At 49.2% G+C, this 143,114-nt stretch overlaps 1 protein-coding gene and 2 long non-coding RNA genes across 7 annotated transcripts in view; 1 reads left to right on the forward strand and 2 right to left on the reverse strand.

Annotated features, from left to right (window-relative positions):
- The first annotated feature begins 32,697 nt into the window (after window positions 1-32,697).
- On the forward strand, window positions 32,698-104,521 carry LRRN2 (leucine rich repeat neuronal 2). 3 transcript variants are annotated; one of them, XM_055369102.2, is made up of 3 exons: window positions 32,698-33,164; window positions 53,312-53,409; window positions 98,404-104,521. In XM_055369102.2, the coding sequence occupies exon 3, from the start codon at window positions 98,630-98,632 to the stop codon at window positions 100,769-100,771; it is 2,142 nt and encodes a 713-aa protein (XP_055225077.1). In that variant the 5' UTR covers window positions 32,698-33,164; window positions 53,312-53,409; window positions 98,404-98,629; the 3' UTR covers window positions 100,772-104,521. The 3 variants fall into 3 exon arrangements, with proteins under 3 accessions (XP_055225077.1, XP_055225072.1, XP_004028278.2); XM_055369097.2 differs by lacking the exon at window positions 53,312-53,409 and adding an exon at window positions 85,365-85,467; XM_004028229.5 differs by lacking the exon at window positions 53,312-53,409.
- On the reverse strand, window positions 40,919-59,133 carry LOC109027302 (uncharacterized). 3 transcript variants are annotated; one of them, XR_010134979.1, is made up of 5 exons: window positions 58,967-59,133; window positions 56,307-56,364; window positions 55,091-56,038; window positions 54,454-54,642; window positions 40,919-40,978 (listed from the first exon to the last, which is right to left on the reverse strand). It is a non-coding gene; the product is annotated as an uncharacterized lncRNA (long non-coding RNA). The 3 variants fall into 3 exon arrangements; XR_008673741.1 differs by lacking the exon at window positions 40,919-40,978 and adding an exon at window positions 53,408-54,156; XR_002006433.3 differs by lacking the exon at window positions 40,919-40,978 and having other exon boundaries at window positions 54,291-54,642.
- A 31,640-nt stretch (window positions 104,522-136,161) lies between the features above and the next one.
- The window catches only part of LOC134759093 (uncharacterized), an 18,852-nt gene continuing 11,899 nt past the window's right edge, over window positions 136,162-143,114 (reverse strand). Inside the window, exon 3 of the long non-coding RNA XR_010134982.1 lies at window positions 136,162-139,379. This is a non-coding gene — a long non-coding RNA (uncharacterized lncRNA). The remainder of the gene's footprint in view (window positions 139,380-143,114) is intronic.

Below are 143,114 nucleotides of genomic sequence, written 5' to 3' on the forward strand. Positions count from 1 at the left end.
TCCTTTCTTTCTCTCATATCATACATACAATTCAGCAACCAATCCTGCTGGCTTGGCGGACTTCTTACTGTGTCCGGAATTGGTGGGTTTTTGGTCTCACTGACTTCAAGAATGAAGCCGTGGACCCTCGCGGTGTTACAGCTCTTAAGCTGGCGTGTCTGGAGTCTGTCCATTCTAATGTTCAGATGTGTTCGGAGTTTCTTCCTTCTGGTGGGTTCGTGGTCTCGCTGGCTCAGGAGTGAAGTTGCTGACCTTCGAGGTGAATGTTACAGCTCTTAAGGCAGCGCATCTGCAGTTGTTCGTTCCTCCCGGTGGGCTCAGTGGTCTCGCGGGGCTCAGGAGTAAAGCTGCAAACCTTTACGGTGAGTGCTACAGCTCATAAAAGCAGCATGGACCCAAAGAGTGAGCAATAGCAAGATTTATTGCAAAGAGCAAAACAACAAAGCTCCCACAGGGTGGAAAGGGATCCGACCGAGTTGCCAATACTGGCTCGGGCAGCCTGCTTTTATTCTCTTATCTGGCCCCACCCACATCCTGCTGATTGGTAGAGCCGAGTGGCCTGTTTTGACAGGGCACTGATTGGTGCGTTTACAATCCCTGAGCTAGATACAAAGGTTCTCCACGTCCCCACCAGAGCAGCTAGATACAGAGTGTCGATTGGTGCACTCACAAACCTTGAGCTAAACACAGGGTGCTGATTGGTGTATTTACAATCCCTGAGCTAGATATAAAGACTCTCCACGTCCCCACCAGACTCAGGAGCCCAGCTGGCTTCACCTAGTCGATCACGCACTGGGGCTGCAGGTGGAGCTGCCTGCCAGTATTGCGCCGTGAGCTCAGATTCCTCAGCCCTTGGGTGGTTGATGGGACTGGGCGCCCTGGAGCAGGGGGTGGTGCTCGTCGGGGAGGCTCGGGTGGCACAGGAGCCCATGGAGTGGGTGGGAGGCTCAGGCATGGCGGGCTGCAGGTCCCGAGCCCTGCCCCGTGGGAAGGCAGCTAAGGCCCAGCGAGAAATCGAGCACAGCGCCGGTGGGCCGGCACTGCTGGGGGACTCAGTACACCTTCCGCAGCCACTGGCCCGGGTGCTAAGTCCCCCATTGCCCGGGGCCAGCAGGGCTGGCTGGCTGCTCCGAGTGCGGGGGCCCACCAAGCCCACGCCCACCCGGAACTCCAGCTGGCCCGCAAGCGCCGCATGCAGCCCCGGTTCCCGCTCGCGCCTCTCCCTCCACACCTCCCTGCAAGCTGAGGGAGTGGGCTCCAGCCTTGGCCAGCCCAGAAAGGGGCTCCCACAGTGCAGCGGTGGGCCGAAGGGCTCCTCAAGTGCCGCCAAAGTGGGAGCCCAGGCAGAGGAGGTGCCGAGAGCGAGGGAGGGCTGTGAGGACTGCCAGCACGCTGTCACCTCTCATTACCACCTTCATTGCTACCACCTAGGCCCTCTGACTACTATGTTTGCAAATCTCCTGAACTTTGTTCCCTGTTTCCAGGTTTGCCCCACACAGTCTGCCAAATAGCAATTAGAATTGTCCTTATAAAATGTCAGGTCATATCACTCCTCTGTTCAAAACCCTCCAATGACCTCAGAGCAAAATCCAAGGCCCACAGATGACTCCCAAGGCCCTCATGAGCTCTGATCTCTCCTCCCACCCTACCCTGATTCACCTCACTCCAGCCATACAACTCTTGGCTGTTCCTGAACACCTGGGCAGTTTCAGCCGGGCCTGTGCTCTTGGGGTCCCTCTGTCTGGGAAGCTCTTTTCCCAGAGAGCAGGTTTGTGGCTCTTCAACACTTTCCCCATGGTCCCAGACAAGCAGGAGGACATCTGGGTTAGAAACCTTAGCTTGCCAGGTGGAGTCAGGCCTAGACCTCCAGCCTTATATTTTACTGAGATCTGCTCCAATGTCCCTTTATCAGAGAGCTCTGCCAAACTGGACCATCCCCATCACTTGGTATCTCCTTCATCCTGGTTTCTCTCTTTTTTTTTTAGATGGAGGCTCGCTCTGTCGCCCAGGCTGGAGTGCAGTGGCGCGATCTCGGCTCACTACAAGCTCCGCCTCCTGGGTTCCCACCGTTCTCCTGCCTCAGCCTCCCAAGTAGCTGGGACTACAGGTGTCTGCCACCACACCCGGCTAATTTTTTGTATTTTTAGTAGAGATGGGGTTTCACCGTGTCAGCCAGGATGGTCTCGGTCTCCTGACCTCGTGATCCGTCTGCCTCGGCCTCCCAAAGTGCTGGGATTACAGGCATGAGCCACAGCGCTCAGCCCTAATTTTTGTATTTTTAGTAGAAAAGGGGTTTCACTATGTTGGCCATGCTGGTCTTGAACTCCTGACCTCAGGTGACCCGCCCACCTTGACCTCCCAAAATGCTGGGATTACAGGCATGAGCCACCGCACCTGGTTTCTTAACATTCTTTGCCACCTCCTCTGCTATATCTATTTACTTTGTATCCACCAGATCGGAAGCTCAGGTCTAATTCCCTGTACCTAGAATATTGCCTGTAGTGTAGTAGGCACTTAAGGTTTTGTTGAGTGACAGAATGAATAAACAAACAGAAGGATTTGCTTTTCAAACCAGAGCCTCCCTGCCTCCTGCTCTGCCTGCTAAGGATCAGGAGGAGACAGCAGCTAAGGAAGGCAGTCCTGAATTTTCCCTAGGGATAGGGAGTAAGTGGGGGGATCCCTGAGAAACGCTGGAAGCACCCACTCTGCTGCCAAGGCTGCGAGGAAAACAGGCCAGAGTATCCTAACAGCCTCCACTCAGAAGGGGCCTAGAAACTTTTAACCAGACAAAGTAACAAATGCAGTTGTTTAGGGCTTGGTGGGGCTTCCCACCCCTCCCACCCCTGTCCCACACACCTAGGCCCACATTGAATGCCCTCAGCCCCTCCGGCTGCACAGGGGACTGTTTTCCCTGACTCTGCTGCTGTTCACAGAACCAACTTCCTCCCACCCCACACAGACGCTCCCTTCCCAGAGCTCATTGGGAACCTTCTGATTTGCATCTCCAAAGAAATGAAATAAATTCCACTAAATGCTGTTTGTTTTTCCTTCTGTTTGCCCTGAGGCGGGCCTGTTGTGGCTCCTGGGATCCAGAGTGGGTAATCTAGGCGATTTGTGGTTCAGGGAGCCGGGGACCTTAGAGGCCTTTACAATAAAAAGAGGGGAGACTGCAACTCCCATTTGAAAGGAGATGGGGAGAGAGGCGGAAAAAGGAAAGAGGAACTGACAACAAAACCTGCCTGACACAATTATAGCCACATTTGCATAACAGAGACCGAGAATCACTTAGAAGGAGTGGTAATTAGATTCTCTGGTGATTAGGGACACTTTCCAAACGTGGGGAGAGGAGATGGAAATCCAACCTTGAAGTGGAAAAAGAATGTACGGAATTGAGGCTCACTGTTGGGAGGTGGGAAAGAGGGCTCACAGACTGAGAGCTAATTGGCTCAAGGCCGACACCTCCTGGCAAGCCAACGTTTCCAGCTCGGATCTGCCTGTCTGGACTAGTGGGGGAAAGCACTGAAGACCCACAGATCTACGTGGGGGGCATCCAGGCTCTTTCCCAGGCCAGCTGTATGACCTTGTACACCTGTAATCTCCCTGAAGCCAGGTAACTCACATGCCAAATAGGGTTTAGAGGGCTGCTTGTTGCTTATATGAGATACTGCTGGAAGAGGGTGTGGAGGACAAGCACACGGCCAGTGGGCTCATCTGAAAGACACCTTCCCCAACTCCCTTCCCAATGGGCATCTTACAACAACTGTGTTGCTTCTGGTAGTGCTCCATAGTGCGGGGTGGACCCCCTTTATAAGGAGGTAGCCTGTGAGTTAGGAAGGCAGTAACCCCAGGGTGGGAAAGAAGCTGCCAGCCTTGTGGCTGGGGCATGTGTGAATATGGAGGCCTAGGAGTGTTAGGAAACGTGGTCTTAGATCAGCTCTTTCTCTCTCTCTCTATCTTTCTCTCCAGCCCCAGTTCTCACCTTCTCCGCTCAAGAAAGCATGACATCATAGGGGTCACCTTGAATGCAATATTCATGCATATATAAAAACCATTTGCAAATGTGGATCCCTTATTATTAGTAACAGATAATTTGTATCATACCTCCTACTGCCTGGGCTATGAGCTTCTGGATGACAGGGACAAGATTTTTTATTTTTATTATCATTTTAAATTTCTGGCACTTGGCACATAGTGGGTGATCAGGAAATGTTTAATAAATGTCCAGCCGTTTTTGACACTTCCTTTTTTCTCCAGTGTGGTGGGATTGGCCAATGGCAGGGGACTCTTTCAAATCAGACATCTTAACTTAGGTCTATATGGCCTTCATGACAGCAAAGAATTAAGGGACTTGTGGGGACTCATAATCCTCCCTACATGACTTCTGGGCAAGGTCAGGATGTTGGAACCAATGCTCTGCGTTTCCAAGAAAAGAGTGAATTGCAAGGGCTTCTTTAAAACAGAACAGATTCATGTCATCCTCACCTCTCATCTGGACTCCAACGTTAGAACCTAATTGCTGTGATTAGAGAGGAATGAGTCAACATTTATCCTTCTTTTAAAGGGGGGTGTGTGTGTGTGTGTTTCATTTAAGTTGTGGCTATGGACGTATTCTTGCAAGTCAAGTATTAGCTGAAGCTAAGAGTTTGTGTTCAGCCGGTTTCCATGGTAACCTGTTAGCTTCCATTGCCTTCCTCTCTCCCCTCCTCTGTTACGGGGATACTCCTTTCCTAAAGGCCAAGATTAGTAAAAGAGAGAAACGGACATCATCCACACCAAGCTCAACTGCTCCCAGACAGCACAGCTGAGGTGTGGCTGTAAACCCAGTGTGTCTGTCAGTGTGTGGTGGGGCTCAAGAGCTGGTGGATGACATGCTCCCTGCTCCAAGGTCGCTCCCACCCAGATTCCTGTTCAGCCCCTACCCTACCCTGATGGCCAAGGCTGGTGCTGTAGGCACAGCTGTGCCCAGGGACTTAATTATATGCTTGGGATTTTGTTCTTTCCAAGACCAGGTATTAATTTTTAAAATAGAAGGACAGCAAAGAGTTAGCAAAGAGACAGGAGAGGCGAAGAGAGGGAGAACGACAGAGACAGAGAGTCAGAAAAGGAGAACAACAACCTTTAAATTTTTTGCTGTTTTGAGCAAACAACAGTCCCCAGAGATTACAGGTAGAAGCAGAAGTCAGAAAACTAGGACTCAGGCTCAGAATAAATGTAGGCATAGCCTAAACATTTCCCAATTTGCAACTCACTCATTTGATGACACAAGGTATATAAGCCCATAAAACCACCTTTCTGTGGCAATACACATATAAAGGTCCCCACCCTTCACTCTCAATATTTCTATTACACTCAGTTACCTTCTTAGAGCAAGAGGACACATGCAAAGAATCATAGACTCAGGCTCTGTTTAACCTAGACAACTACATGCCAGATACTGCTTGAAGCCCATCACATGTATTCGTTAACTGACTTCATCCCTACAAAAACCTTTTGATGTGGGTGCTATGAAGAACCACCATTTTACAGAGATGGAAATGGAAGCACAAAGAAGTTCAGTAAATTGTTCAAAGTCACACAGCAAGCTGGTGGCAGATCCAGGATGCAAAGACTCCAGGGTTTGTGTTTGTAACCTCTACATCAATGTGGCTGAAAGAGAACTCAGCGAGCATCTCATCCAACCATCTCACTTCCTCAGAGGAACCAAAATCCCAGAGTTCGTGACTTACCCAAGGTCATACAGCTTGTGAGCAGCAGATGCCCTGGGCAAGTGCCCAGATAATTAAGCCGCAGCTGCTTCCACCCCTTCTGGAAAAAGTCAACAAGGGCAAAGTCCTTGCCTCCATCCCCATCTGCCTCCCCGTCCCCGGGGTTCACAGCCCTGGCTTCCTGCCCTTTGAGGTGCCCCTTCCCAGATGGCCCGTCAGCCTGTCTAAGTCTCACCTCCCTGGGTGAAGGGGAGGGGGCTCTGCCCAGCAGTCCTGCTAAGAGTGACAGCACCGCCCACAACCCTGTCATCTCTGCCTCGCTCGTCCCTGTCAGCCGCCTCCCAGCTCCCAGCTGTCTGTCAGCAGCTGCTCAGGGATATAAATAACCAGCCGTTGGCAGAAGCGCCCTGGCAGAGAGGGGCGGGGGCACGGAGGAGGCAGAGGGGCTGCTGACAGGCAGTGAAGAAACTCGAGGGTCCTCCTTCCGGAGCAGACGTTCCAAGCTGATCCTCAGAGGAGCACGTTGAGACCTGGAGCGGGAGAGGGAGTGAGATTTAGCAGGAAGCAGCTGAGTAGAGGGATGGAGGCCGGTGGGCCAGCCCTAGCACTGTGTCCGAGGCCTTCCACCTATCGGGTGCCACAGACTTAGGCACTGTTTAACCTAGACAGCTACATGCCAGGCACTGCTCAAATCCCATCACATGTAATCCCATCACATTAACTCATTTCATCCCTACAAAAACCCTCTGATGTGGGTGCTATGAAGAGCCATCGTTTTACAGAGATGGAAACGGAAGCACAGAGAGGTTAAGCGAATTGTCCAAGGTCACACAGCAAGCTAGTGGCAGAGCCAGGACTCCAGTCCTCCCCTCCATCCCCAGATTCTTGAGGGAGTATATGGGGGACTATCCTCCCTATAATGTTTGCGGGGTATAGGGATGATAATTCTGTAGGGAGCAGGCGATCCTGGAGAGGAGAGGGTCCCCAAGGCCTGATGTAAGCACAGAGTGGGGGTGGATAGAAGGAAAAGGAGAGTTTGGGCAGAATTGGAAGGACAAGAGAATAATTTAAAATTCAGCTAACATTTATCAAGCCTGTAGCAGATGTTGAGTGCTTCCGCACACATCACCTCATTTCATCATCTCTATAATCCCAGGGTGGGCAGTATCGCTGTTTTACAGATAAGGACGCTGAGGAGTGATAAGGAGAATCAAGAAACAGCAGCGCTGGAAGAAACTTTTGTGATCATTAGGTTCTGTCCCCACATTCTGCTGAGAAGACACAAAGAAGTTAGTGACATGGCCAAAGACACACAGCCTGCAGTGCAGGGCTGGACACGGCTCCACTGCACTCTGCAGCCACCTTGGCCTGCTCCGCCTCTTGGTGTGTGGCTGACAGCTTCTGGATTGATCCGGCCAGTCACCTTAGGAAAGTCACTGAATGCCCCGGAGTGTAGGTAAAGTTAGGAGAGGGGCTAACAGGATCTATGTTATGGCTCAGCAAAGGCTGCCCTTCTAGTAGCTCTTGGAATAGAGTGACGGATCTCACACTGTGGTTTGCATCAGTAACACCTGGAAGGCTATGAAAACGGAGCGTTGAGTCGCACCCCAGAGTTTCTGAATCAGTGGGTGTATTGTTTATCTTTTTAACTTTCTATATGTATTACGATGTGTTGATGTTTAAACATCTTTCTGGCTGGAGACAGACTGCCCCTCCCTGGGCTAGCCATATTCTTAGAGACAGTGATGGGCTCAGTGGGAGCAGGCCTTTTATATGCAAACTAACCCACCCAGAGCCAGACCTCAGTCTGGCCCTTCTACCCCGGGAAGCAATCTTCCTCTGCCCTACTCATCCCAGGGCCAGGTACCAGGCAACTGGGGACCACCCCTGTAGTTTAAAGCCTGTTGATATTATCCAAACTAGCCAGTTCTAAAATGTTCACTCCGCCCTGCTTTGCCTTTCTTGTGGAAAACCCAGTGAAGAGTAGCTCTCTCCTCACTCCTGCCCATCCTGCCTCTAGGCCACTCTGACACTTTTCCACACAAAAGTGCACAGGACAGGAGGTTGGTGCTGGAGCCTGAGAATTGGGATTTCTATTAAATAACAAGTTCCCTTGTGATGCTAATACTGCTGGTCTGGGGACCCTACTGTGAGAACTATTGGAATAGAGGAGTCAAAGGTAGCCGGGAAGGTGTAGACACATTTGCATAGGGCGCCCAGGGAGCCCCTTGAAAGGAAAAGGATCAGGATGCTGATCTCTTATTTACTCTAATTCAGCAGGTCCTGATGGACTGAGATGGTAATGACCTAAGACATCACCGGTGAGAATACACAAAAGGAGCCCCAGGGGAGAATTCATCCTGAGGGCAACTGCAGACAGGGCTAAGCAAAGTGTGGCCCGTGGACCAGCAGCATCAACATCCTGTGGGAGTTGTTAGAAATGCAGATTATTAGGCCCCATCCAAGACCTACTGAATCAGAATGTCTGAGAGTGTGGGCCCCAGATCTGTGCTTGAAGAAGCTCTCTGGGTGATTCTCACACACAGTGAAATTTAGGAAGCGCTAGTATAGCCCAGTCAGCTGCCTTCATACTGGAGCCTGCATTACCTTGATGGCAAAGTGGCCGGTTCTGGCACAGAGTGTGGCACAGAGTGTGGCTAGTGTGGCAGTGGCTAGAAACTCTCCCAGCCCCAGCTACTTAGCTGGTGACCTGTGGGGACAGTAGCAAAACAGGTGAGTAAAAGCTCATTTGCACTGTATCAGAAACCCAAGAAGTGGCATAGCCATGAGCAGGTCTGTGCAGGCGTCTGATCGGCAAAGGCATAAAGGCCGCCATGGGAAAGCCCCTCCGGATTGTGTGAGACCAATGCAGAGCCATCATTCAGGAGGCAGTGATAGAAGCAGGGACTGGGCCGGCTCTCCAGTGATCTTTTTACTGGCCCATCACACTACACAAGCCCTAGGGCTTTTCCATCCATTGTCAGGGGCAAGCGCTGGGGAGGAAGAGAGGGTACTAAGAGATACTAGACTTTCTGCTTAGTTGGAAATGTGCTTGCTTAAAGGACTGATTTAAGTATTCAAAGATCTGTGACCTTCTTTGTACCCTCAGCTGATGAAATACATCACTCCATTTATATTTCTGTAAATTTCATATTTTATTTGTGCTTCTAACAGAGAGAGTTGGTTAGTGGGACTTGCAGCGGAGAATTCTGACTCATGGTAGCCCGAAGATGAAGGCTAAGGAAGGAGGTCATTTGAAGCATATTGCATGGCCCAGGATCTTTAGTCTGCCCTGAAGGACTGTGGATTCCAAACAGCAGAAGATGGTTCCACTAAAGACTGCTTCAAGGGAGGGTCTGGGAGAGGAGTGAATGGGAAGATGCCCCTAAACACCTGGAGGTGATTCAGCCTCACCCTCCCCCAACATCTGGCACCTACCTCCCCTTCCCAAGCACCTCACACCTCTGCTGAGGCGGTTCCCTTGGTCTGGAATGCCACTCTCCACTCTGCCCAGATGACGAACACCTGTGCCTCTTTCAGGACTTGGCTTGGGATCTTTTCTCGGAAGATTTTCCAGACCTGTCCTGAGATAGTGTTTCCATTTCTCCCCATGCTCCCACTGGACCCTCTATGTATTTCCCTCATAGCACATATACCTTCTGCTCCAGGATTGCAAATTCCCCAAGGCAAAGATGGCCTTGTCTTTCTTTTTAGACTCAGTACCTGGAATGGCAAATGAGATAGATACTACCCAGGTAGAGCTTATGATCAGGTGGAATTTTTATAAAGATATCTGAATAAGGAATTAAGCCTTCAGTGAGGAGCTTTAAATGCATGCATGATATTTTACCAATTACACTACCAGGACTTTAGCACCTAATCTGCTTTAGAGTCACTCCTGCCTAGGGGAGCTCCCAATTTAATGGGGTAAACCCCATTCCCGCCCCTAGAGAGTTCCAGTCTGAGAGAGGTGACACAGCCCTTGCCCTCAGCAAATTCCCAGAGTGATGGGTAAACATGAAGTATTAGTCATGACACTGTTTCCTGCCAGGTATTAGTTTCTTTTCATGCAGTGAGAAATGTGGCCCCTGAAATTCCAAGCCTAAATTGTCCTGCAGTTCACAGGCCAGAGACAGAGCTTTTTTTTTTTTTTTTTTTTTTTTTTTTTTTTTTTTGAGATGGAGTCTTGCTCTGTCGCCCAGGCTGGAGTGCAGTGGCACAATCTCGGCTCACTGCAAGCTCCGCCTCCCGGGTTCACATCATTCTCCTGCCTCAGCCTCCCGAGTAGCTGGGACTACAGGCGCCCGCCACCACACCTGGCTAATTTTTTGTATTTTTTAGTAGAGACGGAGTTTCACCACGTTAGCCAGGATGGTCTCAATCTCCTGACCCCGTGATCCACCCGTATCGGCCTCCCAAAGTACTGGGATTACAGGCGTGAGCCACCGTGCCCGGCCAGAGAAAGAGCTTATATCCTAACATCAAATCTCAGAGAAGGCACTGTTTGGCTTTGCATGGGCCGGGTACCCATCCCTGTGAGCAGGTGGGGCTGAGTGGAAGAAAGGAGGCCAGGCTGGCTGGCCCTGCCAATCTGCACAGAATGGGTTTGCCATGGGACAGAGGTCTGGTACTGGGGAGGGGATTTGGAGGGGAGCACAGCAAGTTGTGCTTGACTGACAAAACTACTGCCCTGGGCTGCCGAGGAGGCTGGACACATAAACGCAGCGCAGAATGTAGATGGGGGCACGTACCACGGAAGCAAGCGCAGATCAATATTCCAGAGTGCACTTAAAAGCTGAGAGGAGTCCTGGTGTTTGAGGTCAGGTGGAGTTAAACAGGCAAAGCTCACAGTGCGAGATAAATCTTGACCAGGAATTGCAAGAAAGAGTGCAACAAGTTTTGGGGTAGAAGAGGCTTGCCCTTGCAGATGCCTGGGGACAAGGATGGGGTTTGCTGAAGGAATACCCTGAGGAAGAAGAGTGCAATTTCTCGGAGGATGCTGGAAACCCCAGGCCCCATCCGTCTCACACACCTAGCCCAAGGCCCTTACCCCTCTGCTCCCAGTTACAGCATAGGATGCTTGCCCACCCACAACGGTGGGGACCAGCTCTTGGGAACCTGCAGTCTTAGAAGAAAAACCCGCATAGCTTTACTCCTTCCAGAGGGAGAAACAGGGATGGCGGGGGGGGGGGGGGGGGGGGGGGGGTTAAGTCGTATGGAAATTAGCAATAGTGCAGCGGGGACAGGAAGGAATTGAGAATTGAACAGGGGAGAGGGAGAGAGAGAGACACTAGAGCCATACCACCCCGAACACACCTGACCTCCTTTGATCTGGGAAGCTAAGCAGGCCTGGGCCTGGTTAGTGCTTGAATGGGGGAGAGAGACAGAGGTTTTAGCCTGTGAAAGGAGCAGAGTATGGAATGGAGAAGAAAACAGGGGCAGCCCTCACTGTTGTCATGGCAACACAGACACATCCAACTGTGCCCATAAACTCCACTGTGTGTGAGTCTTTTCCTAAGCCAAAGCCCCAGGACAGAAAGGAACAAACAGATCCCCAGGTGGGGGGCTCACCCCCAGAGACCCTGCACCTTTCCTGGGTGGGCACTGCCAGGGGCAGGAGTAGGGGATTCCTTTCAGAGGTCGCCTCTCCCTTGGAGCAGACAGAGGAACGCTTCCCATGCCAAGTCTTTTGCTACAGAAAGGAATATAATGGTAGACACGTGGTTTGTGCATGAGGCATGGTTGGGGCCCTGGGGTCGGGGGAGAGATCTCCCATCAGGTGGGGACAGAGGGTGGCACAGGCCTGCTCACACATCCCCATGAAGCCCAGGAGCTCGCCACCAGGACCATGCCACCAGGCAAGGCACAGCCTTGCTTCCTTCTCCCCAGGTTGGGGTGCGCTGGGCTCCAGATGGATTTTAGGAAGGCAGATTCCTCAGTTAGCTGGAGGAGGAGTCTCTGCCAAGCACCCGCAAAGCTGAGCTTCCCCCATCCTCCTCTTCTTATCTCTCTCCCTTTTCATTTTCTTGCCCCCACTTCCTCTGCTTATCTTCTTTCCGCTCTCGTTTTCTTTTCTACTCGGCTCGCCTCTTTCCCCGCCCACCCTGTCCTCCTTCCTCTTCCTCTTCCCCTCTCCGCTGTCGTCTGTCTCTAGTTCCCTTGGTCTCTCTCCTCTATCCCCACCTGCCTTCTCTCTATTTAAATCGATACTGAAGCCAGAGGAGTAGGTGGAAAAATACTGCACTGGGGACAGCAGGGAGGAACGTTTTGGCGTTAGGCCTTTTCCTTCCTGCCACAGTAGAACCAGAGCAGAGATCCTGAGAGCCATTACCACTCACCCACGCACCCCCTGCACTCACAGCCAACACCCCAGCCAACACCGCCTCTGTCAGGTAGCAGGAGGCAAGAAGTCAGGGAAGGAGACAACAGTCACACCCCAGCCCCCTCTTGTGTACCCTGCAGCCAATTTTGATTCCAAACCCAAGAGGAAAGTGGAACTTTCCTAAGTTTGCTTCATCTTGGGGTGAAGTGTCATGGAAACTCTAGGTATTCTGCCATTTGTAATTTGTCCAAAGCCAAAGTTGAGTCATCACCCCCCTGCTCCACAACTGAATTGTGTACTGATCACCATGGTGGGAGGAGGGCTGGGTCCCTGCTCCTGGGGAGTCGCAGAGTGGCTGGAACACCTGCCCCAGGCCTGTGTGCTTGATGGCCCCAGAGCTGGGGCTGGGAGGACAGAGGTGGGCCTGAACATCTGGAGCTGAACAGGTTTGTTTAGAAGAATTTTCAGAACTGAAACCAAAGCTCAGAAATGAGGACAATCTTTTAACTCCCATTCTGCTAATATGGAGCTACTTCTTATGTTGTAAACCCACCCAGTGAGATGGAGCCTATTCCTAGAGGTCCATAAACACATTTCCTGAAGCTCAGGACCCTCCCTTGGGGGAGCAGTTACCCACCAAGGAGCCACTCTACTAGGCGGACAGCTATACTAGGAATAAGCTATAGCCAAAGGGAGCCCCAGGATGTCAGCCTAGTGCCCCAAAGGGAACTCTTGACCCAAGAAACTCCTTCAAATGCATGCAGATTGACATTCAGTCACCTGAATATCTCCTGGGTCCGGGTGCAGGCTGAGGGTGGTAAGGAATGGGGCTGTCGCCCCAGGAGCCTTCACTCATGCTCCAGGACCCCACACTGTAGAAAAATACGGGTCCCTGAGTGCCGTAGGCAGCAGGGGGTGGGTGGTGATCAGCCATCAATCATCCGCTGTTGGGGTTGTGTGTGTGTACTGTGCGTACGTACTTACCCTCACTGGCTTACATGTGATTGGGGGAGTCTTTGTTTATCTATGTGTGCATGTTAGTGGGTGTTTTTATCAGTGTGAAAAGGTGTAGTTATGCGTATATTTTACATATCTGTGTTTGGGGGAATCTATGTAGGTACAGATGGATCTGGACAACTCTGTGTGTGTGTGTGTGTGTCTGTGTGTGTATGTGTGTAAAATGAAACATACACACACTACACAGAGAAAAAGCACTAGAGAAGAATGGGCAGGCCAGCACAAGTGGTGACAGAAAGTACAGCCTATGTAAGGCCTTATAGAGTTCTTAGCTTCCTTCTAGTGTTTGCCATAGTCCATCTCTGCTAATCTTAATGGTTGTTATAGAATCTTAGTCACTCTAGAACACTTTGACTTTTCAGAGCTGTTTCTTATCTATTTGATCCTCATAACAATTTCACAGGGATCCCTTTCCTGACTTCCAAGATAAAAGTTCTGAACTCAGAGAGGTTAAGTGACTTGCCTAAAGTCACACAGCTCCTTAGATTGGACAAAATACTACCTAGATAGTTCCAATAGGTGAGAAATGTCATCTATATCGAAGAGAAATGGTACATTGCTTTGCAGCTCATTCATCTAATATGCAACAGGTCTAACATTGGTCTAATACAGCCTGGAACTTGACCCTCTAAGACCTCCTAAGTCTCGACTAGGGTCAGATGTGAGTGCAGCTGCCCTGCAGGATAAGGGAATAAGGAAAAAATTAAAATGCCTGGAAAAAACCAGCCCCCGCTAGACTTGTGTCCTAGCCCTCAATGTCAATTTATTTGCATGCATGCACACACACACACGGCCTGGGTGCCCTCTCCCTGTGCACTCCGGGTGTCCTCTCCCTGCCTATTGGCATCCTTGTGACCAGGCCTGCTCCCAGAGCAGAATCCCAGATCTATAAGAGGGAGCAGTTTCAGTTCCTGCTCTCCAAGCTGTCCTCATGTGGGCAGGATGCACATGCAAAATGACTTAACACCGTCAAAGAAAACACACAAACAAACGCAGAGTAATAACCCAGCTGTAGAAGCTTTATACAGCCGTGCCAGGGGGCGGACGGATGAGTGGAGAAACAGAACCGGGGGTGCTGAGTCAAAGCAGCTGTGTTCTGTGTTCAGGAACTGAACTCTAAGGGCAAGCTCTAGCTGGTACCTATTCCTCAAGGCCTCTTTCATAGTCCGGCATGGAGCACTATCGAATGGATGCCTTAGACCCCATGGGCTCTGACCCAGGGTCCGAGGCACCTGCGGGGCCTGGAGCAGAAAGGTGAAGTGACAGGAGACCAGACAGACTGTCTCTGCCAAGGGGTAGAACAAGTGCCTCCATATAGGCCTCAGGCCAGCCTCCTCCTGTGGCCACTGATGCAGTCGATGGCTGCCAGAAGATCTGGTCTGCCCTGGCAGCGCCTCAAAGCTGCACCAGGACTCCACCTCAGTTCTGCAGGGCTCCTTCTCCATTAGATTAACTGGCCTCCTGAACAAGCTGGGAGAGAAGAGGCCACGGTACACAGAGGGAAACTGAGCCCCGGGGCAGAAAGGAACTGGGCATTGGGTCACGCTGGACTCTGGAGAGCCAGACCTGCCGGCCTTCTTCTTCTGGCACTTCCTCCGCCCCACTGGCCTCATTTGAGGTCTTCTGGAAGTTGATTTAAACCAAGCTTTTACAAAAAATCTCTATCTGGTATCCCTTGGTTTACTTTCCCTAGGCTCCAGTTCCCTGCTTGTAATTTGGATCGCCCTGAAAAGATATAAACATCTCTCTGTTTGAAGAGCCTCTGAGGAGCCAACAGCGGCTCTCCGGTCCTTCTGTGATCAGAGAAAGCACTTGGGAGTGGGGAGACACGGGCCCTCCTACCCCTGCCCCTGTCTGTGTCTGAGCCTCAGGACTAAGGCCTGGAGGTGCTGGAGAGGATGAGGCCCTGATGGGTCTGAAGAGCGTGCAGGGAGCTGGAGGGCGGGGAGCACTTCTGCTCCCTGCACCATGGCTGGTGCTGCAGTTTACAGCCAGGCACCTAATTTATAAGCTGTTTTTACTGCTGTTGTCAAACAGCCACAAACCAAAGAAATAAAATAGCCAGAGGAACAATGTCTCCCCTCCACCTTGGCCCTCCCAGCCTGTCTGCTGTGTCAGGTCCTCTGTCTCCAAGGCTGGAGAGCCGAGGTCCTCTAGTGACAGATCTTCCAAAGTGATTCCCTTGGGGCCCTGAGAGGGTGGGAGACATATTTAAGGAAGCTAGTGGGGAAACCAAAGCCAACTGCATGGGACAGCCAGTTGGGAAGCTCCCAGGATCCCTCCAGAGAAAGGGGCACAGGTCCAAACCTTGCTGCCTCCTAGCCAGGCATACCTGGAAACTGCTCTTGAGCCCATGCGGCTACCTCACCAGCTTCTCCCTGGTGCCAAGGGGAGAAGGGCCAATGATGATGTGTGGCAGAAGGAAGGTAGCGATGGTCACTCTGGGGCTCTATCCCATTCAGGGGACAGCCCAGCCATCCCCCTGCTCACCCACAGCCCCCACGGTCCCCACCACACTGTCAGTACCTGATGGCCAGATCAGCACTTGATGGCATGGTGCAGTTCCCTTGTGGGGAATGGTGTATGAGTCATGTCTTCTACACCATGATACCTCAGGGCGCTTTGGTCTCCCCTTTCTCATCACTCGTGGGCCAGTCCACAGTAAGCTGGTGATCAGTAATTACACAGGGAGTGAACTGAGCGATTCTGGAAAGAAAAAGTGGGCAAGAGCATTGCCCCTGAAGAAGGTAGCAGGCAGGCATGAGGGTGCTGAGTGTGGAGTGTGAGGGAACCACCCAGGGAAGAGCTAGGAATGACCCCAGGGACTCCCGCTGACACGGCCATGGACTCTTGAGGAGAAGTTGGCCATTTCCAACAGTCACTCTTCTATATTCCACTTCCATGGTGGGCCTTGAACATAGATGTGTTTGGTCAGGTGCTGAGAGCTCCAAAAGTTCTCTGCAGCGACAAATGTCAAGCACAGCCTCCCATTAATCATGCTGGAGGAACACAGAGCAGAGTGGTGGCCTCTCCCAGGGCCTTCAGGAATGCATCATGGAGGAGGCAACACTTTGAGTAAAGTAAAGAAGACTGAGTTTCCTGGCTACAGAACAGGAGACAGCTATTTCAAATCATGAAAAGCAAGGTGGGTCATGGCCACTCAGTTGCTGAATCCTATTTGCCCACCACAGATAACCAGCTCCTGCCACAGCTCAAGGTCAAGACCACTCTCTCTCTATAGCCACCCAAACCACAAGCTCACCTAGAGCCATTCAGAAATCCCTCTCCTTAGCACTGCCAGCCTAAGCAACTCTCCTCTCTGCCTTCTTTATCCCAGACACAGATGGATGACAGAATCCCCTCTTCTTTTTCCTCTTGTCCCAGCCTGGGCATCCCTCTGCCAATGGCAACTGCACTTGGTGTCACCCATCTCCCTTCGTTACAACCCTTCATGCTTAACCAGAGAAATGGTCAAGAGTGCAGCTCACTTATCTAATATACACCAGGTCTAACATTGGTCTAATACAGCCAGGAACTTGCCTCTCTAAGACCTCCTAAGCTTGGACCAGGGTGAGATGTGAGTGCAACTGCCCTGCGGGATAAGGGAATAACTAAAAATCTAAAGTGCCTGGAAAAAACCAGTCCTTGCTAGACTTGTGTCCTACACCTCAATGTCAATTTGTTTGCATGCAATTAAGTCCCCCACCTCTCTTCTATCCATCCACCACAGCCTCTGTTAGTCAAATATCCATTCAACAACCACATATGGGTCCACTCCGTGTAAGGAGAATGATAGATGCTAGGGAAGTAACCTTGACTGATATTTAGTCTCTGCCCTTGAGGAGTTCATAGTTGAGTAGAAAATCATGACACAATGGTCAAGAGTGGTATCAAAAACCACCTATCTGAACCATCTCATTACAAGAACATTGGGAAAGATTAAATGACTTGCAACATCAGAGAACAACACTGCAGAGAAGGAGCTGGACCATTGTACTCTTCCCAGAATCATATTGTAACATGCATGGATTTGTTATCCATGCATATTGTAACATCCATGGACCTGGCCTTGACTCCTGGCACTGCCATTTTCTAGCTGTGTGACGTTTAGAATGTTACCCAACATGTCTGAGTCTTAGTTTCTTCCTATATAAAACAAGGCGAGCAATGCCTTGCTTACAGGATTAGAATAAGGATCAGGGTGGCCGGGCGTGGTGGCTCACGCCTGTAATCCCAGCACTTTGGGAGACCGAGGCGGGGGATTACCTGAGTTCAGGAGTTCAAAACCATCCTGGCCAATATGGTGAAACCCAGTCTCTACTAAAAATACAAAAATTAGCCGGGTGTGGTGGTGCATGCCTGTAGTCCCAGCTACTTGGGAGGCTGAGGTAGGAGAATTGCTTGAACCCAGAAGGCGGAGGTTGCAGTGAGCCGAGATCATGCCACTACACTCTAGCCTGGGTGACAGAGTGAAACTCCGTCTTGGAAAAAAAAAAAAGAAGAAGAAGGATCAGGGTAAGATGCTGGAAAGTGCCGCACAACATAATGAATTCAGTAGGTAGCTTACAGGAGTGGTTGTGGCAGAAGGAAGGGTAATGATAATAGCAAACACGACTGTGTGTCAGAGGCTCCACATGTACTTTCTCACATCACGCCTCTGAAGCGGGCACTTTTCATTTTTAGGACAGTTGAAGAAAATGAATCAGAGAATGCAAGGAACTTGCCTAAGGTTACCCAGCTAAGAGGTGGGGAGAGGCACCACCGTGGGTCCCACCTGCGGTCCTGTCTGTGGCTCTGCTGGCCTGCTCTGACTCTCAACCTATAAACATGTATGGAGTCCCTGAGGTTTACAAGCACTCTGGGGATATGTAGCAGAACACTGTAAAATCCTGGCCCTCAAGGTTCACAGGGAGTTGAAGTAGTCAGGGAAGGCTTCAGAGAGGAAGCAGGGACTCCACATGGGCCTTGAAGAATGTAAATATTATAGAAAAATGGGGAGATACAGATAGACATTCTCACAGATAGAAACGGCATGAGCCAAGGATCAGAGGCAGGATTAGTGCCAGTATAAAGAGGTTTGTTTTCTCTTTTTTATTGTTGTTGTTTTGTAGAAATGGAGTCTCGCTATGTTGCCCAGGCTGGTCTCAACTCCTGGCCTCAATTGATCCTCCTGCCTCAGCCTCCCAAAGTGCTGGGATTGCAGCCATGAGCAACTATGAGAGGGTTTTTTGGTTTTTGATTTTGAGACGTTTCACTCTGTTGCCCAGGCTGGAGTGCAGTGGTGTGATGTTGGCTCAATACAACCTTCGCCTCCCGGGCTCAATCGATCCTCAACCTCAGCCTCCCAAGTAGCTGGGACCACAAGTGTGCACCACCATGCCTGGCTGATTTTTGTATTTTGTGTAGAGATGGGGTTTCACCACATTGCCCGGGCTAGTCTCCACCTGCCTTAACCTCCCAAAGTGCTGGGATTACAGGTGTGAGCCACCATGCCCTGCCAGGAGAGGGGTTCTTGAGTACATTTACATATCATCTTTTCATTCACTCATTCATCTCTTTACCCATTCAACACATATCTCTTGAGCACCTACTATTTGTCAGGCATTGTTCTAAACCTTGGGAATAGATAAACAAGGATGCAGCTCTCAACTCAGTCTAGTTAGCAAAACAGTGCAATGCGAAAATGTTAGGGTAGACAATATAGGGTGGTAGGGGACCCAGAGGAAGGGCTCTTGATCTATCCCTGTGGAGTCTGGCAGGGTTTCCTAGAGGAAGTGGTGTCTAAGCTGAAACATGAGGGACACATATACGGAATGATTTCAAAACATTCATACTCCACTATCATTATGATCAGCATTGTCAAAATCACTTGCATTTATTGAGGCCTCACTAAATGCCAGGGACCAGATTAGGTACTTTATATATATTCTCTTCTAATACTCATGACAACCCTATCAGGTAGATGCATGCTATTCATTATGCCTATTTAAAGATAAAGAAATGGAAGTAAAGAGTGTTTACAAGACTTGCCCAAAGTCACATGGCCAGGAAGTGGCAGGGTCAGGGCTCAAACAAGGTCAGATGGGCCTTATCCTTTGTGTCCTTAGCCGCTTGCCAGGCTAGATGGCAGAGAGAAGCATGCTCAGGCCCATCAGGTGAGTGTGAGTGTGAGTGTGAATGTGTGTGTGTGTGTGTGTGTGTGTGTGTGTGCTGGGTGTTTAACCCATCAGGGGATGTTTCCAGTGTGCCCACAATACTCCTTAGTGTCATACCAACTGTCCACACTCTCAGCAGCTCAGCCTTCCTGCCCCTGGGCAGGGATAATCCTTCAGAGTGCTTCAAATTCAGTGCTTCAAAATGCTAGAGCATCGAAAGACAAAGCGGCTCCCAGAAGGCCAAGGACATCTTTTTCTTGAGCTTCTCCTACCCCTCAACCACTCCTGAAGAATTGGCCCATGGGAAGTACAGAGTGGGGCATGGATTCCAAGTTTTTGCCACGGAAGCTCAGGTAGAATCCCAAGTCCTGTTGTCACCAAACTCTCCCAGTTAACAAACCAGAACTATCCACTGGAAATAAACTTCTGGAACTTGTACTCCAAGACAGACAGCACGAAGTTGCATGCTTGGTTGCAGACCTTTTCTGCCCTAAATCACTGTGGGGTCTGTCCAGGTAAGTCTAGTCTGTTTGAAAGGAGATAGGAAAAAGAGTGAGACGCTCTCCTGGCTGATTGTCTACCTTCCTGGAGCCCCACAAGATCAGGATTCAAAAGATAGGGGTGAGGGCCAGGTGTGGTGGCTCAAGCCTGTAATCCCAGCACTTTGAGAGGCTGAGGAGGGTGGATCATGAGGTCAGGAGATTGAGACCGTCCTGGCTAACACGGTGAAACCCTGTCTCTACTAAAAATACAAAAAAATTAGCCGGGCGTGGTGGCAGGCACCTGTAGTCCCAGCTACTCTGGAGGCTGAGGCAAGACAATGGCATGAACCCAGGAGGTGGAGCTTGCAGTGAGCCAAGATCAGGCCACTGCACTCCAGCCTGGGCGACAGAGCGAGACTCCATCTCAAAAAAAAAAAAAAAGATGGGGGTGGGCCTAGATGGTGATGCACAGGGCCAAAGTGTGATGGAACAGGAAAAAGCCTATGTCTTTCTCTTCCAGACATTTGGGCAGAAAAGTGAGAGTTCTGAGCTCCTAGGTTGTTCCTGGGTTGTAGGGAGGGGATGAGGGTGATTGAATGAATCAAGCCTTGGAATGGCTCTTTCAGCGCCTAGGGCAGGGAGGATTATATACTCCCTGCCAACTGCAGGGCCAAGCCTGGCATCACCAGGAGCACGTCATGGGATCAAGGAACACAGACTTGGCCCAAAAGCAAAGTAGCAGCAGAAGGCAAGTCCTATAGTAATTGAATTCAGGATCTTCCTTAAACTTGAAGGTGAAGCTGATTAGGCTTAGGATAAACAAATAAGCAAAATAAGTTTATAGTTCTACTTCACAGGGTAGATAATCCACTTAGAATACAATACCCCAAGAGGAGGCAGGAGTCGGAAATATACAGGGCTCCCAAATGAGATTATGATGACTTGGGGAAAATGGATTCGTTGTAGGTTAGGAGAAGTAAAGCATTTTAGCTATATTCTTAATATTTGAGAATGCCAGAAGAATCTGGCTCTTCTGAAACCACCCCGAACGTCATGCCAAGATCAAAGGCAGACTGGGGGCTGACAAACAGTGGGAATATAAAAGCTGAAGTTTCTTTTTTAAAAAACATTTATTTTGAAACGATTATAGATTCATAGGAAGTTGCAAAATAGTAGAGAGCAGTCCCACGTACCCTTCACCCAATTTTCCCCACCGGTAATATCTTACATAACTACAGTAAAATATATCATATTATATTGAGAAATATAATTTATTCATTTCATTGGTTAAAATATCAAAAGCAGCAAAGGGACATTTGAACTGAATCTGTCCTCACAGGGTTAACAAGAATTCTGGACAGAAATAGAGTTATAATTAAACATTAATCAGGCTGCACTTTGATCCACTTCATTGTAACCAAAAGTCGTGCAACACGGGATACTGACCACTTGCATCCCCGTCGTTCCTATAGATGGAATTTCTGATGTTAGATTCACTCAGCTTTTGTTTAAGAATTGCTCAAGATGTTTTTCAGATACCAAATTCCAGTGAAACAGCTGGTGTCAGTCAGTTTGAAGACCCCCACCGAGGAACAGACTCATCCGAAGAATACAATTTCTTTATCTCCCTGTCCCATGACTTCACTCCGTATTCTGTGACCAGTCAACAATCCCCACTTTGGCTCACTCCAAAACCCTTAAAAACCCTAGCCCTGGACTCCTTGGGGAGATGGATTTGAGGTTTTCTCCTATCTCCTCATTCGGTGTCCCCAAGATTAAATTTCTTTCTCAGCTGCAGCCTGGTGTCTCAGCATACTGACTTGTCACACACATCGGGCTATGGACCTGTTACAGTTACAATACAATCTACAGATCGCATTCAGATTTTGCCGGTTTTAAAGAACTCAATTGTGTATGTGTGTGTGTGTGCGTGCGCATGTGCGCGTGTGTGTGTTTAGTTCCATGCAATTTTACCACGTGTGAAGATTCATGTAATCACGCCATAATCAAGACACGGAACTGTTCCATTCACAAAGATCCCTCACGCTCTCCTTTTATAGTCACACCATATCCTTCATCCCCAAGCCCTGGAAACCACTCATCTGTTCTCCATCTGTGTAATTTTGTCATTTTGAGAATGTCTTATGAATGGAGTCATGCAATACCTTTGAAATTACCTTTTTTTCACTCAACACAATGCCCTTGAGATCTACCCAAGTTGTTGCATGTATCGATAGTTCATTCCTTTTTGTTGTTGAATAGTATCCAGTGGCAAGATGTACCACAATTTGTCTAATCATTCAACCATTGAATGACATTTGGGTTGTTTCCAACTTGGGGCCATTACAAATAAAACTGCTATGAACCATCATGTACAGGTTTTTGTGTGGACATGTGTTCATTTCTTTGGGCAAATGTTTAGTAAGGTGATTGCTGGATCATATGGGTAAGTATATGTTAAGTTTTTAAGAAACGGCAGTTGGGGGTAAATGGACAGTTAGGAACATCTGGGAACCATGGCAGGGGGTCTCCATTGCAGGGTCAGAGGTGTCCATTAAGTCTCGGCTGGGGCCTGGCTGGGAAGGGAACAGATAATGATCACCCTAGAGAGACTGAGACTGCAGCTGACACAGCTGGGACATGACCAAAGGCAATTGGAAGGAAGAGCTATCTGAACTCCAAAGCTATTCAAAGCAACCTACGGAGAACTCAGAAACAAATTTTAATCAGCAGAGTGACACTGGCCTCCAATAAACCTCTAACCATGCTAGAAAGATAGGCTGCCCAGAATGATTCTCAAGCCATAATAGTGTACTGGTAAATCAGAGCCCTGTACACAAACAGCGCAATCGAAGAGGCTTAGTTGTTCACTAAGGAGTTTTGTGGTCCGGCCCCAGCCTCCCTCAGGCTCTGTGTCACGTGACTGGAGGGGCTGCCAAGTGGAGGACACCAGCTCATTCCCTCATTCCCTCAATAAACAGTTGCTGAGGCCCTACTATGTGCACAGGCCTCGGACCAAAACAAAAGAAGCCAGTATCTAAACAGGTGGTCACATTTAGAGGTGAATCATAAGTTGTGCCAATCAGGATGTTGAGGGCTTTGGTCTTGTGAAGTCCTAGGATACCTTAGGAAAATTACCATCCCACCAGCTAGAGCTTCTTAACACAGAGCAGGTTATAGGGCATGTGGATGAGGCAGGGTGTCAAGGCCTTAGGAACAATGGCTAATACTGAGCACCTTGTCAGGTGCCAGGTGCCTGCCCTGTGCCAGGCACAGCACAGTAGTTTAAAAGGGTAAAATTTATGCAACATTTGTTTGTTGAATTTCCTACTATGTGCCAGAATAACCAAAGAAGACTCTGATTTCACAGAATAGGGAGAGCTACTTGGACAAGAGACAAAAGGGTGCTTTAATAGTCCCAGCCCAAGATGGCCAATGCTTTCTTGATTTCCTGTGCTAGAGATTAAGGCAGCCATTCAGCAATTCTCCAGTAGGGAGGGGTGAGGGAGCTGAATCTCCAATTTGGGATTTAAGTAGAGTTTGAAAAAGCATATTCAACATGATGATATAATTCTATATTTGAAATTAGTATTAAAATAAAATAAAAAGTATTTTAATTTAATTTTTATAATAAAAACTAGAGTAAGTCAGGCTTGATAAAATGGTCTTAGCTAGTGCAGAGATATAGAAAAGAACCAACTCTCAATTGAGGACAAATTCTGGAGCAAAATGCAGTAGAATCCCCAAAAGTATGTATAGTATTTTTGTTTATTACAAAGAAAGTTTGAGTGAAAAGAAAAAAAGATTTTAAATATTGTATTAGGGGGGTTATCATAATCACCTGGCCCTATGCACTTTCTCAAATGACAGACCCTCTCCCATGCAAAGTCAGAAAGTGCAACCTTCGGAACACCAGTCAGGGGGCCTTAGATGCCTCTCTTCTCATCTCTCTTTGAAATGCTGTCTCCTTCCTCCAAGAAGTCTTTTGTGAGTGTCAGGTTGTTCTGCTATTCTCTGAAGGTCATGCTAGGAAGAAAGCTCCCCTTGCTTTGGAAACTGCCTGGAGCCAGACCTGGCTGAAAACTCCCCCGTGCTGGTGGATATGTCAGGGGGTCAGCCTGGGCAGTAGGGGTCCCTCAGCATGAAGCATTCCCTTCGCCAAATGCGGTAGTAGGAGAGCAGGAAGTAGGCAGCAGGAGACCACAGGGTCTCCATCCTGAAGCACCCGCTAAACAGCATCTGGCAGCCCCTAAAATGTTCTAAACCTCAATCAGTGGAAAAGGAGCAAGATCAGCTTCTTCTCTTTGTCCTTAAGAAAAAAAAGATACATTCCAGATAATTTCACCGTGATGAAAGAGGAAGAAGCGCTGAAGTAGCAAAGGAAATAAATTAACGCCATCTCAGCTAAAATCACACACAATTAAAACCTGGATCTGAATGTACTTTCCTGTTCAGAGAGAGCAGCTTGAAAATGACATGTATTAGTCATTCACTCCAGCCACCCAACTCAATGTATGGGGATGCCACACCATCTCTGATGGCAGGGCCGCGGGAAGGAGAGGGGAAGGGTTCCTGACCCCGGTCTTCAGCTTTCTGTTCTCTCGTCTGGGGTCTGAAAATCCCACTCCTCCATGGCGGAGGTATCCGAGTGAGCCAGATAAGCCAGGTGGGAAGAGACCTCTCTCCAGTGGCCACTTCATGATCTTCCCTTCATGTTGGGACATGCCAAGGGAGAGGTTCCGGTCTGGGGCCCGGGAAGGGATTTGGTCCGAGAGCCACTTATGCGGACAGGCACAGCAATGGCGGAGCTCCTGCCCACTCTGCCCAGGGTCATGGCCTGCACGGAGGCTACCCAGCATTTTGGGGGTCACCCCCTCATCTCCTGCCTTCAGACAGTCAGTCTCCCTCAGCTCAGGGAGATGGGAGTTTTTCTCTTCTTTCTCCTACTGTTTTTCTTCCTCTTCTCTTTTAATTTTTCTTCTTTTGCGGGGCGGGGGCGGGGGGAAAAGAACAATCTTCTGCAAAGGAGACGGATTAATGTGACTGAAAAAAAGAAGATAGAAAAGACCACGAACAAAAAGGTCCCCAGGTGCTGACATACTGAGGCCAGTGACCAGTGACAGGCTCTTCTTCATGTTCCCTGAGGGTAAAATAGGAAGGAATGTGGTTGGTGGCAGGAGAAGCAATAAGAATAAAATATAAGGATGAGCTTTCTGACAGTCAAGATTTTAATCCCTTTGACAAGTGACTCTTGGGGATATGGGATCTCTTTTCCATGAAAGGCAGGAGAGTTGTGGAAGGAAAATGAAGGGAAAAAACAAAAACAGAAACAAAACCAGTGGACTCAGCATCAGAGGACATGGGCCTGAGGCTTGTTCTGGCCTCTTCCTGGCTGGGGGAATAGGCACTGTGAGCCTCATCAGGACCGGATGAGGCAACACGGACCGCTCCCAGCACAGACTCAGGGACTCAGGGTCAGTTTTATCCAAGTTGCTTATCATACAGGCCAGCTCCTATGGACAGGAGAATGGGCCAAGCTGACCTTTGCCTGAAGAGCCACTTCATCTAGCAACAAGACTGTCTCCAGGCCACACCTCCCTCAGCCCTCTCTCTCTCTCTCTCTCTCTCTCCCTCAGCTCTCTCTCTCTCTCTCTCTCTCTCTCTCTCTCTCTCTCTCTCCCTCTCTCTCTCTCTCTCTCTCTCTCTCTCTCTCTCTCTCTCTCTCTCTCTCTCTCTCTCTCTCTCTCTCTCTCTGTTCATTGTCTGGATCCAGGCCTCAGGATGCTTGCCTTAGGCCGCCCAGTGGGGCTGCGACTAGGGTGAAGCAGGAGAGGTGCCTAGGCCACAAGTTAAGGAGGCACTCAACCCTCAGGTTCTGCAAGTACAGGGTCAGCGCCTCAAAGTGAGCGCCTCCTTAAATTTTGTGCCCCGGGCATCTAGCTTGCCTTACCGAGTTTTAGCCCTACAGCTCAGTCCTCTGTCTTTGCTACTATTAGATGTGTTTCTGGACACAAGAAAGAATATAATAGCCCTTGATGAAGCTACAGTCCCCGGGGGGTCATCTGGACTCAATAGTTTTTACGATTCACTTCTTCCTAAGGAGGTGAGAGGAGAGGACAAAGTCAGACCCAAAGCACCCAATCAACAATGCTGTTTGATCCAGGACATAACACTGATTCCCCCTGCCCTGAGCACTCCTGGATGGGGATCCCCACTCAGCAGGTAGGGGCTGGTAGGGGCAGTGGGTAGATGAGAGGCTTCCTTCCCAGGCAGGTAGAGTTTATGGGAAGTCTGCCATGAGCAAGGCCCTCCAGTGGGCACTCTAGGGAAACAGCAATGAATGATACAGTTCTTTAGGGGAATTTATCATTTAATAGAGAGGGAGGATACCCAGAGAAAGTAACTTTTCAGGCAAAATGCAAATGATTGCAAATAAACATAAAGTGGCATAAACCAAGACTATTCCTGCAGAAGGGAAGTGGAGTGGCGTGACCAGAATCAAGAGTGAATGGGGGAAAGCTTTCTGGAAGGAGCTGAATTTTCTCCACGGTTTACAGTGTTCCTCCAAGTACGGTCTTCGGACCGCCTGCATCAGAATCCCTTGGGGAGAAGGTCAAAAATGCAGTTCATGAGCCCCACTTGAGACCCACTGGGTAAAACCCAGGAATCTGTATTTTAATCAATTCCCCAAGTGGTTCTTCTGCACACACAGTTTCAGAAACACTAGTTTAGACAGAAAAAAATAGACCCATGGAGTAGCTGCTGGGAAAGACCTTAGGAAAGATCTTTAGACATCCCCATGAGCTCTGAGATCTATGTTGGAATTAATTCAAATATTGGAAATAAGACCACAAAGACTTCCTTCTCTGACAGAAAATAAGAAGGAAAATATAGAGGTCAGAGACAGTACAAAGAGAAAAGAACAGGATTAGGATACATGAAGTCGCAGTTTCTCTGTCCTGTGAACCATTTCTGAAGTGAAATGTTCAGAAATGAATAGAATCTGATTACAAAAGAAGGCAATCAACAGAAATAAAAAGACTGGATTTGGGCAAATATGTTATTCTTACCATATGGGATACCCCATGTGTATTTTATTTGCAGGCTCTGGAAATAAATAATCAAGGCTTGATAGTGACATCTGGAAAGATATACGTTGAACACCATGACTCAGCACACACACGTGTTTACATGAAAAAAAAAGTATTCATGAAATATGTCCTGTTTCATTTTCATTTCGACAAAAATTTTTTTCTTTTTTTTTTTTTTTGAGGTGGAGTCTCACTCTGTTGCCCAGGCTGGAGTGCAGCGGTGAGATCTCGACTTATTGACACCTCTGCCTCCTGGGTTCAAGTGATTCTCCTGCCTCAGCCTCCTGAGTAGCTGGGATTACAGACGGGCGCCACCACACCCAGCTGATTTTTGTATTTTTAGTAGAGACGGGGTTTCACCGTGTTGGCCAGGCTGGTCTCCAACTCCTGACCTCGTTATCCACCCACCTTGGCCTCCCAAAGCTCTGGGATAACAGGCGTGAGTCACCACACCCGGCCTTTTTTCATTTTTTTAAAAAAGTGCTTGCTGCAACCCACTGATGTGTCTCTACCTGCAATTTGAAAACCAATAAAGCAGAAGGGAGGTGTGGGTGATGGGCACTTGGGGACAAAGTCTTCTTGACAGCATATGATGGGTCTCAGTGAGGTGGGTCAAAAGTCATCTCAAAAGATGCTTGAGAGTCCCTGGGACTGACCTCTCAGGAAGCCTAACTATTTTGTCCTGCCTTCAAGCATCTTCTCAAGATTTTCCTCCTCCAGAAAGACTTTCTAGATCAGCACTCCAAATGGCATTCCAACTTCAGCTCTTAGAGCCCTCTCAAGTGTCCCCCAGTCTTGGTGTATGCGTGGCAGCCCTTAACTGAAAAGTCATGCACTTCGGAGTAGGCCAGATATACTTGCAAGTGGTGCTGGCTGGCTGGTCTGTTTTCAGATGTGCCATGGGGCACAAAACCCTTGTCCCCCAGCTTCAGACCTCTGAGGCCTCCCTTTTTGCCCATACAGGTTCTGAATGGGGGAAGGGTGGTCACTCCAGTCCTTCCCATGGTCCCTTCTACCTAAAGCATTTCCTTCAGGAATCTTCTGAATATGTTAAACAGAAGAGGATTTGGTTATTGTCCAGTTTAACTGTTTTAGATACTCAAATCCAATTTAAGAAATACAGAGTACACTTTGGGAGGCCGAGGTGGGCAGATCACGAGGTCGAGACCAGGCTGGTCAACGTGGTGAAACCCCGTCTCTACTAAAAATACAAAAATTAGTTGGACGTGGTGGCAGGTGCCTGTAATCCCAGTTACTTGGGAGGCTGAGGCAAGAGAACTGCTTGAGCCCGGGAGGCGGAGGTTGCAGTGAGCCGAGATCGTGCCACCGCACTCCAGCCTGGGTGACAGAGCAAGACTCCATCTCAGGGAAAAAAAAGAAAAGAAAAAGAAATACAGGACCGGGTGTGGTGGCTCATACCTGTAATTCCAGCACTTTGGGAGGCTGAGGCGGGTGGATCACTTGAGGTCAGGAGTTCAAGACCAGCCTGGCCAACATAGTGAAACCCCGTTTCTACTAAAAATGCAAAAATTAGCTGGGCGTGGTGGCGCGCGCCTGTAGTCCCAGCTATTCGAGAGGCTGAGGCAGGAAAATCGCTTGAAACTGGGAGGTGGAGGTTGTAGTGAACCAAGATCTTGCCACTGTACTCCAGCCTGGGTGGCAGAGCGAGACTCCATCTTAAAAAAAAACAGAGTAGAGGTGTATCATTTATGGTTGATTAAATATGGTGTCTGTGGTGTTTGTGCTTATGCCTATAAAAAGTTGGGCACCGGGACATTGGTGAGGAATGTAATTTTTATGATCACATTGTTTCTGGGCAAAAACAGGTTCAACCTACATCGTTTTTACCTGCAGTGCCATTTCCAGGAATATAACCCAAGATAAATTTGAAGACTCCCTGCAGTTCCACACAGCTCTGCCATCTGCAATGTGTGTCTCTCTGCCTTTGCGGTTTTCTGTGTTCCAAGGGTGTCTGTGGATCCTGGGAGCTCCCTGAGGGCAGGGGTCAGGGAAGATCCCAGTTCTGTGGGGCCGTCTTAAGAAAAAACCCGCAAAATTCCAAATACAAAATTAGGTACAACAGTGATATTTACTTACAGCCAGCAAGAAGATAACAATTTACATGAGCCTTGGACATTCAGGGTCCCTTTCTCCTGACATTTCTTCATTCCATTTACCAGAAATCCTTACATAAAAATGCTTCCTGTTCGTAAACTGGCTTCCCCTCTTCACCTAGGACACTCTACAGTTCCCAGCTCTCATAGCCCACCCTCTCCCCACCATCCTGCAAGTCGAGAAGCCCTAAAACTTGAGCTTCATTCCCTTCACCTCTGCCTCTGCCTCTGCCTTCACTTGTTCTCTAATAGCCCAGAGAACAAGGCTCTGCACATGGGGAGCCCGGGCAGGGGACGGTCAGAGAGCAATGGGCACCCCCAGGCCAGTCTGTCTCACAGTGAGGTCATCCAACCACCTGAATCAGAATCCCCTGGATGGTTTATCTGAAATGCAGACTCTGAGAACTACAGAATCTGACTCTGGGGTAGGACCTCAGCACCTGCATTGGCCCACACTCTCCAGGTGATTCCAAGGACCACTGCTCTAGTGCCTTACTCTCTGCCTAGTTGGGTCACTGGTGGGGGACAACAGTCCTCATTGACTCCCCAGACCCCACCCCACATCTCCCAAGGAGGTTGAGCAGAGGCTGCACACAACACACAATGTCGTGTGTGTGGAGGGTCCACTGAGGGACCCTCAGTGACCCATGCCACATCCCAGGCCTCCCTTCTCTGATTCGGCTCATGTGCCAGGCACCAGTAGGAGCCATCCCCTCCACACAGCCCCCACCACACAAACAGCATCCCCACCAGTTCCATATCCTGACCCCTATATGAGAGAGCCACCTGGAATTGAGCTAAGGATCATTTCTAGCAGCATGTAATCCCTGCATCCCTCTCCCAAGACACTCTGATGTCACAGAGTTCCAGGCTTCCTGGTGGGAAATAATGCATGGCCAAGCCCAGAAATTAAATTTGGAGGGTGAAAGGTCAATAACAGGGCCATTAAATCCTCTGGGTAATTACCTAAGAGCTTCCAAAGGACTGTGAATTGGGGCAGCTTTTCCCAGGAAAGTATGAGACTCAGAATGGCAGCAATGGGAGCAGGGTTGGGAGAAAAATGTCAACCACATACCATGCACCAGTCTCTGTGCTCATGCCAGCCATATGGTCCCTGTAACATCTCACAGCAACCTATAAGTATGAATCCATTCCATTATTGCTATCTTCATCCTAAAGAAGTGCTAGGGAGACTTGGCTTGGTGTTTGGACTCTGTCATTTGAGGACCCTGGATTCCTGTCTTAGCTCTGTTATATACTGGTTAGGTAAACACTGAACCTTGTTTTTCTCCTATCACTAGAGTCCTAGTATTGGTCAAATTTTTGATGAGATGATGCATAAATGTGCTAGCACCTTGCCTTGCATGTAGTAGGTGCTCAATAAATGTTAACTGCTATTACTTGAATTAATATCGTTACTCAGGAAAGAATCAGGGCTAGGGAAGTTCAATACTTTTCCTGAAGCAAGACAGAGTAAATGGACAAGTAGAGTTCCAAATCCAAATCTTTCCAGCTCTAAAAGCTACACTCTTTCTCCAATCTCATTGGGTTCTAAGATGTTTGGAGTCAGCTCAAGATAAGCCTTCCCCTATTTTCTTCTCACAGCTGATGAAATTCCCTTATGCCTCATCTAGTACATCTCACAGGCTTTGCCACTCAGGATCAACCACTTAGTGAACGTTACTTGCATTTATCCCATTTATTATTTCAATAATCAGTTATTGGACATCTACTATAAAGGACTGGTCTTATCTTATTAAGGTGTAAGACAGTCGTAGGCTCCAGAAGCTTACCCTCCGGTTAGGAGATAAGACACATGAGTATGCATAGTTATTGGGAAGCTGGGGTGCTGGCATGAGTGCTCTCTCCGGTCGTGCAGTTGGTAAAGGACTGCTAAAATGTCCTCCTTTTCACCATCAGCCTGTCTACATTGACATTGGCCCTTAGACTGGAAAGGTGGCTCCAGTGACTTGACAAGGGACTCAAATGCTCAGGCTAAAAGCTTGGAGTCAAGTTTTGACCCCTTTCAATCAGTCAGTCTTACAGTTCTGCCAAGTCTTCTTTACAAAGGCCCATGCATTTACTCTATTCTCACTGCTCCCCTCCTCCTAGATTCCTGCAACAGCTACCTCAGTAGTCTCCCATCCTCCTGCCTCTTTCATCCGAAATCACCTGAGGATGGGTCCACAGATAAACTGCTGAGCCTGGCAATTCAGCCCCTTCATCAGCTGCTCCCACCCTGTATACTCAATGTGGCATTGTCACACTGTGAAAATGAGGTCTCACATTCTGCCTACAGATTTTGGGCTACTGCCTTAAACGACCTGGGCCTCCATCCCCCGGTCTGTTAAAAGGGGATATTAGTCAACTCAGAGTCTAAGATGAGAGAGATGAGAAAAGGCTGGCATCTAATAGTAGCTCTATAATTTTCCTCCCTTGCCCCCTACCCTCCAGACAACCCATTCTACTCTGCTTGTCTCCACTTTCCTGCCTTTGCTGGTCCCCATATTCTCTTCCAGTTCAAATCCTATCCCTCCAACTAGGCTCAGTTGGAGACTCAGCTCCTCCATTAAACCTTTTGTGAATAACGCTAGTCCATTAAGGTGGTTTCTTTTTGTATTTCTATGGCACTTCCATTGCCTTGAAATGTTAAAATTGGTTTCATATAGTTCCAACCTGTCACTCTGAGCTCCTTGAGGCCATTATGCTCCGTAGCAGGGGTGGAGAGTGGGAACATGGGGGTGGTTTAGTGGGAACTTAATATGTGGCTCATTCAATATTTGAAGGTGAGAATCCCCTCTGTGCATACAGAACTCACAGACCTTCAAGCCAACTTCACAAAAGCCACCAGGCATGGCAGTCACCTCTGGCTGTACCCTTGGAAAAGACAGGGCCAGAAGCTCAAGCACTGGATGATGGCAGGCAGCCCAGGGAAGCCACTCCTCACAGGACTCCACACCTTGGCCTCCACCTCATCCATTCCCCTGTTGTTGGTTCTGCAGGCTCTGGTCCAGACCCATCAGTAGGGTGTGGCCTGCCATGGAGCCGAGTTTGTGATGTCTGTTCTGAGTGGTCCAGGCTGAAGTCCCCACCAAGGCATGGGTGTTGGGCATTGGGCCTTTGCCCTCCTCTAGTGGCCGTCACCCAGCTTTTCTAAGCCACCAGGCAGCAGCCTAGCACCCACCTTCGGCACCTTCTTACTTTCCTCCCCCAATCTTCATGATGTCCAGCTGGCAGAGTGGGGAACCCTGAAGCCAAACCCCTGACTGGGCCTGCCAGTTCCTGACTGAAATTGACCTCCTTCATTGAGAGCCAGGATGGAATCTTCCAGAATGCTAGAGCTGCACGGCTCAGGATGCAATGCTGGAAAAGCATGACAACTAAAGGGGTCTTCCACTCCATTCTTTAGGGTGAGAGGTGCCTGGGCCCAGTGACAAATTCTCCCCCACCCACTACATTCCTTAGTCCACTGTTAACTTCGGGAGGGTAGCACCATGCAAAGCAAAAATGTGATCTTAGGTGCATGCTGTGACTGTGAGCTGCACCTGTCCTCACAAAGCTGCTGAATTCCCCATCTGTCCTCCTGGCCTTTGCAAGAGGGTCCGAGGCAGTATGAGAGAAGCCAACCCTTCTCTTCCCGGACCCAAGGGCTGTGCCCCTTCTCTCAGCCAAGCCTTGTGTCTCTAGGCACAAGGACAGCTCAAGCGTTAGCGTCTGGCCCCACCCAACTCCTTCCTCCCGGGTGTGTGTGCATTAGGTAGAGGGGGCCTCTGGCCACTCAGGAGTTAAAATGGCAGCGGGACTGGAGGGGGTTGGCGTGGCATGCAGACTGGGAGGAGGCGACCGGAGTGGGCTGGGGAGGTTGGGAGAGCGGCGGAGAAGCGAGTGAGGAGGGCGAGCGCGAAGCCGGGAGGAGGGGCGCGCGTGGAGGGGGTGCCGGGCGCCGCGAGGGCCTGCTCCGGGCACCTGCGAACGCGCGACGCTCTGAAGGAGCGCCTGGCTCTCGCCCGCCAGCCTCCGGCCACGACGCGCCCAGGGCGCGGAGAGGGGGTGGGGACGGATTGGGATTCTGCCATCGCCCTCACCGGCCGGGCCCTGGAGCCGCTCCCAGGATAACTCCACGTTGGGGAGGGCGCCCGCCGAGCCTCCCCGGCCTGTGCAGACGGCGCGCGCGGCAGGAGGGCGCGGACCAGCGTCCCCAGCCCGGCCCCGGGAGGAAGGCGAGCGGAGCGCGGCCGCGCGGGCAGCGGACGGCAGACGGTGCCCGGCGCCCACGGGGTGAGTGTGCGGCTTCGGGGCTGACCTGGGCAGCGCCGCCGCCGCCGGGGAATCGTGGACACCGAGGTCGCTGGCGTGGCCGAGGGGTACGCGGCGGGAGCGGCCGGAGCAGCCGCCTCAGGGCTCCTGGCTCCTGCCCCGGCACCGCACCGCAGCTCCGCCCGACCCGGGTGGGGGCCAGAGGAGGGCCGGCCGCTGCCTTCCGCCGAGACGCCTGCGGGGGAGCCGGAGACTTGGGAGAGGGAGGCGGCCGAGGGGCAGAGGGACGGAGGGCTGGAGAATGCCCAGAAGCGGCCAGGGAGAGGGCGCCTGGGCCTTCGCCTGGAGAGGCCAGAACCTCCCCCAAACTGTTGCTGGGTAGAGTGGGGCCCTGGAGATGTGGAGGAGCCGAGAGGTGGCAGTGAGGTTAGGGAGGGCGTGACACGGGCGGACTGGCAGGCTGGAAGCGCTCCAGAGCCTGGGGACTTTCTCCTTCTTGGAGCTCGCGAGTCTGTGCGGAGGGACAAGGTGGCCTTGGGTCTGTCTGAAGTATCTGGAACCAGGAGCTAGGCTCCTCCCGGGCCGGCTGGCTGGGGTCCGACCGCAGCCTGGGATGGGACCTTTGGGGTGGGGGATGGGCCGGCCTGGGGCTCAGCCTGGGGACTCGGTCAGGGGGAAGCGGAAACGGAAGGGTGGCTCTGAGCCCACCGCAGGACCCAGGAGACAGGATGGGCTGGCCAGCCACAGGTGGGCCGTCTGTCCTGCTGGCAAAGGGTGGCGCAGGCTCTGGCTGCCCAGCCGGCGAGGAGCCGCGGGGTGAGGGAACTGAGCTCCATCTGGGGCCGAGCGGAGAAGCTAAAGAGGTGCAGGAGACCCGGAACCTGGGGAGGGGCCCTGGGGGTAGCACTGTGCTCCCTACCCTTCCTCCCCCACCCAAACGAACAGGAAGGAAAATGTCAGCTGGGCTTTGTGCTCTGTTCCTCAGGCTGCCGCAGCTCCCATCTGTTGGAGCCAACGCAGCTTCTAATTGGGCGACTGGCAGGGTTGGGGGGGGTGGGCTGGGCACAGCGCTCAGTTGCCAGAGATGGACTGACAGGCCCTCTGCTTGAGAACTCCAGGACCTAGGGTGGTGAGGAGAACAGCCTCCCTAGGTCAGGGCAGTAGAGGTGACTCCCTGCCAGCTTGGTCACTGTCATAGGGGAAGATCTAGGTCTCCCCATGCACCCAGGCCGATGGCAGGCTTCGTGCCCCCCTTTCCCGCCAGTCTAGGATGGGCTCTGGCCCAGCGTTTTGTCCCTGAATAAGGCCAGGAGCTCCTCCCATTGCCCACTGCTTCTTAAAGATCCCTTCAAAAAAGAGCACTGGGCATGGAGGGTAGAGGTGGGCTCTACACTGGGCACTGGAGCCCCCTTGCCTTTGGGCCCTGTGGCTACCAGGAAAAGCCACATGTGGGTGGCCTGACCCACTTTCCTGGCCAGGTGCTGTTGTGGCGAAACGATGGAAACAGAAGGGCAGAGCTAGGGGTCTGAGCCTCCTAGGCCTTCTTCCTTCCCGTGGGCTGACTCAGGCTTCTCCTTCTTGCGGAGGGCTCTCTCTGGACCTGGGATGGGACCTCATTATTTGCAAAGCATGGAACTAAAGGCCTCAGTGCCTGGGAGATTGAGGTCTGCCCAGGGTCTGGCACCTAGGAACACCCCCAAACCCACACCCTCTCCTTAACGCAGTCTCCTCCTGGGGAAACACCGAGTGGCAGTAAGATCTCAGAGATCTGCTAATTCCATCCAGGCTAGTACAGCAGGTTCCCTCTCTAATTCAACACAGTTCTTCCTCACTTCCCATCCTATTTTTCCTGCGCCTCCCCTCTTCCTCCTCCCCCTCATCCTCCTCTCCTTCCTTCACTCTTCACTTTCCTCCTCTAACACTCTTCGCTTCCCTTTTCCCCCTCACACTGCTCTTCCTCTTCTCTCACCTCCTCATTCTTCCCCAGATATCTCCCTTTCTTCCCAGGCCCTGTCTCCACTTTGCCCCGCTTCTCCTGTAAACTGCAGCTTAAACCGTAAGCCAGGCGTGCACGCACTCCTGCTCATCCTGCCAGTGGGAGCACATGCACTGTTGACTTTGCTGCATCCCTTTTGCAGAGGAGCCTGGGCTGGTGGGCCTGGCAGCTGCATTTGCCTGGCCCTGGTGTCCCTTGCACCCTGTCATTTACTCACCTGCCCCTCCTACTCCCCACACCCTTCTGTCGTGTATTTGAAAGGAAAAGGAAACTCCATGGCTTTTAAAAAAATTTATTCATTCAACAACTGTTTCTTGAGTGCCTACTGTGTGCCTCTCATGATTTTAGAAGCTGAAGATACAGCAGTAAACAAACCTCCATGTCTCAAGCTGACCACACTTGTATCTGGACTTGCCAGCTGATTAGCTCTGTTCCCACCAGGCTCGTTCAAAGACCCACAGCTTGAGGGGGCAGAGGTGAGGAACATGAACAATGCTAGTGAATTATCACACTGAGTGACCTCTAACATGCCAGGTACCGCTTCAGTCCTCCTGTCCTTAGGATACTTTTCTGACCTGAAAGGATGGACCAGGTCACATCTCACCATTTATATGGCAGCCCAGGGCTGAGTAGAAGGCTGGTGCTTCAGACAGAGAAGGGGGAAGAAATCAAATATATTATTGAATACCTATTGTGCACCAGCCTATGTGAGGAACATTACAAAAGTTATTCTGTTCAGTCGTGCTGACAACCTTCTAATGTCTGCATTACCATCCCCTGTTTCCTAGCCAAGGAAATTGAGGCCTGGAGAGGAGAAACCACTTGCTCCGGGTCATATAGATCTCCATTTTGAAATCACTTATATCTGCAGTTGATTTGGCCCTATGATATCTGTGACATCTGGTAACTTGTACACTTATACTAAGGCTTACATTCTAACCTAACTTTTCATGGGGCCTTATCTCCCAGTTAGACTATTAATATGTATAAGGATTTGCTGAACGGTTGTGTGAATAAGCTTTCTTAAGTGATCAAGGAAGACTTCCTGAAGGAACTGGGACCCTGAATGAGGAGGCAGGGAGGGCAATGACTTTTCCTGTGTCATCCTACACAGGTATGTGACAACTTGTAGGCAGGAAGTCCCTCACCCCACACCCCACCTGCATTCAGGTAGAATTGACTCAGGGTCAGGATATAGAAGCTTGATCTATGGCCCATCTAATGAATAAATGTCACTTGTGTTCTTAATCTATATGGCTTGGACTCTTTATAAAAGCTCCAAGATAAAGGATGGGGACTAGAAGCTTTCAAGCCTACAAGGACTCCAGGGAAGGACAAGGACCATGGTTGGAGGCTTGAATGGGGCAGGAATGGGGAGAGTGACCAAGGAACAGAAGAGAAGGAAGACAAAGGCAGAAGATAAACTGAGAAACAAAAAACACTTTTGACAAAAATGAAGTAGCTAAAAAAGACAACAAAACAAAACCGAAGACAAGAGATATGCAAAAAAGACAGCAGCATGTGATTAGATTGCTGAAAGGACAAGTCAGAAAGATGCCTTTATCTGTTACTTTCCAGTGTGGGGCCTGGGTCTCCATGGCCTACAGCTCAGAGGCTGAAATTTCACCAAGTTAGCCTCAATCAGGCATTTGCTTATTCAGTCAACTCATCTTTTCTAAGTACCTACTGTGTGCCTGGCTCTGTGCTAGGTGCAGGGGACAAAGAGACAGATCGGATGTCCCTGCCTTCAAGGAGTTCACCGTAAGAGTAGAGATTCTAGAGCCACACAGCTGGAGTTCAAATCCAGGTTTCACCACTTCTAGCTCAGTGACATTGAGCAGGTCACGTGACCTCTCTTCGTCTCAGTTTCCTCATCTATAAATGGGATAATAAAAGTACCTACTTCATAAAGTTGTCATGAGGACTACATGAGGTGATACATGTAATGAGCTTAGAACAGTATCTGGTATATATAGTAAGTGCTACGTAAGTAATATTATTATTGTTATTATTATTAGATGGGGGAGTCAGTCCCATAGACAATAATGAAACAAGTGTTGGACTATAGGGATAAGCAGATAAAAAGGCGACTCTCGGCCAGGCTTGGTGGTTCGCACCTGTAATCCTAGGGAGGCCAAGGCAGGTGGATCACATGAGGTCAGGAGTTCTAGACCAGCCTGGCCAAAATGGTGAAAACCCATCTCTGCTAAAAATACAAAGATTAGCCGGGCGTGGTGGCACACACCTGTAATCCCAGCTACTTGGGAGGCTGAGGCGGGAGAATCACTTGAACCCCGGCGGCGGAGGTTGTAGTGAGCTGAGATTACACCACTGCACTCCAGCCTAAGCAACAGAGCAAGACTCTGTCTTTAAAAAAAAAAAAAAAAGTGGCTCTCTGTTTGCTGTTTGCAGATTAGGAAAGGGTTGCCAAATGGTGTGATATTTGGGCCAAGGCTTGAAAAGGAGTCAACCAGGCAGAGATGGTGGGTCTGGGGACACAGGTGATGAGAGTATTTGGGGCACAGGCATCGTGCATGAAAAGATACCAGGGTGTGTATGTGTTCATTGCTCTTTGTGAATGTCACCATCACCGCTGACACGTCCCCCTCAGCCTCTTTGTCTCCAGAGCTGGGAGCTGGGCTTCCAGTGGGGCTGGCTGGTCGCCCAGAACATTCCCACATGTCTTGGTGCAGGGGACCTGGTGCATCCCTGCTGGGGGTTAGCCTCATGACCTTGGGCTCCTGCACGTTCTAAGCCCGCATCAAGCAGACTCTGCTCCAAACCCAGAGCTGCTAGGCCTTGCACTCTGCCTTCTGGCACTTCCTAGGGACCTGGGAGACGCCTTGGCCTGAGGGGGCTGCCTTTTAGGAGGTGAGTTTAACCAGGTTTGGTTTGGAATTCAGTTTTTTTCTGTGTGTTTCTTGCACCCACACCTTCCCTGCTACTCAGCATTTGATGGACCTGAAGTGAGTTCCAAGATAAAGTGCAGACAGAGGGTTCCTGGGGCAATAACTGTTTCTCAGCTTCTACCTCTCACATGGTAATGACACTAATTATGATGCCTAGCATTTATTGAGCATTTACTATGTGCCAGGCACTGTGCCAACTGCTTTACCTGCATTATCCCATTAAGCTTTCAAAAGTACCCCTATTAGATAGGTAGTTAACTCTCATTATCCCTAACCTAAAAAGCCAAGAAACAGACTCAGACTTGCTCAAGGACATATAGCTAGGAAAGATCCAAGGGAGGGAGTTAGACCTTCTCTCTGACTTTAGGACTCCTCCTGCTTCTTCACCACCCCCGAATCTGGTGTTCCTTGGGCCTGGAGGGTGCTCTGGGACATCCAGCCCATTCTCCTCCTTCCCTCCCTCCAGGAAGAAGTCCCCTAAGCCAGCCCTGCCCAAGCCAGTGGCTGCCTGTCTCCTTTTTGGGATCTTCAGAGAGGGTCTCCATGACCCTTTTTTTTTCCCTCCTGCTCCTGCAGGGTGTGATATTTAAGATCCAACATTGTTTCCTTCTGTCTCAGCTAAGTGTCTCGGGGCCACATGGAGCCACTATCCTCAGAGAAGCTGGACCTTAAGAGTCAGTGCCCATGGACACATGGTGGGAACCAATGCAAGGGTGGCTTGCTGGGAGACGTGAGAATGGGGCCTAGACTCCAGATAAGGTGGAGAGATATGGGGAAGGCTTGGGATTTGTGCTGTCAGTGGGATAGCTCTAACAAGGCAGACTCGTGTGTTTCAGGAAGAACAGGTAAAATTGTTCCTATTTACAAACATCTCACAAGGCAGCTTCTTCAGGGAAAAACATATGGAAGAAGGGGGCAGGGCAGTGATTATTAGCAACCAGCCTGGGTTCCCCAGGAAGAATGGGTCTGTCCTATCTGATCTTTTCAGGGGGAATGAAAAAGGAGGAAGAGAAAAGAAAGGCAGCAAAGGTTACTTTGCTCTCTAAAATGTTCTCAAAATAAGCATTCAAACTTGGTCGATGAAAGTATCTGTCTTTGGCTTGGGAGGGCAGAGTTGGTGATGCCCAGAAGGGGGAATGACCACAGAGGGGCAGCTGGTGGGAAGCGAGACATTTAAAAGCTGTGTAGGAGGAAAGAGAGAATTTGACACTTCACCCTGCCTGGCTGTCACCACTCCTCTTCCCCTGCCTTCTGCTGGGGCTCAGACAGCTTCAGGCCTCGAGCCTGAGAAAGTGCCTGCCCAGAATTGGGCCCAGGGGTTGAATGGTGGAATCTACATTGCGAGGGGACCTGCAGAATCATCCTGTCCACTGCCCATCTCGAGCGCCACCATGCCTCAGCCATCTCAGACATGGGGTGGGGCTGGAGTCTCTTCGTTCAGCAAGTATTTGTGAAGCATGTAGCCAGGCACTGAGGGCAGACAGCAGTGAATGACCAGACAGACCTCTACCCTTCAGGAGCTTTTAGTTTATTGTCTGGGGATGCAGTAAAATAGACTCATAAAGGAAATGGCACATTGGAGGCTGGTAAGTGCTAAAGAGAAAAAACAGGGAAGGGAAATGGAAGAGTCAGTTGGGAGAGGGGGAGTTTGTTATCTTGTGCAGGGTGGCTACAGAGACCTCACTGAGAAGGTGACATCTGAGGAGAGATGAGGGGGTGGCACCACAGTCGGGGCAAGCTGGGCAGAGGGGACAGCAGGTGCAAGGGCAGGGATGCAGGGCTGTGCCTGGAGAGTCAGAGGCGGCGTGGAGGCTGGCGTGGCTGGAGTGTGGTGAGGGCAGAGAGTTGCAGGAGATAAAGTCAGAGGGTCAGGAGGAGGCTAGCTCTAGGAGAGGTCTGGAGCTGGTGAGGAGGGGGATTTTTCCTCGGAGTAAGATGGGCTCTTGCAGGGTTGGAGCCTGGGGCGGCATGATTTGACTTTTTAACACCACTGGTCGTTGGCTGTCCATTCCAGCTTTTCCCTCAGCGGCTAGTCAGGAAGTGCTGCCTGGTTGCCCTCTGCAGCCATTGGAGCTGTTTCAGCCAATCAGTACATCCCCACCAAGGATGCTCTGAGCACTGTCCTAGGCAGTGTGGGGTGTGAGGTTGGGAAGGAAATAAAAAAGCACAGGACACAGTCTTTACTGGTAAGGAAACCTACTGATCAGCTGGGGAGGCAGAACTTACACTCACAAGAAATAATGAGGGAATAATACCAGACAGTATTTAAAACCGAGTGCTAAACTGTGTGATTTAGACTATAAATGTTATCAGAACTGTGAGCTCTGTGTGGGAGTTATATAGGGAACGCTTCCTCAGGGGGGCGCGGCTGATTTAGGCTTGGAAAATGGAGTAGATTCGACTCTGCAGTGGGAAGGATTCTCGCACAGAGAACTTGGAGCTGTCAGGGTGAGAGGAGAGAAGGGTGGTGCTGCTGGAGGGGAGGGCACTGAGTGGGAGTAAGGCAGCCCACGTGGCAACGTGCAAGGGCAGGGTCTTCTGTCTCTGAGCAGTCCCTGCCTCCCACCTGGGTTTCCAATGCCCCCTGTACTCTTTCCAGAGACACGGAAAGCCACCCTTTCCAGAAGGAAATCCATTATCCAGTGTCCTTGCCCTGTCCTGCCCAAGACCAGATGATCTCTGATCTTGGAAGTCCTCTGGCTTCATGGAGTCCCATTTCCAGCTTCGGCCGTTGTCCCAGGTCTGCATGCTGGGAATCTCGGACTCTTAGTTCACTGGTGTCTGGAGCCATGTTCTCTGGAATTCCCTTAGGCTCCATGTATCTACCCAGGCTGCAGCAGCTTCTCTTCTCCCTTCCTCTCACTGCCTGGGTGGGTCCCTGTTTGGTAGGTTACTCCTATAACATTCCTGGTCGTTTCAGATATTGTGAACTGAAAATAAAATTGCACCAAAATGAGCAAACTTCCACCCCCATGAGGGGTGAGTGTGTCCTCTCCCTGGATCTTGGGGATATGAACTCACCTCTGAAGTATAGACAGAGATCACCAGAGTGGAGTAGACTAGGATCCATTGGTAGTGCCCTCACCCATCCAAGACACGGGGGGTGATGCTCTCCTCCCTGCCCCCAGCCCCCATGAGAAAGGGGGGCACACCCGCGGTACCCCAGCACAACCCCCTGGAAGACGCAGAGGCTGACCCTGAGGCTTTTGTCCTTATGGCTCACAATCCAGAGGAAGTGGAATCAGTTGGCGTTGAGTCAGAATTCACAGTCCCTAGCCACCTGCCCTTGGGCATCTTAACCTCTCCGAGCCTCAGTTTCCTTATCTGTAAATCTGAGTTAATAACATCCACTTCCTAGGGTTGTTAATAATAATAAGAGCTAACGTTATTGAGTGCTTATGAGGTGCCAGAAGCTTCACTGCATTTATCTCATTTCGTCCACATACCGCTGTGAAGTAGATATTATTTTCCCCCATTTTGCAGTTGAGGAAACTAAAGCCTGGAGGCCATGCACAGCCAGCAAGTGGCAGAGCCAGAATTCAGCCCCCAAATCTTTCTGACTCCGGAGCCCTGATTCTCAACTACCACATTAAATGAGCTAATCTGTGTAAAGTACCTGCTACAAAGTAGAAGCTCAATAAATGTTAGTTCCTTTTCTCAATTTCCCCAGGGCCACTCCTCTAGAGAATAGGGTTCTCCTACCTCATCACATTTCTTTTCCGGGATCCCCTGGGACATATGATAGAAGTGGGAATGGGAATGAGCTGCCAGTTTATACCGAGGGAAGAAAATAAGGCTGAGAGAGGTGAGTAATTTGCATAAAATCATAAAACACCGGGGCTGTGATTAATGCCCAGGGCACCTTGCTCATAGAAGTTATTGAGCCCCACTGGGTCCCAAGCAGTTGGCAGAGGGTGTCTTGCAGAGATGAGAACAGAGGTTATGCTGTATGGAAGAATGAGAGGCCATCATCTCCCCCAGGGTCAAGAAAGAGGCTGTCTCACCTGCAGAGGCGAGAGTTGATCATTACGGGCCTGGAAAGTTGCTAGCAGAAGCAGTACCTAAGCTCAGAAAGGTCTAAGATCCTATGTTTTCTGAGCTTAGCTACTGTATCTAGAGTTTGTTCTAAACAATCTGGGACTGTTCATGAATCTTGGAAGAGGACAGTGTTGAAGGTCAAAGTGTGGAAAGACAAGATGCTATCTCACCTTTATGACTGTTAGATTGGCATGCCTTTTGCAACAGGTAAAGTGTGCATGGGTGGGTACACACACACACACACACACACACACACACACACACACGGCTCCATGTAACCTTGCATGGAAATAAAAATGAGCAGACAACTGCAGGGTCATCTGAATTTCAGGGTATATAGGGAATGGAGGTGAAGGAGCTGAGACAGGGCCATTCCCCTAAAACAGTCCTCATTCTTTCCTCCCCGGAGACCTCTTTTCTGGTGGGCATAGAGACCCATCTCTCTGCACAGCCCACAAAACAGCCTAAGCCTGCCAACATTCACCTCTGATGGGCAGACCCAGAGTTCCTCTGCATATCCCCCATGGAGAAAAGGAGAAGAGCTTAGGTCATAGTGCATCAGAACTGATGGCAACAGGAAGCACTCTGGTTCTGTGGCTTTCAAACATTTATAAAAGTTAATCCATTTTTCAATGTATGGTAGGCAGAATAATGGGCCCCCTAAGATGTCCATATACTAATCCCTAGAACCCGTGAATATGTTATGTTCCATGACAAGGGAGAAAGAAGATTGCTGATATCTGGCTTAAGAATAAATTATCCTGGATTACCTGGGTGGGCCCAGTGTAATCACATGGGCCCTTTAAAGATGGAAGAAGGAGGCAGAAGTCAGCATCTGGGTAATGCCATGTGTGAAAGGCTGGACCTGCCAGTGCTGGTGTTGAAGATGGAAGGGGCCATGGGCCAGGGCCTGTGGGCAGCCTCTAGATTCCTGTCTAAGAAGCTGGGAAAGTCCAGGAAACAGAGTCTCTCCTCCAGCCTCCAGAAAGAAACACAACCCTACCGACACCTAGCTTGAAGCCGGGGAGACCCATTTTGGACTTCCGGCCTCCAGAACTGTAAGAGAATACATCTGTGTTGTTTATAGCCACTAAGTTTGTGGTCCTTTGCTCACAGCAGCATCAGGAAACTAAATACAAGGCAAAAGCCAAGCGGTGGACCAGAACCCAGTTGGCCTCCTTCTGACCTCCCAGCCACCCCGGAGGGATTGCTTCAGAACTCGGTGGCTCCGAGAAGCCTGGTTTGAAATACAGTGTGTCTGAAATACAACCTGCTAATTCTCCAGACAATGAAATCGAGGCCCAGGAAGGAGTGGTTTTGTGTGAGGTCACGCTGAGTTAGTGGATGAGCCGGGACTGCAACCCACGGTCCACTCCTGTTTTGTCAGAAATCCCAGATGCTTACATGAATTCTCTCATGAACTCGTCCGTTACAACAATTGTGTGTGTATATTTTTACATTTTCAACAAACGTGTGCATATAAAGGCCCAAGCACTGTGCTAAGAACTGGGCAGAGGCGACGTGAGCACTGGCGCAGGAAGATGAGCAGCTCTGAGTTCCAGTCCTGACCTCAGCCCCTTCCTGGGCCTCAGCTTTCTCCAAACATCTGCAGCCAGCCCAGGTTGCTCAGATCTGTCCGTGTTCTTTGTCCTAGAACTGGTCACCAGGTGGGCTTTCTCACAGTCACCTGCTCTGAGTGGAGACACAGCTCTGGGAAATGAGAGGACTCAGCCCACTGGCCCAGGCTGCAGCTGCCCTCGTGAAGCTTATGCAGCATTTATCACCCATAACAAGCTGCAGGTGGGCAGGACCCAGGGCTGTGGGAGGGAAGGGAGAGGAGAAGCAGGCAGAGGCAGAGCCTTGCCTAAAATCAGTGCCCCAGTAGTGCGTATACCCTCTGCCAGGCATTTTGACCTTCTCAGCTCTCCCTGAAACACACCTGAGCCACCGGCCGGCCCCCAGGGCTGCCAGCTCCCTGGTGTTGGTCTCCATGGCAACCTCACATTTGCCGTTCTGGTTTCTAATGACTTATTGGCATGTGTGGTAATTTGCAGAGCTTGGCAGGAAGAGCTGGGAGAGTAGTGAGGAGGGGAGGGGAGGGGAGGCAGTGAGGGGGACTTGGCAGTTGGTGGGGGGGGGGTCAGATTTTGGATGGGGACAGAGGCACACTTATCCAGACCCACCCTTCCTAGTCCCTGCTGAGTAACATCCAAAGTAAGGGAGCTGCTTCAGGTCCAGGGCCTCCCCTCCCTGAGGAGTACTGGCTCTCTGCAGGCCCGAGAGGGAGACAGATGGACAGACAGATGTGGTGCACAGCTGCTCACCTGTCAGGCAGATTTGGGCAGGCATGGGGGGCTGACAGCCGCATTCAGACGTGGCAGGTCAGACCACTCATGTTTTCCACCACTCTCCTATCTGTTTCCTGGGCCCTGAGGACAAAAGGGTACCTGGGCCCCGGAGTCACTTGGTCCTGTGGGGAGAGGGGTGGGAGTAGAGTATCCAAGGACAGATCCTTGCTGCTTCTAGGCCTCTCACACACTCAAAGAACCAAGCAGGGCAGCCCTAAATGAAATGCCAGATCACTTGGGTAGTGGGGGAAAGCGGGGAGGGGGAGAGCCAGCCTAGCAATCACAGGGGCTGAGAGGAGCAGCGGCCAGACCCCTCTCCACTTTTCTTCGGCAAAGCTTAGCCAACCTCAGAACGATTTCCCCAGGGCAAGGCAGTGGGAAGCCTCAGATTTACTGTGTGGCTGCAGTCTTCCACATACAACTTTGCTGCCTCTGTCTCTTTCGGTCACTCTTAATGCTGCAATCTGTTGTGCGTTTGTGGGAAGCAGCCTGATGTGCTGAAGAGAGCACCTTCTTGAAAGTTGGATCCATCTGGGTTAGAATCCTGTGGCTTCTGCTTCCCAGCTCTATGACCCTGGACGTGTCTCAGTCTCTCATTGAGCCTCATTTCACTTATCTGTAAAATGGGTTTAACACACCGAGTTCACAGGGTTGTGAAAATGAAACCAGCTCATGCTTGTAAAATGCTTGGCACACAGTAGGTACCAATAAATATTAAAGAACTTAAAAAGTCATCCTTTAATTGTCTACCCAAATAAACGGGAATAATTGATGGATAATTTAAAGAATTCTGATAGACTTGGTAGGGTATTGTTTTTTAAATATTTGAGAATAGTCTTCATTTAGTTCAGTAAATGTTTATTGAACATCTACTGTGTGCAAAGTACAGGGCCAAGTGGGTCTTTCCCGGTGTTTTATGATTAGGGTGAATTTAAGTTGCTGGTGCATTCTCTAAGCATATATCATCTGACAGAGGGAGAGGGAGGGCCCTTCGGAAGGCTACTAGCAGAGAAGGGGTGGCCCTCGGTCAGCCATGTATGTGGATCTTACGTGGATCTCTAAGAAGTGGCTGGCCCTAAGAGAAAGATCTGCATTGTGAAGGCTCTGTCTGGATGGTGTGCAGTGAGATATGCTGCCCAGCTTCTGAGAAATGGTGAGTCTGTTTTTAGAGCTGGATGAAGCGGATGATTGATAGAACTAGTGGGTGGTCGCTCCTTCACTTTCACAAGCTGCTACTGAGGCTTGAGGGGGCCGGTGACCACCCAACTATCAGCTGGAAGAGGAGCAAGGTGTACCTGCTCTCACCTGGGCATCTGAGCAGATCACAGCTCCCTCAACTAGTGCTGGGAGGGAGGGAAGGAGAGCAAGAGGGAGCTAGGAAACTTGGCTTCTATCTCTGCCAGCAGATGGACTTCTGCCTGCAGCAGGAGTCTGTCTGTTCTTCTATCAGCCTCCATGCAGCCTCCTCCAAGACGGCGCGACAGAGATGTGCAAACAGAACGTCAGAGATAGCTGGGGCCCTGGAGAGCATCTGTCCCACTGCTTTCTCACCGTCCTCATTCACATTATAGCACACAAACACAGTGATAATGGCTCAGGGACCCCAATTGACCCAAGGGCTAAAGGGTCATGATCTCAGCACACCTGTACCCATTTGTTGCTCCCTAGCACCACTTGGGAAGTTCTATCTTAGCCAGTCCTCCCGATCTATTTTTAATCTATGAGAAACTTAAGCAATGGGGAGGGGGAAGGACTTGAGATCACATAGCGTATTAGTGCCCTTGGGACTAGACAGAAAGCTCCTAACTTCTGGCTTTGTGCTATACCTACTACCTCTTCTCAAGACTCCTTCTTCCACTGATTTTCCTGATCTTTCACCCTGGAGGGGCTACTTCATGTGCAAGAGAATGTAATGTCTCTAAGACACGATTATTCCCCAAATCTCGCAAAATAAGGCAACATCCTCCCCACTCACCTTTATTCTCACTAGCCACCCTCTTCATTCAGGGAAGCCTTTGGCGTGTGCCCATAGACCTTCTCCCTTTCCAAGTGTGTGTCTGTCCATCATCCTGGGTGAGATTAGTGACGATGTGGACAGCTTCTTCTACCCCAGACCCAACAGTCCCTTCATGGGCTCACCTATCTCAGCCACTCACTTGCAAGTTCACACTCTGTATCTTCCCATCCCCTGAAAATTACCTAGCAGAGTACCCAGCTTTCTGGTCATCACCTTCTACACCTTTTAGTCTCCCAGCTTGCTTGTCCAAGGACTCCCACACCACCACTTATTTTTTAGCCAGTCAAATTTAGCAGTGGGAGGGTTGTATGACACCCCCACTCTTCAATCTCTTTGGGACCTTTGCTCCATTGGCACCTTTGCTTTTTTTTTTTTTACCATCAATTACCTTCCTCTGCCTTCCCTTCTCTGAGTCCAGATAGAGTCCATGGTCCATCATTTTTAAGAATCCTCCTGCCAATATCCTAAACTCTCTTGAGCCTCTGTCTTTTTATTGTCCTAGTTTGACCAAGTCCCTGTTCTGGATTAATTGCTCTATCCGCTTCTTTCTACCTGCATTCAGGAATCTGGACCCGCTGGGACACACACACACACACACACACACACACACACACACACACACACAAACAGATTGCTACTTCTGCAAACTCACCATCACCAACCCAACTTGCTCTTCAAAAGTGCCTGGTGTTCCTACCACGTTCCCCTGGTTCTGTCTCCCCTCAGTCTCCACAATGACTATTTCACACCTTCCTCCCCAAACCTCCGCCTCCACCCTCATGCTCAGCTGAGGACCTCACCTCCCACTTCACAGAGAGAGAGAAGTCACCAGGCAGAACTCCCCAACTTATCCCCACCAAACCCCCAAACTACCTGCCTCTGGGCCAGTCCTCTCCTCCTTCCCTCCTGTGTCTGCAGAGGCCACAGCATGGCCATCACAGGCCAGTTCTTCCACCACCCATGTTCTAGATCCTCTCCTCTGCCTTCTCAGAAACAGCCTTCTCACCATGCTCAAGTTTCTCATGTCTTCAACAAGCAAAACAACAACAAAAACCTTCCTGAAGCCCAACTCCACTTGCTGCCACCACACTGTCTCTCTTCTCCGTACAAGCCAAATGTCTGAAAGGGTTGGCTGCAACAGCATTCTCCATCTCTGTGCCACCCACTCCTTCCCCAGCCCTGCTTCAGTCTGGCTTCCTCCCCCATCACTCTGCTGAAGCAGCTCTCCAGATTGCTAAAGCCAGGGAACATTTTTTAGTTCTCAGAAGCATTTTCCACTCCTTTTTTTTTTGACACTTTCTTTTCCCTTGGCTTCTCTGACCCCACATTCTTGGCTTCTCTGGTACTCCTGAGTCGTCTTTGCTGACTCATCCTTCCCGTCTTGATCTTTAAATGTTGGTGTTCCTTATGGTCTGGCTCAAGGTATTCTCTTCTGATTGGATATTCTGTCCCTGGGCCATCTCAGCCACACGAACGGCTTCCGTTGTCATCCACATGCAGATGACACCCAGCTTCCTAGTTGGTGTCTTTTCTTCTGAGCCCCATATCCTTATATTCACCTGCCTAGTTGACTAAGCTGGATGTCTCAAGAAACCTCAGACTTGACATACTGAAAGCCAGAGTCGTGATTCTCCTGCTACATCTCCCACTGCCTTCTCACCCACTGCCTGATCCTCCTCCAGTGCTGCCTGTTTTGTGAATGGCATAACCTCAAACCTCAGTTCTGCACGCCATCAACTGGGAGTCACTGTCAGCTCTTCCCTTTTCTCTACCGCCTTACATCCAGCCCATCACCAGGCCCTGTCTACCTCCTAAACAGCACCTGGGTCCATCCACTCCACTCCTCCCCATCTCCACAGCCTCCACACTAGTTCAGGCTGACTTTGCCTTTTCCTCAGGCTGCTGGAACCACCTTCTCATTGGTATGGCTGTATCCACTCTTGTATCTCCAATTGTCAGAGAAGCCAAGGGAAAAGAAAGTGTCAGAGAAAAAAAACAAAAACAAGAGTGGAAATGCTTCTGAGAACTAAAAAATGTTCCCTGGCTTTGGTAACTGGGTCTCTGAATTGCTGCTGGGCTGACCTTTTAAGGACACAAATCTGACCTAGTCACATTATGTTGTACTCTCAACACTCTTAAGTGATTCCCATGCTCTTTAGGATGACCAGTGGGATGGTCCCTTGTGGTATCTGACCTGTGCCTGCACTGAGGCATCCCCACTCCCCTCCCTCACGCTCTGCACTCTGCACCCTGGCCTTTTTCAGCTCTTTGACTGCTGAGCTCCTTTTGGCCTCATGGCCTTCACATGTGCTGTTTCCTGGCCCTTAATCACTCTTCCCATCCCTTACTTCTCCTCCCTAAATACTAGCTATCCTGCAGATCTCAGCTCAAGTAGCCCTTCCTTAGAAAAGCATCCCTGTACCTTCAGAATTTTACCAGGCCCCAGTTAAACACTCTCACAATGTCCTGTATGCTTTCTTCATAACACACATGATGATATCTAATTATACGGTTAGGTGCTTATTAGAGAAATGTCCATCTATGCCACTAGGCTGTGACTCTATGAGGGTAGAGACCCTATCTGTTGTATTATTGTATCATTGGTGTCTGGCACAGATTTGGCTTCCAGAAAATCTTGGGAGAGTGAATTCATCCATGAGAGGTCTTTAAATACAAAGAGGATCCATGAAAAAGTCCGAAAGGAAAGCTGTTCCTTGTGTGTGGCATTGGTAGGCCAGAAGACCATACTCCTGCTCCCTTCCCTTCCCTGTCTTTCCCCAACCAAAGATTCAAAAGTCATTCACTTTGAGTTTCCAGTGTAGGCTCCTCCTCACCAATAGATTTTTCAGGAACAATAGCATTAATCTTTCACATGTGAAAAGCTATTTACAGTCAGGTGCAGTGGCTCATGCCTATAATCCCAGAACTCTGGGGAGGCTGAGGTGGGAGGATCACTTGAGGCCAGGAGTTCAAGACCAGCCTGGGCAACATAGTGAGACCCCATCTCTACAAAAGATTTAAAAATTAGCCAGGTGTAGTGGCCAGAGCCTGCAGTTCCAGCTACTTGGGAGACTGAGGCAGGAGGTTCGCTTGAGCCCTGGAGGTCAAGGCTACAGTGAGCTAGGGTAGCACCACTGCACTCTAGCCTGTGCGACAGAGTGAGACCCTGTCTCAAAAACAAGAAGAAAAACTAGTTACAACCTACAAAACTCTTTCACATATATTATCGTGTTCGATTTTTTTCTTTGTCCTTAGAGCCACACCCATGAGGAAGCTGGGGTGTGTATTATGATCACCTGTTTCACAGTGAAGCAAACTGCAGCCCAGAGAGGAGTGGTGGCTTGCCCACAGTCACAGTGCTGATCAGTGAAGAGCTAGACTTGAGCCTGGTACTCAGGCCCCACTTCCATGCTCTTTTTTGAGACACAGTCTCGCTCTGTCACCCAGGCTGGAGTGCAATGGCGTGATCTTGGCTCACTGCAACCTCTGCCTCCCGGGTTCAAGTGATTCTCCTAGCTCAGCCTCCCAAGTAGCTGGGTCCACAGGAACGCACCACCACACCCGGCTAATCTTTGTATTTTTAGTAGAGATGGGGTTTCACCATGTTGGCCAGGCTGGTCTCAAACTCCTGTTCTCAAATGATCTGCCCGCCTCGGCCTCCCAAAGTACTGGGATTACAGGTGTGAGTCACCGCGCCTGGCCTTTCCATGCTGTCTCTACTGCTGCATATCCACGCTTTATAGAAAAGAGACTGCTGCAAGTTCAAATTATCCACAGTAGTGGAAGGGGGAGTGGCACCACAAACAAACACCACCACCCACAGGGGCTGGGAAGAAGGTGGGTCTGGAATGTCATGTGCAGTTTGGTTTGGAGCAGACCAAGTTAGGTTGGTGGGGCCAGCACTGGCCCCTTGCTTTTCTCAGATCTTCATAGGTCTATGAGGATTCATTTCATGCCAGGAATGGAGTACTCTGGAACAGGAGTGCCCAGAGAGTCCACAGAGTGAGGAACGAGGATGGTCAAAGCTGAGGGAAGACAGTGGCTCCTCACCGCAGACTCCAGGAGGATAATGTGCGAGCTCTTGAGACATACACACCCTCCCTGGCGTGGCTTCTGCCTACTTTGCCAGCGTCTTCCTCCAGCCCTCACTGCCTCCCAGATGCCCAAGTTAAAGCAGTTGTCCCCAGTTGCTCAGCCATCTCATGTGGCTTCACACCTCTGAGCTTTTCTCAGACCATTCCTTCTGCCTGGGTGCCCTTCATAGTCTCCTCTCCTGGCTGACTCTTACCAGACTTCAATACTCAGCTCTAGTGGCATCTTTTCCAGGAAACCCTCCCTAAAGCCCTGAGAACTCCTCCCATGAACTGAGCACAGTCAGCACATTCTATTAAAAGTCTCTCTTTGCTGGGTCTTTCTCTTCTGCTGGATTAGCAACTCCTCAAAAACAGAGACTGTGAGCTATTTATATGGGCACTCCCAGTGTCCCGCATGTAGTAGCAATAAAATCACAACATATATTGAAGGTTTACTATGTACTAGATGCTATTTAAGTGCTTTATATTAACTCGTTGAATCCTCAGAATAACCATATGATGTATGTTTTGCACCCTATTTTTTAAATTGTTGTTTTTTAACCTTTTAAAAAAAGTATGGATTAACTGGACAAGCAAAGAAATGTACAGGGAAGTCCACAGTACCCTTCATCCAGCATCCCCCAGCGCCAACATCTTGCCTAATTATAGTGTAATGTCAAAACAAGGAAATTGACATTGGTATAACCCTAGAGTTTATCGGAATTTCACCAGTTATACATGCACTCCTTTGTGTGTGCCTGGTTTTGTGTAAATCCACCACAATCAAGCTACTTAACCACACCATCACAGGACTCCCTTGTGCTGCCCCTGTATAGCCACGCTACCCCATCTCGCACTCTGTCAGCCACTCAGCTATTCTTCATCTCTATAATTATGTTGTTTCACAGTTGTTATATAAATGGGAACATTGAGTCTGTAATTTTTTGCTGTTGGCTTTTTTTTTTTTTTTTTTTTTGGAGACAGAGTTTCACTCTGGCATCCAGGCTGGAGTGCAGTGGCATGGTCTTGGCTCACTGCAACCTCTGCCTCCCAGGTTCAAGCAATTCTCTGGCCTCAGCCTCCCAAGTAGCTGGGATTACAGGTGCGGGCCACCACGCCTGGCTAATTTTTTGTATTTTTAGTAGAGACTGGGTTTCACCATCATGGCCAGGCTGGTCTCAAATTCCTGACCTAAAGTGAGCCATCTGCCTTGGCATCCCAAAGAGCTGGGATTACAGGCATGAGCCACCGCGCCCAGTGGCTTTTTTTGTATTCAGCATAATTTCCTTGAGGTTCATCCAAGTAGTTGCCTATATCAGCAGTTAGTTTGTTCTTTTTTGTCATCATGTAGTATAACATGATAGGGATGTGCCACAATTATTTAACCATCCACCCACTGAAGGGCATTGGCATTACCTCGTTTTGCAAGTGAGAAAGCTAACTGGCCCAGGACCACATGACTAGCAAGTGGCACTTAATAAATGTTTAGCAATAAGCGCCTAACAAACGTTTATTGTACGAGCTCAACTGAATGAGGGTACTTTACGCTCTTCACTTAGCACCTAGCATGGTGTTTTACACATAGTAGGTGCTCAATAAATGTTTGCCAGTGAGGATATGGATGAGATGGCATTTATATTTACATAACTAGCATCATGACCAACTTATTCCTATGCCTAGACATTCACAGGAGAGGAATATGTCCCTCTCAATATCTTACACTTTCCGTTTTACTTAGAATATCAGGAAAGGAAAATTGGGGCAGTAAATATGACCACATACAGGGCTGGCATTTTATTGCCTAAAATGCCCAGAGCTTTTGGTTCCAAATTAATATATGCCATCTTTTCATAGTATTTTGCATCGAATTTGCAGGTTGCTCATTTTATCAAAATGCAAAGCAACCCTTCCAACTCCTGCTTCTTCCTGTACCACCACCCTCCCAGCAGGTGCTGGGTCAGGCTGTGCCAACACGGTCTGCAGAAACAATTGGTTGGGTTCCGAAAGTGTCCATGCTAAGCTGAAAAGTCTACTGGGGTGTTCTTGCTTGTGGAAGCAGTGAGTTATTTTCACTCAGCGGGGGCCTCAGGAGGTTTAATTGCAGAGGATTTGTGGAGCTGTTGGAAGTCCTTAACCTCAGGTGTGAAGAGCCAAATGTGATTAAGTGATTGGAAAGGAACCACAAGTTGGACTAGTCTCTGTCCTGGGCACAGCGCCCAGGAGATGGGCTTGCTCGAGCAGCTCCCACTGTCCCTTTGAAGAGTGAGGTGACAAGAGAGCCAACCCCAGCCTCCAGGGACACGTTGGAGATAAGTGGGGTTTCCAGGGTGGGCCTTTCACAGAGAGTGCCCTGTGGTGTCAAGGGGAACCCATGGTTTTGGCCAATCAAGGCCTTACCATGGGCCACAAGTAGGAGGGACAGATAAAAAGGGTAAAACTGTGGGTCTTGACCTCAAGCAGCTACTAATGATGTCGACTCACCCCTAAAGCAATTAAGGGCTGGCTGTGGGGGTGCTCATACCTGTAACCCCAGTACTTTGGAAGGCGGAGGTGGGAGGATCACTTAGAGCCCAGGAGTTCAAGACCAGCCTGGGTGACAGAAGGAGAACCTGTCTCCAAAAAAATAAAAAGGAAAAATGAGACTTTAAAGAAGTTTTGGCCTTTTGGGGGGCCATGTGGGATTGTGCCCTGGGACCCCCAGGAGTGCATGATCACTCTGTTGTTAGGGGCAATTCTTTTTAAATTTTTTTTTCTTTTTTTTTCTTTCATGTCCATCTGTGATCCAAGTTAGGGGCAATTCAAAGGAGGAGTTGAAGCATTATCTTCCTAAAGAGAATGGAACCTCACCTGGGAAGACGAAATGGACTGCTGGGGAGGATAGACTGGTGAGGAAGTGGGGCCAGTATTGGGGTAGAGAGGGTGACGTGTCTGATTTAGGACACTGTTCTAGGGACTCATGGGGAACTTTGGTACTTTAGGGAACTGAATGGGATTTGATTAAAGAGCTGACCATCAGGCTACTGCAGAGTGTAATGAGAGACCAGATGAGGCTGTAAAGAGGGACCATAATGGGGAGTGGAGGATGGGCCTGCCGGACGGCAGAGGACTGACCCCAGACGGAGAATGGGCACAAGGCAGACGCAGAAGACGGGGAGGGACTTCCAGGAAGGAAGTTGGTAGCGTGGCAGACGAGCCCATCAAGAGCTTCCCGAGGCTGAAAGCTGCAAAAATACTGTTGGATTGAGAAGAGCTGTGAGATTGAAAATTAACTCACAGGGGCTTAAGCAAGAAGGGTCTGTGCTTAGAAGGAATCACAGGCGAAAGGGGCATTTTTATCGTTGTTTTTAAAAGCGGAGAGAGGGTAAGCAAAGGAGTGAGTTTCCTGAGGAGGTGGGAAGGGATGAGGTTGGTTTTAAAATTCCTCTTCCCTTAAGTCAGAGTGGAGGGAGAGAGAATGAACGAGCTGCGCAGAGGTGTGGGAGGCACAGTGATGGAGGGCAAAGGAGGTCACGTCACCATCTCCATCGGCCTCAGGAGGTCAGGCAAGGCAATCTGTTCTGAGGACGGGGTGCAGGTGGGGAGCACGGTGAGGGGCAGATTCAGAAAAGGACTGTGCAGAGGTGCCGGGGCAGCTGCAGAGGAGGAATAAAGGGATTGCAGCAGAGAGGACTGGTTGAAGCTGGAATCATGAATGCATAATAGTGCTGGCGGCTTCCGTGTTTTCTTCTGCAATGCTTTGTGGGGAGACAAACAGAGCTGGGTGGGGAGGATTTCTAATTTTTTAATTGAGGCAGGGGCAGCAATGACCTCAGTAACCTTCCTCTCATTTTGTGGGGCCTAGGCTGCCCAGCCTTCTGCAGACAGACACCCTTCTATCCCCACCAGCCTGGCCTCTTCCTGTGGGCAGCCCAGTGGGGAAGCCCACTCACCTGGCTTTGCTGTCTGGGGGAGCTCTCCACTTTTCAGAGCTTGTGGTCATTTCTCCTTGGCCTGACGTATCAGTGGATCCGGTTCTAAAAGAGTCCCATTTGCCCTCCATTGTTTCCTGTGCACTGTTTTCATTTTTCTCCCCTCGTCGATCTTGCGACAGCAGCGTAATAGCCTCCGAGAGGGTCAGACTGGGAAGATGAATGCTGGTCTGTGGAGGACTGCATCCTGCCTCTCCATTAGTGAGGTAATGGAAGGCAGGGAGCAGAGAATGTATAATCCAAGGAAACACAAACAGACACAACAAGCAGCGCACAGGATAACCTACACAGCATTTCCTCTTGTGCTTGGAGTGTGCTGTGATGACTTAAGTGCCACTGATTTGCTGGTCTAATTAGGTCTGACTTGGACAATGTGGGTTGCATTTCCCAGGGTAGAGAGGGCAGTGAGGAGAAACCAGGATGGGCTAAAAATGTTTGCTTGGGGAGAAGCCACCAAGTGAAGGATCCCCGTGTGCATGCACAAGCAGACAGGAGAGCCTGTGATGGCTGCCACTATTTGAAGACTTGGTGCATTAAATGGGCCCAGATACCCACAGGTCACCCAAGAACACAGCTCCCTACTCAGCGTACTCCTCACATGTTGTGTGTTAACTCCTTCCCGGCCAAGTCAACGAAGCATAATGGTTGGGAAAGTTTCTCATGAGTAGTGCCAGGGTGGTGATGCAGTACAGTTTATCTCTGTTCCTTGCTGATATGCTCCAGGTCCATGAGCTGATGCCTCCAGGTACTTTCTGCCAGAGGAGCCATGAAGACTCCCAGGGGCCACTGCCCTGCCCTTCTGCCCAGTATCAGTTGATGCTTCCTTGGTGCCATTGGCATCAGTTCATGGTCCAAATGGGGGTTGGAGGGGAGAGTCCCTGAGGCAGACAGAGGGCAGATTATAGAAGTAATAGCCTAAAAGCCCCCTGGAAATGAACTATTTGAGGAAACATGAGTTCTGGTCTCCATGTCCTGTGTAATCTCGAGCTGCTCACCAAAGCTTTCTGGGCCTCCATTTCCCTTCTGAGGCCTTTTTTTTCCCAGCTCAGTCCCCTGAGCCATCCTGAGAACAGAAAGGAGTTTAGTTAAACAAGTTTCTAGTGATCATGAAACCAGGCTGTAAGTAGGGAGGGACATCTTCAAATTCTCCTGGGTTTATGACAGGGCTGGAGTATGTTTTCAAGTGTCCAGATAAGATATTGTGGCAAAGTTACTCATCAAATGTGTATTTAGGTCCCAGTTCCCAGATACTTATCAGCTATTTGACCTTGGACAAGTTGTTCTTTACCTGAAGACCAATTGTTCATCCATAGAACAGAACTTATACCTGCCTCACGCATGTTTGTGAAAATCAAATAAGATAATTTGTGAGAAAGCATTTTGCAAGTTCATAAATGTCCCATCACTGTAGCAGGCTGAGAGGGAGAGGTAGCAGGGAACATGAAAAGATCGTGGGACTCGAGTCATATGGAGCCGAGTTCAGATTCCACTGTGAGTTGTGGCCTTGGACAAGTTGGTGAACTTCTCTTAGTCTTAGTTTCATCATCTGTAAAGTTGACATAAGTAAATTATGCCAGAGAATTACTGGAGGATTAAATGGGATGGTGTTTGTAAAGGGTCTGGCATATGGTAGATGCCCCTGCCCCTTTTCCCACTCCCTGTATGTAGCTCCCCCTCACTATATCCTAGCTCTCCCAGGCCCTCAAGTCAAGGACAGCTCAAGTCATCATTTGCCCACATTTTCAAATGCTCAGACTATCCTGGCATTTGTCTATGGAAGTGCCACGTTGTCTACACCCTCCCCAAGGTTTCACCTTTAGCTGTGGGTCTTCAGTCTTGGGTTCCTTCTTCCTGTTGGACAGAAGGTGCCTGCTGAAGATACAGATACAGAACTGATCACGTCAGTCTCCAGACCCTGCAGAGGGATCAGGCTATTCCATGAAACTCCACATCTGCTGGGGTCCAGCTTTCCGCAGCGGCTACCCTTCCTGCGCCAAAGCCACTCCATGAGGTTTGCCCAGCCATCCTGGGGCAGGGTGCCCAGGGTGCAGGGGTGCAGGGGTGCAGCAAAGCGTTCTTTGCTCAGAGAGATTCTCATCCCTGATGAGAAGATCCACTCCCTGTCCTGGTCCTTCTTAGCCCAGAGAGCAGCCCCTCGTTTCCTGCTACCGCTTTTGCTGTCCTCACTGTACTTTCTCTATGCTGCAGCATAGTCAACCTCTAACCCTCCCTGCCAAGGGCATCCGGGAGCCCTCAGCCACCCAGCTGCCCCTCATGGCTCCCAGCAGGATGGCGCTTAGGCCATCTAACTGGGCAGATGTTCAAGCCCCTGTGTGGTCTTTTCTGGTCTGTGGAACACCTGTCTCAAGATCACCCTTGGGGGTGTGGGGCACTCAGATGCAGATTCCCGACAGCACTTCGGACCAACTAGATTCCAGGCTGGCCAGAAATCTGCATTGTAGATAAGCTCCCACAGGATTCTTATGTACAGGAAAGTTCGAAAACCATTGGTGTGACTTTTCCCCCCATTTTTATTGAGGTAGAACTCATATAGTGAAGCAAACAAATCATGTGGGCAACTCGAGTTTGAATATGGGGTATACAACATCCCCATATTACCACTCCCAAATCAAGATATAAAACAACATGTAGAACATTTCTAGCCCCCTAAAAGGCTCTCTTACACTCAGCATTCTAGCAGCGTAGACCTAGTTTAGCCTGTTTTTGAATTTCATGTGAATGGAGTATTTGTATTCTTTTGCTCCACATTGTGTCACTTCTGCCCACTCTTAAAAGTACAAACAACTGCTCTTCCATCCCATGTACCTTACCCTCTTCTGATAGAGAGAGAGAAAAAAATTAATCAATCAATCAATCAACCAAATTTTTCAGGACCTAGCCCTAAATCCCTCTCATTGCAGTTTCCTCCATCCTCCCCTCCTCAGGCCTTGGGGAGATCACATTCGGCCCCAATCCTCCAAGCATTAGTGCTTCCAGAGGCCCAGGAGCCGTCACCAATGCTGCTGTGGAGGACCTGGGCCCACTCCCCTGCCAGTCCCTCTGTAGACAGCTACTGGGACACTCATTTGTAGTATATGGCTTGCCAGAGAGTCCAGGCACATTCCAGATGAAATTGGCCAATTTAAGCTACAAATGAAAAGACAAATGAGATGGAAATTGCACAGAACAAGCCTGCTTCTCATCAGGAGGTATCAGTCCTGACATTCTGAGTTGTGCAACTTATTTAGGCCTCTCCCTGCCACCACTGAGGTCAGAAGGGCTTTCCCAAGGATGGGAAACACCAACTCCTTCATATGCACAGCCAGGCAGAAGAGCAGCCCAAGAGGCTCTAAGACGAAGTGAGAGAGAGAGAGAGAGAGAGTGTGTGTGTGTGTGTGTGTGTGTCTGTGTAAGGCGGGGAGAAGGGGGAAAGTAGAGGACACAAGGCAGATACCTCAGAAGCAAGGCAATAAAGAAAGAGGATTTATCATTCCAAAAAGGAAAAAAATATTTTGGACATCTGCTATTTACTAGGCCCCATTCTAGGTGTTCAGACTGACAAGATGAACAAGACCTGCCCTTAAGGAACTCCCAGTCCAGAGGAGGAAAAGAAAGAAAGTGAGATGATGGGGATGACAACAGAAAAGGCAAGGGGAGATGGAGGCACATCTATAAACAGGAGGAAGGACAGCTGGAAGGAGAAACGAGGGTGGAGCTGGAAGGAGAAACGAGGGTGGACGGGAGACCTGGAGAGGAGCAGGAGTCCTGTGAACAAGCCAAGGGTATGGAGCTTGGCCTGCGGTCACCCCCTGGACCAGGAAGAAGCAGCCTTGAGGGTCCTCTGGAAAGAGACAGCTCACAGATGCCTTTACAGGCATCAACTCATTGGTTCTTGGTAAAGTGTCAAGGAGTGGGCCTGGCAGGGAGTTCACCAATCCAGTGAATGGGGCAAACCAATAAACAAAATAACTGGATGATGGCTTATTTTCTATTATGTAAAGAGGGGTCAATGAGCCAGGAGTTCTTAGTCCTTGGGTCTCTGTCTTATCTACTATTTTTTGTTGAGTTTAGTGAGTTTCAAAGAGTCCAGGAATGCAAATTTGTTTTCATATGGATCCAAGCTAAATACAGTTTTAGTAATAATAATAATAGCAAACACTTATAAGGCACTTACCATGAGCCAGGCTGTTTTAAACACTTCACACATAGTAACTCATTTGCATAGTAAATACACTGGGGAAAAAAATCCTACAATGCATTTCAAAGCCAAACACAAGTGACTTTTGAACTATCCGTCACACACACACACACACACACACACACACACACCCGAAAGTGGATTATGAACTGTTGACCACCTTAAACCTCATTCTCTTAGGTGGCCGTAAGACAGATGTCCTGGGAGGCTGGGTTTGGAAAGCCGTTCCAGGAGCACTTGAATAATTCCAGATTTCAGTGGGCCAAACAGGCTTACCCTCTCCCTCCTCCTCCTCTGAGCTGGAGCACTTCAGGCCAGGCTCCATGCAGGGTGCTCAGGCTGGATGAAGACCCCGGAGACTGTCATTAGGGTAAGTGTGGCCCTGTCTCCAGGGACTGCTTCCTGTCCATTACCAGAGCCAGAATCCATGTGCATTGCACCATTGTGGATGTTGCTAAGCCTAATGGCTACCAGGGAACTAGTTTCCATAGTGACAGAGGTACAGTAGGCCCTTGACATTCTCAAGGGATACATCATAGCCCTTCATGAATCCGTGGATTAGAGACTACCACATAATTTCCCCCATAAAATGCAGTAAAGTATGACTGAGAAATGTAATGAGGATGGCTATTGAGGGCAAAGTCACCCAACTCTCAGCTTGCCAGGAGGTTCCCCTGCTGGTCTCACAGCACTGGCGAGTCAGCATTACATACTATTTCATGTCAGACTGAGGTTGGTCATAATGGCAGAAGCCACCTTATGATAAACGGAGAATACCAGTGACTGCCACTTTTGAATGACAGTAGCAAGGAGGGACTTCTGTGTAAACATGGTGGACTAACATCTCTGGTGCTTTGTGCTGCCTCCCCAAACCACACTAGAAGTAAAGGAGTAAAAAAGATGCAGGCCCACAAGGGCAGGGGAGGAGATCAAAGCGAATAAGAAATGTCAGTACAATTTTGGAACTTGAGAAGGTAACTGACTTGGCTTGATAGAGAAAGAAAAACCCAGAGACTCCCAAAGAGGGGAGTCAATGAGAAATGGACAGATTCCTGCTATAAAACCACAGAGAGGCTGAGAAATGGTTGGCATCTGAAGACAGGGTATGGAGTAGGGCCAGAAACAGGAAAGTGATACCTCAGATCCCTTCCTCACCCCATGTCACCCCATGTCTGTCCCTGCTTTACCCTAGAGCATCCTGAAGAAAACTTTGCTCTCCAAAGAGACTGAACCCAAAAAGTGCTGACTTGGGGATATGGGTACAAGTATGGGTAGAGATGAGGCAGAATGTTGGAAAAGTGAGCATTTGCTCAAAGTTTCCAAGCCAAATGGGGAAACCTTTTGGTCATTTCTTCCAGCTGGGTCTTAAAATACTGGTAGTTGGACAAGTGATGATATTTGGGAGACCCCCTTCCTCTCAGTTAAGCCCTGCCCGTTCCAATCGGCTGTAAATACGAACCATTGGCTGGGCACGGTGGCTCACGCCTGTAATCCCAACACTTTGGGAGGCCAAGGTGGGCAAATCACTTGAGGTCAGGAGTTTGAGAACAGCCTGGCCAATATGGTGAAACCCCGTCTCCACTAAAAATATAAAAATCAGCCAGGCATGGTGGCACGTGCCTGTAGTCCCAGATACTCCAGAGGCTGAGGCAGGAGAATGGCTTGAAACTGGGAGGTGGAGGTTACAGTGAGCCGAGATTATGCCATTGCACTCCAGCCTGGGCGACAGAGTGAGACTCAGTCTCAAAAAAAAAAAAAAAAAAAAAAAGAACCATTGGCTAAGGCTTACTAGAATTTTAAGGGAGGTGTCTAATATTAAAAAAGCATAAGCCAAAATAAACAATAAATAAAAACTTGAAGAAAGGAAATACTATGCAGGGAGCAAAAGAAAAAATAAAAACCATCATCACCACCTCAATTTATATCCTCAGAGAGTTGAGAGACGACATTATACCCACAAAAGAAGATCATGGGGCCTTTTTTAAAAATTGAGATATAATTCACATACCATAAAATTCACCACTTTAAAGTGTACAATTTGGTAGTTTTTTATATATTCACAAGGTTGTACATCCATTGCCATTATCTAATTCTAAAACATTCTCATTATCGCCCCCAAAAAACCCCATACCCATCAGCAGCCACTCCTCATTCTCCCCTTCCCCCAGATCCTGGCAACCACTAGTCTGCTTTCTGTCTCTATAGATTTGCTTATTCTGGACATGTCATATAAATGGAATCATACAATTCATAGCCTTTCTGTCTGGCATCTTCCACTTAGCATGTTTTCAAAGGTTGTAGCATGTGCCATTACTTCGTTCCTTTTTGTAGTTGAATATTATTGCATTGTATGGATATACCATATATATGCGTGTGTGTGTGTGTGTGTGTGTGTGTATATATATATACACATATATATAGACACATAGATATATATTTTGAGATGGGGTCTCACTGTGTCACCTAGGCTGGAGTGCAATGGGGTGATCTTGGCTCACTGCAACCTCCGCCTCCCGGGTTCAAGTGATTCTCCTGCCTCAGCCTCCCAAGTAGCTGGCATTACAGGCCTGCACCACCATACCCGGCTAATTTTTGTGTTTTTAGTAGAGACGGGGGTTTCGCCGTGTTGGCCAGGCTGGTCTCAAACTCCTGACCTCAGATGGTCCACCCGCCTTGGCCTCTCAAAGTGCTGGGATTACAGATGTGAGCCACCATGCCCGTCAGATATACCATATTTTTTTTATCCATCTATCAGTTGGTAGACATTTGGGTGATTTTTATTTTTTAAGGAAGATGCAGAGAACAAGTTCTTGGAGACTTAAAATATGTTGTTTCCTTCAATGAAGATGATTACTTTGCAGATGGCGAGGGTCCATTAGGTGCCTAGCACAATTAATGAAGAAGAGACCCTCACAAAGACACAACATTTTGAGATTTCAGAATGTCAGGTATAAGCCAGGAAGAAAAAGACAGGCTTTATGATAGAGCAGACTTCTCAACAGCAGCCCTAGACGCAAATAGGTCATGGAACTGTGTCTTCCAACATGTGAGGGAATGTTATTTACAATCTGAAATTATATTTCCAGTCAAACTGTCAGATATGGAGGCTCAATAAAGACATGCAAACATTTGCAAAAATGTTCATGCAAAAATTTTCAAACACTCAGACTTTCAAGAAACTTAGCTCTTTTTCAAAAGCAACTCAAAAAAGATGTACTCTACCAAAACAAGGTGGAAAACAAGAAAGATGACATGAACCTCAGGGAGAGACAAATTGTTAAGAATATTTACTATCATAAGAAAAAGCCTGAAAAGATATGCATCAAAATGTTAACAGTGGTTATGGCACCAGGAGGTAGAAAAGGGGATTATTTAAATTTTCTCCATGTTTTTCTATACCTTCTAATTTTTCGATAGGAACGTCATACTGTACCTACCAGTTACTATATCTTTGACACACGTGGATGCAGACAGCCAGGGGCAGGCTGATAGAGAAGAGACAAAGAAAGAATAGAGGGGGGCCGGACGCGGTGGCTCACGCCTGTAATCCCAGCACTTTGGGAAGCTGAGGCGGGCGGATCATGAGGTCAGGAGATCGAGACCATCCTGGCTAACACAGTGAAACCCCGTCTCTACTAAAAATATGAAAAATTAGCCGGGTGTGGTGCCGGGTGCCTGTAGTCCCAGCTGCTCGGGAGGCTGAGGCAGGAGAATGGCGTGAACCCGGGAGGTGGAGCTTGCAGTGAGCCGAGATCGCGCAACTGCACTCCAGCCTGGGCGACAGAGCAAGACTCCGTCTCAAAAAAGAAAAGAAAAAAAAAGAGAAGGAAGGGGAGGGAAGGAAAGATGTGGAGTGTGGAGCTCTGGGGGCCACTGTGCTTCTCTGAACACAATTATCCTGCTTTCGGTGCCCTTGTCCTGTCGGCAGCCCCCAGGGCCACAGTAATATTTGTGAGTCTGTCAGTCTGCCCTGCTAGGTACAGATCTCCCTCAGGACAGAGGCTGGATCTTGTTCATCTTATATCTATTCCCAGTGCCTGGCAGAGAAAATACATGGAATTGGTGCTTGAATGAATGTAGAGAGGAAGAGAAAGGAAGGAGGAGGAAAAAAAAAAAAAACAAACCTCACCTGGCTGGGCATGGTGGCTCATGCCTGTAATCCCAGCACTTTGGGAGGCCTAGGATGGCAGATCACTTGAGCCCAGGAGTTCAAGATCAGCCTAGGAAATAAGTAAGACCCCTTCTCTAAGAAACAAAAACATTTTTTAAAAAATTAGCTGGGCATGGTGGCACATGCCAGTAGTCCCAGCTACTTGGGAGGCTGAGTTACAGAGCAAGACCCTGTCTCAAGAAAACAAAAACAAAACCCACCAAATGTAGAGCATAAATCTGGTGAGACCTGAAGTAGGGATGCCATCAAGGTTTTAGCACCACTTGCTGGGGTGGTCAGTTCCACTGTCGGAGAACTTACCTCATTTCCACTCTCGGAGAACTTACCTCAGCTGGGTCCAGCCACCTGTGTCCCACTGCCACTCAGCTGTTTCTTCAGGCAAGGACTGGGGGAGCTGGGAATGTCCACAGGGGCTAGAGAATGGAGAATGTCTTTTGCACACATTAAAGTTTCAGAACAACTACACTCAGACCACAGCTCCCCAGCTACTGGTAGTCCCAGAGCTCTTATAAACCTCCTGGGGCCTACTTGAGAGGAACATTTTGGGTTCATGGCAGGGGTGTTGTGCTGGGGGGGTGGCAAGAAGGGAAGTCCTGATTTGTAGTGTTTGCCAATTTTCATAGTTTTCAGTATTTCCATCACAGCCAATTTCAACCTACTATGTAATGTTATTGAGGGTGGAGTTGGGAAGAGGTGAGCTCTCATGGACTGGGGCAAGCTGGTTCCAGCACGCACTGGTAATGCCAATGATGGATATAACTACCAAGTGCCGCTTCTGCATGAGCACAAAGTTGGATGACTTGGATGTTTGGATGGAATCAAAGAGCTTCTGGTCCAGGGAAGGATGGAAGTAGCCACATATGCTATGAGTACCGCCAGGGAGAGTTTGGTGGAGAGTTTTTGATCAGGGGATGCAAAAAGGATCAAGACAGCTGGATGGGACCTGCTATACAAAGAAAGAACTTTGTACAACTTCCTTATCAACTAAGAAAGCAGGCTTTCATTCTAATTGTTCTGATTTGCAGATGAAAAAACTAAGGCCTAACAAGCTAATGGTCACACAGCTAATAAATAGGCCACCGTTGGGACAAACCCAAGCCTTCTGATTTTTCATTAAGATTAAACTTGTCTACAGTATTCAAACCCATAAATCTTAAGTGAACAGCTTTGAACATTTCAGTACCCAGAAGGCTCCTCGTACCCCTTCTTGGGTAATTGGGTCTTCTAATTCTTAATCCAGTCCGCTTTACACCAGTCCTTACTGACTTTGGGTTGGCAGTATATCATGTACTTACAAGTATGGCTTCAAGGACAATGTTCCTCAGTGGTTAAGCACACAGACTTTGGGGCCAGACTGCCGAGATTCAAATCCCAGCTTCAGCTGTTTGACCCCAGGCAGGTTACTTAATCTCTAGATCCTTTTTTTTTTTTTTTTGTCAGGGTCTCACACTGTCATCAAAGAGGGAGTGCACTGGCACAATTATGGCTCACTGCAGCCTCGAACTCCTAGACTGAAGTGATCCTTCCACATCAGCCTCCTGAGTAGCTGAGACTACAGGTGCATGCTACCATGCCCAGCTAAATAGTTTTTCTTTTTTTTTTTTTTTTTGAGATGGGGTCTCACTCTGTTGCCCAGGCTGGAGTGCAGTGGTACTACCCTAACTCACTGTAGCCTTGACCTACAGGGCTCAAGTGATCCTTCTGCCTCAGCCTCCCAAGTAGCTGGGACTAAGGTTGCACACCACCACACCTGGCTAATTTTTAAAATATTTTGTGGAGACAGAGTCTCACTATGTTGCCCAGGCTGGTCTTGAACTCTTGGTCTCAAGTGATCCTCCTGCCTCTGCCTCCCAGAGCACTAGGATTACAGGCATGAGCCACTGCACCCGGGCCAATCTCTGTATTTAGATTCCCACTTATAAATGAGGATAAAGGCATCACAGGGTTGTTGTAGGCTGATACGGGTTAATACAAGTAAAGTGCTTAGAACAGTTCCTAGTTCATACCAAGTGTTCAGTAAGGCTCAGCCTATCATTATTTGGCAAGGGAGAAGCAGCCGTCCTGGCCCAGAAATCAGAGAGGTGTGAAGAAATTGATTAGAGATCAAGAAGGCAATCAGCCTCAGGCTTCCTTCACGGTTTCCCAACCTGGGGTCAGTGGAGCCAACTCCTAGAGAAACTTAGAACTTCTGAATTGAGAGGGACTAGCCATCTTGCAGCTGGGTACTTGTATCTTGCAGATGAGAATCAGAAACCCAGAGTTCAGTGTGTGCCCTTATATTAATATTAGGCTGGTGCAAAAGTAATTGTGGTTTTTGCTGTTACTTTCAATGGCAAAAATCGCAATTACTTTTGCACCATCTAATACTAGTCACTTCCCTGCTCTGGGACTCTGCTTCTTCCATTGAAAAGGAAGCAGAATGAGGTGGATACCGAGGTCCCTTCCGCAGAAGCTCTGACCTGAGGACCAACTCACCTTGCTTAGATGTGGAGGCTGCACCCGGGACAGACCCCCACGTGAAGGTAGCAAGTTGGTGGGAGAGGCAAGACCTCACCTCCCTGCCAGCACCCTCCATTTGTAGGGGAATGGCTTCTGAAATGGACCCAGATGCAGGACTGCCCTGGGCTAGCTCTTTTCCCAGGCGGCAGACCCAGCTGCCTGCATTGGAATCACCTGCTTGGAAGCTGTTCAATCTGCAGGTGTCTGGGCTCCACCCTGAGGAGTGGGATGGGTATTTGCATGTTAACAAGCTCCCTGGGTGATTCTTGGGCACGTTCCGAGTTTGAGAAATATTGGATTGGAGGGCTGGGATCCAGGATGGGAGGTGCAAGCTCTCATATTAGAAATAGCTGCCATTTATCCAGTACCCACTCCATGTGGGGCACTTTTTGACATCTCTAATCTTTACAACCACCACCCTGCAAAGTAGGCATTATTACTCTAATTGTACAGAAGAGAAAACTGAGACCCAGAGCAATTAAGTTGCCAGGCATCATCCAGATAATGAGACAAGGAGCCAAAACTTTAGCTCAGGTCCTTCTTTGCTCTTCTGCCTCCTTGCTGAGCTCCTAAACAGCTGCCTCTTACCTGACTCGAAACAGCGCTGGGAGGTGACCAGCTGAACTGGGAGAGGGGTGGGTTAATGTCAAGGCGCCTGCAGCTATGGTTCAGGGAGGCAAGGAGGAAGGTGGCGGTGGGGGGGGGGGGGGTGAAGAGGAGAGGGAGAAGGGGAGAGAGGAGGGGGAAGGGTCCCATGGCCCATCTCTGTTTTTCCGTCTCCCTTTCCCTCTCAGGCATTCTTCAGGCTCACAGCCGCTGTTTTGACAGGGTGTGAAGCCATCCGCAACCTTTGTCTTCTCTGCTTCCCAGCCTCCTATTGTCTCACTAATTAAAGACGGCTTCAAAAATTTCCCCTGCTGTGTGCTGCTTGGCAGAATGCCAGCATCCCACTGGGGAAAGCCACAGCAGGCACCTGGTACTCGGGCACTGGGAGACACCTGGGCCCTGGCAGGGGCCGGCTGGGGAAGGGAGTTGGGCCAGGGGTGAAAGGAAGCAGCCTCGGGGCAGGGCAGGCAGGGGCTGGTAATTCTTAGGCCTACAGCAGGAGGATGGGGTTCTGGAAGGAGGGCTGGGAGTTCTCACCTATCCTCAGCTAGAGTTGCTCAGTCCCCATTTGAAAGAGTTTTCTGAGCGATTCCCCAGCAGCCCCCATCACCTGCTCCTGTGTCCGACAGAACTTCCCTTGGGATGCTTTTTGTGACAACTCACCTGAAAGCTCTCATTCCCCAAGCCTTTGCCCAGGCCATTCCTTCTGCCATATGGTGACAAGCCATCTGGGTTGCCTGGGGCTGGGGGGTTTTGGGGGGATGCAGGACTTAAATGCTGAAACTGGGAAATGGGGACAAGTTGGTCACCCCACTCTGCTTCCTCATCATCCAGGTGTCAGTCCCTTCCTCAAAGAGGCCACCCAAGTTAACATAGCACCAAGTCACTCTCCTGTGACCCTGTTTAGTTCCTGAAATAGCTTTTTATTGCTGCCATAACAAATCACCACAAACATAGCAGCTTAAAGAAACACACATTTGCCATCTCACAGCTCTGTCGGCCAGAAGTCTGTCTGGGTTGGCTCAGCCGATTTCTCTGCTCCAGGTTTCCAAAAGGCCAAAATCAAGGTGCCAGCCAGCTGGACTCTATCTGAAGACTCTAGGAGGATCCACTCCTGAGCTCATTCAGGTGGCTGTAGGACTGAGGTCCCTGTTTCCATGCTGGCTGGCAGCTGAGGGTGGTCCTCGGCTCCTAGACGGTGCCTTCCAGTCCTTGTGCACAGCTTCCTCAGAACCAGCAACAGGATATCAGATCATCGCACGCTTGGAATCCCTCTTCTGCCTGCCGCTGGAGAAAGCTGCTTTAATGACTCATGTGACTAGATTTGTCCCACCCAGATAATCCAAGACATTCTCTCATCTTAAAGTTCATAACCGTAATTACATCTGCAGGATTCCTTCTGCCTTGGAAGGTGACAGATTCCATAGGCTCTGGGATTAGAGTGTGGGAGTCTTTGGAGCCCCATCCCTCCTGCTGTCCGTCATTCCTTCCGAGCCCCTACCACTCTCTGATGTCTACTTACACATTTATTGTCCATCTATCCCCCCAAGTAAAATCCATGAGCGGAGGGATTGTGTTTGAGTTGTTCAGTGCCGTGTCCCCAGCCCTCCTGAAGCAACACTTGGCACACAGTGGGTTGTCGATGTTTGTTGAATGAGTGAGTGAACTTTACAGGGACTTTTGGATGCAGAGTGGAAGTGGGAACTTCTGGCAGGTCCAAGGAGGCTTCCTACATACACCCCTCCGCAGAGCAGGTGGCATCAGGTAGGCAAAGCACCCCTCCTGGATGCCAGGCCCCAGCTGCTGGCATCCCCCAGCCTACCTCTCTGCCAGTGTTCTTCCCTCTTCCCACCTGAGGGTAAGACTAGTAGGACCCCTACCCTCACCCCTGACCCTCAGTCTCTCCCTGCCTGAGAATCCCAAAGGGCAGAAGCCACTGCTGAGTGTGTCCCTGAGGGGTGATGACGAGGTAAAGGCAGAGCCTGTCTGGCCTGCGCTGGGTTCAAAGCCAATGCACCTGGGACTTCAAACAATTAATTTCCCCAATCTGCAAAATGATCAGCTTCTGAGGGAAAACAATTAGCCCACTGCAAATTGGAATTGTCATCTCACTCCTGATTTTAATTTGGACTAATGAGGGCTAAGTGATTCCTGCTCCCTCCCCTCCCACTGCCCCTAGGCCCTGAGCACTCACCTGCCAGTGGGCACTTAACCCTCAGCTGCCCACCTTGCATCAGAGGCTGAGGAAGTTTTTGGGCTGGCACAGGGCCCAGGGCCAGGCTGGGCAGGTGCTGGCAGGACAGAGGGAGGGAAGAAGAGAGCACCTGCGGCTCGGCCCACAGGGGAGCTGCCTGTTTACAAGGCTCATAGGTAATCAAAGTTTTATTGAACGGAATTGACTACTGGCTCACTCCTTGTCACAGCCAGTTACCTCTGGCTGCACAGTCTCTGGGGACCCTGCTTCCAGGAGTGTCTGTTTGCCTTCTTCACGCCAGGGTGCCTCTGCCTGGCCTTGCTCTCCCCATACCCCCTACTGCCATGGTGGGGAGAGGCCATGATTCTCTGCAGCCGGGAGAGGGCTCACGTCCATGTCTGCCAGTCATGGGGATCAGTGTGGGAAGTGAACCTTGGACCATTTAGTCTAACTCCAGTTCATCTAAACAAATTAAGGCCTAGAGAGGAGAAGGATCTGGTCAAGGTCACACAGGGGTCAAGGCCCAGGAGGAACTCACGGCCCTTCATGTTTCTTCTGATTGCTTGCTTAATTGTCTATCTTCTTTCCTGGATACTGCTTTCCTCTCTTGCCTGCACAATGCCTGGCATGTTCAGGGATGCAGGAAAGAAGAAAATAAAGCATCCCGAGCAACCCTGTCCATGTTCTTCTACCACCTCCCACCCCTACTTAGCCTCGTTTCCAGTTGGGTTGGTTTGATTCATTCATGTGCACATCCATTCGTTCACACCCTGCAGCTGTGTGCTGAGAACCAGGCCGTGAGCTGGGGATACAGAGATAAATAAGACCCATCCCTGCCCTCTAGGACCTCACAGTCTAGTGGTTTCTGAATGTGGGGCTGTTCGGCCCAGAGCCCCTGACCCTCAGCAGGTTGCTGTTAGGCGAGAACCAACCCTACGTCCTGAGCAGCAGCAGGTAAGGGAGTCAGCTGCAGCTCCTGGCTGCAGACTGGCCCTGTGCTCATCCACCTCTTTGAGTCGCCGCCACTGCTTGAAGAGTTTAGTTTGGAATCAGAAACCCTGAGTTCTTGTCCTGGCTTTGATGCTGATTTGCTCTGTGGCCTTCCACAAATCCCTTCACCTGGTGTACTTTCTGAAGCCAGGGTCTGGGCTTTGGTGCATCCACCTGACTTCTGGTGACTCTAGCCTGACCTCATCCCAGCTCCACGCAGCTGCCTCTCCCTCCATGTGCCAGTGGAGGCAGCTCGGCTAGTGGGAAGGCCTCTGTTCTGGTCAGGAGCCATCTCTATCTGGGCCTGCCACCACCACTGGGTAATCTCAGTTAGCTGTAAAGTGGGGAAGGTCACCACCTTGAGGGTTGGGGGCTGTGGTCTGAACAGCTCCACATTTCAAAACCACTAGACTGTGTGGTCCTGGAGGGCAGGGATGGGTCTTATTTATCTCTGTATCCCTAGCTCATGGCCTGGTTCTCAGCACACAGCTGCAGAGTATAAATGGATGAATGAATCAACCAAAAAGTAGGCTGGGGGGGCGAGGCTAGAAGACCAACTGTGTGGTAACAAGTCCATGCAGGTGAAGGCTCCCTTGAATAAAACTCTCAGGGCCATACGAGAGGACCTCATTTTTGGTGTGCAGCGGTCGCATCTTGGATACCATCCCTCAATTCAGCGGACATACAAAGTGGAGGTGCTGCGGGGGAAGCAGTGGAAAGCACATGGAAGGAATTTCCCGGCTCTGGGCCGATTTTCTTGGGGTTCCTGGATTGGATCCTCTTTCAGGCTTCTTTCAACTCTTGACATGCTGGGATTTGGCATTGAGATGTACCCAGTAGTGAGGGCAGCCTTGGGAGAGGTTACAGCTTCTTCTGCACCCTGCCCAGGCCCTCTCTCACTGTGGGAAGGTGCAGTTGGCTGCACCTCTCTGACATTTTCCTTTTCACATTTTCCCCACTGTCTGTTTCCACACCTGCTGCCGACCCCAGCCCATCCTGTTCCAACCCTGTGCTCTTTCCCTATGGTTTGGCCCATCTTGTCTTCAGGGGCTATAGCTGGGCTCACCTGCCAAGTGTCCCTGAGTAAATGGTGGAGGTGGGATTTGAACCTAAGTCTTTCTAATCCACAGTCTGTCAGAATATAGAAATGTATGTTCAATAGAAATATAATGCAAGCTGCATTAAAAAGGCAAAAAGAAACAGGTGAAGTTAATAACATTTTAACCCAATATAGCAAAAATATTTCAAAATGCAATCAATAACAAATTCATGAATGAGATGTTTCACATTCTTTTTTCATATTAAATCTTTGAAAGCTGGTGTACATTTACATGTCCAGCACATCTCCATTTGGACTGGCCACATTGCAAATACCCAGTGGCCCCATGTGGGGCTGCCACCTTGGACAGCTCTGGTCTTTGTTCTTGATACTGCTCCTTCCTGCTGAGTCATAGAGTGACTCCGCATAAAAATCAGAGCTGTCCATCTGGGCTTTGCTTCTCTTTCACTTCCTACTGCTCTCAGGGACCAGCCCTTCTTCTTTGGGCTCTTTTGGAGTTGGTGCTCTCTCCCCTTCCCTCTTACCTTCTTACCTGCCCATCCTCCACCTCCTCTCCCCTCATTCCCTCTCTCCCTTTCCTTGTTGTCAGACAAGAAACCTTTAAATAGGTGAGACAAAGGTGACAAATGTTCCTCATTTACATTCAAGTTCTATCTGCTTTTTTGGCCCTGTTGAATGGCACCTCTATCAAAACATCTGATTTGGAAATGTCAGAGTGGCTTTTGATAAGTCATCAGTCACTCTGATGGTAGCTGACAGATGTGGGTAACAGTGTGGTGGTAACTAATATACTGTGGAATGCATCTTTTGCAATTGTGTGGTATTTTATTTATTCAACGTGGCATGAAATCTCTATTGAAGGAAAGAAACTATTAACCCTGCCAGACCAGTCTCTTTAAGGCCTTCTTTTCTCCTTAACTTTCTAGCCTTTTTTTTTTTTTTTTAACCTCCTTGCTTCCTTTCCTGGAATCAGAATCTTGCAATCCCAGTCACTGCAGGCCAAGTTCTTGGGCACCCCCTCGCCTATTGCAGCAAAAGTCAAGCCAGCCACACTCATGGAGGCTCTGCCATCCCTACAAGTAGTGGGTAAAAGCTTCTGGGTTGAGACGGAACCCTGGCTTGGAATCCAGTTGCTCTTTCCCCATGGCTGGGCTCATCTTGTCTTTGGTGGCTGTAGCTGGGCTCGCCTGCCAAGTATCCTTGAGCAAGTGTTGGAGGTGGGATTTGAACCTAAGTCTTTCTAATCCACAGTCTATGTTAGAATATAGAGATCTATGTCCAATAGAAATATAATGCAAGCCCTATTAAAGAGGTAAAAAGAAACAGGTGAAATTAATAACATATTAACCCAATATATCAAAAACATTATTTCAAAATGCAATCAATAACAAATTCATGAATGAGATATTTCACATTCTTTTTTCATATTGAATCTTTGAAAGCTGGTGGACATTGACATGTCCAGCACATCTCAGTTTGGACTGGCCCATGAATCTTGCCTGAGTCCTGGCTCCCAGGTTCTCATGAAGGGAGAAAATCTAGCCTTGGCAGCCGTTGTTCCCCGGATGTAACTTCTCCCTCCTCTCTGCCAGCTCCCCCAGCTCTCCCAGAGTCTGCCACTGTAGCTGCCATCCCTGAGGGGCTGCACTGCTCCTGGGTTGTAGTAACCCAGGTGCCTACTATCCCTGTTTCCCCATAATTTCAACTCAAACAAGAGTAGTTTTTTTGAAAAGAACGTTCACTAAAAACTAAACGAAAAATAACACACACACACACACAGCCTACCCCAAGAAAGCATGGAAATAAATCCCAAGTTTTGTCAGGTCATATATTTCTGATCTAAAATACAGGCAGTCAGGTCCCTAATGAGATGGGCTGGTTCAGTCCAGGCAGCCTGGTCCACGCCCCTTCTCCCATTTCACCTGTGTCTGGAGTCGCCCCTCCCCATCTTTTCTCACCATGGAGGTCTTCCTCCCCTGCCACCACTTTTTCCTCCGGTCCCCCTCCCATTTTTTGGGGGTTGAGACTTTGGCCAGGTATTGCAAGTAGCCAAGCATGGTGGGATGACAGGTCTCTAAAGGCCCTGGGTTGTTACTGAGAGAAATCACTGTGCTAACACAGTGATATGGTTTGGCTCTCTCTCCCCACCCAAATCTCACCTTGAATTGTAATCCCTATAATCCCCACATGTCAAGGGTGGGACCAAGTGGTGGTAATTGAATCATGGGCGTGGTTTCCCCCATGCCCTTCTCATGATAATAAATCTCATGAGATCTGATGGTTTTTATAAGCACCTGGCATTTCCCCTGCTTGCACTCACTCCGTCCTGCCGCCCTGTGAAGAAGGTTCCTGCTTTTCTTTCTGCCATGATTGTAAGTTTCCTGAGGCCTCCCCAGCCATGCAGAACTGTGAGTCAATTAAACCTCTTTCCTTTATAAATTACCCAGTCTTGGGTATTTCTTCATAGCAGTGTGAGAATGGACTAATACACAGCCATTCTGAAGTTTCCTTATCAGTACATGGAGATGATAATACCTGCCTCAGAGAGTTGCCATGATGATTCCGCATGCAATCACACATATGAGAAAGTGCCTTGTCGACCTAAACCCTACTGTGAAATCATTCTTTTTTTTTTTTTTTTTGAGACGGAGTCTAGCTCTGTCACCCAGCCTGGAGTGCAGTGGCGCGATCTCGGCTCACTGCAAGCTCCGCCTCCCAGGTTCCCGCCATTCTCCTGCCTCAGCCTCCGGAGTAGCTGGGACTACAGGCGCCCGCCACCACGCCCGGCTAATTTTTTTGTATTTTTAGTAGAGATGGGGTTTCACCATGTTAGCCAGGATGGTCTCGATCTCCTGACCTCGTGATCCGCCCACCTCGGCCTCCCAAAGTGCTGGGATTACAGGCGTGAGCCACCGCGCCCGGCCGAAATCATTCTTTTACCCATGTCCAGACACGATGGAGGAAAGGCTGCCCAGTGCCACCTTAGCAACTGACCCAGCCCATTCTCCACTCATTCTTTAAGGAGAGATGCCAACACACACACAAGTTTTAGCATGAGCCTTTCCCTGTTCCTGTTTCCTTGGGGTGCTGTTTGTGATTTCTGCAGAAGGCAGCATCTTATAAAGAAAAGAACTGTTACTCTAGGGCCAGACCAACCTGGCTCCAATTTTAGCTCAGTGCAACTTATTGTATGCCTCTGGGCAAATAAGCCGCCTCAGTTTCCCCATCTGTATAATGATTTAAGTATACCAGTCACACAAGAGTTGGACCTATGACACTGTCAATGCTCATGACTGTGAATTCCCTTCTTCATCCCCACCCCATCCTCACCCTCTCCCTCTCTGTGCAGGTGTAAGGTGGAGAAAGTACTGGATAGCTGGCGAAAGCCCTCTGCCCTGCCCTGTGGCTTGGAGTAGATAGGTGTGGAATCCAGATGGGATGAGCCTATCAGTCCTCTAACCATCAACCTCCCACATACCTAGTCTACACACAGGCCTGCTCCAGCAGGACCCAAGTTAGCTACCCTTGGGGAGGGACTGCTACCTTTACAGGAAGCTTCTATTAAGAGGGTCCCACTGCTAGCCCTGGGAACCATGTTGTTTATTCTTTTACCCCAAGCTGCATTTATTGAGCACTGACCATGTGCAGACCCTATGCCAAGTGAGGGGATGCTAGGGATGAGGGAGGCCCAGCCAGCCCCTGCTCTTGAGAAGCTCAGTCTGGGGAGGCAGATGGACTTGCCATGGCTCATGCTAAACTAGGGTAGGTGTTGTGGGAGCAAGAGGAGAGAAGGAAGGTGTCACAAAGGAGATGACAATTGAGCTGGCACTTGGAGGATAATTATGAGCTCCCTAATAAGAGAATGGAAAGACATTCCAGAACAACAGGTTCAAAGACCTGAAATCACAAAAGAGAACAGCCAGCTCCTGTCCAGGGCAGGGGAAAAAGAAGAGGAGGAGAGGATCTGAAGAGGTGGGCAGGCATGGGGCTGTCGGGGGAGCTGCTAGACCAGCCAAGGGGTCTACCCTTTGAGAAAGGAGAGAAAGTGACCTCCCCCATCACCAGGACAGAAAGGGAGGGAGGCTGCGTGGTACAGATGGAAAGCCCAGATGGCAACTATGGAATGTCAGGGAAGAGCACTGTAAGGAGAGCTTCATGGAGGAGAAGGGGCCAGGTGTGAGGATTTGGTAGAATGTGGTCAACAGTGTAGGGGAAATGTGGCTTCTGACCACCACTCCCATTTTACTAAGCAGCTGTTCCCCCCAGGACCTCCTTTTCTCTGATATTGCAGTGGTGCAGCAGATGGGTAGAGGCATGCATGTCCCTGCCCATGCCTGCTGGGAAAGGGAACCCATTTATTGAGTGCCCGTTGCATGCTAGATACTATGTCAGATTCTCTGCCAGCATATCACATTTAATCCTCATGATAATTCTGTCATATATTATTCTCATTTTACAATATGGAAGTTGACACTCAGAGAGGTTCAGTAATTTGTTCAAGGTCACACTGGTGAGAAGAGGCCAGGGCAGGATTTGAACTCAGGTCTTTCACATTCTAAAGGCTTTGTTCTTTCCACTTTGTGGTGCAGAGCATTTGGTTCCCAGCTTCCTGAGGCTGATCTTCCTCTAGCCCCTGGGTTTCTGGAGGAATTTATATGACATTGTTGCTGCCTTCATCATTAGAAGGCTGTCACCAGGGTGACAGGGAACAGTAGATATGGAGCTGTCACAATGGGAAAAATGAGGCGATGAGGAAGGCACTCCATCACCACCTCTGGATTAGAGGCGGCCACAGCTCTGCCTGGCACACACTCCCTGTCATGATTCTGTTTCGGCTGCACCCCAACCTCATCCTCGCCCCCTCTTCAAATGGGTGGAATCCAGGCCTCAAAATCCACCTTGAATTCCAAAATATGCAGTCATCTTCGTGGAAAGGGGCCAACCCACCATCTTCAGAACCAAGCAAGGACTAGAACAGCACTTAACGTTTTGGGAGGCCACAGACCCCTCTCAAAAGTTGATAAAAGCTATGGACCTTCTTGCCGGAAAAATGAACCTGTGCTCACACATTCACACACAAACATGTTTGCATGCAATTTCAGATAATTCCCAGACTCTCTGCAGTCCAACTGAGGACTTCAGATTAAGAAGGCTTTCTCTCTGGAGATGCTGGGGGAACACATTTATAAAATACATAGTTTCTGATGATGTCTCCTTTTCTGACCCCTTCTCTGTTCGTAAGCTCCTGGAGAAAACAAAGGAAATAAATGTAACTCAGATGAAGTAATTGTTTTAGAAGAGTGTGTTGGCATCCCCATGTGTGGGGAGGTTGAAGCACTGGCCAAAGTGAGAGCTTTGGGTTATCTGTCTGTTTAAATCGCTCAGGGTTCTTCATGTCCGTCATGGTGTGGGTGGGCTGCCCGACAATCAAGATTTGGCTCCATGTCCAAAAAACAGTCTATCAGGCTCTGAGCCCCTCAGGATGCTGGCTTGTGAAACACTTAGGTGCTGCACCTTCCAGGGGATGGGCTGGAAAATGCTTTGTAGAAGAGCCCGTTGCTGCAAGACCCTGATGTCCTCCTCCCTCTCACCCTCAGCTACCTCTGCAGGTTCATGTTCCTCCCTGGCAGGAAGCACGTGTGCTCTTAATAGAGCTGCCTAATCACTTGTTTAAACTAGACATTGTGTGGGTAATGACTTCTGGCTGGGACCAGAGAAAGCCATCAGCTATCCCGTGTAGGGACGAGTCCTGCCGGACATGGTCCCTGCTGGCTGCAGAGGCCGGGGCAGTCCTTCCTGAGGCAGAGCCAGCTGTGTGGTGGAGCATAGAGGGTGGATTGGGGACTGTTGGAAAATTTGGCAAAGAGAGGTGGCACCTTTTTCCCTCCCTTGCCTACCCTGCTACTCCTGGGCACAGGATGAACCCAAATGTGAGGGCTGATGGGAGCGCAGAGCCGGGAGGCAGGGTGCCTGGGGTCATTTCACCCCTCTGCCAGTGGCATTCAAAGGGTAGCTCCTGGCACAGGTCAGTCCCATGTACACCTGCACCTGTCTCCAAGCTGGAGAAGACAGAAAATCTGGCAATACCTAAGGCTTCCCAGTCCCAGGGGTGTGACTATAAAGCCAGTAGATTCGCTGTTTGCCCAGAGTTTTGAGGTCTGGGGAGAGAGGTGCTAGAGAAATGTAAGTTACAGCCATGTTAATTATTATTATTTTTATCATTATTACAGGAGAGAATGTTCCCCCTGTTAATTCCCTGGGAAAATGGCTGTGAAAATGAGCTGGCACCATCTGGGCCTTGTGCCCAGGAGAGCAAGAGCACTGGCTAATACAGCCTCCAAATCTGCTCCCCTCCAAGCTGCTTTACCTGGTCCACCACTGCACCCTCTGCCTGCCACCTCCCCTAACACACACATGCACTCACGTGCACAGATACACAACACACACACTCTTCCACACCTGCAGCCCTGGCTGCAGAGAGGAGGGTGCATAGCTCCTGCAGCATTGGAGAGTGGGTTTGGCCCTTGTTCTTACCTCACTGGGAGAAAACCAACTGAGCTATAGTAGAGCCATGTGAAGGGGTGGGGGAAGACCCCTGCTTTAGTTGTTCTGGAGTTTCGCACTTACAAACACTTTCAAATGCAACATCCCGTAGGCTCTCTCACAGCCAGGTAGTTGGTGTGGTGGTGAAAAGTGACAGCTTCAGCATCACACAGAGCTAGACTTACATTGTGGCTTTTGTTAATACATGTACTGGCTGTGTGACCTCGGATCAGTTGCTTAACTTCTCTGAGCCTCCATTTCACCATCAGTAAATATAATACTACTCTCGTAGGGTTGTTGTGTGGATTAAAGTTTTTTTAAAGCTTTGTGAAAGGCCCAACATATAGTTAACATTCAATAAGTGGTGCCTATTAAAATTCAAGGCAGATATTTTTATCCCCATTTCATAGATGAAAAGAAACTGGGGTCAGTGAGGTTGTCCTATAGCTGGTGTCAACCTAAACAATGAACAGAGAGGCTCTCTAAAAGAAAAAGATACTTATTTTGGAATAGAGCATTGCACTGGGAATCCGCATGCCATAGTAAACTACATGTGTGTATTCAGGAAGGTAAAAGAAGACAAAGATTTTTAAAAGAAAAGATGAGGAGGATTACATAATTGTTTTGAAATAATTATCCTTGGCTACAAAGATCAATAACAAGGGTGATACCAGTCTGAGGTTGCATAGACAGCTGTGGACAGATGTCCTTGCAGAAATATTTTTTGTGTAAGGTTTCAATGGTCTTTGTGCAAGATTGTGGTTTTTGTAATCTTTTTGATAGTTTTTGTTATCAGGCATCCAGGCATGAGAACCCTCTCTTCATGGCCTTCCCTGGCTCTATTTGTCAGGAATTTTTTTTTTTTTCTTTTTTAACCCTGGTAAGTGCTAGAGCTGTTATTAGAACTCCTGGATTTAGATCCACATTAACTCTCTTAATGCCAAACCCTCAAATGCTGCTGTTTTCCTGGGAGACTTGGGCGGTAATGATGTGGAACTGTGTGGTCTTGAGTTAGCCTTTTTGCTTCCCCTGCAACCAGCTCTGTCCTCCCTAGCCTGCCCCACACACATGACCATCCATCTGGGGGCTTCTGAAGGTGTCACCTAGTGGCCACAGCTGTTGCTCAGTCTCTGCCAGTGGGACAAGAGAGTAGAGATGAGTAGAGGAGATCCCAGAACCTCATGGAAACCTCAGGGCCTCATGGGGTGAGAAAAGATGCTGAGGGATGGAAAGCAAGCATGGGGAAGGGGTAGAGAAGAGACAGGAGAGTCAAGAAAAGAGGTGGGGAAGGGAGAGAGGAGCCAGGCCTCACCGTCTCCTCGGAAGGAGCTGCACAGCCTGTTCTACAGGCTCCGTTTCCTACAGCCCCTGAACGCCCTTCCAGGAGGGGGAGAAGTCCCACTTTCAGAAAACTGTTTCTTCTATCTGATAATAATAACGCATCCTTATGTTTGGTGGCCTCTATGGTCTGAATGTTTGTGTCTCCCCAAAGTTTCTGTGTTGAATCTTAACCCCTCAGTGTGATGATGTTCAGGGCAGGGACTTTGGGAGGTGAGCTCATGAGGGTGGAGCCCACCTGAGTGGGATTAATGTCCTTATAAAAGAGACCCCAGAGAGCTCCCTCTCCCTTCCTGCCATGTGAGGACACAGTGAGAAGATGGCCCTCCATCCATCAACCAGGAAGAGGGCCTTCACCAGACATCAAATCTGCCAGCTCCTTGATCTTGGACTTCCCAGCCTCCAGAACCATGAACAATAAATTTCTGTTGTTTATAAGCTAGCTGGTTTATAATATTTTGTTATAGCCGCCCAAATGGACTAAGACCATGGCAAATCCAGCTATTCAATATACTTTTCAAATATGAAGTGATTATGAATTTGTGGTATATGAATTATATTTCAAAGCTGTTGTTAATATATATAATTATATAATATATACACATGTGTATATATGTGTGTAGCATCATAATATGATTTGTTAAGAGCATGGATTCTTGCTTCTTACCAGCTGTATGATCTTGGGCAGGAGGCTTAACTTCTTTTAACCTCAGTTTTCTCATCTGCACAATGGGGATAATAATATAATAGAGCTTTATGAAGATTAAAAGAGATAGTGAATGGCAAGTGCCTGGCAGAGAGTAAGCCCTTAATGAAATTAGCTAATTGTATTGCATCTATTTTAGCTATACAAGGCATATGTCATTACCTAAATAATATTTATTTATTTACTTACTTTAGAGACAGTGCCTTCTGTCACCCAAGCTTGGAGTGCAATGGTGCATTCTTAGCTCACTACAGCCTCACCTCCTGGGCTCAAGCAATCCTCCTGCCTTAGCCTCTCAAGTAGCTAGGACTACAGGTGTGCACCACCACAACAGGCTAATGTTTTTAAAAAGAGTTGTTATAGAGACGGGGTCTCACTTGTTGCCCAGGCTGGTCTTGAACTCCTGGCCTCAAGTGATCCTCCCAACTGGGCCTCCCAAAGTGCTGGGATTACAGGCATGAGCCACCATGCCTGGCTATTACTCCCATTTTAGAATTGAGGAAACTGAGCCCAGGAGGATGTTTCTCTGTACATGTCTGGAGGGCAGCACCTTGTCTTATTCATCTCTGCGATCCTGTACACAGGATTGGGCTCAATGAATCTTTGTAGAGTAAAAGACGTGTCACCCCTTGCTCAGTGGGGACCTGGCACTGGAATGCACAGCTCTGGGCTCCTAAGCCTGGGTTCTCTCCATCAAGCCAGGCTGACCAGCTAGGGAGGTTGAGAGGGCCCTTATGGCCCAGGAGCCTCCTAGAGGCCTATCGCCCTCTCCAGAGCTACCCAGGGGGCCGTGCCACCACTTGCTCACAGGGGAAGGACTTTCAAAGGTGGGCGCTGAGGCTGCCCTGCCAGGCGATGGCCATCTCAGGGCAGGGTCATTCAGCAGGCTCACGGAGCCCCCAAAACCCTTCCCCAGCCTGGGAGCAGGAGCCTGGGGGTGGCGTCCCACTAGCCAGGCAGATGAACAGCTTCTTTGCTCTGGGATTTCACTGAAAGCCCTGAAGCCCTGAAGCCCTGAGCCCTGCTTCACTTAGCACAGATTAGGCATCATGGGACCCTAAAGATCTCCACATGGCCTCTTGGCAAGTCTAGGATTGCTTCCTCGCTATGTACTACTTAGAAGACCTGGCCGGGCGCGGTGGCTCACGCCTGTAATCCCAGCACTTTGGGAGGCCGAGGTGGGTGGATCACAAGGTCAGGAGTTCAAGACCAGCCTGGCCAAGATGGTGAAACCCCATCTCTACTAAAAATACAAAAAATTAGCCAGGTGTGGTGGCACATGCCTGTAATCTCAGCTACTCTGGAGGCTGAGGCAGAGAATTGCTTAAACCTAGAGGGCGGAGTTTGCAGTGAACCGAGATCGCACCACTGCACTCCAGCCTGGGCGACAGATCGAGACTCCGTCTCAAAAAAAAAAAAAAAAAAAGAAGACCTTGGGCAAGTTACTTCACATCTGTAGGCCTCAGTTTCCTTGCCTGTAAAATAGGGGTGCCAGTAGTTCTGACTCCAACGGTGTGGGGGGATTCAATGAAATGGTGCACAAAATCGCAGAGCCGAGTCCTGTTGTGAACACTAAAGCAGGTCGGAGGCCTGGCCCCAGATCACCATGACAGCGCTCTGGCTCTGCGAACAGTAATGCGTGAGATCAGTGCTGGTGATTATATTCCCCAGGCCTCATGCCAAGGCCTGAAGTTCGGTGGGGGGGGGGGGGGGGGGGGGTGGGGGAGAGCAGGCAATCACTGTTGGGGTCCCCCTACGCTCAGTGAATGCTTTCACGAAGCGGGAGGGAGACCAGAAGAAAAGCAAGGAAAGGAAAAGAAAACCCTAGTACATTCTCCTCTGTCCTCCCCCAGCTCCGCAGCTCCTGGGGGAATTGAGCTGCATAATACAATGGGATTTAATAAAATGCCTTTAACTCACAAAGTTTGTCTGCTGCCAGCTCCTTAATTAAATTGCCTAATGCTGCTTTGCGACGGCAGCACAAACTCCTGTGTTTAAAGAGCACGGTGTTGCCATGGCACTCCCCCACAGGGTGAGCAGGGTGTGGAGGAGCATACAGATGAGGCCCGGGGGTCGGGGCCTTCCCACAGAGGAGTCCTCTCTACCACCCTCTCAGCGACTGCCCCCAGACACACACACACACACACACACACACACACACACGTCACGTGCTGCAATAGGCAGACTCTGGTCTGGGAAAGGATTTAATCCTTGCTAAGAATGCTGAGCTGTGGTTTAGAACTGGGAGACTCAGGGGCATCTGCACAGAGCAGAGCTGGTCAGCTGGTCTGGCTGTGGACAGTGGACTCCAGGCACAGCCCTTGGCACTCAGGGCAGCCCTGTGGGGCCTGGGGCAACCAAGTGTCTCCCTGAGCCGCTCCCTCTGGCTGCCAGCAGCCACCACCCTCTCCCCTGGTGCACTGTACAAATACACTCATCTATATGTGCCCTGGCTTGAGAAGGGCTGGGAAGCATTGGGCTAGAAAGCATTGGGCTAGATCTGATTGGTTTGATGAGAAAGTAGGGATGTTCTCTCACATGTGGACGGCAGAGGAAAGAGAAGCTCATTTGCTTTATGGATTTTTCCTTCAGAAGTAATAGTTCTCAGTCCTGGCTTCACATTCAAACCATTTGGGGATTTTCCCCCCAATAATTTATTGTGAAAAATTCCAACATACTGCAAAGTAAAGGGAATTTTACAGTGAGCAATCATCTACCCACCAACTAGACTCTACCATTAACCTTATTATTAGACTTGCCTTATCACCTCTCTCTCCAACTATCCATTCCTCTATCTATCAATCCATCTTAATTTTGGTGCATTTCAAAGTAAATTGCAGACATCAGTACACTTTTCCCTAAATATTTCAGTATCAACAGCTATGGGGTTCAATTTTTGCTTACAATGTTTTTCTTTTGACATAAAATTTACAAAGAAATCCTGGGAAGTTTTTTTAACACCATGTGTGCATCCTATGCCTCAGAGATTGATTTAATTGGTCTAGAGTGGGAGGTAGGCATCAATATATTTTATTTTATTTATTCTAAAAGACAGAGTCACCCTCTGTCTCCCAGGCTGGAGTGCAGTCGTGCGATCATGGCTTACTGCAGCCTTGACCTCCTGGGCTCAAGGGATCCTCCTGTCTCAGCCTCCTGAGTAGCTAGGACTACAGGCATGCACCTTGTAGCCCACTGCCCACAGCAAGACCAGTTGGCCAGCTCTGCTCTGTGCGGATGCCCCTAAGTCTTTCAGATCACTACGTTGCCCAGGCTGGTCTCAAACTCCTGGGCTCAAGCAATCCTCCCGCCTTGGCCTTCCAAAGTATTGGGATTACAGGCACGAGCCACTGTGCCTGGCCAGCATTAGTATATTTTAAAAGATCCCCATGTAATTCTATGGTGCAGCCAGAGTTGAAAAACAGAAATAACAGGATGCAAATGATTGTCATTTTTATGTCCATGATCATCCTTCTTTTAGCGTGCCCCTCTGTGTGCATGTGAATCCACTTATTTTCATGTTAGCATTATTGGGGGATCTCATTATCCAATGTGTATTTCCCAATTACAGAAGCCGCGTCTGTTTCAGGTTCTGTACGCATCACAGCAATGAGGCCATACGCATGTTCTGATGGTGATCAGGGTAGCTATGATGGCCAGGATTGTGACAGTGGCTGGAGGAGATGACGATGCTCATGGAAGGTGTTAAGTGAGTGTGGTCATGGCAGCGAGCAGGGGATTCATATGGCAAAGATGGGGCTGGTGACATTAACAGAGATGGCCGGCTGCAGGTGTGCTGACCGTAGTGATGGTGGAGGTAAATCTCACGATGGCATTGTGATAATGAGATGATATTCCTGGTGATGCTGCTGCTGTTGCCTGTCCCTGTGAGGGCAATGTGCCAACAGATGCTCGTTCCCTGCAGTGATGCTCGTCCTGGAAGAATGTTGGTTGTTACACGGCAGGAAGGTTGGTCCTTCCATTTGGGATTGTCACTGCTGCAAGGTGCAGCTCCTTCCAAAATTCTGAGACCACCTGAGAACCTTCTACCTTTGCAGCCAAGAAAGAGGCTCAGCAGAGCAGCAGCAGCTCCTTGCTCAGCTGCCCTTTTCCACTGCACTTTAAGACAGAGCTCTGGTGTTAAGTACGAGTGGGTCATTAGGAACATTTATTTAAGATGAACGGTTCTGGGAGCCAGCCGGGCTTGGGATACCAGCCATCTCGTGATCGATAGAGATTTTATTTGCTGCCTGCATGGTTTCCTGTTCCCTTCATGCCTGGTACACTCAAGAGAGGACTGGACAACTGCTGTGGTTCTCTCTCCCTTAAACCCTGCAGCAGGGAGCAGAGGTGAGCAAAGCCCCAGAGTAGTCCTGACCTCTCTCCATGAGCTAGGATGACACCCTCTCTGAATTGTACTGGGCCGCGGAGAGAGGTTTAAGGATGAGAACAAGGTTGGGGCTGCCAAGACACATTACATTTAAAATATTTATATATTAATATTTACTTGTAAATATATATAAGCCCAGAGAATAATGCTGGAAAATACCCTTAAAATAATATTGTCCAACGCTTTTATTTTACAGATGAGAAAACTAGGGTTCAGTAGTCAGCAAATAAGATCCTTGTTGAGAACAACAAAAACATCTTTTATGCATATATCTCTAACAAAGCAGAGTGAACTCACACCTGTGATCTGATCGGATCTTTAGAATGGTCCTGTGAGTAGGCAGGAAACTTCCTGCCCCCCTGACCAATAGCTCCTGAATCCCTTCCCAGATTTTTTCCACTATGCAGTGAGCCTAGGTCATAACTGTACAGCACTTCTCAGCTCAGCATGCATATTTCACACTCATATTTTCATTTGAGCTGTACGTCTCTGTAAAAAAGGGATAGTACTAGTCTTAGTCCCATTTTTCAGTAGAGAAAACTGAGGCTTATAGAAATAAAGCATCTTGCCCAAGCTTGCACAGTTAGTAAGTAGCAGAGCGGGAACTAGAACTCAGGATGCCTATGTTACTGGATGGCTTAAAACAACATAAACGTATTGTCTTGTAGATTTGGAGGCTGGAGGTTCAAAATCAAGGTGTTGGCAGGGCCATCCTCGCTCTGAAACCTGTAGAGGAGGATTCTTTCTTGCCTCTTCCTGCTTTCTGGTGGTGGCCATCAATTGGTGGTGTTCCTTGGCTCACAGCTGCAGCACTTCCATCTGTCTCCATGGCAGATGGCACCTTCCTGTGTGCCTCTGTCTTCACATGGCTTTTTTTTTTCTTATAAGGATACCAGTCATATTGAATTAGGGCCTTCCATAACAGCCTCATCATCAGATGATTACATCTTCAGACCCTATTTCCAAATAAGGTCATGTTTACAGGTACTGGGGGTTAGGACTTCACTATATCTTTTTGAGGAACACACTTCAATCCATAACAGTCCCTGACTTCCAAGCCAAGGGCCTTTTACAACATGCTGTTTGCACAGCGGGCTCCATCCCATTCATTCTCTCCTCCACGTCTTCTATTCCCAAGGACCAGGTGCTCCCCTCCCCTGCAATTCAGGATGTAGGGCTGGCTGAGAGCACTTTTCATTTTCTGCTCTTCCCAAATTATTACAAGCTAGTAAAGTAAAATCATGAAATATAGGTGGGCTTTTTGTCTTTTTTATTCCCAGACAGTAAAAATCATTAAGGCTTGCTCTTAATTAGTTTAATTTCAAAGCTTCTAAATATTGATTTAACCTACACTCTTTTGTACTTGCCGCAGTCATTGAATTATGCCTGTTATTGATCACAGATGGAAGCATTTCCTTCCACAGGCTTGGGGGCTCTGGGAGCCGCTGGTCCTGCAGCGGGTGCACTGGGCTCGGAAGGCGTGGATGGGTGTGGAGGAGAGGAAGCCTCTGCCAGATTGGAAAGGGCCTTCTCTTGAAGAAAGGCTGCTGAGCTTAGGCCAGGGTCCAGTTTCTTTCTCTTGGGTTGGCCCAGGCCCAACGGAGCTTGAATAAGTCAACTGGAAATCTCCTCATTCTATTCCAGGCTTGAGGAAGTGGAAGGAGAGCTGGGCAGCGGGGGCTGGAGAGGGTGATGTGGGATCGGGGTTTAGAGCACAGGTGTTAGGGCCAGCCAGAAGCAAGTTTGAGTCCTGGCTTTACCAGCTGAATGTTCTGGGCTTGGTACCTTACCTCTCACATCTGAGAAGTGGGGCTAGTAATTTCCACATCACGCTCTTACTGTGAGCATTCAACACAATCACTCTGGTGAGGCACCTAGCCCAAGGCCTGGCTACTAATCAGTGCTCAGTCAATGACTACCATTATTATCATTGCCCTCTCACTGGAAAAATAAAGACTGGACCTGGAAGCATACTGTATCTTCTGGCCTCAGCCTCATTACTTGTTTAGGTGTGATCTTGGACAAGTCACTTATCTTCTTTCCACTAAAATGAGGATAATGGCCCCTTTGACTTCAGAGGGCTACCATGAGAATCACATACATCGTAGTCCATTTGTGCTGCTATAACACAATACCACAGAATGGGTAATTCATAAAGAATAGAAATTTATTTCTTACAGTTCTGGAGGCTGGGAAGTCCAAGACAAGGTGCCAGCATCTGGTGAAGGCTGCTGTCTGCTTTCAAGATGGTGCCTCGAATGCTGTTTCCTCACATGGCAGAAGGTAGACAGACCAAAAAAAAAAAAAAAAAAAATTCTCTCTGTCAAGCCCTTTTAGAACAGTAATTTATTTCTTCATGACCTAAACACGTCCCAAAAGGCCCCACCTCCCAACACTGTTGCACTGGGGAATAAGTTTCTAATACATGGATTTTGTGGGATATATTCAGACCATAGCAACATATGATTGTGAATACAGAAGAATTTTTTTTTTTTTTTGAGACAGAGTCTCGCTCTGTCGCCCAGGCTGGAGTGCAGTGATGTGGTCTCGACTCACTGCAAGCTCCACCTCCTGGGTTCACACCATTCTCCTGCCTCAGCCTCCCATGTAGCTGGGACTTCAGGCGCCCGCCACCACGCCTGGCTAATTTTTTTTGTATTTTTAGTAGAGACGGGGTTTTACCGTGTTAGTCAGGATGGTCTCCATCTCCTGACCTTGTGATCTGCCCGCCTCGGCCTCCCAAAGTGCTGGGATTACAGGTGTGGGCCACCACGCGTGGCGAATTTTTTTTTTTTTTTTTTGAGACAGAGTCTCACTCTGTCACCCAGGCTGGGGTGCAGTGGCACGATCTCGGCTCACTGCAACCTCCACCCCCTGGGTTCAAGTGATTCTCTTGCCTCAGCCTCCTGAGAAGCTGGGATTACAGGTGCATGCCACCAGGCCCACTAATTTTTGTATTTTTAATTGAGTCGGGGTTTCACCTTGTTGCCAGGCTGGTCTCAAACTCCTAATCTCAAGTGATCTGCCCACCTTGGCCTCCCAAAATGCTGGGATTACAGGTGTGAGCCACCACACCCGGCCAATATGGAAGAATTTTAATTGCAAGGTGCATTTGATCTGAACAGCCTATTATTATTGATGGCTGTTGTAGCTATTGCCTTTTGTTTGTTTGGGTTTAAGTTTGCTTTTATTGTTAGAGACAGGGTCTTGCTCTGTTGCCAAGGCTGTAGTTCAGTTGTGCTGTCATAGCTCACTGCAGGCTTGAACTCCTGGGCTCAAGCGATTCTCTCACCCCAGCCTCCCAAGTAGCTAGAACTACAGGTATGAGCCACCATACCCACATAGGTGTTTTGTTTGTTTGTTTGTTTTTTGGTAGAGACAGGGTTTCGCTGTGTTGGCCAGGCTGGTCTCAAACTCCTGGACTCAAATGAGCCTCCCTTGGCCTCCCAAAGCACTGAGATTACAGGCATGAGCCACTGCTCCCAGCTGGTTACTGCCTTATATGCCTCCTTTGGCTGGCCTCTGCCTGGGTATTGTGTCCAGACCATTCTGCCTCTGGCTTGCTGCTCCAACATCTTCATCACATCACCCACACTCTCTAGACCCACGGGGAGCCACTCACTGCTTGGAACTCACTTCATATGTTTGAATCTTGGGACCTTTGCTCCTAGTGTCTCCTATCTGTGCATTACTGGCCTATGGATTCCCAGCAACACTACCCCTGTGAATTTTTCAATGGCTTTATTGAAGTATAATTTGCATACCATCAAATTCAGCCATTTTTAGCATACAGTGATTTTTTAGTAAATTCCTCTGAATGTTTGTCTAACTTCCTACACGAGGTAGAATCATGCTGTCTCCCCTAGCTTGTGCCCTGCTGCCCTTGCTCTGTGACAGCTTTTATCATCCTCTAGTACACTGGTTTAGTTTTCTTTTTAACCTGTGAATCCCCACCTGCCCTCCTCATAACTTTGTATTTGCAGCCCTCACATACTTACAGTGCCTGGGATAAGGTCAGGGATCTATTTCGTGCTCAATGGATGAGAGTTCCCTTGTGGCCAGGACAGAGGAGGTGAGGGGAGTCTTGAATACTCAACCTAATCTGTCAGGGTATAAGCAGCGCTTCATATATATATATACACACACGTATATATATATATACATATATGTATATATGTATTAGATTGAACACTCTAGGTATCAATCTTCTTGGTTTGTAGACTTCTAATCTGAGCTGGAGAGGAAGTTAGAGATGAGCTAGCCAGCAATCCTCAAACTTCAGCATGCATCAGAACCACCTGCAGGGCTTGTTCAAACACAGGTGACTAGACTAGGGCCCACCCTCAGAGTTTCTGATTCTGGAGGTCTTGGGTGGGCCAAGGAACTCGCATTTCTAGCAAGTTTCCAGGTGATGCGTATACTACTGGTCCAGGGACTACAGTATGAGAACCGCTGCTCTAGCCCAACTCCCTCATTTTGCAGGTGAGAAACCCAAGACCTAGAGAAGGAAGAAGACACCATCCAAAGTCTGTCCCCAGGACAGGAGTAGAGCCAGTCCTGTCCCATGCTGCATCTACCAGCCCTGCTTCCCCCATCTGGCTTTGGAGATGGGTAAGGAGTGGAAGGCAGGAAGCAGCCTCTGAGAAACTGTCCACCGGCCTGCCCTGGCAAGGGGGAGTGCAGAGGGACTGCCCAGGGAGAGGCCTGTGGGACTGGGGAGGGGCACAGGAGAGGTCCTGGGGAAGGGAATGGCCAGGGCATTGGAGGAGGTGGCCAGGACGGACAGGCCATTGTCTTGCGGTTAGTGGAGAGGAAAGACAAACCCGGGCCTCAGCTGCAGCCATTTATCTCCGGGCTGCCTGGACAGCTGACAGGGAGCAGGCAGCGCCCCCGAGACCAGGACTCCTTCCGCGGCGTGATTTATCTAGACCTTCATCTGGCAAACCTGCTGATGAAATGAGTCTCTTTTTCTCTCCGCCTCATCAATTTTCATTCTGATTTTATTTTCCTTTTCCGTTAGAAGGGGCTTGGCCTTTCTCCATGTTTAACTGGGCTGCTCCCCATTCTCTGCCTCCCTGTCTCCTCAGCCGCCAGAGCCCAGCCCCTCTGACCAGGCCTCACCCACCCCCACCCGACCCTTCCCTGAGGGAAGGGTCACTCCTCAGTACTTGGAGGCAGGAAACCCAAACCTCCTTAACTAAGGCCTCATTCACCTCGAAAGCAGTGGTGCTTCCCTCTATTCATCCAGGGCCATGAAGCCACTGTCCCTATGCTCGAGCAGCTTGCAGTCTGAGAGACAGAAGATGAGCATTGTATTTGATGTGGATTTTTATTTCAATTTTATTTTATGTATGGGGGTCCATGTGCAGATTTGTTACTGAGGAAAATTGCATGATGCTGGGGTTTGGAGTACGGCTTCTGTCCCCCTGGTAGTGAGCATATACCTGATATATAGGTTTTTAACCCCCACACACACCCTCCAGTAGTCCACAGTGTCTGCTGGTCCTATATTTATGTCCATGTGTGCTCAATACTTAACTCCCACTTATAAATGAGAAGATGTGGTATTTGGTTTTCTGTTCCTGTGTGAATTTGCTTAGGACGATGGCCTCCAGCTCCACCTACACTGCTGCAAAGGCCATGTTCTTTTGATGCCTGTGTAGTATTCCATGGTGCATGTATTAGTCTGTTTTCACACTGCTGATAAAGACATATCTGAGACTGGGAAGGAAAAGAGGTTTAATTGGACTTATAGTTCCACATGGCTGGGGAGGCCTCAGAATCATGGCAGGAGGTGAAAGGCACTTCTTACATGGTGGCGGCGAAAGGCACTTCTTACATGGTGGCGGCAAGAGAAAATGAGGAAGATGCAAAAGCAGAAATCCCTGATAAAACCATCAGATCCTGTGAGACTTACTCACTACCACAACAATAGTATGGGGGAAACTGCCCCCATGATTCAAATTATCTCCCTCCCACAACACGCGGGAATTATGGGAGTACAATTCAAGAGGCGATTTGGGTGGGGACACAGCCAAACCATATCAGTGTATATGTAGCACATTTTCTTTGCGGATGTGGATCCTTGAAGGTGGAGGAAGGAGCAAGGGACTGATTATTTTGAGTTGGTGGTAGAGCCTGGTCGTCAGGGAAGACCACATAGGGGTACAGCATAAACTATGACTTCAGAGATGGAAAGGAATTCCCCAGATACGCAGGTGAGGAAGGGGACTTGTGGCAAGGTCCCTGCATGTGCAAAGGCGTGGGACAGGAGAGACTATCGCTTGTATTGCTCTTGGGTCTTCCCTCCCCTTCCCCCCTGCCTTTGCCTCTGTCCCAGGGATCCACTGGGGCTAAAGGGATGTCCTGGGGCCCAGACTGCTAGAGGATCCATGCTACAGGGTCTGTTCAGCACCCCCACCTGACTCCTGATGCAGAGAGGTGGAGAAGCTCATGGATCAGCACTGGGCTTGGCTGCCCATCTGAGGCCTGCAACTGTGGCCAACATGGAATGTCTATGGGAGGCCATCAGCTGGGACATTTAGAACTCTTCTGGAAGGGGCGCTCTCGACCCTTCTGGAGAGCATGTGGGGAAGCAGAGGAGCTGCTCCCCTAAGCCAGGAGGAGCTGGTGCTGAGTTGTTTATTGGGTAAGAGTTGTGTCCAACACCAATGATCTTTAAATGAACTGAGTCCTAGAGCTGTCCGGAAGACTAGAACTAGGACCCCGGTTGGAGACTGCAGGGAGTGCTTACAGTTGACATCGGACAGGGCAGCTCCGTTAGGAAGGAGTGTCACCTGCACTGGGAAGGTTCCAAGGAAGAGGCTGCCTGCCTTAGAGACCAAGTACCCTGATAGGCCAGCCTGATGCTGGCCTAGTACAAAGATGGTCTCGAAGCCCCCCCAGGGAAATGTGCCTCCAACAAATCGAAGTGGATAAAAACGGCAGGAAACTCTAATGAGCACCGGGCACTCTCTAGACATCTTTTTCAGGTTCCCCCTCGCTATGAGTCAGGTCTGTCTCCATCTTGCAGATGAGAATCTCAGTGAGGAGGTTCAGGATCACACAGCCAGTACAGGACTCTGGTGCCGCGCCGTCTCTAAAGCCCACCGTTCAACCACTCGCCTGTGCTCTCAGAGAGGTCGGTGGAACCTGCGGGATTTCTGGAAGGGGAGCCTGAGAGAGCTTCAGAAGGGCGAAGACTGTCATAGGAGCTTGGCAAATCCAGAAGCAAGAACTTGAGTCAGAGAAAAATGCTCTCTTCACCTGGGGGCCAGTGACCAAGGAAGGGCTAAAGACGCCATGTCTGGAGTGGCCCGGGTATTGCCCAGGGAAGACAGGCTCTGGGATGATGTTTGTCTCTTTCCTGTCAGGAAGGAAGGAGGCAGGGGGTCTGAGCCCAGACACTGCCCACCCCATAGGCAATGGAGCCATCTGAGCTCTGAGACAGCCAGCCCCCTCCCTCCCCACTTGCCTTGCCTGCCTTGCCTTTCTTTTCTTCCCTCCCTCCCTCTTTCTTTCCTTCTCTTGATATTCTCTGAGCTACCACTGTGTCCAGAATGTTGGAAGAACTGGCAACTTGGAGTACAGTTCCTGCCTCAGAGGAGCTCACAGTCTGGTTGGGGAGACAGCAAGCCAGCCAGTTTAGGATGGAGGCACACTAGGGCATCATGGGAGCCCAGGAGATGGGTGCAGGGGGTCAGAAAAGTTTTCCCTGAGAATCAGCAAAAGACTGGCAGCAAGCGGCAGTGAGATGCAGCCTGGAGCTGCCTCCGTGCCCCCAACAGGCTGGCTCAGCTCCCCTGCAGCCTTTTTTGGTGCAGTGCACGCAGACAGCAATGACTCTGTGCTACCTACTGGCACCTTCCACTCCTAATTAAGAAATAATGAGGTAGGCTGCCTTCCAGGCAGCAGAGCTCTAACACTCTCTGCTTGGGCCAGCCAGGAGACCTGGGAAGACAGAGATTCCTGCCTGGGGACAGTCCCTCCCCTCCCAGGCCCAACAAGAGGGGTTTCCTGGAACCCTGACCCCCTCATTCCAGAGAGGAGGGGAGGGCAAGTATGAAGAAAGAAGCCTCACCTTTGCCCAGCAGATGCCCTCCAGTCCCTTCCCACCATGACAGCCCTGGAGGTCAGGCGAGCGCTGGCACCGGAATCATGGAACTGGCAAGGGCTGGCGGTTCCTGGCTCCTCCACACGCTCGCTGCGGGACCTCAGTCTGGCCCCTTAGCTTCGCGGAGCTTACGTTTCTCATCTGAAAAGTATGTCCCTCACAGAAGGATGGGATGAAGAACATAAAGTGGCTAGCAAATAGAAGTCCTGGTACATGGAAGACACTCAGGAATGCCACATCTTTCCTCTGAGACTGCTTTCTGTTAGCATCCCAGTGGCGTCAACTAGAGTTGAAGGGACTCACTTTCCCAACAGAGAGATTCTCAGAGTAATGGTTTTCAAGCTTTTATAGCTACAGCCCTAGGCAAAAAAAAAAAAAAAAAAGAAAAAAGAAAAAGCCTTGTATCATGTCCCAGTGCACAAATGTGTGTGTATAAAATAGGGGGCAGCATCTCAAAACAATGCTTAGTCTGGCTGCATACAATGCAGTCTGATATTTTCTATTCATTTTTTTAATGTAGATCGTGACCCACGTTAAATTGTTTTCATGGCCTACTAATGGGTTGTGATTCACAGTTCACGGCAGAGCACCCCTCAGTCCTGCAAGGGAAAGTGCACGGTACTAGGCTCTAGGGAGGCAAAAATCCATAACAAACCATCCTTTCCTCGAGGAGCTCTCAGTCTGGTTGGGAAGACAGACTCATGGCCTAACAGTGAGGAAGTTGCCACTGTGGTTTGTTCAGAGAGTCTCGGGGGCAGCTGTGGGAGGAACCACTCTTCTCTAAGGGAAAGTGTCACAGGGGAGGTGGCATTTGGGATGGATTTTCATGGCTGAAGAGGAGTTGAATAGTTGAAGTTGGGAAAGGGCATGGCAGGCACAGTGAGAGGCCCAAGGTGTGGAAGGAAAAATAGCCAGGGTGTGGTGTGTCTGGGAATGAGAGGCAGTGAGGGGAAGTGTGGCTCTCTCAGGTGAGCAGGAAAGCCCAAAAGAGGCCACCGTACAGGACAAGGCCAGAAGTGAAAAGAGAAGGTAGGTGTGAGCATTTTGGTGGGGGGTGTGAGGTGGGAGAGGGCAGATGAAGAGGGTGGGCATTTCCAGCCTTTGGTGGACGGTGGTGCTGAAGGCAATGGGACCAATGCAGCACAGCCAGGCAGTGGGAGGAGATGTTGCATTTAGGACAAGCAGAATGGGAGGAGCCTCTGAGACTGCCGAGTAGAGTGACCCAGGGGATGGATGGTTAGGAGTGCAGGTCTGGGCCCCTCCTTCCTGGCCACCCCCAATCCATCCTCTTGCCTAGTGCCCCAGAACTCTGTGATGAGAAGGCCTAGAGGGCACGGGGGCCAGGAGGTCACCCACATCATCCTCCCTCAAGGCAGCATGGCACTCCCAGGCCCAGGCCATGAGGATGCTGGCCAGAGCTGGGCCCCAAGGCTGAGAGCAATTTTTAGATACGGGAACTCTAGAAAGAGAGAGAAGAATCAGCCTCTCTTCCTGGAGATCACTGGTTAAACATGAGACTCTGAGACGCTGTAGCCCACTTTGAAGTAGGAGGAGGAATGAAGTGGATTTAAAGTTCCCTAATGCCAGAGTAACCTAATTCCAAAGACCCTGGTCCCAACTTGTCATGGAAAAGGAAGGGGAATTCTGGGTTTTCAAGATGAAACTGCTTGGCGGCGATAGAAGTTAGGACAGTGGTTAGCTCCGGGTGGGGGCTGGATATTGACTGGGAAGGGGCACATACGTAGGAACTTTCTGGAGTGCTGGAAATGTTTATGTCTTGATTTGGGTGGTGGTTGTACTTGTACCTATGCATGTTGGGATCAGGGACATTTATGTATTCTCCCGTACATATGTTATACCTCAACAATATTTTTTAAGTTTATTACAAAAGTTGAGAGATGAGAAGTATTAGGTATTAGTATTAGTATTAAAATTCATGGCCAAAGCCGCAATTACTTTTGCTCCAATCCAATGTATGGTAAGATGAAAGGAGAGGCTGCAATGCTGGGAAGCAACAGAGGGAACTAACAGGCACTTCATGTACCTTCCATCCCGTACTCCTCACAGCAATTCCAGAAGGGGTGCAGGCATTATCCCCATTCCCAGCTCGGGGATTTGGGGCTCGAAAGGTTAAGTACTTTGCCCAAGGTCACACAGCGAACAGCAGAGCCAGGCTCACGCCCCACCACTCCTCCTTCACATAAGTTATTTATGGAATTCAGACTCTGGAAGAGCAGACAAACGCTGAGGCTGAGGTCTCCTCCAGCTCTGAGGTTCTGGTTGTGTGTGATTAAATGGGAGGTGGAAGTGAGGGGCCAGGCTCACCTCCCAGGAGGAGCTGGAGGCCAGGTATGCAGATGGAGGACTGGCCTTCCTCACCCTCAGCATCCCTCCCACCCAGCGCTTATCTGCTGGTGAGGAGGCCGGAGTTTATCAACGCTACACTCAATTATGCCGCCCATCTGTCTCCGCAGCTTTGTGGGGAGAAGGGTGTCCTGGCACTGAAGCAGCCAAGGCCAGGCAATCAATCACTGCCTGCCACCCTCCCTCCGGACCCTCAGCTCCCGGGGGGGCTGGGCGGGGAACCGCCAGGGAGAGGAGGGAGGAGGAGAGGAGAGAGGAGACTCTGCATCCACCAATACCAGGCAGGAGCACTAGGGCTGTGCTGGGGCCGGGGGCCTGAGAAGCAGGGAAGGGAGAAAGTAGTGACAGCGTCTCCAAAACTCTTCCTTCAGACCTTTGCCAAAGGTCTTAGTTTAATCAAGGGCATTGTGGATTAATTCCACAGTTTCCGCTAAATCCACAGAAACAGCCCTGAGAACATAGACCTGACAGGGTTTGCAGCACCAGCCCTTCCAAGAGAGAAACTTGCCCTTGGAGTGGGCAACCAACCCTGCTTCTTGGAATACGGCTCTAGGGCTTTTGTCTCCTGTCCCTGAAGCCCACAGCTGGCCAGCAGTCACTGGCTGCGCAAAAAGCAGCCCCCAGCCCCCATTCAGAAGGCAGGCTGAGGTCTGTGTGCAGCAGCTGGCTCTGTTTGTCCCTGTGGTTCCAGGCCCAGCCACACACACACACAGGAACGGTGTCCTTCCTCACACTGTCCCCCAAGGGGGTTGTTCTAGGCAGGAGTCAAGGAATAGGAGCTGAGGGGCCCAGCAGGGGGCAGGTGCATGGAGGAGCTGAGGACTCAGGTTTTCTCTGAAGGGATCTGCAACTGAGGCAGCCTTGCCCTCTGCTCCTGTAAAACAGGTGCTGATCCACATTGGCTGGGCTGGTGAGGCAGGATGTAGAGTCAAAGACCCTGGGTTTGAGTCCTGACCCCACTGCATAGAAGCTGTGCAACCTCTGATGAATCACCTAACGTTTCTGACTCTCAGTTGCCTCCCTGGCAAAATGGGGCTAAATAATCCCTTCTTGCCTACACACAGGGTTGTTGGGGGGATTAAATGCAACGCGTGTTCTCTACACATTTCACTATAGCCACTCTCAAGCACCTGCTACATGCTCAATCCTACACTTGGTGCTCTGGGGACACAAAAAGCATGTAAGATATGGCCCCTGCCTCAAGCAGCTCGGAATCCAATTGGGGAAAGTATACACGTGACAGTCTGAACTCCTGATCACCTCTGGAGATTACAGAAGAAAGACAATTAGCTTTCTCTGCAGCTCCCCGGTAGAAACTGCTAATCAGCCTGCATGAGCGGGCCATGTGCAAGGCAGCCTTAGGTGGCGATGGCAGGTGAGTGGGCAGCTCTGAGCTGCATCCTGGAAAGGGCTGCATGCTCGGCAGTGAGGGGGTGGACCTGTCTGGGCCTTTGCCAAGCCTTGGGGTCAGAGGTGCAGTGTGAACACGAGTCATGAAGTCACTGCCTCTGGATCCTGAGGCCCAGCCCCAGGCTCCTGGCCCAGGAGCCACGACCTCTGCCTCATACACCCAGTCCAACCAGGGGAGGGAAGGAAGGGGCAGCAGTCTGGGGTGAAGGGGAAAGGCAAGTGCCTGGAGGGTTTCAATGAAATTTTAAATGGTTCCTTGATCCCCTCAGTGCAGTTGAGCACTGACTCAGCGCTTAGAACCAAGTGTTGATGAAGAAGGGAAACTGGACTCGGGTAGGGTCTAAAGGTCAGGGAGATGCTGGGGCCCAGCTGAAGACCCCTCTCCACCTCCTCCAGCCCTCACCCTTCTCTCCACTTGGGAAATGTCTTGGGCTCTCCTAGTTGTTTCGTGTTTTTGAACCTGCCTCCCAACTAGCATGGCACTTGCTAACTTATCGAGCCCTAGGGGCCCTAGGAGCCAACTTCTATTGTCCCCTAAGAAGTCCTATAGCTGGAGAACCTCCTGACCCTGAGGGATGACTGGAGCTGGAAGAGAGCTAACATTTGTCCAGTTCTTTCTGTGTGCAACACATTCATTTAATTCCAATGACAATCTCATGTAATACAGAAGGAAATGGTTGCTCAGAGCAGTCAAGTAGCTTTGCCTCAGGTACTTGGGTAGTGAGTGGTAGGGCCGTGATTTGGGTCCTGATCTATTTGCTGGTAGGTCTGCTCTCTCACAGCAGGTCTAGGTGGCAGTCAGGGGTCTCTGGTATGTAAGTGTGGCAGGACTACTGGCCATAGATCCAGTTCCACAACAGGGACCTCTCGGAGACTCAGCTTGTTCCCTCCTTCCTTTCCACCCACATAGACCACCACAAAATTCCCTCCCTGCTTCCTGATCCCCATACACTGGCTTGGGTAGCTGGGTTCCCCTTGCACAGGTATGCAGGCATGCATGCATGTGTACACATGTGTTTGTTTACACTGAGTTTTACGTGTCAGTGCACACACACCCCTATGCAAAACCTCTGTGCCTTTTAAGTCACGGTTGTTTTTCCCACCTTCAGAAATAGCTGCAGAGGAAAGTGGGAAGTAGTCAAATGTAAATAGGCTTGCTGTGTTCCTGCTCAGGGAAGGGGACCCTGCCTCCAACTGCTCCCCTCCCAAGCCCTAGCATCCTGGAAGCAGGATGAGGTAGGTGAAGAGCCCCTCTGGCCCGCTGAGAGGCACCTGCCTGGATGGTGGCAGGAGACATAGCTCCAAGCTTTCTGCAGCTGCCTGGTAAGGAGTCATCACCCCAGGGGACGAGAACAGGCACACAGCCTGCAGCTGCAGCAGTCAGTGCATCCCAGACCCTCCAGAGGCCCAGGGCAGGGTCAGATCAGACAGACCTGGCAGCACAGACGTGAAGTGTAAACGGCACACAGCCCCCTGGACTTGGGTTGATTCTTGTATCTTGCTGCTCACCAGCTATGTGACTTGAGCCAAGTTCTTTAACCTCTTCAGGACCTCAGTCTCTTAATCTGCAAACTGGAGGTATTAGTGCTTATCTCATGTACCTGTTATGACAGTCATATGAAAAAAGACATTCAGAGTCTTCAAAGAGTCCTGAGCAATGGTAGGTGCTCAGTAAGTGTTTGTGCATTTCCTTGACACTTGTAGCTAAAAACTTACCTGGAATCAGACTTCCACTCAGGAGTCAGACCAGGCTCAAGAAGGCAACACAGTCTGGCCCCTTTTTGTTTCCATCTTTGGTTCTAGGCCAAGGCTGGACTTGCCTCATGGCCCTGGCATCTGAGAGAGAAACTGGATAGGTTCCTCACGCTCAGGATGGAGAAAACAGCAGTGGCTTGCATTGTCGATTGCAGGGGTGATGTCCAATCTCCTGAAGAAAGGAACTCTGGAGTCACAGAGATTGATTCATACAATCAACACACACTGGGCACCCATCCCATACTACAGGCACAAGAGGCAAGACAGGTCTCTAGTTAGAGACGTTTTCCCATGGTGTGGTCAGAACTGTGACAGTAGGAAGCATGAGTACTGTAAGAGCATAAAGCCAGCCCCTTAGTCAGCCAGGTGGGGAGGTTTTGGAGAAGCTTTCTGCAGGTGGTGACTGAACTTAAAGTTAAGTGTTGAAGAACAAGTAGGAGTTGTCTGGAAGACAATGAGGAGGAGACATCAGAAGGGGTGGCATGTCACAGTAACCTCAACCCAAAAGGTTTGTGTGCAGCGGGTAAGTGGGGTGGTGACAAGAAAGCCAGGTGAAGGGGCTGGGCCAGGTCACAGAAGGTCTTACCTGCACAGCTGAGGAGCTCAGACCCAGGCTTCTTAACTCCACTGCCTCCTCCTGGGCAACTCTGCCAGGCTGTTGGGAAAGGAGAAAAACTCCTGCCTCCAGGGTGGGGAAGTTGGCAAACACCAAAGCAATATCCCCAGAAGATCCTGGGCAGCAGAACACCCCAGCCTGCCTGGATGTGTCAGGTCTGCTGCCTTTCACCTCTAGGGTCCTGGGGAGCCCATCCCAGATTTTAGAAGCTGTACTTATTTCCACCAACCCTCACCCACCTCCCACCTACACTGCCAGAGGAATTTCTGGAAACTTATCATTTTATCTTCCATTTACCCAGTGAGCCAAGGAGGCTGGGAGGAAAGAGGTAAGAAAGGTTAGAGAACCTACCTCACATCTCTCTGGGCTCAGAAGGACTCTGAAGATAACAATAATTTCAGCCCATCCACTCTCCTTCCCTCCCAAACACACATGTGCATGTACACACACACATACACACACATACACCTTCCTCTCCTTCACTGAAGACTCACAGTCACTCACTCTGTGAGCAGGTCATAGAAAAGGACACTAAAGCCTTAAGGACAGGCCTGGCCATTACCTCTGCAGCTCCTTTGGCTTGTTGCGTCAAAAAACATGGGAGGGGCCAGACACGGTGACTCACACCTGTAATCCCAGCATTTTGGGAGACCAAGGTGAGCAGATCACTTGAGGTCAGGAGTTCAAGACCAGCCTGGCCAACATGGAGAAACCCCCATCTCTACTAAAAATACAAAAATTAACCAGGAGTGGTGGCAGGTGCCTGTAATCCCAGCTACTCAGGTGGCTGAGCCAGGAGAATCGCTTGAATCCAGGAGGCGGAGGATGCAGTCAGCTGAGTGCGCCACTGCACTCCAGCCTGGGTGACAGAATGAGACTCTGTCTCAAACAAACAAACACGGGAGGAGGGGTAGATACTGCTTCTCTGCAACCTCCTTAACTCTGCATCCTCTTCTTCCAGGGCTGCCCCTGATGGGGCCTGGCAATGACTGAGCAGGCCCAGCCCCAGAGGACAAGGAAGAGAAGCCATATTGAGGAGGGCAAGAAGTGACGCCCGGTGTAGAATGACTGCCCTGGGAGGGTGGTTCCTTGGGCCCTGGCAGGGTTGCTGACCCTTACCCTGCAAAACACAAAGAGCAGGACTCCAGACTCTTCTTGTGAGTGGTCCCCTACCCTGCAGCTCCACTATGAGGCTTCTCGTGGCCCCACTCTTGCTAGCTTGGGTGGCTGGTGCCACTGCCGCTGTGCCCGTGGTACCCTGGCATGTTCCCTGCCCCCCTCAGTGTGCCTGCCAGATCCGGCCCTGGTATACGCCCCGCTCATCCTACCGCGAGGCTACCACTGTGGACTGCAATGACCTATTCCTGACGGCAGTCCCCCCGGCGCTCCCCGCAGGCACACAGACCCTGCTCCTGCAGAGCAACAGCATTGTCCGTGTGGACCAGAGTGAGCTGGGCTACCTGGCCAATCTCACAGAGCTGGACCTGTCCCAGAACAGCTTTTCGGATGCCCGAGACTGTGATTTCCATGCCCTACCCCAGCTGCTGAGCCTGCACCTAGAGGAGAACCAGCTGACCCGGCTGGAGGACCACAGCTTTGCAGGGCTGGCCAGCCTACAGGAACTCTATCTCAACCACAACCAGCTCTACCGCATCGCCCCCAGGGCCTTTTCCGGCCTCAGCAACTTGCTGCGGCTGCACCTCAACTCCAACCTGCTGAGGGCCATTGACAGCCGCTGGTTCGAAATGCTGCCCAACTTGGAGATACTCATGATTGGCGGCAACAAGGTAGATGCCATCCTGGACATGAACTTCCGGCCCCTGGCCAACCTGCGTAGCCTGGTGCTAGCAGGCATGAACCTGCGGGAGATCTCCGACTATGCCCTGGAGGGGCTGCAAAGCCTGGAGAGCCTCTCCTTCTATGACAACCAGCTGGCCCGGGTGCCCAGGCGGGCACTGGAACAGGTGCCCGGGCTCAAGTTCCTAGACCTCAACAAGAACCCGCTCCAGCGGGTAGGGCCGGGGGACTTTGCCAACATGCTGCACCTTAAGGAGCTGGGGCTGAACAACATGGAGGAGCTGGTCTCCATCGACAAGTTTGCCCTGGTGAACCTCCCCGAGCTGACCAAGCTGGACATCACCAATAACCCACGGCTGTCCTTCATCCACCCCCGCGCCTTCCACCACCTGCCTCAGATGGAGACCCTCATGCTCAACAACAACGCTCTCAGTGCCTTGCACCAGCAGACGGTGGAGTCCCTGCCCAACCTGCAGGAGGTAGGTCTCCACGGCAACCCCATCCGCTGTGACTGTGTCATCCGCTGGGCCAATGCCACGGGCACCCGTGTCCGCTTCATCGAGCCGCAATCCACCCTCTGTGCGGAGCCTCCGGACCTCCAGCGCCTCCCGGTCCGTGAGGTGCCCTTCCGGGAGATGACGGACCACTGTTTGCCCCTCATCTCCCCCCGAAGCTTCCCCCCAAGCCTCCAGGTAGCCAGTGGAGAGAGCATGGTGCTGCATTGCCGGGCACTGGCCGAACCCGAACCCGAGATCTACTGGGTCTCTCCAGCCGGGCTTCGACTGACACCTGCCCATGCAGGCAGGAGGTACCGGGTGTACCCCGAGGGGACCCTGGAGCTGCGGAGGGTGACAGCAGAAGAGGCAGGGCTGTACACCTGTGTGGCCCAGAACCTGGTGGGGGCTGACACTAAGACGGTTAGTGTGGTTGTGGGCCGTGCTCTCCTCCAGCCAGGCAGGGACGAAGGACAGGGGCTGGAGCTCCGGGTGCAGGAGACCCACCCCTATCACATCCTGCTTTCTTGGGTCACCCCACCCAACACAGTATCCACCAACCTCACCTGGTCCAGCGCCTCCTCCCTCCGGGGCCAGGGGGCCACAGCTCTGGCCCGCCTGCCTCGGGGAACCCACAGCTACAACATTACCCGCCTCCTTCAGGCCACGGAGTACTGGGCCTGCCTGCAAGTGGCCTTTGCTGATGCCCACACCCAGTTGGCTTGTGTATGGGCCAGGACCAAAGAGGCCACTTCTTGCCACAGAGCCTTAGGGGACCGTCCTGGGCTCATTGCCATCCTGGCTCTCGCTGTCCTTCTCCTGGCAGCTGGGCTAGCGGCCCACCTTGGCACAGGCCAACCCAGGAAGGGGGTGGGTGGGAGGCGGCCTCTCCCTCCAGCCTGGGCTTTCTGGGGCTGGAGTGCCCCTTCTGTCCGGGTTGTGTCTGCTCCCCTTGTCCTGCCCTGGAATCCAGGGAAGAAGCTGCCCAGATCCTCAGAAGGGGAGACACTGTCGCCACCATTGTCTCAAAATTCTTGAAGCTCAGCCTGTTCTCAGCAGTAGAGAAATCACTAGGACTACTTTTTACCAAAAGAGAAGCAGTCTGGGCCAGATGCCCTGCCAGGAAAGGGACATGGACCCACGTGCTTGAGGCCTGGCAGCTGGGCCAAGACAGATGGGGCTTTGTGGCCCTGGGGGTGCTTCTGTGGCCTCCAAAAAGTTGCCCTTACCTCCTAGGGTCACCTCTGCTGCCATTCTGAGGAATATCTCCAAGGAACAGGAGGGACTCTGGCTAGAGCCTCCCACCTCCCCATCTTCTCTCTGCTCAGAGGCTCCTGGGCCTGGCTTGGCTGTCCCCCACCTGTGTCCCCGGGCTGCACCCCTTCCTCTTCTCTTTCTCTGTACAGTCTCAGTCGCTTGCTCTTGTGCCTCCTGGGCAAGGGCTGAAGGAGGCCACTCCATCTCACCTCGGGGGCTGCCCTCAACGTGGGAGTGACCCCAGCCAGATCTGAAGGACATTTGGGAGAGGGATGCCCAGGAACGCCTCATCTCAGCAGCCTGGGCTCGGCATTCCGAAGCTGACTTTCTATAGGCAATTTTGTACCTTTGTGGAGAAATGTGTCACCTCCCCCAACCTGATTCACTCTTTTCTCCTGTTTTGTAAAAAATAAAAATAAATAATAACAATAATACGGGGGAAAGGAACGAAAGGAAAATAATCCTCTGAGTATTGAGTGTGGTTAAGGAGCTCTGCTCTGGACTCTCCTCAGAGCTGGAGGGTGATGGGCATGGGGGCCAGCTGGGATATGAGAAGAGGGACAAGAAAAGGGACAGAGTGAAAGAGGGGACAGTTTTTCCTTTTCAGTTTGAATTCTGGCCCCTGGGCCTGCTTCTGGCCCCCAAGAGTCTCCGTGGCTGTGACAATGACCAGAGTGAGGAAGGGAGGGAGGCAGAGTGCAGGAGGCAAGGAGAGGGGTGGGAGAGAACCATGGAGACGAACCTGAGATGGGGAGAGCGGAAATTTCCATCACCAAATGCCGTCACCCCTTCTCCTTCTCTGATAAGCAATTAACATGCCAGAGCATAGGAAGCACTTCCCAGCCTATTTCTAATTAAACAAACCCAAGAGGCAGAGTCATGCAGAGAATTGCAAATCATCAAGACAGCAAGAACTTTGGCTCACTAGGGCAGGAGCAGGGCATGGGGTGATAGAGGATTTAGGGAGGGGAGGGCTATGGGATAAGGAAATTACTGCATTCTATCTGTCCATTTCATTTCGGTATAATTTGCAATGAGCATGGTTTGCTTTTTTAGTTTTTTCATTTTTAAACTGATTGAGTCCTTAGGACTACCTGTGAAGAGGAACATCTGTTGGGAAGCCATCAGAGCCAAGGGCAGAGGGGCCACTGTGGGCCCATCAAGGGGCTGTGCCAGAGCCAGAGTCCACTGAGCCACCACTCTCCGTTTCTGAGATAGGCTGGGAAGGGAATGGGTTTCCTGAGACTGACAGAAAGCAATGCACATTTGGAGGGTCCCCCTGTGTTACAGAGCACACTTGGCAGACTTGTTGGAAGCAGATCCTAAGCCACCATCAAGACTGCAAATGTATACACGGGCGGAAGCCAGACCAGGGACACAGCATCAGGCCCCATGGACCTGGAGCACTCACCTAAGCGAGGGTAGTGTCCCTCTCTCAGGAAGCTCAAAGACAGCAGGCTCTGCGAAGACCATCAGCAAAGAGCCACGGTAGGAGCCTTCTTCCTTTTGGCCGAGGTCCTCACTCAAGGCTACATCAGTCACCTGTGGGGCTTGTTAAACACAGATGGCTGGTCCCACCCCCAGAGTTTCCCATCTACTAGAGCTGGATAACAACTGAGAACCTGGATGTCTAACCAGTTTTCAGGTGACACTGATGCTGCTAGACTGAGGACAACACTTTGAGAACCACTGGGCGTAGGCCTGCAGTAGCTGGGATTTTGCACTCCTTCTGCTCTAGGCCTCAGCTTTTTCATAGACAGTGTTGTGGCTTATGGCTCCAGAAGAGAGTTGGGAAGGGGCTGGAGGATGGTCCCTCCTCCCCACTCTTCTGACAGGTTGCTGAGCCCCCATTTCAATGACATGCTGTCCTGAGGGCAGCAGCTCCTTTCACAAGTGTTTTTCTGCATGGCCATGTTATACATTCTTTAGGGGAGGGGAAGGCAGAGATGCTTTCTACATCTACACACATTCTCCCCTCCCCCTGCGGCACCCTGGCAGACACTCCTAGCACCCCACAGGGTTCTCTGCTATTGCGCTTTGGGATCATCACAGCCATGTTCTAGGCAGCCCTGCCAATGGACTGGAGCTGGCCTGTGCAATTTAGCCTATTCTCCATCCTCCAGGATCCAGAAGCTCTGTAGGGAGGAGGTGGGACAGAGTCTGTGCTGATCATAGAAAACTGGAGTCAGAAATCGACGCCTCTCCTTTCCTCCCGGAAGATCCACAGTGCTGCCTTTCTTCTCTGGCCCACGACACACGGAGAATCAAGGTGTTCCCTTAAATAAGCTCCCGAGCCCTGTAAGAGCCTGTGGAGCCCTGTAACACCCTCCCATCATCACCTCCACTGCCACCCCAGAACTTACCGAAGAGCCCCTGGTCAGTCAATAGCTACCAAAACAGGGACCACTTGCAGATCCAGAAGTCCCAAGGCTTTAGATCCCTCAGGCTGAAAAGACACGTACATGTGCCTGCAGTTGGAAGGTAGAAAGAGGGAGTGTTCCCAGCCCCAGAGGACCATTTGCCTGCTCTGATCTCTTTGCTACCCCCATTTCCACCAGACTCCTCAGTTACAGAATGATTGCAAGCTGTGAGCCCCTGGGGAAATGCAGAAATCATCCAGCCCAGAGGATGTAGCTCTGCCTCCCAGATGCCACGTGCCTGTACTTGACACACTGTGGCATCTCAGCTGCCGTGGGGCTCGGAGCTGCTCAAGTCCTTGAATGTGAATGCTTTCTTCTCAGAAGAAAATGTCAGTTATGGGGACTTAATCTGTGTCTCACCTGAATCCCCAGGTCCTGGACTGTTAGGCTACAGCAGAGAAGTTAGGTGAGGTGGGGAAAGGAAAGTAGCTCATGGCATCTCTTCTGTAAAGAGAGATGACACCGCAGGGGCACTCCCCAGTTGGAGAGAGGGAGGACAAGGCACTCTGTGGGTTGCTGTGTCCTGGAATAGCCAGAAATGGAGCAGCTGAACATGAGCAGCCCCTCCCCTGGTACAGAGCTGGACATGTGGCTCTGGTGTGTTTCGAGCAGGAGGAAGGGCAGTGGGACTATCCCCTGCCCTCCTCTGGCTCTATGTGTCCATTAACACAGCCTAACAGGTAACATCTGAAGTCTTAGCTTCAACACTAGACCAGGCATGTGGGCAACTAAATGTACTGGGTTTAAAACAAAAGAGCTATTAAGCCTGGTGTCTTCTGTACATTTCAGATTGCTTTTTTTTTCTTTTAATCCTAAATAGGAAATAATACTTACAGCCAGGAGTGGTGGCTCATGCCTGTAATCCCAGCACTTTGGGAGGCCGAGGGGGGTGGATCACCTGAGGTCAGGAGTTCGAGACCAGCCTGGCAATATGGAGAAACCCCATCTCTACTAAAAATACAAAAAAATTAGCTGGGCTTGGTGGCAGGCACCTGTAATCCCAGCTACTCGGGAGGCTGAGCCAGGAGAATCGCTGGAACCTGGGAGGCGGAGGTTACAGTGAGCCAAGATTGTGCCACTGCACTCCAGCCTGGGCAACACAGCAAGACTGCATCTCAAAAAAGAAAGAAGAAAGAAAGAAAATGATACTTACTTCTGTTTAAATTTTAAGCTGATGGCTTATCATTTTTTTCTATTGAAATGATTTCAAAACCTAACCCAATTTGTTGAGTGTATTAGTTTTCCCTCCCTAGTGCACTAGCAAATTCAATCCTGGCTTCTGTGTCCTCATGCATGGCTCAGATAGGTCACAGAGCAGAACTGGGCCCAGAGACAGTTCTGTGGCTCACCACCGCAGCCTTCCCGCCAGCCTGACACGGGTCCATTAATCAACATGTCTGGTGTGGCCGCTCAGCTAGCTACAAACCACCCAAATACACTATCTTGCAGCCTGTATTTCTGCATCTCATCTGTAGGGTTATCAAGACAGACTTTGGGAGAGGCTGAGCTGAGATGATGATGTAATGAGTGTGTGGCATTCCTGGGAACCATCAGTCTAATCACCGTATCACAGAAGTAGAGAAGAACGGCTGGTCTAGTGTAGGGGACCAGTTGGGACTCTCCTGATCTTAGCATTGAAAGTCCCATGTTTCAGGAACTCTCTCTGTCCTGGGGAAACTGGGATGGTTGGTCACCTTGTCTAGTGAACTCTAAGTCTACCCAAGCCATCTTCCTCCCTCCCTTCCAATCAATAAATATTTAGTAAAGAGGACCATGCGATAGGTGCTGTTCTATGAACTAAGGATACAAACAAAAGTCCCAGAGGCTGGAGACCTTGCATTTTAGTAAGGGGAGAAAGCTAATGAACAGGAGAAGTAAGTAAAAATATGTAATATGTTGAATGGGGATGAGTACTAAGGAGAAAAAAATGTCAAGAAAGATAAGTGGGGCCTTGATAGGGTGGCCATAAAAGGCCTCACTGAGAAGGTAACATTTCAGCAAAGACATGGGGGAGTGAACTAAGCAGTTGTCTGGAGGAAGAGTGATCCAGGCAGAGAGAATGGCAAGGGTGAAGGCCAAGAGCAAGGAGGCTAGCGTGCCCCGAGCAAGAGGGGTTGGAGGAAAACTACCCGTGAGACCTGCTGTCAGAGAAGCAGCAGGTGGCGGTGTTGGGCCCTGTAGACCACCGGAAGGACTGGCTTTTCCTTTCAGTAAGAGGGGGAGCCCCTGGAGAGTTCTGAGCAGACATGGCATGATTTGACTTAAAGGGAACCCTCTGGTCGCTAGACTGAGAACAGAGCATGGGAGTCTGGGGTGCGCAAGTGCAAGAAGTGAAGAGGCCAGATAAGAGGCTACCAGGATTGTCACCTCGGTTAAATAATTTCCTCTAGAATTTTGCCAGGATGGACACTAAATGCACCTTTGTACTTTCTAAATCTATCCTTTACCCTGTTTTTGAAAATTGAAGCCACATTTGCTCTTTTGCAGTCTTCTGACTCCTCTCCGTTTCCCCATGATTCTTCAAAGTACTTATGCAAAGTAGTTCATGTAGATCAAGCCTCCGCCATCACATTTGTAAGCTCTATCAGTGCCCTGCAGTGAGAATGACACTCACTTAAGGTGGTGAGGAATGATCTTGATTGGCCTTCAACTCCATCTTAATTGTGTTTGTTATTGAAGCACATCATTCCAAGGGAGACAACAGTGACACAGGCAAGTCACTATCCTGCTCTTCCATCAGCATCAACAACACTTTGACAGGTCCAGGCATGACGTCTGCCTTCCTTCTTGATGATTTTACCCAAAGAACTCTTGTGTGTTCTTCACAGGTTTCACAAGTGTCAGAGCAACCTGTCCTTTAACCCATCCAGTATATTCTTACCCATTTGCACTATTCTTTTGCAGTTACCCTTTGTTTAAGAACATCTCCTATATTTTGTAGAATGGCAATAATGCTAATATTGATGAAGCACTTACTACATGCAAGGCACTGTAGTAGGAATTTCACAGGTGCCATTTCATTTCATTCACAGTTACCTTATCAAGTGGGTACAATTATCCCCATTTTACAGATTTAGATATTAGAGCTCAGAAAAGTTAAATGATTCATCCATCCAAGGTTGCACAGCTAGTAGGAGGCAGACCCAGAATTCAAATGTTGTCTGATTCCAAAGGCCCTGTTTTCACCCCTCTACCCTACTGTATTCAAATTTATATGCTTTCGGCACGGCGCAGTGGCTCACGCCTATAATCCCAGCACTTTTGGAGGCTGAGGCAGGCAGATCACCTGAGGTCAGGAGTTCGAGACCAGCCTGGCCAACAAGACAAAATCTCATCTCAACTAAAATACAAAAATTAGCTGGGCTTGATGGCAGGTGCCTGTAATCCCAGCTACATGGGAGACTGAGGTAGGAGAATCACTTGAACTTGTGGAGGTGGAGGTTGCAGTGAGCTGAGATTGAGCCACTGCACTCCAGCCTGGGTGATAGAGCAAGACTCTGTCTCAAAATTAAAAAAAAAATAAATATATATACTTTCAAAGTATGTCAAAAGTTTTTGGAGAGCAGAAGGACTTCTAAGATCTGTGTGCACTGGAGAGCTCCCTGTGCAGCCACTTTTATTTTTAGAGGCTGCCCTCTTTTTTTTTTTTTTTTAAACTCAGGATAATTTGTGACTTTATTGTTAGGACTTCAGTTTTAAAACCTCTTGAACTATATTCTCTTGAGAACCACAGCTGATGATTCCTTTCTCTGAAGTTTTGAAGCATGCTTTGTAGAAGTCTGACTTTGTATTCTCACCTTTTCATTCCCTGGATCCTATCAACTCTAAAATTCTGTAGTGGCTTCCTCTGGAGGCTCTGATCACTCCCCTCAACAATCAGTTCTCTTTTGTTGGTCAGAATTAAGTCCAGAACAGCTTTTGTCCATGGGCTTTCTTTGCTTTTGAGCTTAGATGTCAGCTGGGCAAGTCAGGAACTCATCAGAGGCTTAACGCTGAGCTCAGCCCTGCACCAAGCAAGTGCCTAAATGGCAGGAGTCGCCCCTCACTGCTTCCTAATCTGCATGCCTATTTTACAGCATCGATGAGAAAACATGGTCTCCATGGTCTCCTTCTAGCCAAGTGGGCCGTGTCATTCTCATACAGAATGTCCTCCCAAGCCATTCTCCTTTATCCTCATCCAAATGCTGCTTCTGCCTCTTATTGACCTTCCATGGCCCTGTTACAGACATGAATCAGTACCCCCACCCTCCACCTCCACCACATACTCCAAACCTTTGTGTTTCCCTCAGTTCCTTTATCTACAGCCCCCAGCCAAAGAACCCTCAGCCTGGTTGTAGAAATTTCCAGTCACCATAGTTTCCTACTCCCACCTTCAGTGCCACTGCACACTTAAAGAGACCTGGTTTGTGTTGCTTCTGGATGTCTCAGAGCTCTGAAAGAGCCATTGTTTGAAAATGGCAACTTCCTTCATGACAGAACACTAGTAGGTTGGGAGAATGCTAAGGAGCTATTCCTCAACTTTTAGTTGCCACTCTTATGAATCAAAAGGGCCAGGCTGCCAGCCTGCAAGGAAGGAAGAAAGACCCAGACTCAACCTATGTGAAAAGGATCATGTGTGGTCTATTTTGGAGGATGGCTAAGCTCATTGATATCAACCTTCTCACTTGCTCTTAGTAATAGCTCAGTAAGTTAGGCCCAACAGATATTATCACCCCCATTTTTATAGGTAAAGAGACTGAGGCTTGAAATATTTAAATAACTTACCAAGGTCACACGACTAATAAGGTTAGAGCTGGAGTTAGAACCCAGGTCCTCTCACTCCGAATTCCCATGCCCTGTTCAGTTACCGCACTACCTTCTACATAAAGAACAAGCATGTGGATGGTGTGTACTCCTCTCAGGGGTGTGTAACACTCAACAGAAACAATCAGGGGCTAACTACAGAGGATAAAGAAGAGATGGCATCGCTTACGCCAATGGGGATTATAGGAGCTGTGTGTGTGGCAGGCAGGAGCAAGAGCCCACAGGGTGGTCCCAGGATGCATGGGGGTGGCACTGAGCTAGGTAGAGGAGCCACAGCTGAGTGTGTGCTTCACCATTCCAAAGCTCTAAGACCATTGATTGGTAAAATCCAAGCTCTCTCAGCTGAAGCCAGCCTCAAGGAGACATCTGGTTTAGGCCCCTACCTTCTAATGGCTCAAATACCATTATCTCTATTCATTTTACAGTGAGTGATGGAGGAGGAACTAGAACCCAGGTCTCCTGACTCAGGGAAGGGCTGAATTAAGGATCACTGGAAGACAGGTGGCCATTTTTCTCAGGGCCCTCCACTAGAGTCAGTGGGTCAAAGATGGACTTCCATGAATTGCTGACAAATTTTTCTGTGTACATGTAGATGTAACATTTCTGGAGAGAGGGCACTTTAGATTTAATAAGATACTGAAATAGGTCCAAAACCCAGAAAGGTCAAGAACTACTGCATTAAAGGGTACGGGAATCATACAGCTGCAGGATTCGAGACTACAGCTGGGAGTTGCCAAGGGAAACAGAGCCACCCACAACAATTTGAGGGTCTGCCAGCGAGGTTTAGATCAAAGAACATTCACCATCTCTACACCTAAATGGAACCCAGATTTATGTATATAGACATTTCCTTTAAAATAGGGAAAATGAAGTGAATTCCCAGTGTTTTCATTTGCAAAGCAAAGGCTCCTATGTCGGCTCTTAACCTTCAAGCTTTCAGCCCATCAAAACCTCCAAGCTTTCTGGAATTTCACTGCAATCCCCCGTATCATCCATGGGTCTCTGGCTCCTGAGAGCCACATTAGAGCTCACTCAGCCAGTCAACAACACCTGCCCCACCACCACGTGCCCAGTGAAGGCAGTGGATTCAGCCAAGTGCCATGAGAAACCTAATCTAAAGCTCTTCTATTCTTTAATCTTGGGTAGATTAGAATCACCCATCCTGTTCCATTGCTCTTTTATGCCTCTGCCCCAATTCCTCAACCTCTCTGACCCTACCATGCACACATGCAAATACATGGGCTGTGTTCACACATGCATGTACATGTGCTCGCACAAACACACACAACTTTGTAAATGTCAGGTGCAGCTCTGCTCCAGTCCTCCATTCTACACACACTATCTGCCAGAAGCTATTTTCAGCACCTAATAAAACTGTTTTAGAGTGAATCCTGGGGTGTTCTGCCCTTTGCTTCCCCAGGGCAAGACCAACTGAGCTCCAGATGGAGCTAAATTTTGCTACCAAGTGAAGAGGAGGAGAAAGAGTCAACCAAGGGCTATCAAGAGACCCTAGTGACCTCCCCACAAGCAGTATGGTGTGTCTCAGCTTTGTACTTACTGTCCCTTACTGTAACATCCTTGGGCTAGTAACCAAACCTCCCCACCTCACCCATAGGTGGCTACTACCTTACTCAATGGTTCTCAAACCTGAGCACACATCAGAATCACCTGGAGGGTGGCAAAATCACAGGTTGCTGGGCCTCATCTCAGAGTTTCCAATTCCCTAAGTCTGGAGTGGGGCTTGGAAATTTGCATTTCTAACACAAGTTCCCAAGTGATTCCTAGTTCAGGGACTACACCAAGAGCTAGTGACCTAACTCATGAGCTTGTTGTGAAGATTAAATGAGAAAACATGCAAAGCACCTGGCACATAGTAAGGTAGTGGGTCTCAACCTTGGCTGTGCATTAGAATCACCTGGGGAGCTTTAAAAAATCCAGATGCTCAGCACCGCAGACCAATTAAATCCAGGTCTCTAGGGGTGAGATACGTACATTACCACCTTTTAAAAAGCTCCCAGGTGACTTACATATGCAGCCAAGGTTGAGAGTCACTGAATTAAGTGCTCAATAAATTTACAACGCCCTTTATAAGCTACCCAGCCACCCCCATGCTAACAGCCTCCCTCTCCTCCTCCTTCCCCAGGGTCCCATCTCTCACTCTGGCTCCCATGGGAAGACCTGAGTGAAGCCTAACCTTGGCTTTGGCTTCTAGAGTGGATGCTGAGGACCACGTGGAAGATGAACTCCAGTTCATTCACTCAGTGGCTCATCCACTCAGGCGCTCCTTCACTCAGTCATCATCAACCCAGCTGCCATTATGGCACCCATGAGGTGCTCGGGGGATGCAGGGATGAGTCAAATCCAGTGCTGTCCTCAGGAGTTGGTAACAAAGAACAAAAGATGTAGAATAATAGACTCTCAGATTCCGAAGGGTCCTCCAGCCCCACCTCCCACCCACCACAGAAGTTGTCTTTACAACCTCCCCATCATCTCTTCCCAGCATCAATACTTTAAGTGACAGAAAGCACATCACTTCACAAGGCAGCCCGTCCAGCTTAACAATGCTACTTGTTAGAAAGTTCTTCCTTAGACAACTGAAACCCACTGCCCTGTAACCCCCACTCGTTAGCTCTAAACTCTGGAAGCTCCTCATCCCAGGCTTGGCCTCCCACACGACTAGACTGCAGCTATCCAAATTCCTTCCATGGTAAGGAGAAAATACAGCTGAAAAATCAAGGGTGCATTAATCCCATCAAAGTACAGAGGTCCTCTCTATGAAAACTGACTGCCACGCATGGTGGCTCACGCCTGTAATCCCAGCACTTTGGGACACCAAGGTGGGTGGATCACCTGAGGTCAGAAGTTCAAGACTAGCCTGGTCAACATGGTGAAACCCTGTCTCTACTAAAAATACAAAAATTAGCCAGGCATGGTGGTGAGCCCCTGTAATCCCAGCTACTTGGGAGGCTGAGGCAGGAGAATCACTTGAACCCAGGAGGCAGAGTTTGCAGTGAGCCAAGGTCGAGCCATTGCACTCCAGCCTGGGCAACAAGAGTGAAACTCTGTCTCAAAAAAAAAAAAAAAAAAAAAAAAAAACAAAGAAAGAAAGAAAAGAAAAAAGAAAATTTACTTTCTGGCTCTCATAGCTTGTGCTGGGAAGCTAAAGTCAAGATAACACAAAAATATTCACTAATGAACCAACCACAATTTACCCTTAACCCCTCACTAATAGATTCTTTTGGTTTAACTCCAGCCTTAGCCTGACCCAACCTATTGTGTCAAAGGTCTTTGTTGGTCTCTGCTAGTTGTGGGTGGTTACCACCACACAAACAAATATACAAGCCAATTGCAAAGTGAAATTGCATATACTGCCTCCCAAAATGCAGATTTTAATGAGGTTGATGAAATCAATGCTAGAGAAATTTTTACATCATCCACAAAGCCATTGAAAAGATAAGGAGCTAGGGGAGACCAACTAAACTGAAGAAAAGAAAACCAACAAGGATCATGACAACGTAATTACCTCCAAGTCAACGATCTGGCTATCAAAAATTGAGAGGCCTTTGGAAAATGAATGAAGCATCGCAATATTTTTGCAAAACAAGGACCTTCTTTAAGATCCTGCTGCATTGGCTGGGTGAGGTGGCTCACATCTGTAATCCTAGCCCTTTGGGAGGCCAAGGCAGGCAGATCACAAGGTCAGGAGTTCAAGACCAGCCTGGCCAATATGGTGAAACTCTGTCTCTACTAAAAATACAAAAATTAGCCAGGCGTGGTGGTGGGCACCTGTAGTCTCAGCTACTCGGGAGGCTGAGGCAGGAGAATCACTCGAACCTGGGAGGCGGAGGTTGCAGTGAGCTGAGATTGCAACACTGCACTCCAGTCTGGGCGAGAGAGCCAGACTCTGTCTCAAAAAAAAAAAAGATCCTGCTGCAAAAAATCGAGGCAGCAATGAAGAGCGTTTCCCTCCAGGAGTCTAACACTTGGTTAAGGAGTCCAGTATTACCAGTGAAAGAATTTCTGTACTATGTCAAGTACAAGTCAGCGATGATCAAGAGTTAGATTAAGGGGAATGCAGATTAACAGTTCAGAAGGGGAGGTCCAAGAAGACTAGAATGGTTGGCGAAGGCTTTGCCAAGGAGAAGGGAGTGGGCTTGTTTTTGGAGGAGGATGTAGATCCACCATCACCACCACCACCTTCCTGTTGGCCTCCTATATGGATACCCGCCACACTCCAGTCAAGAGAGGCCCAAAAATCTACATCTAACATGCCAGGCATATTGAGGAATTAAATTATGATGTATATGGTCAAGATCTCAGGAACATAGACATGCAATGGACCAGGCCATGTGGCAGAGGAAGCCAAGGGCTAGAGGCACCCCTAGAGGTAGAGGAGGAGGGCACATCTGAGAAACCACTCGAGCCCCCGGGTGCCCTATGTCCAGCCCATCTGGGTGTGTGGCCAGCAGGCCGGTGCTGAGGGTCCCCCATAGGTCTGGCTGCTTCAGCCAGCAGGAGGATGGAGAAGTGCAAAGTCACATTTCACTCAGTGAAAGGGAAATCGGCAGCAATTAGCAGCCTTTCCTTCCATGCTGACGTTCCCCTGTATGGGCAGGGAGGCTTCCCAGCTTTCATCCCGTACATCCTCTGCCTCCAGTGGGACCCCAGAGAGGCAAAACAGGTGGCAGGAATAGGAAGGCAGACCATCCTGGGGGTATGGGACCCAAAGCAACACTGTGTTTCCACCTCTCAGCCTCCCCACTATTTTTACAGAGAAGAAACAGGCTAAGGTGAATGCCAAGGGGAAAGTAAGTTATAAATACATGCAGAGAGGAGAGAAGAAGTGGGGTATGTGTGTGGAGGAGGTGCAGTTAGGGAAAATGGCAGCTGTGATTCTTGGCTGTTTTGGTTTCAGTTAAGCACCCAGGGCCTTCTCCTCCAGCTGCCTCTCTGGGTCCCCACCCATCCCCAGGCAGGGGAAAGAGTACCTGGGAATCCAATGCTACTCAAATGGGGGGAGTCTGAGTCAGGTTTGACCTCTCACTTCCTATACCCCTTACCTTCACTTTGCTTTTTTTTGGTTTTTTATTTTTATTTTTTTAAAAGAAAGGGCAGGTTCTATGTTTCAGTTTTGTGTATGTGTATGGTTTGTGTGTGTGTGTTTTAGTTTTGTCATTGTTGTTGTTTTTTGTTGCTGTTGCTGTTTGAGACGGAGTCTCACTCTCTTGCCCAGGCTCACTGCAACCTCCGCCTCCCGGGTTCAAGCGATTCTCCTGCCTCAGCCTCCCAAGTAGCTGGGACAATAGGCACACCACCACCATGCCTGGCTAACTTTTATATTTTTAGTAGAGATGGGGTTTCGCTATGTTGGCCAGGCTAGCCTCGAAATCCTGACCTCAAGTAATCTGCCCACCTCAGGCTCCCAAAGTGCTAGGATTATAGGCATGAGTCACCACGCCCAGCCTTTTGTTTTTTGAGACAGGGTCTCACACTGTCGCCCAGGCTGGGGTGCAGTGGCACGACCATAGCTTACTACAGCCTCGACCTTCTGAGCTCAAGCAATCCCCCCACCCTAGCCTCCTGAGTAGCTGGGACTACAGGCAAGCACCACCGTGCTTGGCTAATTTTTGTATTTTTTGTAGAGATAGATTTTCACCATGTCGCCTGGGCTGCTCTCAAACTCCTAGGCTCAAGTGATTGCTTGGCCTCCCAAAGTGCTGGGACTGCAGACATGAGCCACCGCGCCCAGCCCTGCTTTGCTTTTTTAAAAAATGTAAATCATCTATTTTCTTTTCTTCTTATTTTTAATGGTGGTAAAAAGCACAAAACAAAATTTATCATCTTAACCATTTATAAGTGTTCAGTAGTACTAAGTATGTTCACATTGTTGTAAACCAATAGCCTGAACTCTTCATTTTGCAAAACTGAACTCTGTATCCATTAAGCAACCACTCCCCATCCCCGCAAGCCCCAGCCTCTGACAACTGCCATTCTACTTTCTATCTCTATGAATCTGACTGCTTTAGATACTTCATGTAAGTAGAATCATACAGTATTTGTCTTTTATTTCACTTAGCACAATGTCCTCAAGGTTCACCTATGTTGTAGAACATGTCAGACTTTCCTTCCTTTTTAAGGCTGAGTAATATTCCCTGGCATGTATGTACCGCATTTTGTTTATCCATTCATCTGCCAATAGGCATTTGGGTTGCTTCCACCTCTTGGTTACTGTGAATAAGGTTCCTATCAACATGGATGTATGCAAATATCTCTCTTCAAGACTCTGTTTTCCATTTGTTTGGATATATACCCAGAAGCGGGATTACTGGATCATATGGTAATTCTATTTTTTATTGTTTGCCATAGTGGCTGCATCATCTTACATTTCCACCAGCAGCGCACAAGGGTTCTATTTCTCCACCCTGCTTTGCGTTTGAGTCTTTGAGAACTAGGGGCTGCCCCAGCACCTCTGGACTTGAAATGAGAACCCAAGACCTCTGTCGGGTTTGGCCCGCAATCTCAGCCCTTCTCTGCCTTCTCTTCAGAACCCCCTATTTTCATTTCTGGAGAAATCTCATGGCCATTATCCAGCCCCTGAGGAGTCATGACCTCCAGCAGGCCTGAGAGGAACAAAGAAAACCAGGGCTTCCAAGGCAAGGAGTAAAACACATACCCAAGAGCAGTGGTCTCAGGTAGAAGCTCCGACTGCAATGAGACAGATTTGGGATGAGGAAGCAGTGGGTTACCACCTCCTCCTGAGTTGGCTGCATGGTCCACAGCAAGGGCAAGGAGATGAAAGGAGAGTCTGGACTTGGGAGAACAGGTGTGGAAGTGCAGGAACAGGTGTGGAGGTGCAATGCCACTGCCACCTCTCCCCCATCCACCATGATATCCTCCAACCCAGCCTCTCTGCTTTGTGGTGGAGAGTCAGCAGCCAATAGTCTCATTCTAAAATCCAAATCTGGTGCTACCATGTCCTGGCTTTAAACGTTTCTGAGGCTCCTTACTGTCCTCAGACTAAAGTCCAGATGCCTTGCACAATTACAGCCCTGCATGACCTGGCCTCGGTATCTCATGCTGGCTCTCTCCCGTCACTCTGAGATCCAGCCACATCAAATGTGTTTCAGTTGCTAGAACAAACCACACTTGCTGTCTCCTTGAGGCCTTCATACACAATGTTCTCTCAGCTTGGAACATTCTCCTCCACACGACCCTTTTTCCTTACCTTTCCATCTGGTTAGTTCTACTCATCCTTTAGGTTTCAGCCTAGATGGCACTTCCTCCAGGAAGCCTTCCATGATGTCCTCCAGTTCTGAGTCAGGACCTCTTCTCAGTACAGCCACAGGACTTATTATACTAGGGGTGTAGTCTGCTGACTTGGCTGTGTCCTTAGAATACTCGGTTCCATGAAGAGAGCAGAGTCTTGTCCACTTTTTTCCCTAGCACCCAGAACACGGCCTGGTTCAGTGTAGGTATTTATTAAAAGCTTTTTGAAGAGTGAATGAATGAGTGAATGTGTGAAGGACTGAACCATGAGGATGATGAGACCTGGGAGTGGTGGGTGGGCATCAGACTCCTACCCCCCTTCCCACCCACACAACCACAGAGGGCTCTAACCTGCCACCATGTCAAGTTAAAAATCAGCCAGAGCTTTTGATTTCTTTCTTTGCTTTTAGTGCCTCCCCAGAATTATGGATAATAAGGGTAGGGAAAAAAAGGGGCAGGGACCACACAAATGAAACACAAACCCTTGAGTTTCTTTGGAAAACTGCTCTAAAGCTCTGGGTGATGGGCATATTTAAATTTATCTGGCTTTACCCTGCCACAAGGCACTTAGTAATGAAGAATTCACGGTTTCTTCAAGCCCCTCCCTGACTTTCCAGCTTCCGACCAAAGATCATGTTCTGCCCCGTCCAGCCCTCACCACCTCCCACCACCCCACCCACACCTCCTCTTCCTCTTGCTAGGAGATGGCTGTGATCTATGGATGCCTCCCTGGGAGCCGGCCCGGCCCCCAGGCCCAAGAAGCCAGGTGTGACAGTGATGTATGAGTCTGGGCTGGACTCTAATTGGCCATTCCCTGTGGAGCATGGAGACTTAGCAAGACAAAAATCTACCCTATTGCATCCTGAATTTTTTCCTGTGGCTGATAAACAGCAAGTCCCTGAACTGGGAACATTCAGATGGGAAGAGCAATGATTCAGGGGAGAGGAGGGGAGGAAAGCCTGCCTCTAGAAGTGCTCGTGCTCGCCCCAGGGCACCAGAGCTTCACATTCTAGGGACACAAAGGATTAGAAAATTTTATGTAAGTACTACTGTCATGTCATTTTAACTAAAAACAGCATGCGAAAGCCCAAAGAACTTCCACATCTATTAGCCCTTTCACTCCCATGCCGTCCAGGAGAGGATAGGAGGGGTGGGCAGGGGTCTCTGTACAACTAGAGCTACTATTATGGATTATTATTATTATTATTATTGCCCCCATTATTACATCGTTTATGACACATTATCTTCAATCCTCCCAACAATCCCAGGAGGCAGGGAGTTGTTTGTGTCATCCAAAGCAGTATACAAAATTATGTTTTACAAGAAGACTAAGTATAATTCTGAATTCATGATGCACGAATAATTCATGATCTTGTTTTATTTTGCTTTGTGTTTGTTTGTTTGTTTGTTTGTTTTTTAATGGACTTTACTTTTTAGAGCAGTTTTAGGCTCAGGGCAAAATGGAACAGTTGGTACAGAGAGTTCCCACACAGCCCTGCCCTCGTGCTCACAGCCTCCCCCGTGCCCCACCACAGTGATCCATTTGTTACAATCAATGACCTACATGGGCACATGGTTGTCACTCGAAGTCTACAGTTCACATTAGGGCGGCTCTTGATGTTATACATTCTGTGGGTTTGGATAAATGTATAATGACATGTATCGACCATTAATTACAGTATCCTACAGAGTACTTTCACTACCCGAAACATCCTCTGTGCCATGGTCAAGAGTTTTAACCTCACATTTAGACAAAGAAACAGAGGTCCAGAAAGTTTATGTGATTTACCCAGTGCCAGGTCCAGGATTCAAACCAGAGTCTATCGTATTCCCGAGCCCAAGCCCTTTCTCCCCTCTAGCACCAACCTCTCCCATGGCAGGTGGGTGAAATGTGGACCTTTGTTACCCAGCTAGCCAGGGGCAATGTTGGAATGGAAGTCCAAGATGCTTGCCCTAGTCCCAGATGTCTGCTGGGTCCCTCCCTGCCCTGGTGGCCAACCTCAGGCATTACCCATGACCCGGGGATAGACTGGGATTGCTGGATCAGAGATCCCAGAACATAAAGGAGACCTTTCAGTTTAGAAAGAAAATGTTGCTGCCCAGTGTCCTCTTAGGCTGGAGCCAGCTGGGAAATTCAAGTCCATCCTTCTCTGGACTTCCAGGCGCTGCAGTCCCACCATGGCAGAGCATAGCAAGTCCTTTCTGTGCCATTGAGAAGAAGGGAGCGAGATGGTTACAAATTTCATAGTAATCATGTAAGTCAGGGTTCTCTGATGCCAAAGGGCCTAGACTAGAGGTGTCCAGGTGGCCTGGCCAGGGCTGGAGTCTGGCCAGATTTGTCTAGCATCAAAGGTACTCCCAGCCCACTCCCCTCAAAAAAAAATGCAGGTATGCACATATACATGCTCTTAATTACTCCTGACCTGGCGCCAGCCTCATCGTCGTGTCCTTTTCTAAGGGACCCTGTCTCCCACAATAGCCATTAAAACTGACAACTCTGAATGCAAGCCGTGGCGACAAAAGGTAAGCTCCCAGCCCACCACCCGCTGGCAAACTGGCATGTCAGTGCTAACATGCTCATCACCACCACTGTAGTCATACTCGTCCCTACAGCCCCCACATTTGGAAAGCCATTCACAGAGGCTTTTTCCATCCACACCACAATCCCGTGAGGTGAGTAGAGCAGTATTTGTCTCTGCAGTTGGCAGATGGGAAATATGAGGCTCAGAGAGGTTAGGTGATCTACCCACGGTCACACAGCTGAGACTGGAATCTCAGCCTCTTTCTACTACCACACATAAAATTGCTTTGCTGTTGACAAAGCAGCAAGCATTTCTCCAGTTACAGGCAAAACACCAGGCTGCAGAGCTATGATGCTTCGGGAGTGCAAATGCCTGTGATGAGAAAGAACACAGAACTTCCCTTCCCTCCTCCAGGCGGGGAGGCCCAGCGGGAGTCTCTGAAGGTCTCTGAGGACTGTAGCTCTTCAGACTCCCTCTCGCAATGGCCACTCTGGGTCCCTCAGAAGAGAGGGACGTGACAGAGCAAGGTGGCGGCTGAGGAAGAGCAGAGCCCCACCCATCCTTCCTCTGCTCCCCCCGTCCCCTCATCCCCCGAATACACTTTGACTCCCCTTCCCTTCCCTATTTTGGGACTTAGGAAAGTCAGATAAAGTCTCCAAGACCTCTCACCCTCATTCTTGCTGTCTGTCAGGAGCCATGTTAAGTCTTAATTAGAGGAAATCCAAGGCCATTTCCACGGGAGGAGAGCAGTAACCCCCAGCGCACACGCACAGGCTTGAGGGGACAAGCCCAGGCAGCGCAGAGGCCTGGGGCTCAGGCAGCGCAGAGGCCTGGGGCTCAGGCGAGTCCTCACAGGTGTGCTGCAGGCTGCCAGAGCTGGCCGTTTGGACCTGCTGGGCATCCAGGTAGGTGCAGCCTCCTTATCTATCTCTTTGCACTGGGGCTCAGAAGAATGGGGGAGGATCCGGGAGCCATCTCATGCGCAGAGTTCAGTTCGGTCTGCAAGACGGTTTTCCCAGTGAAATGAAATTCAGTCACACCCAAAGTGAGAACAGAAAGGCCCAGATAGGTGAAGCTAAGACAGGTGCTCCACAGCTGTTCTAGGAACTGACCCTGCTCCATCACACACACACACACACACACACACACACAGAGAGACATGCCAGTACGTGCACACACACATGTGTACATGCCCCCCAGACTGTAGCTCCCCTCTAGAACAAACGATTGTCAAGCATCACCCCACAAACCAGGAGCAGCCCCCAGTTCGTGCACTACCTCCCTCACCTCCCTCACTGCCCCAGCACTTAGACTCAGAGACCATAGTCACACGTGACTCCGGCTAGACCCAGGGGAGCCTGCTGTTCTTGCCCTCTCATATTATTTCCTGCTCTGAGCTAAGCTCCACAGTCATTCAGCCAAGCAGTGGAATAACTCCTCTTGCCAAAAAAGCTAATGCGAGGTGAAATGGTATTAATAACAGTGCAGTGTCTACACAGGATGTAATGGTACTGAAATGTTCTGTACTGGTCCACCTTCACCTTCCACAGCCTGAGAGCCAAATACTAAGGACACTGGTAAACTTGAGTTCCTTCAGCAAGGGTTCTTAGCATACAGGTCTAGACAGGATTCTTCCATCCTTGATGGAAGAGAGCCATCCTTAGACAGTGTAGGATGATCACATGGAATTGGGGAGGGGAATCGTTCTCAGAAGTTTGAAAGGAGACATTTAGAACAGTGTATGTGAGTTACAGGGAGGTTTCAACTCAATGGAAGAAAATTTTCTAACAGCCAAAGCTGGCTAACGATAACGCAGGGTGTCTTGTGAGGTGGTGAGAGCTCTGTCACAGTATTTATTAAGACAGTACAGCACAGTGCTTAAGAGCTTAAGCTATAGAGTCAGATATACCTGGCTTCAATTCCTGGCTCTGTCATTTACTAATTGTGTGACTTTGAGGAAGTTACCGGAAATTCAGTTTCTTTGTTGGCACATAAATGTAGTAATACCTCCTCAGGTTTTGAGGCTTATATGAGATTAAAGCATGTAAACTGGAGTGCCTCACACTAACTATTATTACAAATAAAAAGCAGAAGTTAGGTGGCTACCAGTTGGGGATATCAACAAAGAGACTCCCACAGTGGTTGAGGAGGAACTAGATAATCTCTGCGGTCCCATCTGACTCAAAGGATATATACATTCATTCTTTCTTTTTTTTTCTTTTCCTCATCCAACAAATGAAACTACCCCTGTGACAGAAAGTATGCTGGACCCTGAATAGACAAGGGGTCAGAGACTGCCTCACTACCTCACTCATTCCTTGCCTTAAAGCCGTCCCCAGGCCGGGGTGCAGTGGCTCACACTGTAATCCCAGCACTTTGGGAGGCTGAGGCGGGTGGATCACCTGAGATCAGGAGTTCGAGACCAGCCTGGCCAACATGGTGAAACCCTGTCTCTACTACAAATACAAAAAAGTAGCTGAGCATGGTCGTAGGCGCCAGTAATCCCAGCTACTCAGGAGGCTGAGGCAGGAGAATCACTTGAACCTGGGAGGCAGAGGTTGCAGTGAGCAGAGGCTGTGCCACTGCACGCCAGCCTGGGCAACAAGAGTGAAACTCCGTCTAAAAAAAAAAAAAACGCACCCAGCTGATCAAAAAGATGAAATGTTGGCATGCAACACACACATGCGCACACACACACTGCCACACTGCCATGCTCTCATCAGCATGACAAACACAGCCCTGCGCAAAGCATGAATGTGTCAAGACTTGGTTATTCATTTCTTCCTGTAGCTGACTCTGGATCACGTACCACTTCACAGGCTGTCTCTGGACCCTTTTGATGATATGCCCATTGCAGCAAGATCTATCTGTCACGGCCTGGTGTACCATATATCTATTCCTTGGGCAGAAAAAAAAAAAGGTAACAAAAAATGGTCTGCAGGCTGGCCCCATCATTACAAAAGTGACTGGTTGGCAGAGATCATCATTCCACAAGGAGTGTATGTTTCAGAAGGACAAAGCATAACTCCTCCATGAGTGGAATCTGAAATAACCAACCTGGCCTGAAGCAGCAGGTTGGTCCCCCCACGGTATGGCACCAAGTCAGGAGCTCAGGGTTGGTTTCTGCTGTAGAATGTTGGGCATTCAACAACGGCTGTAACCAGGTTAGTCTTGGTGAGTCCATGTGGCTAAGCCTATACCAAGCCCTCCACTGAGCCATCAGGGCCACTCTGTCCATGAGCCCACTGAGCAAACCCTGCGTCACTGGAGGAAGAGACTAATCAGCATCCTCAAAGTAGACCACCTTGTCTACCTGTCTACCTGACTACCAATAGGAGCTTGATTAATGTTCACATGAAACATAAATATTCTCATATTCTTTGGTCATTCTAGGAGGCCCATCCACATCTCTGTTATTCTAAACTTCCTTGTCACCAATCCTGGAATCTTACCCCTTCCACGTTTTTGATCATCTGGCCAAACCATTAGCAAAGCACATGCATTAGTAAGAGCCTTACCTCAGTCAATCTCTTCTTCCAAGTAAAGTAGTCAACAAGCAGTACTGCTCAAAGCACGGCCCACTAGAAGGATTTCTGGTCTCTACTTCAGAGGCTCTTCTGAATGGAGCTAGAAGGCTAGAGCAGTTTACTTTGAGTGGGGACCAACATATCATGAAGAGTTTTGCAAAGTAGTCGTGGGTGTTTTCCTCCTCAGTCAACTCTGCATGCAGCCATAGATACAGATTGAGGGAGAGGCAGCAGAGCAGCAGAAGTAGGCACACTGGAGCTTAAGTGAGTAGCTCATCCCATTTACACCAGCCATTGGTACCTGCTTGGCCCAGTCCCACTCATATCACTTGCACTTGATTATGGAGTGTGGCTGGACATGCCTGAATTCATGGCATGGTTCATGATGAGCAGTAGCTTGGGTTGCATGCTGATGTGGTGTCCAGTGGTCAGGGGTTCAGTTTATTAGGGCCAATAAAAAGCCTAAACTACTTATTAAAAGGAGAATAATCACCTGAGAAAGAGAGTATGTCCTTGCTTCCAAAGCCTCGGGATTTCTACATGAGCAGAATAGGCAATAAAAAAAATAAAGAAAGAAAGAAACAGGCTGGGCATGATGGCTCACGCCTGTAATCCCAGCACTTTGGGAGGCCGAGGTGGGTGAATCACAAGGTCAGGAGTTTGAGACCAGCCTGGCCAATATGGTGAAACCCCGTCTCTATTAAAAACATAAAAAAAAATTAGCTGGGTGTGGTGGCACGTGCCTGTAGTCCCAGCTACTCAGGAGGCCGAGGCTGGAGAATTGCTTGAACCCGGGAGTCAGAGGTTTCAGTGAGCTGAGATTGCGCCACTGCACTACAGCCTGGGCGACAGAGCGAGACTCTATCTCAAAAAAAAAAAGAAACAAACAAGCCTCAGGATCTCCACTGGGATTCTCCTGTTGGGTTTGCCCCAAGTTCCACACAGCATCTGAAAATTGGTCTACCAAATCCAAAGAGACTGACCTTCCACCAAAATGGAGTAACAGAGACAGGATTTACCCTCCCACCTAAAACAACCAAAAAGCGACAAAATCTGTGAAACAACCATTTATAAGATACAGTGTACCAGATAATGAAAGGCAATAATCCCTGAGAGATGGGAAAGAAACAAGGTCACTCCTGTGATTGCCCCAGCTTACTGTCTTAAGGGAGTTTCCAGGCCCCCTTCCAGGTAAGGAGGAGGGGCCCAAGTGAGGCCTGATGGATTCCCCAAGTGGAGGAGACAATGCTGAGATTCTAGCTACAAGGCAGCTAGAATTCACAGGAAAGAAAACTGGAGAGGAAAGCACTGCACAGACAGAATCCTGGAGATCTAAAGAGACAGCCCCCACCTTATGTATTCAGCTGAGTACCAATCAGCACATGTAGGTCAGGAATCTATGCGAGGCTGGGGAAAGAATCATCTGGAAGGATGAAAGTTTGCCGGGCGTGATGGCTCACACCTGTAATTCCAGCACTTTGGGAGGCTGAGGCAGGCAGATCACCTGAGGTCAGGAGTTTGAGACCAGCCTGGCCAACATGGTGAAACCCCGTCTCTGCTAAAATTACAAAAATAAGCTGAACTATACCTGTAGTCCCAGCTACTTGGGAGCCTGAGGCAGGAGAATCGCTTGAACTCGGGAGGCAGAGGTTGCAGTGAGCCAAGATCTCACCAGTGCACTCCAGCCTGGGTGACAGAGTGAGACTCCATCTCAAAAAAAAGAAAGAAGAAAAAAAAGGATGAAAGTTTAGCCAGGCACAGTGGCGCACGCTTGTAGTCCCAACCACTTGGGAGGCTGAGGTGGGAGGATGCTCAAGCCCAGGAGGTCGAGGCTGCAGTGATGATTGCACCACTGCACTCCCACCTGGGCGACAGAGCCAGACCCTGTCTCAAAATAATAATAATGATGATGATGATGATAATAATAATAATAATAATAATAATAATAATAATGAAAGGGAACAGTGCTCAACACTCACACAAGCTAGGAATGGTGCCTGTTCCTACAGGCCAGATTAGAAAGTCCCATAATTCATGGGGCATTAGATAAAGCACATACAAGAGTCTTGCTTCCGTAGTGGGTAATAATTAGCCCTAGACCCTGGTTTCTCAACTTTCCCAATTAATAATTAGGTTGAATAGTTCTTTATTGTATACCTATTCTAAGCATTTACATACTTTTTAACAGAGCTCCAAAATACATGAAGCAAAAACTGATAGAACTGCAAGGAGAAATGGACAAATCCAACTCATAATTATAGTCAGAGATTTTAATATCCTCTCTCAATAGTTGATAGAACAAGTAGTCGGAAAATTAGCAAGGATATAGAAGATTTGAATGCTATCAACCAACTTACCTAATGAACATTTCAAGGACACTCCATCCAACAACAGAGGACACATTCTTTTCAAGTCTACGTGAAACTTGTATCGAGAGATCATCTTCTGGGCCATAAAATAAAACTCAATAAATTTAAAAGGATTTATGTCACACTAAATATATTCCCTGACCACAGTGGAAATAAATTAGAAATCAATAACAGAAACGTAACTAGAAAATCCCTAAATATTTGGGAATCAAATAACAAATTCTAAACAATCTATAGGCCAAGGAAAAGGGAAATTAGGAAATATTTTGAATTGAGTGAAAACAAAAACACAACATACCAAAATCTCTGGGATTGGCCTGGGCACAGCGGCTCACACCTGTAATCCCAGCGCTTTGGGAGGCCAAGGCAGGAGGATCACTTGAGGCCAGGAGTTTGAAACCACCACCTGAACAACAGAGCAAGATCCCATCTCTACAAAAAGTAAAAATAAAAAACATTAACCAGGCACTTGGCAGGTACCTGTAGGCGTAGCTACTTGGGAGGCTGAGGCAGTAGAATGGCTTGAGCCAAGGTGTTCGAGGCTGCAGTGAGCCATGATTGTACCACCGCACTCCAGCCTGAGCAACAGAGATTCGAGACCCTGTCTCTAAAAAACCAAAAACAACAATAACAACAATAACAAAACCCTGGGATGCCACAAAAGTAGTACTTATGGAGAAATTGGTAGCATTAAACACCTGTTTTGCAAAAGAAGGTTTCAAATCAACTCTCCAGCTTCTGTCACTGCCCTGCTGTAATCTATTTATACCTCTCTCACAAGATAAGTGCTCTGAGAGATGTAGATATATCTCATCCATCCTTGTTCTACAGAACCTAACACCTGGTCCACTGCAGGCCTCCAGAAATGCAACTTAACTAGAATTCCACCCTCACTGGCTTCCCTGTCACAGCAGCTGGGAGAAGCCCTCTAGAGCTGGGCCTTCTATCCTATTCCATTTGGAATAAACAAAATTCTGGTCCCCAGACACGGCCCAGGGAGACCCTGAGAACTGCAGATAGGCTTATTTTTCAAGCTCAATCTGTGGGGGAAAGCAGAACCCAGCACCTTGGCCATTGAAAACCCACTGAGCTCTTTCACACCACGGGGCTTCTGCACCTGCGGCTCTCTCTTCCCCCAGCTCTTCATGGGCCTGGCTCCTATCTTTGTCCTGGTTACAGCTTAGAATGGCCTGCAGTACAGTGCACACTGATGTTTCAGCATGCCCAGGTCCATCACCTGGAGCCCCTTCCTGCGGCATCGCCAGATCTTGCTTTGGATAACTCCTCCTCCCCCAGTGGATACAGTCCTGATGAAACTGTCAATCACAAGTCCCTGGTCTTCATCCTGCTCTCCCCTGGCCAAAGAGTGAGGGCCTTTGTCCCTGGACTGTGAATCCTAAACAAAGTGTCACAAACCCAGAACACCGTTGGGAGATATTTGTCCCAGTGGCCACCCCCTGAAGAGACTGTCTTTGAGTGCCTGCCATAAAGATGCCCAAAATAGCACTGGTTCCTGTGCCTTCTTTTATTCTTTTTCTCTCTTCTTCTTTCCTTTGATCCTGTGAACTCCCCTTATCCTTCCAGAAATTTCTTTTTGCTTAAGTTTTCCAGAACTAATTTCTATTGCTTGCAATAAAGAACTCTGATACTAAGGTCCCATCCTCAGTCAACATCTGCATTTTTCAAAATCTAAACTGATTTTAAAACATGTCTTTGTTTCCTTGTGTATTGTCTGTCTCTGCCACTGGAATGGAAGCGCCATGTCAGCAGGGACCTTTTCTGTCTGCTCCCTGCTGTCCCTCAGTACCTAGCCCCTGCCTGGCACATAGCAGGGACTCCAGAGGAAGGAAGAACCACACCTTGGTCTGTATCTTACCGTGAGGTCCACTTTGAACACGGGGCCGTGTGAAAGAGAAGGAAAGGAGAGGGCTTATGGGAACCAGTGAATGAGCTTCCACCTCTCCCAGGAGAGTGAATTCTAGCTTTGGATTCCAAGCAACAGATTCCAAGACCAGAGCTCTCCTCCCCTCCGCTCTCCTCCCCTCCCTCTTTGCTCTCTACCAATCCTTCCTAAGTCTGGAGCAGTGTCTTGTAAATCTTTAATTACAAGAAAATTGCAACCCAACCAACGAACACACGAACAGTTTGATAAATATTTAAAGTTGCTACAGCAGCAGATCTGAAGGGATTAAGAAAAGATATATTGGAGTGACAGTTGTTAAACACTAAATCCCAGTAAATGTTACCGAGCAGATATATAATGCAGACTCCTGACAGCCGCTCTGTTGCTGACAAGACAGGAGGAACATCTGCTCAGGAACATGGCATCAGGGGAGGCAGCAGGCCCTCACGGCCTGTGACAAGGGTTTGGGAAGAGAGAGGACAGCCACGCACTTAGCTCTCTGCCCCCTGGAGTCATGCCCTGCCTCACAGTCCCTTGGCGTCCCTAGCTCCATGGAGGGGTGGCAGATAGTGGCTGGAAGGAAAGGAGAAGTTTCCAGAATGAGTACATTTGGAGGACCCCAGTGGCTGGGCTGTCACCCGTGGCTGTCTGTCAGGTGGACCAGCTCTAACTCTCTCCAGGGCTCTGGAATGGGCCCATTTGTATTGCCACCAGCACATAGCCCTTTGGAAGAAAGGTAACCAGCTTTGCTTCATTCATTCCTTCACCTTCACTCCTTTAATTCTCTACTCATTTCTTGATTCACCATTCACCTATTTCCCCCACTTATGCACTAATTGTCTCATTCTATTATTCATACATTCACTAGTGTATGCATTCTTTCATGCATTTATTCAATTACTCATGCATGAGTAACTTAAAAGTTACTCAGTGGTCAAATATTTATTGAGCACTTTTGACAGCTGGGGAGAAGCAAAGCTGAGAAATATCCACATTGTACCCTCAAGATCTGAAAGCCTAGGAGAGAGTAGGGACCAGAAAGATAAAAATGTTCCAATATAGTAGGCTCTTGGCATTTGCAGATTCCATATTTGCAGTTTGACTATTCAGTAAATACCCACAAAGGTCTGTGACTGTCAAAGATCTGCACTGTTGTTGACACACAGCTTTGAATGACACATGCATCACGGCTGGTGTGTGGAAATGAAGGTATCTGACAAGGTCTGGAGAAGTCAGGGAAGGCTTCCTGCAGAAGGAGCTGCTTGGGCACCAGCTATATGCCAGGCACTTTACTGTATTAGCTCATTTCATCATCACAACACTCTCCCGGCCCATTTTAAAGATTAGAAAATTGGAGATCAGCTTGTCCAAGGCCACAAATGGCAAACTAGAATCAGAATTAGAGCCTGACTCCAAAGCCAATGTGTTTTCTACCGCATTTAACTGCTTCCTGGGGGCCCCAGCCATCTACCTCTTTACAATGAAGAAGAGTGGGAAAATCTCTTCTTCCCAAGGACAGAGAAAAAGTTGTTTTGTTTGTTTGTTTGAGATATAATTATGATTTATGTTCAGTAAGATGCACAGATTTTAAGTGTACCATTCAACACGTTTAGACAAATGTATACACCCATGTAACCAACATCTAAATCAAGGTATGGAATACTTCCATCACCCTAGAAAATTTCCACCAGAGACCACCACTGTTTTAATTTCTACCACCAGATTTGTGTTGCCAGTTCTTGAATTTCATATAAATGGATTTAATGTATGAATGGTTTCTTTCCCTTAACATAATAAGGCGAGTAATATAGTTTGGATATTTGTCCCCACCCAAATCTCATGATGAATTATAATCCCCAATGCTGGAGGTGGGGCCTAGTGGGAAGTGTTTGGGTCATGGGGATGGATCCCTCATGGCTTGGTGAGTCCTCAAGATAGTGAGTGAGTTATCACGAGATCTAGTCATTTAAAAGTGTGTGTGGGCCAGGTGCAGTGGCTCACACCTGTAATCCCAGCACTTTGTGAGGCTGAGGCAGGTGGATTACCTGAGGTCAGGAATTTGAGGCCAGCCTGGCCAACATATAGAAACCCTGTCTCTACTAAAAATACAAAAATTAGCTGGCATGATGGTGTGCACCTGTAATCCCAGCTACTTGGGAGGCTGAGGCAGGAGAATTGCTTGAACTGGGGAGGCGGAGGTTGCAGTGAGCCGAGATTGTGCCACTGCACTCTAGAGCAAGACACTGTCTCAAAAAAATAAAATAAAATAAATTAATAAAATAAAAGTGTGTGGCACCTCCCCACCAACTCTCTTGGTCCTGCTTTTGCCATACATTGTGCCTGTTCTTCCTTTGCCTTCTGCCTTGATTGGAAGTTTTCTGAGGCCTCCCCAGAAGCAGATGCTGCCATGCTTCCTGTATAGCCTGCAGAAACATGAGCCAATTAAACCTCCTTTCTTTGTAACTTACCCAGTCTCAGGCATTTCTTTATAGCAACGCAAGAATGCCCTAATACAACAAGATTTTAAAAAAGAGACTTTTCAAGTTGGGCACAGTGTCTCAGGCCTATAATCCCAGCACTTTGGGAGGCCAAGGCGGGTGGATCACTTGAGGTCAGGAGTTCGAGACCAGCCTGACCAATATAGCGAAACCCCATCTCTACTAAAAATACAAAAAACAATTATCTGGGAATGGTAGTGCATGCCTGTAATCCCAGCTACTCAGGAGGCTGAGGTGGGAGGATTGCTTGAACCTGGTAGGCAAAGGTTGCAGTGAGTCGAGATTGTGCCACTGCACGCCAGCCTGGGCAACAGAGCGAGACTCTGTCTCAAAAAAAAAAAAAGGGGGGGTATGGGGGGGACTTTTCTAAGACGTTAAGGACAATTCCTCAGAAATATCCAAAAGTAATGAACTGACCTATCGCCAAGTTCCAGTTCAGTCCTGACCGCACTGAAAAAATGGTTAGATTGGTTGGCACTGCTAGGCCACCCAAAACCCTAGTTCCTTTTTTTTGCCCCACCTCTCTAAGGGGTAGGTGTTAACCACAGAAGCTCAGGGGTCAGACTGCCAACATTCTGGGTCTGAAGGCATCTGACCTTCCCAGGGCCTGTTCCCTTAACTCTTCGTAAGGTGAGAGCACTTGTGTACTTGTGTGTGCCAGCCATCTGCTGGCCTCCTGCACTGGGCCTCAGGAATCTCATTCCAGACTCCTGGGTAAGGAAAGCTCATTCCTCTCTGGCCTCAAGATTCCTCCCCTGCATGTCTGCTTGTCCTACATTTGCTTGGCCACACCTTCCTTATAACTCTAGGAAGCAGGAATCTAGACTGGTTCAGGGAGGCCCGACTTCTTCCTCAGGGTCCTAGGCCACCATCTTGGTCAAGGCTTTCTAGGAGCCTGGCAGGGTCTGAGGGGAACACCATCTTTTCCAGGGTCTTCTGGCTTCACATCAGCTTCTCTGTGAGTCAGCACCTTCTCCACGCCTCTTGTACCTTTCAAAGCCTGTGTTCTCATTCTGGAGGCCCGCCAAGTCCCTGCTTCCTGCATGAAAATTGCCTCTCTTCTCTTTTAAAGAGCAGGAACAACTGAGGCTGGGTGTGGTGGCATGTGCCTGTAGTCGCAGCTACTTGGGGGGCTGAGGTGGGAGGATTACTTGAGCCTAGGAGATCGAGGCTGCAGAGAGGACCACTGCAGCAGGCTGCACTCCAGCCTGGGCTACAGAGTGAGACCCTGTCTCAAAAAAAAAAAAAAAAAAAAAAAAAAGCAGGGACAACTGAAATGCCCTGACTTGCTGAATGAACGAGCTCGCAGAACCAGCCCTGCAGCCCTGTGGATGGAGGTTATGCTCTCCAGGTGTCCCCAGGGAGGAGAAGAACATTCCCCGAGGCTCCTCAATTATATTCTCGCTGTCGGGGAAAATTCCTTTTAGACATTACAATTGGATAGCAACGTTTCCTGACACAGGGTGACTGGAGGAGGCTGAGGAAATGCCTCAAAAGTCTGTAACAAGGCCCCGGATGTGGCCAGAGCCTGGACCAGAGGCAGGAATGGGGGCAAGGGCCTTGGGGGCCCCCTGGACAATCCAGTATCTTTCTCTAAAAAGGGCTGGAACTGAGCCAGAACTGCTGGAGACAATGGACTGAAGCTTTTTAATTGGTGTCCTGCACATCTCAGTGGTCATCACCTGCAGCCCAGGCTGTCTCTACCCCAGGCAGCTCGGTACTGTGGCACCCTGTGGCATCCTTCCAACATGCCCCTTGAGAAGGACCCAGGCTATTGATCCCCATAAGGAAAGAGAGGCTGGGGCAGGTTACATGTCCCTGTTCCAGACTACATCAGTCAGTCGATCAACAACCATCAAGGAGACCTTCAGAGACAAATGGTAATTTCATTCACTCTGGTCTTTAACCAGCTGTATTCTCTTACCATTTCCTAATTGCCTCTGTCTCTTTCTCTCTCATGCTGTCATTCAGTCAACGAAGATATACTGCATTTGAGAAGCAAGCCAGTATTATAAAGAACATTAACACTGGAGCCAGATTGTCTGGGTTGGAACCCCAGCTTTTCCACTTACTAGCTGTGTGATCTCAAGCAAACTGGGCCTCAGATATCTTGTCCATAAACTGGCAATAATCAAATATTCACAGAGGTATTGAGAAGAGCAGGGGAGCTAAATATGTAACCTGTTTAGAAGGGTTTCTGGCACGTGGTGCAATAGATATTTTTGCTATTAAAATAATAATTATTACTATATGCAAAGCACAGTGCTAGATTCTGAAGATAAGACAGTGACCAACAAAGAAATTCCACCTGCTCTCATGGAATTTAACCCTTGAAGCTGCAGGGAAACTGCATCTTATGACTGTGATACATGGAAGGAAATGGAAGTACAGTGGCTGGGGGAGATATAATCAGGGCCTGAGCTGGACTGAGACACCAGGGAAGGCTCTCCCAAGGTAGTGATACTGAGTTGAGTTTCAAAGGATGGTGGGAGTTGACTGGAGAAGAAGGGCACAGCAGGTGCAGTCTGGGGTGGGGAGGGGCCCGGCCGTCTGGAACTGAAAGGCTAATGTGAGTGGAGTTTGCAGAGATCCTCAAAGTGCAGAGCGGGGAGGGCAGGAGATGAAGCAATGCAGGGGAGTCGGGAGTCGGCAGTCAGGAGGCCGTGGCTGGTACAGTCCACATAAAAGTAGACACAAAACCAAAGGCACAATCCATGACAGAGGTGACTGATAAGATGCACGTCATTCAAATGAAAAACTGCTTTGCAAAAGATGCTGTCAAGAGAGGAAGGAGACAAGCCACAGACTAGGAGAAATATTTCCCAAAGACATATCTGATCCAAAATATATAAAAAATTCTTAAAACTCAACCATAAGAAAACAAACACCCAATTAAAAACTGAGCTGAGGCCAGGTACAGTGGCTCATGCCTGTAATCCCAGCACTTTGGGAGGCTGAGGCGGGAGGATCACCTGAGGTCAGGGGTTCAAAACCAGCCTGGCCAACATGGCAAACCCCCGTCTCTAATAAAGATACAAAAATTAGTGGGCATGGCGGCGTGTGCCTGTAATCCCAGCCACTCAGAAGGCTGAGGCAGGAGAATAGCTTGAACCCTGGAGGCGGAGGTTGCAGTGAGCGTAGATCGCTCCACTGCACTCCAGCCTGGGTGAGAGCGAGACTCTGTCTCAAAAAAATAAATAAATAAATAAAAAGAAAAAGAAAAAAAGAAAAAACTGAGCCAAACACCTTAACAGACATTTCACCAAAGAAGATGTACAAATGATAGATAATCATATGAAAAGATGCTCCACATCACATGCCATTGGGGAAATGCAAATTAAAACAAAGTGATACCACTATATACATTAGAATGCCCCAAATCTGGAACACTGATAATACCAAATGCTAGTGAGGATGTGGAGCAACAGGAACACTCATTCATTTCTGGTGGGGATGCAAAATGGTACAGCCACTTTGGAAGACAGTTTCATGGATTCTTACAAAACTAAACATACTTTCACCATATAATCTAGCAGTCGCACTCCTTGGTATTTACCCAACTGAGTGGAAAACTTATGTCCACAAAAAAACCCACACACAGATGTTTATAGCAGCTTTGTTCCTAGTTGCCAAAAACTTGGAAGCAACCAAGGTGTCCTTCGGTAGGTGGAAGGATAAATAAACTGTGGTACATCCAGACAATGGGATATTATTCAGCGCTAAAAGGAAATGAGCAGCCAGGTGCTGTGGCATTCGCCTGTAATCCCAGCTACTCGGTTGGTTGAGGCAGGAGGATGGCTTGAGCCCAGAAGTTCAAGATCAGCCCGGGCAATATAGTGAGCAAGACCCCATCTCAAAAAAAAAACAAAAAAACAAAAAAAAAGAGACAAGAGATAGCCAAAACAGAAACAGAAAAGAGCTGCCAGGCATGGTGGCTCATTCCTGTAATCCTAGCACTTTGGGAGGCCGAAGCAGGTGGATCACCTGAGGTCAGGAGTTCGAGACCAGCCTGGCCAACCTGGTGAAACCCCGTCTCTAATAAAAATACAAAAATTAGCTGGGCATGGTGGCGGGCGCCTATAATCCCAGCTACTTGGGAGGCTGAGGCAGGAGAATCACTTGAACCTTGGAGGCAGAGGTTGCAGTGAGCCGAGATCACACTACTGCACTCCAGCCTAGGCAACAGAGCAAGACTCTGTCTCAAAAAATAAATAAATAAAATAAAAATAAAGAAAGACTGGTTAAACCATGAGCACAGAGAGACTGCCCAGCATACCAGGAAGAGACAGAAAAACAGCAAGCCAGGTCTCTGCAAGGGTTCCACATATGGCCTGAATGTATAATTTGGAAAAACTGCCACCCCTACCCCATGCATCCCAGCCACCCCCTCCGCCCTCCCTCTGAACCCCCAAGTTTGCACCTTCTTACCTGTCCCCAACAAATCGCAGCCAGCCCGGGCTCCCCTTGTTGGGAAAGGAAACCTCAGTCAGAGACTCCACGGCCCACATTTTTAGGTGGGGGTGGGTTTGGCAGATTGGAAGTGGGGATGGAGAGAGGGGAGATGTTTGAGGGGGTAAGGGAAATAGGGAACCAGCTGGGAGGGAGGAGGAGGAGAAGAATAGGAAGGGAAAGAGGTAGAGGAGGGAAAGCAAAGGAAAGGAAAAGAAAGAAGAGGGGCCTGGAGGAGGGAGAAGGAAAGACAAAGGCCTGCTGGGAACCAACCCAGTAGGAATTACACTCATTTTTTTTCAAATTTCTGGAAGCTAGCATTTACCTAGGTGGGAAAGGGAGCTTCTTCGCAAATATCCGACACATGTATGAGTGTATGTTGCAGGTATGAATGTGAATGGCAACGGGACATAGCGCTGGCTGTGGCTGTGGCTGTGGCTGCGGGTGCAGATGGAGGGGATGTGGGTGCCGTACACATCCTGATAAGGAAAAGAGAAATGGGGAGAGGCCTCAAAATAAGCAAACCACTCTTCGACAGCCCTAACAAATCTGTTTTCGTTTCCTGTGTGTCTTCCCTGTCCTCATCCATGTGTACGTGTGACCTTTACCTCTTTAACACACCAGAGTTGAGGGTGGCAAAGCCATGCCACATCCAGCAGAGTCCCAGACCACAGTCCGCAGATGCCTTCTGAAGTCACCTCCTCCTAGCAAGCCCCTCCCCAGCTAATGCCTCACACCTGCCCCACCCCTCCCCACTTCCGCCAGGCTCTGGGCCTGGTCTTGCGTCTGCTTTGCATTTCCCGTGAGTGCTCCACTGCTCCTCTCAGGCTCTAGACATCACCCCTCCCCAGGACTGCAGTGTCTCTGCCTTTTCTGAATCAAGGCCCCCACCCCGCTTTCCTGGGCCCAAGGTGGCTGGCAGGTTTGCACAGAGCTAGCGGTTCTGAGGTGCTGGGAACGCACAGGGTCAGTGCCTCCTTGGTGCACAACATAAGTACCTTTCTATGTCACGTGCAGTCTTTGTGGCATAAGGTTACTGACCGTGTTATAGGCCACCCACAAGATGTCCTCTCTCCCTAACCATTGCCCTAGGGTTGAAAACATTGGATGACTACAAAAAAAAAAAAATATTTTTTCCCTTTGAAAAATGTTCCCTGTGAGCCTGAGAGGTGAGGAGGAAGGCATTTCTTCAGCTCCTTGAAGCAGGTAGGTCCAAAAGCTGCCTGCTCTGCAGAGAGCCCGGGAGAATGGGTGTTTCCTGGTGTCCTGCCTTACCTGACATCACTCCAGTAGCCCCTGGGGAGCATCTGAGAGGAACCCAATCCCAGGAGCACTATCACTTGGTAGGATTACTACCATTTAATTTGCCACATTGCTTTTTAATATGCTTTTTGTGCCATCTCCTCTGGTAAATCATAAGTGTCCTAAGGGCTGGTTACATTCTATTCATCTCTCAGTGCCTGGCACCTGGCCCAGTGCCTGCCACATTGTGATATAAACAAGCAGAGCAACCACTGAGTAAGCACCTACCCTGTGCCAGGCACAAGCACTTGACAGGCATAAATGACGTATAAATAGATGCCACTATTATGCCCACTTCACAGATGCTGAGATAGAAGCCCAGAGAGGTGAATTAACATGGCCATGGTCACACAGGGAATAAAAACCCAACTCACGTTTAGGCTCCTCAGTTTCTAGGGGAAACTTCCCTGAAATATTCTCAGGCAGCAGAAATCTGGAGCCAGCTCCAGGTCTGAGAGAGATGGCGCAGAAGCAGCACTGCCCCAGGCCCTGCCTCTCTTGTGCAATAAGTGGCGCCATGGATTTAGAATTTCCCCAGAACTGAAATAATGATCATAAGCATCTTTATTACAAGATGTGCACTGCTTTTGCAATCTGCTTTTGTTTTTTTTGTTTCTTGTTTTTTTTGTTGTTGTTGTTTGTTATTTGTTTGTTTTGAGACAGGGTCTCTCTCTGTCACCCAGCCTGGAGTGCAGTGGTGTAATCTCAGCTCACCGCAACCTCTGCCTCCTGGGCTCAAGTGATCCTCCCACCCCAGACTCCCGAGTAGCTGGGACTGCCGACGTGTGCCACCATCCTCGGCTGATTTTTGTACTTTTTGTAGACACAGGGTTTTGCCATGTTGCCCAGGCTGGTCTCAAGCTCCTGGGCTCAAGTAATCCACCTGCCTTGGCCTCCCAAAGTGTTGGGATTATAGGCATGAGCCACTGCACTCGGCCTGCAATCTGCTTTTGAAAGCACTTTTCTATCAAATGTCTTTTTAGATGTTATGAGGAAGCCAAGGCAGGTATCATTTCATTTCTGATGAAGAAACTGAGACTCTGAGAGAAATGACCGTCCAAGACCGCACGGCGAGGTGAAGGCAGGAATGGCATCTGTGTGCTGGAAAGACTTTCAGAAGAGGATGCTAGGCCCGGCGTGGTGGCTCACACCTGTAATTCCAGCACTTTGGGAGGATCACAAGGCCAAGTGATGGAGACCATCCTGGCCAGCATGGTGAAACCCCATCTCTACTAAAAATACAAAAATTAGCCAGGCGTGGTTGCGGTGCCTGTAGTCCCAGCTATTTGGGAGGCTGAGGCAGGAGAATCGCTTGAACCCAGGAGGCGGAGGTTTCAGTGAGCCGAGACTGCACCACTGCACTCCAGCTTGACAACAAAGCAAGACTCTGTCTCAAAAAAAAAAAGAAGAGAGAGAAAAAGAGGATGCTCTTCTTCTAATACAAGTATGGGTAACAGCCCTGCCTTTCTGCCCATTTACCAACAGCTCCAGGTGCCCACAGGGGACAGTCTCTGTCCTCAGGGCTAGGTCTCAGGGCCATGCTGACTGCACACCGACCTGCTCCCTTCTTGAAGGCAGAGGTTGGATTTTGAGCACTCCAATTAGTGCAGGGACAGCATGGGACCCCTGTACCTCAGTGGCTGCACACTCCAAGGCTGAGTTTATGAAGGAGGACCAGCAGTCATCTACTTCCCCCATAAAACACCGTTACAGACTTGCAAACGCCAGTCTCTAAAGTTGGCTCTCTAGGCTGGACCTGTTCAAGTAAGCTGTGTCAGCCAGTCAGTCACAGAGGAATTGGCCCTTCCACCCCTAAAAGACCCCTAAACCAAAGCCTGGGTGGCAGAGCAGTTGCCACCATCAAGCCAAGCTTGGACATCTAGGCTGAACTATGAAGGGTACACCGTTGAGATAGACAGTCTCTGGCCTTGTAGCCAAAGTGTCCAGTGTTCTGTTGTGTGGGCATCTAGGGGAGTCCTAAGGGATCAGCTGCCCAGCAGCCTTTTTCTAGAAATACAGGCACATCCACATGGATACAACAAGATCTCCAGGAGCCACGTGTCCTTCCTGTCCCCCGACAGCCATACTGATGGGACCAGCTGTGCATAGCCCACCTAAGCTGCGCATCTCAGAGTCCTTCCCTGAGCATTTGGAACCAAGAGACCCCAGGGTAGCCTGGCTTTCTCATAAACACAGGGATATAAACTTCAGAAATGTTAGCGGTGGCCATTCTCCTCCTTGGAGTCAAGAATAGAGAGAAAGCCAGTCTACAGCAAGAGAAAAGAATGAGGCAGCCCTGAAAAGAGGAGGGAGGCCCACTTGCATCCATGCCTTTGGGTTCCATGATACCTTAAGACTTTTCTCACAAAGTCCCCATTTTTGCTCAGAGTTGGTTTCTGTTACTTGTAACCAATAGAGTTAATACAGTATAACTCCATCATTCTCAACCAGGGGCGGTTTTGTTCCCCAGGGGACATTTGGTGATGTCTGGAGATATTTTTGGTTATCATAACTGGGGGAAAGGGGGTGCTACTGACATCTAGTAGGTGGTCAGGGATGCTGATAAACATCCTACAATGCACAGGGCAGCCCCTCACACCAGGAACCATCTAGTCCAAAATGTCAAGTTGACAAGCACCATGCTTGTCAAAGACAGGAGCGATCATCATGAAAAAATAGGCTTTGTGTCTCACTTCTCCATTTGGCAAAGTCTCTTTTATTTTAAACAATATTCTGGTGGTGAGAATTCTCATACCTTGATAGCAGGAGGACAGACAATGAGTGCAACCTCTATGAAGAATCATTTAACAAGACATTTACCTGGGGCCTTAACATGTTCACTGTTAAATCAGTAATTTACTTTGTAGAATTTATTCTTGGTAGAAAATCTTAATTCAGATATACACAAAGATTTATGCAAAAGGATGTTCAGTGTAGCTTTATTTATAATGGTGAAAAATGGAAACAACTTAAATATCAACCACTGGGTATTGGTTACATAAATTATGATACATTCATAGCACAGAATAATATATGTAGCACTTAAAATTATGTTTATGAAGATTATTTAGTAACACAGGGAAATGCTCATTATGTTAACTGAAAAGCCAGAATATAAAATTTTTGAAATATGCATAAGCACAGAAAAAAAGGCTGCAGGGAAATATATCAAAATATTAACTGTGGCTATCTCTAGGGACTAGGATCACAGCTATTTTTTTGTTTTCCTATTTTTAAAAAATATTTTCCAATTTTTCTGCAATTAACATGTATTATAATTTGAAATTTAATACTAGAAAGGAATCGTGATATCAGAATTGAGGATAGTCTAGATTATTCATTCATCAAAAAATAAATATATATATATATATATATTAAGAGCCTACCATGTGCTAGACGGACATTGTGAATAGGCAGACAAGGCCCCTGACCTCAAGGGGTTTCCAGTCCAGGAGAGGAAGCACTTCAGAGGTTCCAACTATTTGCAAATTCACTGTTATAGAAACCATCTGAAAAGGATTTGTTATTAACACTTAAATAGCTACCATTTGTTGAGAGCTTATTATGTCAGTACTAGATGACTTACAATTTTGATCTCATTATCTCTGCATAACACCCCGAAAAAATATGGTTAAGTCTTGGTCACACGGCTGGTGGGCAGTGGCCAGGATTCAAACCGTATCTATTTACCAACAGCACAAATTCCCAGTCTCCTCTGCTCCCTGCCTCAGTGACAGGGGTCATTTCAGGACCATAAGATATGGCAAACTGGAGCCACCAAGAAAGATTTTAAAGTCTAGAAAGCCAGATAGAAAAGGGTATGCAGGCCAGGTATGGTGGCTCACAACTGTAATCCCAGCACTTTGGGAGGCCAAGGTGAGAGGATTGCCTGAGTCCAGGAGTTCAAGACCAGCCTGGGCAACATAGTGAGACCCTGTCAACAAAAAAATTTTAAAAAGACAAAATTAGCCAGGCATCGTGGTGCACACCTGTGGTCCCAGCTACTCTGGAGGCTGAGGTGGGTGGATGGCTTCAACCTGGGAGGTTGAGGCTTCAGTGAGCCTTGATCATGCCACTTGGGCTTCAGCCTGGGCAAGATCCTGTCTCAAAAAAAAAAAAAAAAAAAGAGAGAGAGAAAAGAAAGAAAGAAAAGAAAGAGGCATGAGTGGGAGGAATGTAGGCCACTGACCAGATATCCAGCAGGAGGCCAAGAGTGAAGTTGTTTGCAGTGTTAGGGAAGGTCGTGGGGCCAGGGCTAGGGCAGAAGGGTGGTCACTGTCACAGATGAGCTCTGAGCTGCCCACGAGAAGAAAGAAATAGAGAAAAAGCAAAACCATTTAAGAAGTGGAGATAGAAAGACGAGGGCTTTGATGTACATTGGAATGGCTGCAGCTGCGGCCAGAAAGGAGCACGTCCTCTCCCCAGAGGTGAGTCTATTAGAGAAGGTTCCACACAGTGAAAGGGGAGCACAGAGGGGAATGAGCTTGTGCTGCAAACCAAAGCTCAGGGGACTCCAAGAACACACGGAAATCAGGAGACCTCATGGGTTGTTGTAAAGGGCTATTGAGATGGCCTCCTCCCAGAAGAAATCAACAGAAAGGGTCCTGCTTCTTGGTGACCCAGAAGCCCGGGATAGGCTGGGTGTGGAGGGAAAGGGAAGCTGCGGAAGTCAAACTGGGGACTATTAGGAGCTTGGATCACTGGATTAACTTTGCAAAGTGAATTAAGTAATGAAGCTGGATGCAGATGGTGGAGCAACCGGGGTAGTCTGTGACTGGGAGGGACTAGTTTCTGCACTTCCAACAGCTGGCTGAACAGGTTAAATGCTCCACTCAAAGCCCAGGTCATTACCGTTGGTGGTGACATCCTGGCCCCTTCAGTGACAGACACAGGGGATCACCGTGGAGAAACACCAGGGAAGCTGAAACTGATTTCCACTCACAATCTCGTTGTGTGCTTTGGTTCAGACACTTTTTTTTTGGTTCAGAAACTTCCAGGGGAAAACACCAGGCTAGGAGTCCAGAGGCCTGAGTGCAAGTCCCGGGACTCCTGTAAGTCACAGGAGCAGACGCATGCCACTTACCCGTGTCCTCAGCTGGAAAGTGGGAATGACGGTGCCACCCTCTCCTTCTCGGGCCTCCCCTGCCCAGTTTTCTCGGTGCCTCAGTGCCCTCCTCCAGACAGAGGGGGTGAGGAAAGTGCCTGCTTCGCAAGGCAGTGATGACGGTCCAAGGAGGCAGCGCACGGTAAACTCCCTCCGAGGAAGCCAGGCTCGCAGTCAGCACTCAGCATCGTTGTTGCTGCTGCTTCTGCTGTTGTTTTTAGGCTAACTGGAGATAATAGATATGAAAGTGTTTTGAGAAATACAAAGCACTCTATGTTCCAATAAAAGGTGTGGTTTCCATTCTTCCCTCTTCATGTTTCATTTCTCAAAACTCCCCTCTGCACTGCTGGACTGAGCTATTGAACATGTCCCATCTCCCACAGGCTCCCCTGCCTCCAGCGCCCCCATCCCCTCCCCTTCACCCCCTCCTTCCTGGCACACAAAGCCCAACCCTGCTTTCTCTCCCCTGGGAGCCTCCCCTGACCCAGGCTGGGCTGGAGCCTCCTCCTCTGGGTTTCACCAGCACCCGTTGACTGCTGGCTGCACATACTGCAAATTTTCTGTGCTTTCATTTTTGGTTTTGTTTTGTCTTTTTCAGTCTTTTTCCTGCACTCTCCCCACCCTGACATAAGTTTCTTGGGCATAGACAGGGTGTCTAATTTGTCATTGCATGCCCAGAATCTAGCAAAGTCCAGGCATATTATCGTAAGCCCAGCAAATGTACATGGATTTGAATGAATGAGGAAATAAGATCATGTATATGAAGTCACCTTTTATGGTCTTAGAAATAATCATTATTAATAGCTCACTCAACAATATTCATTGATCACCTACTAATCTTTGAAAGGCCTCTACCAGGTACCTAGGGCAACACATAATAGGGTCTCTGCTCTCAAGGACTTTTCAAGGGAATAAGGGAGAATCCCTAGTGGAATTTTACGACCTGCAGATGACAATAACATAAATGTAGTAACATACGTATGTGCCCTAAAAGAGGCCAGGCTACCTGTTGCAGAAGTACAGTCAGGGACAGCTCCCCAGGGGCTTCAGGAGGCTCCTAAAGGAGGAGCTGACTTGAGCTCTGCCTTGTCCAGCCTCTCTGCAGCCCTGGGCCCTTCACTTCGTCTCTTCCTTCAGCTTTGGGATGACTCAAGAGAGCTTGTGTCCTGCCCCTAGCCGCTCCTGAGGGGCCAGCAGCTCCCTGGGCTTCTCTGAGGCCACCACCTGGCAAACCTGGGGAGTCCTTGATCTGAGGCCCCCGCAGGGTCACGCCTGCTACAACTCCATCTGGCCAAGGCCTCAAGGCAGCAGAGGCTGAGGGATTTGGAGCCCCCCAAACCCTGGTTTGAGTCCTGGCTCTGCCACTTGCCAGTTGTGTGAAGACATAATTACACTTTATCCAGGCCCCAAATTTCTCGTGTATAAAATGAGGCCAAGCCAGGTGCAGTGGCTCACGCCTGTAATTCCAGCACCTTGGGAGGCTGAAGCGGGAGGAGGATCACTTAAGGCCAGGAGTTCAAGACCAGCCTGGGCAACATAGCAAGACCTTGTTTACATACAAAATCAAACATTTAGCCAGGTACGGTGGCACATGCCTGTGGTCCCAGCTACTTGGGAGGCTGAGGTGGGAGAATTGAGGAGCCCGGGAGGTCGAGGTTGCAGTGAGCTGTAATGGTGCCACTGCATCCTAGCCTGGGTGACAAGAGTGAGATCCTGCCTCAAAAAAAACAAAAGCATAACGTAAATAAAATGAGGACAATAGCCATTAATGAGATGGTGACACTTCAATGAAACAACAGATATGGAGAACCTGGAACATTCTTTTAAAAGTCTTCAATAAATGTAAACCATTTTTCGCTCTAGGACCTATAAAGCTGCAGTGCTTTGCAGCCAGCGGTGGGTGCACTCTAGGCCTCATGGGTGTGTTAGACATCTCACAGGGCCCTGCCCCACCCTCTGGTCTGGGAATCCTCCTGGGATCCCAGAAAAATGATGCAGGTTAGTAAAACTCAGACCTTCTAAATTGTATAGACACATTTAAGAATCTCTCAGGGTCAAGAACTAGTTGTAATTAAATTATAAATGTCCGGAAAACAGAGAATGACCTCATTTTAGCCTCTGACCCCATGAGGCACAAAAGGCAGGTATAGTTACCTCAGATGAGGAAACCAGGCCCAGAGAAGGGAAGTGTTTTGGCCAAGGGCACACAGTGCACGAGGGGCAGAACCCGGACTAAGTCTGCCCTTTCCTCTCTGCATAGTTACCATCTAATAGGCTAGGTGCCCAGAGGGGCCTCTTCTTGCCTAGGGACCAGTCTGCCTTTGTAGGACTAACAAATTAGCTACAAGATTAGAAATTACAGTTTAGGGGTCACGTCGCCTCTGGCTCCAAGAGTCTGAACCTCCCCAAATTGTTCCTGGGAATAACATCACTATTGTAAAACCTAAGATCAGTGCTTGAGATATTTTGCAGACCCTGCACTCGATGGATCAGCTGACACCACCAAGACCAGTAATCTGGCTCAACCAGTTCTGCCATCCCACCCAGGAACAGAAAACAGCAAGAAAACCTCACTCCGACCCCCTGTGATTCCATCTCCAACCTGACCAGTCAGCACTGACCATTTCCCAAGCCCCTACCCACTGAATTATCTTTAAAAACTCTGATCCCTGAATGCTCAAATGCTTGGGGAGACTAATTTGAGGAGTAATAAAACTCCGGTCTCCCACACAGCTGGCTCTGCATGAATTACTGTTTCTTCACTGTAATTCCCCTGTCTAGGCAGCAGGCAAGGTGAACCCACTAGGCGGTTACACTGTCCTTACAGTCTCTAAGGCTCCTCCTGCCCCAACACTCAGGGACTCCCGGGCATTCAGTCGAGGGGTGTAAGATCAAGCCAGGCCTGACATCCTGCTGACTTGCCTGTCATAGAACAAAGGTCCCAGGGTTATCTGGCCCATGCTCCTGCTCCCGGCTCTGCCCATCTCCTCTCTGCCGCCTGCTCCCAAACCAACCTGTCTGTCCACCCCAGTTAGCACTCCAGCTGGCTGGAGGGGAGGGAAGGAGAGGCTGCATTCATTGCAGCCTTGTACATATAAGCAAGTTTGTGGGCCCACAGCCTTCACCCCACCACCCCCTGTTCTGCCACTGCATCATCTCCAGTCTCTTCTCTCCTCCCTGCACCCATCCCCCAACCACAGAAGCCTAACAGATTCCAAGGGAACAGCTGGAACCTCCTTGCTGCTGGAACTTTTGCTGGTGGGAAGGGGTAGGGCATGCCCTGACCTGGGCATCTCAGGGACACACTGCTCGGGCCTCAGCCTTCTGGGTCTCCTCTTGGTTCCATTTGTCCTGTAGCCTCTCCCTGTACAGGAGGTCAGGAGGAGCAGTCACAAGTCGCCCTGTCTGATGCATTAGGACACAGAAACCCAGGAAGGTTGAATGGCTCACTCAAGTTCACACACAGCAGCCCGAGGAGGAAACCACTCAGTCCAACAGGAGCTTGGCCAAGTTGCCAGCTGGCCTTGCCCTCCTCCCTGAGATGGCCAGCATCCTGTATGGATTCAGGCAAAACTCAAACATCAAAACTGGCAGAGGTGGAAGTGGAGAGTGGCAAAAGGGGAAAAAGATGAATCAAGGCATGCAATCCCACTAAAGAAAGAAGGCTTTAATGTACCTGGTGGCCCCCTGCCGGCTCCCAATGCCAGCCACAGCGCCATCCTCCTACTGAATGTTTAATTAAAAGAACAGGACTAATGGGACGGGTGTCAAACTACACACTTAATCTGCACCAGAGACAGCCCCTCTGGGAGCCACTGAAAGAGATCAAAGCTGCTTCTGTGGAGCCCTCATTCTTCAGGGACTTCAGGGGAGTCGGCAGCAGGAAAAAGATTTGGAAAAACCACCAAAAAAATAAAAATAATAATAATAAATGAGGAAAGAGAGGAGAGTTGGGAGTAGG

Source organism: Gorilla gorilla, chromosome 1 (assembly GCF_029281585.2).
Source record: "Gorilla gorilla gorilla isolate KB3781 chromosome 1, NHGRI_mGorGor1-v2.1_pri, whole genome shotgun sequence".
Taxonomy (NCBI): Eukaryota; Metazoa; Chordata; class Mammalia; order Primates; family Hominidae; genus Gorilla; species Gorilla gorilla.

What these genes read in the sequence shown, in the direction of transcription:
- LRRN2 (XM_055369102.2), top strand. Translation starts at nt 98,630, where the DNA reads ATGAGGCTTCTCGTGGCCCCACTCTTGCTAGCTTGGGTGGCTGGTGCC.